This window comes from Podarcis cretensis (assembly GCF_951804945.1).
Source record: "Podarcis cretensis genome assembly, chromosome: 5".
Lineage (NCBI taxonomy): Eukaryota > Metazoa > Chordata > Lepidosauria > Squamata > Lacertidae > Podarcis > Podarcis cretensis.
Genome location: NC_137174.1, coordinates 30307003 through 30451181, shown reverse-complemented (window position 1 = coordinate 30451181; position 144179 = coordinate 30307003). Strand labels below are relative to the sequence as shown.

At 42.6% G+C, this 144179-nt stretch overlaps 1 protein-coding gene and 2 long non-coding RNA genes across 52 annotated transcripts in view; 1 reads left to right on the top strand and 2 right to left on the bottom strand.

The window, feature by feature from the left end:
• COL13A1 (collagen type XIII alpha 1 chain) overlaps nucleotides 1–6720 on the bottom strand; it is a gene marked incomplete at its 5' end in the record, with an annotated part of 93137 nt that extends 86417 nt beyond the window's left edge. For all 46 annotated transcript variants that reach the window (XM_079976336.1, XM_079976337.1, XM_079976342.1 and 43 more), the window contains one exon: nucleotides 6700–6720. The remainder of the gene's footprint in view (nucleotides 1–6699) is intronic.
• A 54879-nt stretch (nucleotides 6721–61599) lies between these two features.
• Nucleotides 61600–110996, bottom strand: LOC307216331. The gene is made up of 4 exons (XR_013839022.1): nucleotides 110861–110996; nucleotides 110183–110274; nucleotides 94234–94350; nucleotides 61600–61670 (listed from the first exon to the last, which is right to left on the bottom strand). It is a non-coding gene; the product is annotated as an uncharacterized lncRNA (long non-coding RNA).
• On the top strand, nucleotides 110430–137082 carry LOC307216332. 5 transcript variants are annotated; one of them, XR_013839026.1, is made up of 6 exons: nucleotides 111096–111217; nucleotides 113593–114307; nucleotides 127931–128031; nucleotides 132154–132358; nucleotides 134461–135701; nucleotides 135896–137076. It is a non-coding gene; the product is annotated as an uncharacterized lncRNA (long non-coding RNA). The 5 variants fall into 5 exon arrangements; XR_013839023.1 differs by lacking the exon at nucleotides 111096–111217 and adding an exon at nucleotides 110430–110851 and having other exon boundaries at nucleotides 134461–137082; XR_013839027.1 differs by lacking the exon at nucleotides 135896–137076 and having other exon boundaries at nucleotides 111158–111253; nucleotides 134461–135551.
• The last annotated feature ends 7097 nt before the right edge of the window (nucleotides 137083–144179 follow it).

Sequence of the window (144179 nt, the reverse complement as noted above, 5' to 3'; positions counted from 1 at the left end):
AGCCCTTGACTGTGGTGTAGGCTGTGTTGTTGGCAGGCCGGGGTAGATGACTATCATGGGTGTCTTTGTACATTAATAATAATAATAATTTATTATATATACCCCACCCATCTGGCTGGGTTTCCTTAGTCACTCTGGGAAGCTTACAGCACATAGAAAAACATAATGTGCCTACAGCACATAGAAAAACACTCCCCTGTGAGTGTCTGAGGGCCCTGCTCTTGCCACTTACCATCTGGCCTGGGGCGGGGCCTGAAGCCTCAAAAAGACTGCTCTGCTGCCCAGGAGGATTCCCCTGTGAGTGCCTGAGGGCCCTGCTCCTTCCTGCCACTTACCATCTGGCCTGGGGCGGGGCCTGAAGCCTCAAAAGGACTGCTCTGCTGCCCAGGAGGACTCCCCTGTGAGTGTCTGAGGGCCCTGCTCTTGCCACTTACCATCTGGCCTGGGGCGGGGCCTGAAGCCTCAAAAGGACTGCTCTGCTGCCCAGGAGGACTCCCCTGTGAGTGTCTGAGGGCCCTGCTCTTGCCACTTACCATCTGGCCTGGGGCGGGGCCTTAAGCCTCAAAAGGACTGCTCTGCTGCCCAGGAGGATTCCCCTGTGAGTGCCTGAGGGCCCTGCTCCTTCCTGCCACTTACCATCTGGCCTGGGGTGGGGCCTGAAGCCTCAAAAGGACTGCTCTGCTGCCCAGGAGGACTCCCCTGTGAGTGCCTGAGGGCCCTGCTCTTGCCACTTACCATCTGTCCAGGGCGGGGCCTGAAGCCTCACAAGGACTGCTCCTGCCACTTACTATCTGGCCCAGGTGGGGCCTCACAGGGACGGTTGTTGCCACTGATGCTGCTACTGCCCAGGAGGACCCGGAGGGGTGCAGAGTTCTTTTTAACATGTTTTAAAATGTTCCTTTCCCTTTAGATTTTTTATATATGGGGGTGGGATGGATGTTTGGGTGGGCTTGGGAATTTGTTAGATTTTGATGAATTTGTAATTTTTGCAGTTTTTATTTGTATTGTTTTATTGTTTTCTGGGTTGTTTTTGTTTTTTGTTTTTATTGTTTTAAGGTTTTATTGTTTTAGGCTGCGAAAGAATAACATTAATTGCCATCAATGGAGGCTACTATGAGGCTTGGGATTGCTACCGCGGAGGGGCGAGGGAGGTATGGCGGTGGGGGCAGATGTTATAGGCGAAGGGGATCGAGATATGGATATGCTCGTACCCCTTCCAATCTGCGCCTCATCCCGAGGGACGAGGGTAGGGTGAGCAAGGATTACTCACCTCCGTCACTGGTGCTGTGCAATGCCAGGTCTATAGGCAACAAAACCGCCACCCTGCGAGATTTCTTTATCTCGCAGGGGGTCGACCTGGCTTGTGTGACGGACACCTGGGTACGCGAAGGGGCAACAGTTACCTTACGAGAGATGGCGCCCCCGGGTTTCGCCGTCCTCCACCAGTCCTGGACTGTGGGCCGGGGGGGAGGGGTGGCATTATTAATCCGGGAAGATTGTCCTTTCAGGGCTCTACCATCGCCATCGATCCCCGGCATTGAATGTGTTGGCCTGGTGTGGGGCTCCAAGGAGAGCTTGGCTGTCTGGCTGGTGTACCGGCCACCTAGCGCACCAGCAGCCACCCTGTCAGGCCTATTGGAGGCGGTGGTCAGCTGGGCCTTGGAGTTCCCTAACCTATTGGTATTGGGGGACTTCAACATCCATGCTGATGCCACTCCCTCCTCACAGGCTCTGGACCTGGTGTCTTCCATGGCGACACTAGGGCTCTCCCAGTTTGTTTCAGGCCCACACATCAAGCAGGCCACACGCTGGATTTGATCTTTGGCGTAGGTATAGATGTGATCATGTCTCCTTCGATGAAGGTGCCATGGTCTGATCACTACGCTCTGAAAGCCAGGATTGACTTTCCACCCCCACCCTGCTTAGGTGGCGAGCCGATTTGGGCTCGCCCGCAGAGGCTGATGGATCCTGATAGATTCCGCCAAGCCTTGCGGGACCTTGCTGCCCCTGGCGACTCATTGACTGAGCTTGTTGAGGGCTGGAATATCCAGCTCCTGGCAGCCATCGATGAGATCGCACCGAAGCGCCCTCTGCGACCCTGCAGAAACCGGGCTCCCTGGTTTACCGAGGAGCTCCGGAAAATGAAGTGGGACCTCAGACGGCTTCAGCGAGTATGGCGGGGTGCCCGTGATGGAGCCTCAAGAACATCTTATAGGGCTTTTATGAAAACCTACGAGATGGCAGTGAAGGCTGCTAAGAAGTCTTACTTCTCGGCCTCCATTGCATCCGCTAGCTCTCGCCCGGTGCAATTATTTAGTATAATCAGGTCTTTAACGTCCCTTGAGGGACAGCCAAATTTAAATAACAATTTGACACACAGCTGTGAGGCATTTGCGAGCTTTTTTGCGGAGAAGGTCTTGTTGCTCCGCCATGACCTCCCTGCCAATTTGGAAACAATAAAGGAACTGGAGGCTCCTCGACTGTCCTCGGGTCCAGTATTGGACCACTTCAACCGGATATCCCCAGCCGATGTGGACAGACTCCTCCGAGCTGGAAAGCCCACCACCTGTCCTCTCGACCCGTGCCCGTCTTGGCAGATTAGAGCATGTCCAGACGAGGTGCGGGCCCTCCTGGGGGATATCATCAATTTGTCCCTTGGCATGGGGACATTCCCAGGGGAACTGAAGGAGGCAGTGGTGCGCCCGCTCTTAAAGAAAACATCATTAGATCCTTTAGATCTATCCAATTACCGCCTGGTTTCGAATCTTCCGTTCCTGGGTAAGGTGATTGAGAGAGCGGTTGCTGAACAGCTTGGTGGGTTTCTGGATGAAACATCGGCTCTGGATCCATTCCAGTCCGGCTTCCGCGCTAGTCATGGGTCCGAGACGGCTCTGGTTGCCCTAACAGATGATCTTCGTAGACAGCTGGATCGAGGCGGGTCGGGGCTGCTGATTCTTCTAGATCTGTCAGCAGCTTTCAACATGGTCGATCACGAACTTCTGGACCACCACCTTGCCGACGTGGGGATCCAGGGCACAGTCCTTCAGTGGCTGCGCTCGTTTCTCTCTGGTCAGGGACAGAGGGTGGCGCTTGGGGGGAATTGTCATCACACCACTCCTTGGTGTGTGGAGTACCTCAGGGTGCGATACTCTCCCCGATGTTTTACAACATCTTTATGCGCCCCCTCGCCCAGCTTGTCCAGAGTTTTGGGCTGGGTTGCCATCAGTATGCCGATGACACCCAACTCTATCTGTTGATGGATGGCCATCCTGACTCGGCCCCAGACACACTGACCAGATGTTTGGAAGCTGTGGCTGGATGGTTACGTGGGAGCCGGTTGAAGCTAAATCCTTCGAAGACAGAGGTCCTGTGGCTGGGACGGGATGATATGGGATTGGGGGGGGGGGCAACTCCCAACTCTTGTGGGGGCGCAATTAGTGCCAGCACCGTCTGTTAAGAGTTTGGGTGTAATCTTCGACACCTCCCTTTCCATGGAGGCGCAGATTGCAGCTATAACAAAGGCGGCATTTTTCCATCTCCGCCAAGCTAAGCAGTTGGCTCCTTACCTCTCACACCCTGACCTAGCCACTGTGATCCACGCGACGGTCACCTCCAGACTGGATTATTGTAACTCGCTCTACATGGGGTTGCCCTTGAGACTGACCCAGAAACTCCAGCGGGTGCAGAATGCTGCAGGGAGACTCCTTACGGGGTCTTCGCTGCGAGATCACTTTCACCCGGTGCTATACCAGCTGCACTGGCTCCCGGTGGAGTACAGGATCAGGTTTAAGGTGCTGGTCTTAACCTTTAAAGCCCTATACGGCCTAGGACCCTCGTACCTACGGGACCGCCTCTCCTGGTATGCCCCACAGAGAAACTTACGGTCTTCAAATAAAAACATCTTGAAGGTCCCAGGCCACAGAGAAGTTAGGCTGGCCTCAACTAGAGCCAGGACTTTTTTGGCTGTGGCTCCGACCTGGTGGAACACTCTGTCACAAGAGACTAGGGCCCTGCAGGACTTGACATCTTTCCGCAGGGCCTGCAAGACAGAGCTGTTCTGCCAGGCCTTTGGCCAGGGCACAGCCTGACTCCCTCCCTTGGCAATCTTCGCGCAGCTCTGGCCCAATGGTGGCCGGTGGCTTGAATTTAATTAATTTTATAATGAATGATTTTAGAGTGTTGTTTGTGCTGTACTTTTGTACTGTTTTATTGTTGTTAGCCGCCCTGAGCCTGGCTTCGGCTGGGGAGGGCGGGATATAAATAAAATTTATTATTATTATATTATTATAATAAAACGTCAAACATTAAAAACTTCCTGATACAGGGCTACCTTCAGATGTCCTCTAAAAGTTGTATAGTTCTTTTTCTCCTTGACATCTGATGGGATGGCGTTTCTAAAACTTTTGAGGAGAAAACTCAACAAGAGACTATGGTTTTTGGCACCAACCCCATCTTGGAGCTAAAACTGACTTCTGCCCTGAGAAACGTCCCTTTAATGAAAAAGAGAACTGACTTCCAAAATCATATTCCCATACTTACAGTGAAAAACAGTGGTACATTTATTGTGGTTATAGTTGTTCATATAGATAGGCTCTTTCGCTTTCCCCTGAGTGAACTAGCTTCTGAAGTCAGTAACTTATCATTAGATTAGATTAGATTAGATTAGATTAGATTAGAGGGGAAAATGTCAGTCCTCCAGTATGAAGTCCCTCTGGCATATTTTTTGTGACGGATCATGTCCACAGACTATCACTAATACCTGATTTCCATGTGGATTAGCATTAGGTATATGTTTACAAATCCCATAAAAAGTGACCGGCACCATGCTGGTTTTGTTTTTAATCTCTGATAATAAGACTATTCATATAAACAAGCTTAGAGGGGAAAGAAGAATGCAAGCTGTCAACAAGGTGGGAAAAGAATATTTACATCTTTTGCTGTTTGAGAGGAACGGGGGATGTGTCCATTAAGAAAAGATTTAATGAACTAGCCATGTTCCTACCTAGCAAACATAGAAGGATAATGGAATGGATTCTGATAATAGATCCTATCCCAGCTAGGCAAATGCAAAACCACCCAAGGTAAGCTAGGTACACCTTCCATTCCAGCAGTGACAGCTAGTTACAGAGAGGCAGAAAGTGGTCAAGTGACCGCCAATGCTGGTTGTGAGAGAGGGGTGCCTGTGATCCACGACCTGGTGGAAGCAGCCAAAACAATAGTGCCTCACATGTAGCACTGTGCAGCTGTTTTGGTGACTGGCTAGTTCACCATACCCATGTGGATATTACAGACTAATTACACAATTGGCCCAAAATTACCAGCACATGCCTTCATGAGTATCTCTTGCCCAGGCTACTCCCACAGATGTTGGTTGGTAAGCCCCAGATGTTCCCCTCCCATTTGACAGCTGCTTTGTGGTATTGTTTTCCATACCCCCTTATCAGCCACTACTACTTCCAGGAAGTGAAATCAATGGTGGCAATGAAACTTATATCAACCAGATCAAGAGATCTTAGGTAGCAGAAGTGGGGAAGCTCCTCCAAGCTTCTAAAATCAGGGTGACAATCAACATGCTTCCAATCACAGCACTAGACTACATTGACCAGGGGTAGCCAGCCAACTGTCCTTGGATTACAATCCCTATCAGCCCCAGCCAACAGGGCCAATGGTCAGAGGTGGTGGAAACTACAGTTCAGCAACATATGAAGGGCACTGTGTTGGGTACCCCTGACATAGACAATGAGGTGTCCAATATGAGGCACCTTTTATATTCTTAACTGTGCTATAAATGTGACTGGCAGCTTCCCAAAATGCCAGTGTCTGAATGTGGGCTGGAAGGATGTGTCTTCTCTGTCATTATATTTTCCTGATGCTTGGTTTCTGCTAAACCCAAGCCATAAAATGCATGGTTTTTTGCTCAAGGAATGTTGGGCCACAAATTCCTGAAGGAAATCAACCCACAACACCAAAAAATCTAATGAACTGGAGCTTCCATTGCACATGGGCCAAACAGGTCAGCTCTCTATTTCTGCATCACTAAGAACACATTCCTCACACAATGGTATTTGTTCAACTGAACCTGCAAATCCTTTCCACGATTAAATAATATAGGACAGATTTACATTTCTGCCTACTCACAAGTCAATGCTGGGTATGCCAAGAATCTGAAAACTCCTGAGAGCTTTATTATATGACTTGTAAGTAGACCAAGATATAGATCCTTTGTATGTTTCTGCAGGAGTGGCTTGCAGAAGCAACTCCAAGAATGAAAACTGCAATGTGGGAAGGAAATACCCTAAATGCTATGAGCTCATCTGAAATCAAAAGAACTTCTTAAAGGAAATGTGTGCTCTCCATTACAAGAAAGACTTGGGAAATTCTATACTTAAAACCTTTGTCCTGACATTGGGTCAGTCTGCATGTCCCACTGAAATCCAGTTCTCTTTACAGCAGAAGAGGTGAACATGGCACCCTTCAGATGTTACTGGACTGAGCAGTAGCCATACTGGCTGAGGATAAAGCTGATGTGAGTCCAAAACCATCTAAAGGGTACTATATTGTCTACACCTATTGTCTGACAATATGTTCTTTTGCAATGGGTAGCCAGCTATCTCCTCCCCAGTATTCACAGACTTTAGGCAGCTGGCAAGAAAAGAAGAAGAGAGGAGGAGAAACACAAAAGGGGGAAAAAATATTTACCGGAAGCCCAGGTCTTCCTGAAGGACCCTGAAAAGAAACACAGCAAAGGACGAGTTGGCACAAGGAGCATGGGCAATTGGATTGGTACAGAGAAACAATAAAGACATAACTAACTGAATCTTGGATGTGAAGAATACCACTCCAGTGGCGGTAGAGCACATTCTTTGTGCAGATAAGGTGCCCTATGTTTAATTTGTGGCATCTCCAGTTAAGTGATCATAGACAGGGAAAGCTAGGAGTTTCCAGGCACTCTGGCAAGCTATTGGAAGTCAGAGTAGACAAGACTGGGCCAGATACAACTGACTTGGTGCAGTTAGCCTTGTGTATCCTAGACAAAGATGTGGGGCTCACTAAAGAAGGATATGTAGCTTGTTGAGTACAATTGTGAACCACACCCGCTGCTACTATTCACTCCCACTGCTGTGCCGTCAGCAGGTGCATTTCTGCACTGGGATTAACTGGCATTATTAGTCCATGTAGATTCATTCTAGCATAGGAGAGTATGTGCAGTGAACAAGCACAGAACAAGCACACCCTACGTGAGTGAGAAGGAGAGTCCTTGCATAAACGACAGCTATTTGCTCAAATATGTTGTAGTCTTTCAAAAGAGCCAGTTGTTCAAATATGTTGTCGGCGTGACTCCTCTTCAGGCGTGACCGATTCAAAGGAAAGTTACAATAAAAGAAGGAGCTAAAGAGATCCTTTCTCTCTTCCCCCCACCCTGCGTCTAAGCACGCACACACATGATGGATGATGGCAGGCGGACTATATTGTATCAATAGTATAGGTCGCTGCTGGAAACAATTTGTGTAAAAAAACTAGAATGCAGAACTCTTAAGCACATCAACTGTCCAATCCTAATTACTAGCGCGGAGCCAAAATGCCCCACAACTTGACCACCCTGGCTGCAAGCTGCAAAGTTGGAGGGAGGTGATGTTTGGTGATTTATAAGGGACACAAAGGTATGCAAAATGCTTGCTCCATTTGCTACAATAGCTTCTAAACTCCCTGCTTCTGCCTGGCAGTTTCCTGTGTGCTTCCTACTCAGAAGGTGCCAGCGTGAGAGCAGAGGGAAATATTCCTCACTCTGAACTGGCTTTAGAATGATACCACATATAATCATAAACAAGTGGCAACAGCTGTGAAAGCAGGTGAAGCGTGTGTGTGGTTTCATGAAACTTCTGCCTGTTCCTCTCCAAAACCCCATGTTTGAGCCAGAAAAGGAATCAATAAAACCTTTGGCTCAGCTCTAAATTTCTTCAGGCACATGTACTCCCTTGTGTTAAAGCAGATATTGTGTTTGGACCTGTATGTGGAAGACCTGGGTTCAAAATCCCTAGTAAGCTGTGAAACTACCTTTGGTTAAGTCACTCTCTGTCCCAGCAGAATAACCTACCTGAAAGGGTTGCCTACAGGATAAAAGGAGATAACCCTATGTATACTGTATCCAGGGGCGGACCTTGGTAATATGAAGCCCTGTGCGAGGCCAAAATTTGACACCCCTCCATCCTAAAACTGCCTTCACAAAGCTGGGTAAGTGAGGTGCAGGGCTTTGGGAAGGAGGTGTGAGGCTCTGGCAGGGTCCTCCTGACCCCTTCCCAAAGCTGGGCAAACACTAACTAGGCTTTGGGAAGGAGACAGGAGGACTCTAGGATCCTGCTAGAGCCCTCACACCTGCTTCCCAAAGCCCATCACTTACTAGACTTTGAGAAGAAAGTAGGAAGGTGCCCCCTAGGCCCCTTTGCCGGGGTACCAGTCACGCTGCCCTAAACCCACCTCTGCTGTATCTTGAACAACTTAGAGGAAAGGCATGATACAATTGTGAAACACAAATAAATAATAAATACATGGTTACAGAATTACAGCCCCAAAGCATCTCTCTAGCAAGCCAGGTCTGATAGCTTGACTCTTGGCTGGACGACACAACCATATGCCCATGGCGGAGACTGTCAAATAGCCTGTGCAACAAATGGGTGTCAGCTATGGTTTGAGCCTACACAATGCTGTTATACAAGGCTACATGAATGAGGAAACCCTTCTGGGTTTTGTTCAACAAATCAGCATTGTTAAGAAAGTCCTCAGCCTCTCGGCTTTGGAATGCGGGTTCCAAACAGCTCTTGAAGATGTGAAGAAACAGGCCATATTTTGTCGGGTATGTTGTGTTTCTTCTGACTACGTGTCTGAGCATTAAAGTAAATGAGATGAGAGACTTCCAGCAAGTCTGAGATCCCGAAATATCTCAAAAGTCTAGACACGGGAGGCCCACAGTCACAAATTCTGTGTGGAGGTATGAGGAGGCATTGTAAATCAACACGGAGCAGAAAAACATCGAATGCAAGTAGTATATTATAAGTTATTTAAATTATTATTTTAAGTTATTTATGTAAGACAGATACCACACACAATCACCAATCTGTTCACAAGGCAAGAAAATAAGCACCATGCGCCCACCAAATTGGTTTAAAGGCAGGAAAATCAATGGCCAGAAAATAATGCAGTCATGGCCAACTGTAGCAAATCAAATGCCATAATTCACAACATAAACATCACACTGTTTGCTTAGCAATGAACAGTGAGGTTGGGCTCATTGTTTTAAGCCCCTACCACATACAGCTAATAGGAATCACACAGCAGTCTAAATGACAAATATTCTAAAGTCTGTACACAGACCCCAGGTAAATGTAATGCATATTTTCCTTTTTTCCAAACTTCCTTTTGGTTGGTTTCACAAGGGGCCATAGCTCAGTGGATAGAGTGCACATGTTGCATACAGAATATCTTTATTCCAATCTGTAGCATCTTCGGTTAAAAAAAAGCATGGGTAGTAGGGCTGGGGACAACCTGTTGGTTAGAGCAGATGGTAACCAATGGCCTGACTCAGAAAGGAGTTCCCATGATCCTCCCTGCTTACATGTTCACAGACACGTAAGGAAGAGCAGGATCACATCCAGCAACATGCACCCTAGCCATGCTCCGTGCCAGCTGGACATTTGGCAGCAGTGTAAATGAAACAGATACATGGACAGATGTACACACGTTGGGCTAATGCATTTTTCATTGACTGCATTTTATGGCAGACTACTTCATGCTGGCACTATTGGGACCAAGCAGTTTTGCAGCACTTGGGGTCTGTAAAACTATAGTGTTTTCAGAAATTAGTTAGTTGCTGCATTTTCTTAAGGACACAAACTGAGAGAGATGCAAGGAGATCAGCGGAGAGGACATAAGAGTTTTCTTATTTTCACTCACCCGTCTTAACTTTTTGCCCTGGATCTCCCAGAGATTTTTTAATTTCATAAAATAAATGCTCTCTAAGTAAGCTTGTGAGAGCCTCGGAATGTTTCTGGTCCTCCCACAACAAAATATACAGGTACCAAAAATATGGAAGAGCAGGTGGCACAGGCAGTTGAATCTTTTGTGAATCAGAGCAGCAGCAGTTTATCAGTTAAGCCCTTTCTGTCCATTAAGAATTCCTGATGTTTCAGGAATGTTCCTCCCTCTCCCCCAGTGCCCAGTCACCTTACCACCAGATGCATTCTTCACAACACACACAGATGTAAGTTTTGGTACTTACAGGGGGGCCTGAAAGAAAAGAGAAAGAAAAAATAGTTATCATGGTGGAATGTGTTAATGCTATTGACCTCTATAAATAGCATCTTTAATAACATCTTCCTCAACAGATCCATCATTTTTCAGTAGGATTATGAACTGGCAAGTGGGTGGTCCATATCTCACCTTAGCCATAAACTTATCAGGATTCTGCAATATGTGAATAACAACACTGACCCTTATTACAAAGCTGTAAGGATTACTGAATAATTTGTACAAGGTGCTTTAAACACTCAAAAGTAGCATGGAAATGTTAAACTGTGAAGGTGGTGTGTTTTAGGTTTTGCACTACAAGAGCTCCTGTTACCTTGATGCTACAAAAACCATATACATCAACTAATACAGGACAGTAACTGAGATGTCTGATTTAGAGCAGTGGAGTTCAAGATTATCAACCCTAAAGGAACTCTCACCTGCATCAATTCATCTTTTGTGTGTGGCAGAAGATTTTGGAGAACACTCCTGATCCTAGTCATCAACCAAAGTGGGCTGAGAATACATTTTAGAATGCAGCTAGCACTGCCTTCTGCATATGCACCTTGCAGGAGACAATTAGCCATGACACTTTGGAGCAGCTTTTTGCCATTCTTCTCATCATGGAACTCTGACTAACAAGCTTTCATGGAGCGCCAAGCTTCTTTGGAAAATGGTTTAAAAATCATTGGTTTAGAGTGCTTAGACAATACTGACCAAGGCTGTCAGGATATGGAGATATACAGTACAACACATGACACATAGGGGACATGATTAGTCTGCCATTTTTGGCAGCAACCACATGCTTCTTATTTGGTGTAGTTTTGCTCTAAGGCTGTGCCTAGAGGCATGTTTATGGTATACTCTCCAGTCCAGTCTCTCCTTTGCATCTAAAATGTAAGGTTTTCTTTAACACTTCCATTTTCAGCATCAAATCCAGGCACAACCCAGGGTGGAACTTTTCTGATTCCAAGCAGATGACAGCCCTTTTGAAAACATTTTGCATCCCCAATGGCAAGACTTTCTTTCTTTGTTTTTAAAATAAAGTAATACCATACATGATGATGTCATAATCCATTACAGTAGCCACTAAGTGACATCATATGGGAATTTTGGACTGCCACTCAGAAACCTCATTTGTTCTTCAGTGGCATGGAAGAGGCCAACCTCTGTCAGCAGCACAGTCTACGTACCGTATTTGCCGGCAAGCTGCATTTCACACACAGCGTGCAAAATGCAACTTAACTTTGTCTCACCTTGTAGGGATACATGGATCTCGCAGTCAAAAACCCATCCTCTTTGTCTCTCTCTCTCTGGCTATCTGTGTACACCACTTTGGAACTCCCAAGTTGGGAACTGTCTCAGTATATACTATTTAATTTACAAAAGCTACTTAAGTGGATAGTCAGGGTAATGCAGTAGTTAAAACAGTTAATTGGACAGTTAGCTAGCTGATTCAGAGAGACTTAGTTTCTATTATATAATGGGACAACCCCAATATGGAATCTTTACCTCCTTGTGGGAAGAACTGAGTGCACATGCAATTAAAAAATAAAACCTACCCAGTTTTCACCTTACTGCACACATATTACATTAATTTATCCATCAGCTATCACATTCACCAACTTACCTTTCCATCTGCCACTTTATGCAGTTCCTAAACACTTCATTTCCCCACCACAACCAGCCAGCTAGACAGGCACAGCTGTGTAGTCTCAATGGTGGTGTTGGGAACCTCACACCTTACCCAAGACTGTGGGTGAGGACATGGAAGAAGGGGGAATTTCACATTTGGTGGGAATGCCCTTCAGCTTCATCACTTTGGACTGTGGTTTATCAGAAAATATCTAATATAATGAAACATCATATCCAGTCTTCTCCATTACTCTTTTAGTTGAATTATTGGGATGATGACCCGATGAAAACTTTTTGATCTATTGAACTTTTAACCTGGCTGCTGCCAGGATCTCTGTAGCACAGAAATGGAAAATGCTACAAGGTCTCCAGTTTTCCCTGTGGTATAAAAATATGTGGACCTTGGCCATCACTGAAAAAATAATACATAACCTATGTGTTGCTAGGAGTATTGAGAACCCAGAACAATTTCACACCATCTGTGGGACTTTATTTCATACTCCTTGAACTTGCATATACAAAAGTCTCTATCCTACGCACGGAATTTGGTTATTTTGACAATCTCCTGTGTACCAACTGTTTCTTATTAAGATAATATCCAGCCTCTTGCACTGCCCCTATGTCTTTCCCCCCTCTGTTGTTTTCTTTGCATTGCCTGCTATATTTCAACAAAACCTATAAAAATGGTGGTGTTAGGAGAAGCGGTTTGGATTTGTTAGGCCCTGAGGAATGTTTTGGAGCAGGCCAGGCCTGTACAAATGGGACAGGCTCTGCTTGAACCAGGATGGAACCAGACTGTTGGCACTTAAAATAAAAAAGGTTACAGAGCAGTGTTTAAATTGCATCTAAATTGCAGTAGGGTGGGAAAACTTTGTCCTCAAACTGAAGGCATTGTTCTGTGAACATGCTAACATGATTTATAGCTAGCTTTGTACAAGACATCAGGGTTAATAGCAGACACTAACAGTTACCTCAATTCAGAAAAGGAAGCTCACATGAAGGAGCAGGCTTCCATACACATTGCTGAACACTTTGTTCAGGAAGTGTTAATCAGACTGGTTCCTTCAAAAATGTGACCAAACAAAATCCTTGAGCATCCCTAACAAGAAAAAGTAGCTTTTAATACAGGTAAATAAAACAACATCAGGAAGACTGGAAGATTGTAAACCAATTTGCACATTAGAAGGAAGAGGAGGAGGAGGTCCTGAAGTGAATTTTCTAACAGACAGCTGAAGTCAGGAGGATGGAGCTATATTTTACAGTTAAGACGGTCTATTGATTTTAGCCACCAGCTTCACTAATCAGAGACAGATGCTAAGTATCTAAGTGCATGAGAAAGGCCAACTGTGAGGGTTGAAAATGGGGAATGTACTGTTAGAACTATGGACTGAGGTGGGTGACCTGTGCATAACCATAACTTTGGCTTTACATGGAGACAATAAAAACCCTGTTCTGCTACCCTCATAGTCAAATTGTAAATGGTCAAGCCAAAATAACTTCCAAGTTGCCCTTTAACCTGGCTTCTCACAGAACAGTGGTTTAGGCTCTCATGCAGAAACAAGTGGTAATTATAAATGATTTATTTTATGTTTAATAAAATAATGTTTAATCTTTTCAGCAAGGGAAACACTAGATTCGAACACATAATGTTGTCTCCACCGTGTTTCCAAATGACACTGGTTGATATCCAACAGTCATACTCAGAATACGACAAATTTGGAGATCACCTACTGTTTGCACTTACATTCTCCACTAAGAATAGGCAAATATGTCAACTTTGGTTCTCCACAGTTTCTCATATGTTCCCATCTTAAATTCAGTTCTCCACATTTCCATATCAGTTTGAGATTTGTTTTTGTGCAAATTTATCCTAATATACACATTCTTGCATGCCATTTCCCCTAATGTGCACATTTTAGCAAAGCAATCTTCCCGAACATAATGCATTTGGCATGTTACTTTCACTAATATATGCATTCATAAAAGGGAGTGGGTGGCGCTATGGTCTAAACCGCTGAGCCTCTTGGGCTTGCTGATTGGAAGGTCAGCAGTTTGAATCCGTGTGACGGGGTGAGCTTCTGTTGCTCTGTTCCGGCTTCTGCCAACCTAGCAGTTCAGAAGCATACCAACTGGAGTAGATAAATAGGTATCACTGTGGCGGGAAGGTAAATGGTATTTTCATGCTCTCTGCCACCCATCACAGTATTCCGTTGCACCAGTAGCAGTTTCATCCTGCTGGCCACATGACCCGGAAAGCTGTCTGCAGACAAACACCAGCTCCCTCGGCCTGAAGCAAGATGAGCACCGCACCCCATATTTGCGTTTCACTGGACTTAACTGTCCAGGGTTCCTTTACCTTTTACCTATATGCATTCATATGCAGATTAAAGCACACAAAGATGAAAATATAATGTAGAAGCCTATTTTGGCATTAAGTAGTATCTCAATTAAATAACAACAATAAGAGCAGTTCTAATGCAGGGGGCAATAAGAGCATCATGCCCAAGCCAAAAAAATCTGGACTCAACACAGGTCAAATAAAAAATCCCAAAGCAACTTTAACTGGGTTGCCATGGCCCTACCAAATTTTAATCATGATGTGGGAAGAAATTCCGCTGTATCATACATAGAATTGTAGGAAGGAATGCAAAGGGTCATCCATCTAGCCCTACCCCTTGCAATGCTGGAATCCCAACACTTCCAATTTGAAACCAAACCGGACCCTGCTTGGCTTTGCTATATTCTGAACCATTCAGAAGAGAAACAATGAGTCTTCATGTGTATTTCATATAGAAGTGCTAGGGAATGGCACCTTTAATATGAAGCTTGACAAATCTATGAGTGAATTGTTCTCGCCCCCAGCTATCTTGTAAATGGGATGACCACTGAAAAAGTGTCAATATTGAAGCTGACTAACTGACTAAAACATTAAAAATGACCAAATATATGACAATGTTTAGGCCTTGGGACTTGACTACCTCAGATGTGCTTTGCAATAGAGTTTGAGCCTCAGGAATCTCTGGATAGGCAAATCTTGTCTTCTTTGGCCTGCAGTGTTGGCAAGGAAGAAAGCAGGAAGTATATTTTTCCTTGGAGGGTGTAGGGAGGAGGACTGATTATGTGATAGCTAAAGAGGGGGATTGTTTTCCTAAAGCCAGGGTTCAAATACTCCTGAAAGATAAATGTGTTGGCTGGGTCTAGAGGAAACACACCCCTTGCACTATCAAATCCACAGAACAGCTTTTAATTTTACTATGACAAATTCTAGAGAGTAGGCTGGTTTTGTCTGCAGCAGCAGAAACCTCAAAGACAAAATACAGTGGTGCCCCGCAAGACGAACGCCTCGCAAGACGGAAAACCCGCTAGACGCAAAATGAATTTCCCTATGGGCTTGCTTCGCAAGACGAAAATGTCTTGCGAGTTCTTGCGGGGTGGTTTCCCTTCCCCCCCCCCTTTCCTAAGCCCTAAGCTGATCCGCTAAAAGCCGCTAAACCGCTAATAGCGCTAATCCGCTAAGCTGTCAATGGGCTTGCTTCGCAAGACGAAAAAACCGCTATACGAAGAGCCTCACGGAACGAATTAATTTCGTCTTGCGAGGCACCACTGTAATATTGTGGCAAAACTTCGTTCTCCAATATATTTGCTAGTCTTTAAGGCTGGTTTTTGTAGTCACTTGTGGTTCTTTCTGTTTTACTGTGTGATAATTTTCATATTTTCTTTCTTTCTCTGATCACAGGGGAGCTGTCAGTCCTTTCAAAACATGTTTCCTTTACATAGTCAGTATCTATGCCTTTGGAAACACCCTTTGAAAACAGGCAATTTGTATAGCTGAAGAGAATATATACTGAAATATTTGATTAACTGTGTAAAAATACCTGGGGCTTAGGTTGACAGACTTGTTTCATCAGGTTCCTGAGCTTTCCTCAAAATGTTCACGGATATTTCTAGTAGAAAGCGGATTTAAATAACTTTTTGTGGTTTCCTTTCAAGGAGGGGAAATGGGATACTTAATACAACTGTCAAAGCTGTAAGTGCTTTTCATATATTCTAGACTCTTATTAAAGGCAAGAGGTCACATACTAGACTCACTCATATGAGGGAAGAGCTAACAGACTTGCCTTTTAAGTTAAATGGGATGGCAAATGTGTCAGCCCTGAAACAAAAGACTGGCAAAAGGATGTGCTTTCCAACTTTTTCCATTTCACCATTTGAATCTCATGGCAGTCTGCAGGGGTGGACTTTGGTGTTTCAAATTTCAGCGGGGCCCTGTTGCACCCACCTACCCACCCACCCAGCCTCTTGCCTTCCATTCTGCTCAGTTAACAACATCACAGTTGTGACACCCTGCAACACCCTCCTAGGCTTGGCACCCAATGCGGCAGAACCAATTGTGTTGCCTTAAATCCGCCTCTGCAGTCTGCTTGCTGCTAGACTGACAGTGCAAGGACACACAATATATTTATGAAAGTCATCACCAATCATGGAGGCAGGTGACTTCCGGTTTTGGTCGCGGTCGGTGAAGAAGCGCAGAGAGCCCCTGTAAGGGTTTTCTGGGCAGCACGGAGGCTTGGGGGAGCTGCATAGGCACTGCGCCCCCCAAAAATCCCAGGGGGGAGACCCCTGGGGGATAGGGTTCCCGGCAGCGTGGAAGCGGTTTGCCTACCGGGTTCTCTCTCTTCTCTGGGGGGGAAACTCGGGACGGAGCCGCGAGCGCAAAAAGGGGATACACCGACTCCGTGTTGTGATGCCTCTAGCTTCTGCCGAAAAAAGAGCGACGAGCCTCCACAAGATAAAACGGACTCCCCTACGTGTGGTGAGTTAAAGTATCTATAAAAATTGGAGGTTAAGCGAGGGGAGCCGTGGATGTTTAAAGATTTTGGCAAGGAATCCATCCGGTTGAGAGCAGAAAATGGCGCGGGCTACAGAATCTCAGACGTAAAAAAGGAAGTAGCCGCTTCGGTCCTTCTCTATACATCCTGACTGAGTGAGTACAGAACGACGGGGTTTTTTCCAGCCCTATCAACAAGTTACTAACTATTAATTATAAAGTAACGAATTATTAGCTACAAATCAGTGAGGAAGATGTCTGGTTGAACTATTCTCTACCGTGTATCCTGCTTCCTCCGTGGAAAGACGGAGATACTGTTGCAAACTATAACTGAGCTACAATTACAACTGAGCTATGCAGCTGGGATTGTACTAAAAGCGGCGCTGAAAGGAGAAGTAGGAGAGAGTGGTGCAGCAAAGAGAAGTGGGAGAAAGCGGCGGCGAGAGAGTAAAAGAAAAAACGAAAAGATAAAGAGACAAAGGTGGACTTCCAATACAAACGCCACTGGGAATATTGTGTTGAAAACTCTCTGGAACGCCTTTTGGAGCTGAGCATGGATACTTTAAACAAAGCATTGTGAGCTAAGTACAGTGGGGGGAGGCGATACTATAATGTTAATTTAAGGAGTGTTTTACCCCTCCCACTATCTCACACAACATCCCTCCCCCTCTCTCTCCCTCTCCCTCTCTTTCGCTCCTTTGATACCACTAACCTGTATGATGTCAGTCTCCTCCCCTGAGGTCTAGCAATTGAATTGATAGGCTCTGCTACAATTTAAGGGGGAAAACAAAGTTTGAATTTGAACTGGTTTGTGCGTTGGACACCATTTTAGGGTACAGGAGGAGTTGTGTTTGACAGTGTGGAACTTTAACATATAACAAACTCTGTTACTTACCTTTATTGACGGTGCTGGACATTTCTATATTAATTTTGAACTCTGTGCCCAAATTACGCCTACCTTTACTAATGTTGGATTAGGCCGTGAAGTGGCCGAAGTGTTTCGAAGATTTTGGAGATATTGAAGAGACCAAGTTCAAATTTGGACAGTCTAATATACTCTGTGTGAAATAATTTAGGTAATATTTTTGTTCTCGCTGGAGACATCCTCCATGTGCTTGATTTGATTCAATATAGTTAAGTACTTAGCATAGATCTGAATCCATTTTTTTTAAGGGGTCATATCTCTCCATATTTGAATATTTGAATATATACTCAACAGTGGGTTAAACCCAATTTATAGTTGTGTCTGCCCCCTTAATGTTCCTGGAGAAATACCTAATTCTGACTTATCCCCATATCTCTCTCTGGTGTCGTGCAATATTTATTTATCTTTTGAGCTAAAAAAAGGATTAATAGAATAATTCCCCATATTCTTTTGGAAGGGACAGAGGTTTAAATTTACACAAGAAAGAGAAAAGATTGTGAGCCCTCTAAGGGAGAGAATTTGTATAAAAGAAAATACGTGAAAACTGAGACACAATGTGGGGTAAAGATGGGAAAAAAGCGGGGGGGACCCCAAGTGAAAGAAAGCTATCCGACAAGAAGAGATCAAGGATCTAGATATTCTATGGCTGAAAATTAAGGAAGAGTTTAAACAAAATGAAATTCATATGGGGAAAAAAATGGGAGAAATACAGGAATTAATAGACAGGAAGATAGAAGGAGCAGTAGGAGAACTCTCAGCAAAAATTCAAGATTTATCTGTTAAATCAAAAATATGTGAGGAAACTAACAAAAAAATTCAAAAAGAGATGAGAGAACAGAAAAAAGAAACAGAAAGGATAAAGGAAGAAATGAGAGAAATGAACAAAACACAGGAACAAATATGGGACAGTTTAGCGATGACAGAAATGCGACAGAAATATCTTCTCCTCAAATTCAGAGGAATAGGGGAGGAAAGCAAAGAGAATATAAAAGAAAAGATGACTAAGGAATTAGCTAAATGGCTAGAATTGGAAGAGGAAGAAGTGGCGGGCACAATGGAGAATGCCTTTAGAGTGAAAACAAGAACCCAGCAACACAGGTCTAAAAAACACCTTGGGGACTGTCTGGTAATTCTAAATTCAATCGAGATGAAGAATTTAATACTAAAAACTAGTTATCATAAAAAACTGATAATTGATGATAGACCAATTATTGTACTAAAAGAAATACCAGTTAGGCTTCTGCGTAAAAGGGAAGGATACAGACAGATAGCCGGGGTTCTGAGGAGAAATAACATACAATATAGATGGGAATTCCCTGAGGGGATTACCTTTTTTTTTAAAGACAAAAGATTTAAACTGACAGATACCCAGGAGGTGGAAAAATTTCTGAGAAGGTATGAGAAAGAGTTTGGCAAGGTAGAAGACAGGATAAGAGATAGAGAGGGATCAAGAGAGGGGAAAAAAAGAAAGAGGGAGAGGAAGGAAAGACAGGAGAAACAGGAAGGAAACGAAGCGGAAGAAGAAGAAATAGAAATAGAAAAGGAAGAGGGAGTGGTGGGAAGTGAGGAAGAGGAAGAGGAAAATTACCCTGGGAACGGAAGCCCTAAAACATAAACTTGAAAATTTCGACGGATTAAATAGAACTTGTACTAACAATGCCATTGAATGTTATGACTTGGAATGTAAACGGTTTGAATGAAAAAATCAAAAAGGAATAAAGTAGAGAAAGTTGTGAGGAATAAAAACTATGATGTGATTTGCTGGCAAGAGACTCATGTAGCTAAAAAACACAAACATATATTGATAAACAAAAGGTTAGGAGTAGAATTTATTAATTCGGACGTAAATAAAAAGAGAGGGCTGGTGATTTACGTGAAAGAGAAATGGGACCCAAGATTAATATGTAAGGATACCGAAGGAAGAATTCTGGGGGTCCAAATTAACTATCAAGGGGAAAAATTTAACATAGTGACTGTGTATGCACCCAATACAAACAAAGCGGAATTTTTTCAAAAACTGGAACAAGTGCTATTAGAACTAGAAAATCATAAATTAATTCTGCTGGGAGATTTGAATGGTGTCCCCTCACCAGAGTTAGATAGAAATGAGAAAAAGAGGAAAGGGAACCAAGGGAAACTCCCAAAGGCTTTTGATAACCTCCAAATGAATTTAGATCTAATTGACATTTGGAGATACAAAAACCCAAGAGTGAAACAATTCACGCATTTCTCAGAACTTCATCAGAGTTGGGGCAGAATTGATCAGATATGGGTTTCAAGAGAACTATCGATAAGAACAACGAAATGTGAAATACAACCTAGAACCCTCTCTGACCACAACCCAATTATGCTGGAAATAAAAGGTAAATCATTGGGCCCATATAGATGGAGAATGAATGAATATTTATTTGAAATCGATGAAATAATCGAAAAGGCTAAAAACACTCTGAAAGAATATTTTGACATAAATTTGAATAAGGAAACAAAAATTGATATAGTTTGGGATGCAAGTAAGGCGGTGTTAAGAGGATTTTTAATACAACAGAACAGCTATAGAAGAAAACTGAGGGAAGCAAAGAAAGATGAAATACTTAAACAATTAAGAGACTGTGAGGAAAAACTAATAGTAGATCCGAGGGATGAGAGGACTAAACAAATTGCTAAAGTATTACAGACAGAATATTCGACACTAATAAGCCAAGAAGTAGAATGGAGAATTAAATCAATGAAGCAAAAATATTTTGAATCTGCAAACAAAACGGGGCGTCTACTGGCGTGGCAACTAAGAAAAAGGAAAAACCAGAATGTAATTAACAAAATTAAAATAGGAGAGCAAATATTAGAAGACCCCGGTAAAATAAAGGAAAAATTCCTACAATTTTACGAAAATCTCTACAAAAAGGAAGATGAAGAGCCAGTAGAAATAGAAAATTACCTGAAGAGGAATAAAGGAGAGCAGCTGACGGATGAAGAAAAAATATATTTAAATAACAGACGAGGTTAAAGATGCAATTAAAAAAATGAAGCCAGGGAAAGCACCAGGACCGGATGGTCTGTCACAAAAATATTATAAAGTCTTAGAAGAACATCTGGCTCCGGTCCTTCACGATGTAATGAATAACACCCTACAAGGAGGAAGGATGCCTAACTCCTGGAAGGAGGCCTACATAACTTTAATTCTGAAACCAGAGTCGGATAAGTTGGATATCAGAAACTATAGACCGATATCATTACTTAATAACGACTATAAGATCTTTGCGGAAATAATGGCTAATAGGCTTAAAAAATACCTATCAAAATCTATCCACAAAGATCAAGCTGGTTTTCTACCAAATAGATACCTAAAAGATAATGTAAGACATATAGTAAATGTCATTGAATACCTGGAACTTAAGATCGACATCCCGGCAGCCTTAATCTTTATCAATGCTGAAAAGGCATTTGATAATGTATCCTGGCAGTTCCTACTAAAATGTATGCAGAGAGTTGGAATGGAGGGGCCATTTATGGAGGGTATAAGAGCAATTTATTCGGGTCAGAAAGCCAAGTTGATTATCAATAATAACTTAACAAATTCGTTTGAGATCTCGAAAGGTACAAGACAGGGATGCCCCCTGTCTCCTCTCTTGTTTATTATGGTGTTAGAAAGAATTACAAACAAAATAAGGGAAACCCCGGTAATAAAAGGAATTAGTATTGGAGGGAAAGAATACAAACTAAAAGCCTACGCAGATGACTTGGTAATATCATTAAGAGATCCAGTAGAGCATATCGATAAAGTCATGGAGTTGTTGGAAGAATTTGGGAAACTGGCTGGCTTTAAACTGAATAAGGTTAAAACCAAGATGTTAACAAAGAATATATCTGAAGATCAAAGAAACCAGCTTGAGCAAAAAACGGGAATTAAGGTCGTGAAAAAGGTGAAATACCTAGGTATTTGGATTACTACGAAAAATATAAACTTAGTGGAAGATAATTACATAAAGACCTGGAAAGAAGTTAAAAAAGATTTAGAGACCTGGAGCCGGCTAAAACTCTCCTGGTCGGGCAGGATGGCAGTAATTAAGATGAGCATTCTTCCAAGGCTGCTGTTTTTATTTCAGAACATCCCGGTGATTAGGGGCACGAAGTTGTTCAAAGATTGGCAGAAAACCCTGTCCAGATTTATCTGGCAGGGCAAAAGAGCAAGAATTAAATTCAAACTACTCACAGACCGCAAAGACAGGAGAGGGTTTTCCGGTCCCGAACCTGAAATTATACTATGAGGCTGCATGTTTGTGTTGGATCAAGGATTGGATTGCGTTGAAAAACACGGATTTGTTGGATTTGGAGGGATTTGATGCTAGATTTGGTTGGCATGCGTATTTATGGCAGGATAAGGAGAGAGCACATAAAGGATTTGCCAACCATGTCTTTAGAGGAGCGCTACTTGAAGTATGGAACAGAAATAAGAGACTTATAGAAAAGGACATCCCATGGTGGCTGTCACCAATTGATATCATCATAATTAAAAAAACTAACATGGAAGGACAAAGATGGACTTATGAGGAACTATTGACAAGATCAGATAAAGGATGGAGACTCAGACCTTATGAGGAAATAAAAGACAAATTAACAACTTGGTTGCAATACTATCAAATTAATGCGTTATGGAACGAGCATAAAAAAATAGGGATGAGTGAGAAAAAGTCCAGATATCAGGTGGAAATAATAGAAGGAAATTCTAAACTCCTTTCTAAAATGTATAATCAACTACTAGATTGGGACACCAAGGATGAAGAAGTGAAGGAAGTTATGATCAAATGGGCCATAGACCTTGGATATAATTTAGAATTTGATAGGTGGGTGAAACTCTGGAACAAGGATATGAAATTTACAGCATGTGTTGGATTCCGAGAAAATTTACAAAAAATGATGTACAGGTGGTATATAACCCCTGTGAAATTGGAAAAAATGTACAAGACCGGGGACAAAACTTGCTGGAAATGCAAATCAAAAGAGGGCGACTTCTTTCACATGTGGTGGGCCTGTAGAGAAGTGAAAAGGTTTTGGGGACTTATTTATGATGAACTAAAAAAAATATTGAAATACACTTTCCCTAAAAAACCTGAAGCTTTCCTCTTAGGAATGGTAGGGGAGGAGATAAGACGAGAAGACCAAACCATGTTCCAATATGCAACGGCAGCGGCCAGGTTACTTTTAGCGCAAAACTGGAAGACCCCCAATATCCCAACTATTAGAGAATGGCAATCCAAATTATTTGAGTATATAGAGCTAGCAAGGATGACACAGAAGATCAGGCATCAGAAAAATGTTAAATTTATTACTGATTGGAATAAATTCTTTACATATATAGAAAAAAATATAGGAAATATTAAAATTACAGTAGGTATAATATAAAGCCTGAGAGGTACCGATACAGATGGTAAAAACAAACTGCAGGGAGATAAGGTTAAAATAGAGCTCAAACCGTGATGGAGGGAAGTCTTTAATGTAATGTTGTAATTGGATATATGTATGTGTTTATTTGTGTGTGTTTTTTTTCCTTTCTCTTTCATTTCTGTTGGTTTATATGTGTGCGTTGTTTTGTTTTTAACTTGTATTGAAAATCAATAAAAATTAATGGAAAAAAAAAACCAATCATGGAGGCAGAAGCAACACTGCATAAAAAGACTGACACTTTCAAAACCAGCTTTGGGGTTTGGGGTGTAAGACAAGTAACAGCGCTGAAAAATTAATCAAGTCCAAATTTGGAAAGTAAAGTCAAATGCCCTGGAATTTCCTTGCAGCCTCTGGCATAACTCCACCCACTCTCTATCTCTCTGGCAAGATGAAGGCACTGGATTTTGTACATTCATTAATGCTGAATTTGTCAGAGTAGATTGCATAGCTGTCAACTTACAGATTTGAAAATAAGGGACCAGCAGCCTTGAAAACAAGGGACCAGCAGCCAAAATAAGGGACCTGCAGCCTCACCTGTTCCAGGCACTCTAGTCTTCCTGTCCGCCTGCAGTATGATCAAACTCATGCTGGTAGCTTCGAGAACACTGTCCAACCAACTTTGTAACCAGAGGTTCAACTGAATAGAATCTGAATCACATGCACCACAAGGCCTATGCAGCCTCAAGATGGCTCCCCGGCCTGGCTTTGCACTGCAAAGTTTGCAGCAGCACACGCAACAAAATGGCGTCCAGCATTCAAAAAAACCTCTCAGCTTGCATTAACTAGCCACACACAAGGCATACAAGCTCCACCCCCCCAGTCGTTCTTAGACTTCTTATTGGGTGAGCAACACAGCCAAGCAACACAGTTGGAGCCTCCCTCCTCCCTGGCTGGCAGAGAGGGAGGGAGAGGAGCTGCTTCCTTTGAAATTTAAGGGACATCATTTAAGGGACATTTAAGGGACATCCATCAATAAGGGACAGCAGCGGGACATGGCGCTGGAATAAGGGACTGTCCCTTCAAATAAGGGACACTTGACAGCTATGAGATTGCTAGTGGTCATGTTGCAGCTATTATTCTGCAATTTAATTCTGCAACACAATGGAACATTCAGGCAAGGATCGCTTCCCTCCTACCTCCACCCTGGCCAGTCACACTTGCACCACTGCATGCTGGTTATTACATCCTATGGAAGGTCATATGCATCTCCCATATGTACACTGAATCAGCGTATTCTTCTCCAGGGCTCCAAAAGTAACATACTGATAAGCACAAGTAACCTGGAGGAGCAGTCCTGGGGAGGTGCTGGGCTCTGGATGTACAAATGGGATGCAGAAATGTAAAAGGAAAGTAGGTTGGCGCCCCTCTTCATAAGTCTGGAAAAGGTTTAGGGGCTCATATAATAAGGCATTGCCACTTATTGTATGGCATCTAACCATTTTATGTTTTATATTAACTGTTTTAATGCTGTCTTTTAAAATTGTATTTTGCATTATGTGGTTTTATTGTTTTTATTATGTGTTGTATGTCACCCAGAGGATATTAATTGTTAGATGACTAATAAATATAGGAATAAATACATAAATAAATAAACATGGATCCCCATTGCAGGTAATGGCCAGTGTGCTGAGGTACATGCTTGAATAGCCTTTGTTCAGTGGAGGAGTGAGGGGAACAAAGTACATTTCCATGGTGTAAAAGAGCAGAGTCCAATGAGGATTTTTTTTATATATATAAAAAAGCAGAGGTCTTTCTACTGCTTTGCTTAAAATAGATGGTACCACACCTTCCATAACAGATGCATTCAACTCCAGCCACCCAATCAGTCAGGCCTCCTTCATTGGCTTTCACCAGCCAGAACAGACAAGGATCAAGAGGGCATGTGGTCGGTCTCTAACCTCCAAGCAAACATACACATTAAAAGATGACAAGCAGATGCTACGGTCACAACCACCGATCCTGCTCTAAATGTGGAGTCTAAGTAAGGGAATATGAGTGACTTTACCAACAAAGTGTTTTGCAGATTGATCACAGCTGGCATCCTCCTCACTACATGAGATGTTCAAATATAAGACCTCCTAAATAAAATCTCTGTTGGCCAGCACTGTGCTAATGCAACATTGGCAGCGAAGTAGATGAGTGCTGTGGGGTAGTTCCCAAAATGAGCTCTAGCCCATTCTCAGTCAGATTCATTGCAAGTCTTCCTCCAGCTTTGCTCTAACTCTTTCCAGTTGCTTCATCACCCCCGGTTCCTCAAGAATCCAAAAAGCTTGAGCACTTCCTGATGGGAGAGAGGTTTGGGGAGGGGAGTGATTATGTCAACCATTTGTGCCATTTTTCTATTCCAGAGATCAACCAGCATCTTGCTGGTGACGAATGATTGTTTTTCTGGTACTTTTTAGAGGGATACAGAGTGCAAAGATTTGTGAGGACTGGTGTAGTGTAGTGGTTAAAGTGTGAGCTGTGAATCAAAAAACCAGGCCTTGCAACCTCAACCTTATGCATGGTGGTCACCCTTACAGGGCAGTTGGATGGATTACTGGGAGAACAGGAATTGAGGTAGCCCAAAATTGCTTATACATATCAACGAGCATGTGCAATAGTTTTTACTGAACACTGTATCCTTTGGCCCAGGAACCTAGTCTTTTAAATACCTAGCAATGCCCTAAATGGACTGACTAAAGAAAAAGTCTGTGGGGCTTTGAGAGTTGCACCTCGCTCAGAGATGCCATCATAACCATTACACAAGTTAGTCCTTTTGCCCATTAATCCTGATTTTAATGTTATACTAGTGGAAGATCCAAAAGGCAGTAGGAATCACCCGGGTTAGATGTTATTGTTTTCACCTACAGCAGCTGGCTTGTTTTCACTCTTTGCTGGATCCATGGCATGTCTCTGAGATATACCCAGACCCTTCAACTTTCTTGAAAGTCACGGCCAAATGAGCAGGTGGTATTGTCCTTCCAGGGGGTGGCTGGGTCCTCTCAGGGCTCATGCCTCACACCAGTTCTCTAATGCTCCTTCAGCAGCAGCAAATAATGACGCTCGATTGACTACCTGACGAAAGAGAGAACCTATCTCTTTTTATTATTATTAGATGTATAACCTCTTGTTGACCTCAGTTAAAAATGTTGAACTGAGTTTTTAAACCCTCTTTAACCACCAGACCATAATGAACCACTGCTCCAAAAGTCATGAATGCTCAAGTTCAGGGGACTGTTTAAGTATAACAGTCTGATTAGAAAGACTGATGAATTTATGATGATCTATGAGGGAAAGGTCAAAGATCAAGTTACCATTTTCTCCTCATAGATTTGATGGACCATGACAAATACATTCGCCAGACTTCAGTATTCTATCTCAATGGAGAAATGGAAATTAATTGCATCCGTCCATCAGTCACCCCCGAACAACATCTGCGTTGCATTATAGGTTTTAGAACTGGAGGTGAACCACAATCAGAGAGCTTTAAATCAGAAACCTCTGGAATTGGCAGAAAGGCTAGGTCACATTCTCATTCATGTGTTTAAGCTTACTTGTGTGATCCTCTCAGTTCTTATCCACAATCTGAGAGACAGAGAGAGAGCATCATTTTCTTGTTGCTGATTGGATGCAGCTGAACTATTATGAGAAGAATTCTTCTTCTGACAATTTGGTTTCCAGTGATGGAAAAAATATAAATTATGAGTCATTTTAATTAAATGGCCAATATCTTTGGCTCACATTGAAACAAGACATGCTGTATGATTTTGACACCTCCCATTTTGAACCTAAACTGAAGCTAGAAGACTGTTCCAGCTCATTCAACCATTACTGCAAAGAAAATAGTTGGCATGTATGGAGAAATTTAGTTGTTATATGGGATCTCACATCCCAGAAGCCACATTGTGGGAAAGTAGAAACAGAACAACAATCCACAATTAAATAATGGACCTCCATTCATTATGAGCTGGTTCACACCTGTATGCTCATCACTGGATGACTATAACATCAGGTGATGTCTTGTCACATCACATTGCTTCGAATATAAAAGTATTTTATTAGAATCATTCAACGAACTCAGACCGGATTAAGAGGTAGACCCCCCCCCCTCCCCAGGATGCATTCTTTGTGGCCTAGTAGGATGTGTAGCTCAGTGGTAGAGCGCATGCTTCGCATGTATGAGGTCCTGGGTTCAATCCCCAGCATCTCCACGGTCTCCTTTCCTTTGAGGGACACAGGTGGCGCTGTGGGTTAAAGCCTCAGCGCCTAGGACTTGCCGATTGAAAGGTCGGCGGTTCGAATCCCTGCGGCGGGGTGCGCTCCCGCTGCTCGGTCCCAGCGCCTGCCAACCTAGCAGTTCGAAAGCACCTCCGGGTGCAAGTAGATAAATAGGGACCGCTTACCAGCGGGAAGGTAAACGGCGTTTCCGTGTGCGGCTCTGGCTCTGGCTCTGGCCAGAGCAGCGATGTCACGCTGGCCACGTGACCCGGAAGTGTCTCCGGACAGCGCTGGCCTCTGGCCTCTTAAGTGAGATGGGCGCACAACCCCAGAGTCTGTCAAGACTGGCCCGTACGGGCAGGGGTACCTTTACCTTTTACCTTTAGGATGAAGAAAAATGCTTACACTTGATCCTGATGCCCCCATCCCTTCCACAAGGTTAGAATCATAGAATCATAGAGTTGGAAGAGACCACAAGGGCCATCGAGTCCAACCCCCTGCCAAGCAGGAAACACCACCAGAGCACTCAGGACTCTGGAGAAAAAGTAGACCTAAGACACAGGCACAAATATTGGCAGGGCACTGCTTTGTTCTTGATCGAGAATTCACTTTCCACTTTTTTTCATTTTTAAATGTTCATATGAGGATTTATGTGGAATTGCAAGTAAATGTTCAATCTTTACAGAATACAGTAAAATGAAATGTGCATTTTATTTTTGTTTGGTTTTTTTAAAAAGAAAATTAAATATATAGACATCTCAGGAATTGGGAAGGGAAAATAAAATACCCCTACAAGATACATATATCTTGAACTAAAGGTCTTGTGGTAGGGAAAATTCGTATTTTACCATTCACCACAAGTGCTGCAAATTTCCTTGTATCAGAAGAGGAAATTAGAAATGCCCTTGATATCCCCCTCAAAACTATACATGCCTTTATCATCTCCAGCAATTTAACTCAGCAATGCTGTTACATCCTGAGCCACGCAGTAAATCCTGTAATGCCTGCGTCTTGCTATTCATTAAGATATTCAGATCAAAGGCGTTTCTGAGGTTCATCTTCTTTATATCACCCTCTATAAAATTAAGGATAATGTGGCAGGGAAGTAGATACAGTCATTTAATATAAAGGAACTCTCACTGGCAGGCAATAGAATGTATTTCTGGAATAATGTTACCTGTTATGAGTATTGGAGGCTGAGCTGAAGTGCAAGCGTAGCTGCTCATATAGAATAATATTCTCCTTAACACCATGCGCATGAATGCAGCTTCTGGGCAACATTTTTCAATCTGATGCATATGGGGAGCTCCCAGCTTCCCTCTTCAGGGAAATAATGTATGTAGTGTAGTATGTAATGTTGTTGTTGTTTAGTTGTTTAGTCGTGTCCGACTCTTCGTGACCCCATGGACCAGAGCATGCCAGGCACTCCTGTCTTCCACTGCCTCCTGCAGTTTGGTCAAACTCATGCTGGTAGCTTCGAGAACACTATCCAACCATCTCATCCTCTGACATCCCCTTCTCCTTGTGCCCTCCATCTTTCCCAACATCAGGGTCTTTTCCAGGGAGTCTTCTCTTCTCATGAGGTGGCCAAAGTATTGGAGCCTCAGCTTCAGGATCTGTCCTTCCAGTGAGCAGTCAGGGCTGATTTCCTTATGAATGGATAGGTTTGATCTTCTTGGGACTCTCAAGAGTCTCCTCCAGCACCATAATTCAAAAGCATCAATTCTTCGGCGATCAGCCTTCTTTATGGCCCAGCTCTCACTTCCATACATCACTACTGGGGAAACCATAGCTTTAACTATATATGTAATAGGCTAACTTAATTTAAAACACATCTGTACATACAAAGTTTTAGAAACTTTTATTTAAAAAATGAAGAAGAAAAGAAGTCAGCTGGGATCAGGCTGGGCCACTCCTTTAGGAATGTGCAGGGAACAAAGACAGCCAAATAGAGGAAGATCTGGAGGACACAACTGGAATGCCTGCAGAGTGCCCAGAGTATGAGAGAGCAGTGCTGGGTTTGCATTGTCATTAAAGAAGGTTCCTCCTGGTATTTAGGCCCAGTGTAACAGGTGTCTATTTTGTGTGCTGATATTTACGGGGTATTAGTTAGCGGTTACAATAGGTCTCTCTCATTAAGTCCTGCAGCAAAGCATCCTATCAGTGGAAAATTCGAAAACTATCTTCCATGTGCTATGTTACGCAGGACAAATGCATTCCACAACCCCCAGAGACACAATTACTTTCAGAAATTTGGGAGTATGTTAATTGATAATGAGATAGCTATGACAAACAGTTAGCTATGAATGCTAATTAAAATATCAACCACCCTAAAGCTGACGTTTATTTATTAGGAAGGGAGAGATGTATTCCTTGGTGGACTTCCGCTTCCTCTCATCTCCCTGCATGCTCTCAAAATCTGTTCTTTAGGATCCCCCAATCCTCTGGAGCAGATTTTGAGGGTGCATAGACGGTTTCAGGGGACAGGAGAGGAGGAGGAAGTTCTGTTGCGTGAGCAGAACGGCAGCATTTGATAGATGCTTTAGTCTTTTCATAATAAAACTAATTTGATGTGGCATTTAACATCCACATTCAGCTTGTATTTTAAAGATGAAGCACTCTCTTTTTCTTACATGATATTTTGGGATTCTCTTTTTCTTCTTAACCATTTAATCTGGGTTAAGACAGTTGTTCCTGTGGATTTTTTTAGGGTCTCTAATTCTTCCATGTAATTGGCTCTTCACAATCCTGTTCAACATATTTGTGAGATACTTAAACAGACAGAAAGGACTTTCTTCTAACCAAGCTCGCATCCACCCAAGATGACTTTTATCTCCGATAACCACTAATTAGCACAACTGATTTTAGAACAGCCACAGATCCATCCCTCAAATAGTCAGCTTGCTGTCTCTTGGAGCCTGTGATACTCCACCTAAAAGGCAGATGAGAATGGCTACCACTGTCTTCCAAATCCCCATAATTAGCAGAAGGATAAATTTGTCCATTATATTTTTTGTGTGCCAAAGAATGCCTGTCGAAGTACCAAAGCACAAGCATGCCATTATTTTATTAAGACAACCTAAAAAGTTTCTGTGGATCTCTAGGGCTATGTACACATTTCTGGCCCAAAACACAGTTCCTTGTCTCAAGTCTCAATTCAGTTCAGAGTTGGCTTGGAGGGGAAATACATCAGAACATAGAATTTCATGTGTGAGAAACAACAGGACAGATATGGATTGTGGCTAACATCATGTGTACACCGCTTCCCAATCCGGCAGCGGGAGCACATTGAATGCAGAGGAAACAGAAGTATGTAAACAGCCTTTGCCTTAGTTTGTATGCACTTAGCAGGCTATATGTGAAGTGGGTGCTCTATGAGAAGGCATGATTTTGGGACGAGAAAGATCACACAAATTTGGTTAACACATCTGTGCAGTCAGTCCACCACGTGCCATATGTACCTGGTGGAGGGAAGGTAATGTACCTGCTCCTACAACACATAAAGAGCATCAACACTAATTGTCTGGTAAAAAAAAACAGACATAAGATGTCCATGCATCATTGGATACTCCTTGGCTCTTGGGATGAATGTAATCCCACTAGGAGCTTTGGTGATTGAACTTCATCATGGCTGCCTCACCACCACCCCCATAGGACTTAGTTAACTTATTTTTTAATTGCTTCCCCCACCATGCCACAGGATCTGCAGTGTGGACTCTCTTCTCTTCTGAGTGCAAGCCACTGCAGGTTTTAGTTGTGCCAGCTGTCACGTGTTGGTTCCTCCAGCCCCCGCAATTCTTTCTGGCATTACAGAGCTCCTTTTGAACTATTTTTCCCTATATATATATGTTTTTAAAAGACTTGAGATCTAGTTTTGGGAGGAAAGTTGAGTAAACAAATAAAACAAATAAAATATGATGTCACATGATGATTCAAACCAGTGGTTCCCGAACTCTCCCCCTCCCCACCCCCACAATGGGTGACTTGAAAATTACTGATAGCCTTGGCAGAGCACTCAGTGATTTTTCTGATTGTTGTAGCAATCTCAATGACTGTGTTAGATACTGTATTTTTGAATTTTTATTGCTTCTTTTGTTTCTTATATTGTATTTTATTGTATTAAAATTGGCATTCCATAGAATTCAAATAGTAATTGGTTGAAATCCAGCAAAGCTAAGCAATGGCAACATTCAAAGTTAGGAGTTTTCACTGAAGTTTCCAATCCAGTGGCATGTACTAAGGAGCCAAGCCGCTTAAAAATTAAAATGGAAAAGTGCCACTTCAGTACATGGTGGAATTTAAAAACAACAACATCCAGCTCATCAAATTTTTCTTTGGTTATTTTCACTGAAAGTGCACCTGGGCTTGCCTGCTTGTCCCTGGGTCAAATGTTAGGATTAGCCAATTGCAGTAATATTTGTGAGTAGCTGCACTCTTTATATATTGCTTAAAACACTTAACTGACATAGAGTATTTAAGATTAAATCAGGACTTTCCCTCAGCTTGATCAGATCTGCCGTAGGATCACAATTCCAGCAGCTGTTACTTTGGCCCCATGAAAAAACCAAACACACAAACTTAGAAAAGGGGAACACTAGAGGCCTCAACTTTGCCCATTACCTTAACTCCATGGGAGACCACACTGTGCAACCCATATGTTTTCTAACTTTTTCCATACACCATCCTGATCTCCCACTGCATCCCTACCTGGCCCAGCCTGACCCACACAGCTGTGATGCTTAGGGAAGCGGGGCAAAGACTGTGTCGCCTCAGAGGAAATTTGCTGGGTGGTCTCTTCTGTACTACACATGTTGCCTGGAGCAATATCAAATCATAATAAACAAATCCCACACACAACCCCCTGTCAGTTCAGATTCCATTTAGACTGATATAATCTTCATTTTCACTTTGAAAGGCGGGAGGAAGCAGGAGAGAAGATAGACCTCCTTCCAGGGAGAGAGAAAAGGCGCATGACATGCGAGTAATATTCTTGCTGGCAAAGTGACTTACCAAGTTTATGTATACAAACGTGCTACTCATCAGCCTTTTTGCCCCCTGTGTTGCACTTCCTCCTGCTATCCTCATGATTCCATGGGGAATATACTTATTTAATTACCTTGTCCTGATTGAGCTGACTGGTGCCAAAGCAGCACAGCAATGACATCATGAAAAGAAGAGAGGGCAACCCCTTTTGCAGTCTTATTAGAACAAGAAAATCAGTATGAATGAATTACATGAAAATATTTTGATTGATGCCACTCTCTCAAGAGCACATATGGGAATAAGACCAAAGATATAACATGTGTGGCATGAATCGCATAACATATGTGCAAGAAAGATTTGTGGGTATGCATTACGACAGAGCCTTCCTTTCTCCACAAAGGGCCAGGAGTGCCATAGAGTGTGTTCTGGTAGACAGATCTGTGGTCAGGGCACTGCTAGCAATTGTGCACAAAATTCTGCAAGTGCGGCACTATGCCCCTTTTTCGAATAAGCTTCAAATATTTCAAACACCCAAACAGGTGAAAAGTACAGTGGACCTGGATGGAGAGATTCACCCTTCTGGTTTTGCAATATGGAATCCAAGTATAATATACAACTAGCAGCAGACAGAGCTCTAGCTAAGTGGTTTCCAAACATTTTATTAGAAGAACCCAGCAATGCAGCTTTATCTAGTTTGGGACCCTCCACTCAGTCATATTCCTCTGCTCGGTGATTCTGAGTTATAAGCCTCCAGGTGTACTGGAGGTGAACTCTGCTCTGCCAGTTACCTGACAGCCTTCCTGTTTTTGTAGTCCCCAATAGGCCACTACAGCAGGGAGATTAACCACAGGATGGCCTAACACAAAGCAAAAGGCTGTAGCTCTGTGGTAGAGCATCTGCTTTGCCCACAGAAGGTCCCAGGTTCAATCCCCGGCATCTCTAAGCAAGGCTGGAAAAAAGCCCTGTCTGAAATCCTGGAGAACTGCTGTCAATCTGTGTAGACAATACTGCGATGGATGGCCCAATAGTCTGACTCATTGTGAGGTGGTTTCCAATGTTCCTACTACAAGCCTGTGCAAACTTTGGTGGGATAGCAATGCACATCTGATGGGCTGCATTCAGCTTGGTGGGTGAATTTTCAAGTGTTTCCAAGGCAAAAACAGAAGGCTTTGGGGGTCTATAAAGAGCCAGGGAGGCTGCACCTGAGGACTCAAGTTAAATTTATTGTAAAAATATGAGTTAATGCTGAGAGGCAATGTAAGTTGAAAAATTCAACACACCCTATTGTGGCAACATTGGGCTGGCCACTGTTGGAAAGACGATACTGGACAATGTGGACTTTTGGTCTGACCCAACTAAGTCTTAAACTGTGCAGACTAGTCCCAGACTCTTGAGTCTAAAATGCTAAATAAGTGCACTAGCTTCCAATTAGCTACTGGGCTAATTTCAACGTGCTGGTACCGGTGTGCAACACCCTATAAAGCTTGGGACCAGGACACCTAAAAGATTGTCTCACCCAACCAAGAACTGTGCTTTATACCTCTTGCAGATACCATGTCAATAGGAGATCCATTCCGTATGATGTAGGAATTGGACCTTTAGAGTGTGGCACCAACTCTTTGGAGCTCCTTCCCCTCACGTGTTAGACACGTCTTCAGCACTCATTGAAGCCTTTTAAGTGGATATTTTTACCCCAGTCTGTAATATATGTTGGATTAACATTTGCTTCTATATGCATCCTTCTTGTTTTAATTGTTAATCACTTTGGGATGCTTTATGAGGAATGATTCATAGGTGAAATTAAATCAAACACATAAATAATAGAATTGCTAAAACTCTGGTGTTTAACCCCCCCAGTCTTTTGTATATTGAGATGCTGCAGAGCTCGCAGGTTTGTATACAGAGTTGATGTTTAACTGAAACAGACACAGTATGGAGGGTCAAGTCATCTCCTGGCAATCAGGCATGTCTGGTTCTGGTTCTCTTCATTTGCTTTACACATGACTGGGCAGGCTGAGAATGTTCATAGCCTGCTTGTTACATCTTCACACTCCAGTTATTAGCTTCCTTGCACTAAAGTTCTGTTCAAAAGGTACAGGGAATGAATGTGCAGACATAAGAAGAGCCTGCCAGATGAGGCCAGTGGCCCATCTAGTCTAGCATCCTGTTCTCACAAAGGACAACCAGATGCCCATGGGAAGCCCCAAAGCGAGACCTGAGCACAACAGCACTTTGCTTGCTTGTGATTCCCAGCAATTGCCTCCGAAAGTGGAGCTAGAATATAGCCACCATGGCAAGACACAAATATTATTGGTTAGTAGAAATGTGAACAGGGATTGGAACCTTTTCTGGATGGGGCTGCACTCACACTGAAGAGCTAGGTTCAAAGGTAAGGGTGCTCCTGAACCCGCCTTGCTCCTAGATGGCTAGGTGGCTGCTGTGGCTAGGAGCGCTTTTGTCAGCTTGAACCAGTATACCAACTGCATCTGTTCCTGGAGAAAGCATATCTCCCCTTAGTCAAATCCATCTTAGGTTAGTGCAATGCACTGTACACAGAGCTCCTCTTGAAAAGTGTTCTAAAACTACAGTTGGTGTAAATATGCAATAGCCACAATAATTTCTGGTGCCTGTTTTTGCTCTGGTCTTGTTTTAATTTACATTAGTTTCCAATTCATTTCTGGGCCAAATTCGAGCTGCTGATTTATTTTATTTTACCTATAGAAAGCCCTACATGGCTCAGAACCTTCTCTTCCAACATGAACCTGTCCATCAGTTGTAGTCCTCCTCTCTGCACCCCACTAAGAAGGTAGGTACAGTTGGTAGGATGTGGGGCAGGGCCCTTTTGATCACAGTACCCTGTGGAACTTCCTCCTAAGGGAAGCTGAATTGGTCCCTTCTCTGGTGTCCTTTGGGTGGGTGGTTATATTCCAGTTGAATCACTGAGATCATCTCCAGAAGCATCATTAGTTGTTCCATGAGTTGGCAAGGTTCATTTGACAACAAGAAGAAACCAAGTTTTTAGTGTTGTCAGCTCACAACTGCCACCTGATTTCTGATTTTAACATTTTTATTGTATGGTTTAAATGTACGATTGTTGTAAACTGCTCTGGGTTTCTTTTTATGTCTTAAAAATGTAAAGGGACCCCTGACCATTAGGTCCAGTCGCGGACAACTCTGGGGTTGCGCGCTCATCTCGCTCTATAGGCTGAGGGAGCCAGCTTTTGTCCACAGACAGCTTCCGGGTCATGTGGCCAGCATGACTAAGCCACTTCTGGAGAACCAGAGCAGTGCACGGAAACGCCGTTTACTTTCCCACCAGAGCGGTACCTATTTATCTACTTGCACTTTGACGTGCTTTCGAACTGCTAGGTGGGCAGGAGCTGGGACCAAACAATGGGAGCTTACCCCATCAAGGGAATCGAACCACCGACCTTCTGATCGACAAGCCCTAGGCTCTGTGGTTTAGACCACAGTGCCACTTAGCAGTATATAAATAGTTTTATAAATAAATCAAAAATTGCCAGCATTTTAGTGCACATTTCCCCTAATATATACATTTTTAGCAAGCAATTCCCCCTCCAGTCTAATGCATTTCAGTATGATAATGAGTATCTGCACTTTATATACATTTCCCCCTAATATACACATACTTGTACACAACTACAAGAAAACTGCATTGCAAACTTTGAACGAGAGCTGCATTTTGGTTCATTTATTGTTTCAGAAAGTACAAATTCGGTAATTTTCGCAAAAAAAACCCCCTGCATTTCTCCCACTATCCCAGTTGGTGGGCCTCAGGATCCTAATAAAATACAAAGTAGATTCTATAAGGCTGAAGTCTGCCCTCCCTATGTTTAATTACTTTCTCAGAGCCACATCAAGGCAACCATTTTACTACACATTGTGCCACATGTTTTACTACACAGCTGCACCTGACATGTAAAATCCTCCTTACCACTTGGAAGGATGATACAGTTGACTAAAGTTGGCACACTAGCTTGTTTCTTTGTATGGGCTCTCAATGAAAAAGAGAGCAGGAGTTTAATAGCATGATGTCGGCTTGCTAAAATTAAGCACCTGTGAGAATGAAGATAGCACATGTCATTTGAATTTCACACAGTTGTGGAAGGCTGTTACTTTCAGAAATTCTTCTTCCACAGCCATGCAAAGACATACAAAAATGGAAAGTGGTTCATTTAACTGAGGGGAAAGAAGTGAGTTCTTCTGTTTTGCTTAATAATCATACCTTTTGCTTAATAATATGGAGCACCAACCCAGTAAAAAGAGAACCCGTGTTTACCTCAGGGTGAAGGCAAGAGCTTAATCATTAATTGCTGCTAGTTTTAAACGTCAAAATCCAACCCAACCTCAGAAGTATTGCCTGGTCTTCAGTGACTGTCGCTGATGGGAAACTCATTGGAGCATATATTTGGAGGGGAAGAAGGTTAAGATGATTAACTGGTGCTAACAAGTTTAGGATGTGGAAGAAGTATTTTCTTGGACGTCCATCAAAGAGGGGATTGAATGTTCCGAAGCACTGTGGTGGGAGGGGTAGGAATGGAGGAGGCTGGGGGTGTTATGTGTTTACCAGATGATATTTCTCAACCAGCTTTGCCTCCTTAGCTGTCCTTCCCAGCAGGCGCAGCAGAACTCCTCTTTCTGCTCCTAACCCCCTCCCTCCCACCCTAGACCTAACGGGGAGAGAGAGAGAGAGAGAGAGAGAGAGAGAGAGCGCCCCAGTTAAAGATGTGTCCTGGCAGCTGGGCAGAAAAATGATCCAGGAGGAAGAGGGCAACGTCACCGCTCTTCCTGTTGATCAGTGCATTAAGGACACCCTTTAGATACCGGTCCCAGCAGATCTTCAGCCTCTTCTGTCTCCAAAGGCTGCACTAAAGGCTGGCCAAAAAGACTGATCCAAGCAGCTGAAAGTAAATCTGTCTTAATCCAGCGGCTAAATGCTTCCTAGTGAAATAACTACCGATCCTTGTCAGAGACAGGAGCTTTGCTGCATTGATTGTAGGTAGCAAAGCAAGAAGAAAATTTGGGCTGGGGCGAGGTGGGTGGGGGGAATGGCAAAGTATTCATTTTCCTCATAGGATGGAGACAGCAGGACTAGGGCAGATTGGCACACACTGCCAAGAGTCAGCTTTGGCGGCCAATCATGTAGAGTTTGGTAGGTCCTTCATCTTAACTAGATTTGCTGGGTTGGAAGCACTGCAAAGAGAATGCCATCTCAGTGGTGCTTCAGATTGTTTTCACTCCCCGATCCTTGCATGGCAGGAAGTTCTAAGGCAGCTTAATGGAGGTGGCTTCCTGTGGAGGTAAGGAATAGTGGGTATCTCAAGGGGGTTTTATAGGGCTGTGCCAAATATTCTCCGCTTTTGGTTTGAAGGCAAAAAACAGTAGTTACTAAGAAATAGAACTATTTCCTGAAAAGCACACTGTGAAAATATTCATGTTTTTGCAATTGTGAAGTATGACACACTACTTTGGTGTCACTTCTCTGCCCCCCTGGTTGCTGCTCCTTTCTTCTCCCTGGACTGATCAAATGAACAAGCCAAGCCAAACAGGAAGAGCAGGGGTCAGCAAACTTTTTCAGCAGGGGGCCGGTCCACTGTCCCTCAGACCTTGTGAGGGGCCTGACTATATTTTTTTTTGGGGGGGGGGAGGTGAACAAATTCCTATGCCTCACAAATAACTCAGAGATACATTTTAAATAAAAGCACACATTCTACTCATGTAAAAACACCAGGCAGGCCCCACAAATAACCCAGAGATGCATTTTAAATAAAAGGACACATTCTACTCATGTAAAAACACGCTGATTCCCGAACCGTCTGTGGGCCGGATTTAGAAGGCGATTGGGCTGGATCTGGCCCCCGGGCCTTAGTTTGCCTACCCATGAGGAAGAGCCTGGTGAATGGGATGCCATTGCAACACTACGTGGCTAACCAGAATTGGCAATGACATAACTGAGGGGAAATGGGGTTAACTGAGAGAGGTGAGGCAATGTAAACAAACAGGTAAACATTTTCTCAAGCAGTGCTGAAAACTGAGGGGAAAGGGAGAAAGTCTTTCAACAGTGGGAAGAACGCTCATGGAAAATAGAACGTAGCTTTGGTACAGATTTGGTATTTTGTAGTACTCATTCACAGATCCATCAGGCAGTAAGCAAGCAGTCACACAGAAAGGCAAAGCCAACCTCAGACTAGCATGTTCGGCACCCCATCAGCCTACAAAGTTGCTTGTGCCTGCCAGAATGCTCTTAGTAACCTTTCCCTGCCAGCTTCAGACTTCAAACTATTACCCCGCCCTGGTCAAATTCCAAGCCAAGCATTTTTTTCCCCTTTTAAGCCCCCACCCAGGCATGTGGGTATAACACACTCCATGAATTCAGACTAGCCACTAGTTATCAGAGCCCACTGCTTATCAGGAACCTACTGCCTGCTTCATAGTCACATGCATGCATGTACGTCACTTGATGGCTGTACGCTTGATCACTTACAAGTCTCCACTGAAAATCAATGCATGGGAGGTAAAATGTTGTCTGTGTTGTTACATCTGTGACAGCCCATTTACATAAGCAAGGAATGCCTTGAGGTAGCAGCCATCAAGAGAAGTTAAGATTTCTGGCTACCCTTCTCCCCATGCCTGCAGTTACTTTGAAGTTCTCAACACAGAAAAATTGTTCAGTATTAAACTCTTTACCCAGGCATCTAAGCATTTGTATTTGGTCAATGCATTACATGCACATTGCATGCACATTTATGTAACTATAGCCAAACAACTGATTTAGGCCAGGAAACAGTGCTTCACTATGAGCATTTAACTCTTTCCCTGCCCAAATGATTTCCACCAGCTTAGAATTTTAAATGTGACTGAAATAGTTTTGCACCCATTATAAATCTCATGAGAAACATAAGCTGCTTGGGACTGATTTGAAGCAGAGAAATTAGAAGTGTGAAAGCGTTCAGCTCTTCTTTCCTAGCCATTTCCCTGCTCCCTGAAAGACAGCTTACCTTTAAAGCCTTGTATGGCTTGGGACCTGGATACACCAACCTGCCCATATACTAAGATCTTCCTCTGGGTATCCCCTCCATCTAAAGTGAGTGGGCTATATAGGAGAGAACCTTTTCAGTTGTGGCACCCCACTTGTAGAACTCCTTTCCCAGTTTTGCTTGGCACCTAAACTAATATCCTTTAGGAGCCAGGCTAAGACATATTCATTTCCTTAAGCTTTTAACCTCTGATGCATTTTCTCCCCTCCTGTGATTGATTTTTTAATTGTGTTTGTATTAGTCAGTGTAAACCACACTGGAGATCTTGAAGTGAAGGGCAGTATAGCAATGTTTTAATGAATAAACAGATAAATTAGAGGCATCCTAGGGCACACTTGCAGTTATACGTACAGAGCAAGGGTGAGGCCCAGCAGGCCCAGCAAGTGTCGCTCTTGACCTGAGAATATGTCTTAGAACATGACCCAGAATCTTCTGCAACATGGGACTTCCGGGTTAGCGCGATCCGAGTAATGGCGGATTCCCTCCGAGCTCCGGAGGGAATCGGCTCCATTGCAAACGGGTCTCACCGCGACGGCGACGCGGGGACCCTTAGAAACCGCAGGCGCGGAAGCCTGCGGACCTGGTGACTCGGCGGGCACCTAAAGCGCCCCCCCCCGACCCACGAAGAGCCTTTTTAAAGGCTGCGGAGAGGGTACGGGGAGTGGCGTGGTGCTGTGAGTAGACCGCTACTGCAGTGGAGCGAAGCCGCGAGCCATGGCCGGAGACCGCTGACTTTCTTCCCTGAAATTCGGACTCTAACTAATCCGTGAGTAGATTGGAATTTGGACTCTAAAAAGTTCAAGAATTAAGTTCAAGATACTAACTGATGCGAAAGAAAGAGGGGGCTTTGCCCTGCCAGACCTAAAGTTGTATTATGAAGCCGCAGCCTTTTGCTGGCTAAAAGACTGGCTACTTCTTGAGGACACTGACGTATTGGACCTGGAAGGGTTTAATAATGCCTTTGGTTGGCATGCATATCTATGGTACGATAAGGTTAAGATTAATAAGGTCTTTAAGAACCATATTGTCAGGAAAGCAGTTTTTAAAGTCTGGACAAAATACAAAGACTTATTGGAAAATAAAACTCCGAGGTGGCTTTCACCTCTGGAAGCTAAGGCCCGAAAAAGACTCAATATGGAGGCCAACTGGCCAAAATATTGGGAAATATTAGAAAAAGATGGAGACAATTGGAAATTGCAGAGTTTGGAGAAAATGAAGGATAAAGTGCGAGACTGGTTACATTACGCTCAGATTAAAGAAGTTTTTAAAAATGACAAAAAGCTAGGGTTCCAGGTGGAGAAATCGAAGTTGGAAACAGAATTGTTAGAGCCAAAAACTAAGGTTTTATCAAGAATGTATAACTTGCTGCTGAAATGGAATACACAAGACGAAATGGTTAAATCGGTTATGATAAAGTGGGCTCAGGATATTGGGCATAATATTATGTTTGAGGACTGGGAAAGGTTGTGGACCACTGGGCTGAACTTCACTGCATGCAATGCTTTGAAGGAAAATGTAATGAAAATGATATATAGATGGTACATGACCCCAGTTAAACTTGCCAAAATATACCATTTGTCTGATAATAAATGTTGGAAATGTAAAGAACATGAAGGAACATTCTTTCACCTCTGGTGGACTTGCCCTAGAGTGAAGGCCTTCTGGGAAATGATTTATAATGAGTTGAAAAAGGTATTTAAGTATACCTTTACTAAGAAACCAGAGGCCTTCCTTCTGGGCATTGTCGGCCAGAAGGTGTTAAAGAAGGACCGAACATTTTTTATGTATGCAACAACGGCAGCAAGGATACTCATTGCCAAGAGCTGGAAAACTCAAGATCTACCCACACTGGAAGAATGGCAGATGCAGCTGATGGACTATATGCAACTGGCCGAGATGACTGGCAGAATCCGAGACCTGGGAGAAGAGAGGGTTGAAGAAGACTGGAAGAAATTCAAGATTTATCTACAAAAGTATTGTAATTTGGTTGAATGCTAAGAAGGATGTTAGATCATAAATAATTGCCTACCACTGAATTAGATTGAACTTGACGATAAGTGAGATTGAGGGAAACATAAACTTGTGGAGAATAGATTAAATTAACTGAATAAAATTTAAGAATATAAACAAGATGATAAATTGCTGGAAAAAATTTACAACGATGTAAGTGGGAGTGGGAGACGCGAGGGAGTCCAAAGAAGTTCTGAAAAATGTGTTATGATCCATGTTATATTGTTTATTATTTTTGCATTTTGTATTTTAAAAAATCTCAATAAATATTTATAAAAAAAAAAAATAAATAAATAAAAAGTTTATCCTTGAATTCGGCACGATCGGGGGATGTGCTAAAGGGAAGTCCGCACCCCCCCTGCCTACAGAAAATTTAAAGCAAAGATCGGAGAACTAAGGTGGAGAGTTCTTTCCTTGGTGTTCTGTAAAAGATAAGATTTGCATGAATTTGACAGAAGAAGATGTGTGCTGGAGAGTAAGAGTGGTTTTTTAGAAGTTTTTGTTTGAACCCCCCCAGACCCGGGGGTGTCCTTTTATGTGAGCTGGAGAATAAGGAACGAGGAGTTTGACAGCTGTCAAAGGAGCTGTCAAACGGGCAGCGAAAGTTAAAAACTCTAGTATTTAACACTTTTTGGACTTAATTTGTTACATTTGAGCTAAAGTGGTTGGAAACAAAGTAGGGAAATAACAAAGTAAAGGACTATTGGAAAAGACTATTAAGTAACTAGAATCCCCCTAGGGGAAACATTGAAACATTGCAATGGCTGCAGATGGAAAACTACAGGCAGAGCTAGAAAGAATGTTTTTTCTTGTGGGAAAACTGGAGGAGCAGACTACGGTCATGAGTAAACAACTCATAACCTTGAACTCTAAAATAAATGACTCTGCTGAAGGTACAATGGATTTGACTGGGGAAAAATCTGCAGCTGAATCAGAAGAGATAGCTTCGGAACAGGGGGAGAGCGAGCAAGGGCTAGTACAGATGGAGACTACCAACCACAAGCCTACATTGTTAGAATACAAAGAAGAAGACCCTTGGATTACAAATCTGCGAAAGATGCGAAAGAGGAGGGAGGAAGCCCCTGGAATATCTGGAATACCTGATTTTAAAAGAAATAAGAAATACGACTGGGGCTTCCTATTTGAGTATGGATTGGTTGATCTTCTGCAGCAGCTGGTGTCAAGTACTTTGGATGGAAGAAATTCTGATGAGACTGAGCTGAAATTTCCCCGAAACCTGAGGACCAATGAGGAGGGTTACCAACAAGATCGGCAAAGAGAGACTGACAAGGACTTAAAGGCCTCAGATGTGAGGAACCCAGGCTAAAAACTGTTGTTATGGATGGGGGGACATTTGGAAGGGACAGAATCCGGGGCTGGGGGGGGGGGAAGGAGAACTTGTTTTTAAATCTTTATGACTTTTGTGTTTGATTATTATGACCTATTTTTAAGATTAAAGGGAAATTCGTGGAAGGAACTCGAGTCGACCTTAGAAAAGGCTTTAATGTTTTATAAGAAAATTGGATAAGTAAAATCTGGCCAAGTAAATGGTGTTTTTTTTAAAAAAAGAAAAAACATATATATATATATATATAGTAATAATATGCAATGGATGAGAGATTTGAATTTGCTGAGTTAATGTAACTGAACTAGGATGTATGAAGGGGGGGTGGGGGGAGGTCAAGAACTGGGGTTAGGAAAGTAAGGTTATGAAATTTTATACGTGTTGTCTTTGTCTTTGTGTGTGTATGTTTGTCTTTATAAAATGTGAAAATTTAATAAAAATATTAAAAAAAAAAAACAGAATCTTCTGCAACATGTGCAGGGGAGTGTCCCTTGGCCAGTTAACAGGGGCTCCTCCCCATACCATGCAGAAATCATTCCCTGATGGCAGAAAGTCTGGAAACCATTAGCCTATAACATGCCAATGTGCTTTTGTTTGTTTGTTTGTTTGTTTGTTTGTTTATAAGCATTTGTATACTGCTTAATATTTCAAAAATCTCTAAGCTATTAGAAGAGCTGCAGCATTCCAGACTTTGGCCTGTCAGTCTGTGAAAACGAGATCTTGTTAAGCATTTCAATAATGCAGGAGTACACAGAAGTCACTTGCTGGCGATGCCAATGAAACTCCCCATCTACACCAGATACTCAAGAGAAACATTAGGCATGCATGCCCAAAATAAATCAAGTCTTTGTATATATATATTTGCTAAATCCCATAATACAAGGCATTCTTTGTGCACCACAGGGTGTCAGAAGAGCTACATTAATTCTGCGTGTCATGTTTTCAAGTATTTCTTCAGTTCTCCGTCTACAGTTGAGACATTGCTTTGACAAGGCATTGGTTTATGTATGTTTGTGTGCTACTGGGGAATTTGTAAAACCCTGAAAATGCATTCCCTGGTGTAAACACTTTTGCTGAGTATCTGTGCAGAAGTATACACATACGCTCAGAGCAGTTTTGGAAGGGGGTTAATCAATCACCTGCATAACAGAACTGTTCTACTGGACATTGATCTGGCGTGAGGCTAGACTAGGATTTCATTAAGCCATATTCCGATTTCATTAATTATGTTTAACAGAACCAGAGATCTGGAAGGGGCTGAAAGGACACTTGCCCCACCCTCTGTTCAGAAAGACAATTCGCACAACTAAGTGCTGTAGTGAACTGAACAATAATTGACATTTTCAGCAGATTTGCCCTTGTTGAACTAGTCTTGTGAACAGGCCAAAAGAATTTGTCCAGATTCACAGTCCTTAATAAATAAATAAATAAATCTCTGAATAATGTTTTGAGTTAACAGATAAGGGGCATGCTTGTCCACACACAAGGCATATGCAACATATATGAAAGTTTAATTTGTGTAGACCTTAAAAGAAACGGATTATGAATCAGTCCAAAGACGGCTATTAATAATGTCCACCTGTTAAACCAGACAAAATGAATTTGCAGTTGCCCCAAATATGTGGCACCCAGATCATGCTATTGTGTAGGAAGGGGATTAGTAAGGGGCAATTCATTTGACTAAATGGTACGATGAGAATGTTGGTTGAGTTTCAATCTAGGCACTTTCGGACAAAACTGCCAGGCCCTTCATTAGGAGCAGAAGAACACACAACACAACCTCTACTTCAAGTGAAACTGGAGCAACCTTGGCAAGATTCAGGTATGTTTAATGTGTGGTGTGGGCACTCCAAGCAGATGCCCATGCAGCAATCACTTCTTAATGTTACAGATCAGGCGGGGCTCACTTATCACAGGGAGAGTGTTTTCAGATGACAGCACCAAAGAACTCAAGGGAAAATTGCAGTTTGCTTATAATCCCTGTTCAATTGACTGAATCTCTGGTAAATTGTGGTGACTGGAGTGACTATAACCTCAGTCCCAGCCTGAAATCTCTGTGATCATCTAAGCTTCTGAAAAAAATGGAAGATAAACAGTAGATCCCACATACAACACATAAGCACATAGAGCTTATACATTAGTTCTGTACAGACTGGATTAACATGTGGAGGTTAGAAGCAGGATCCTTTTGTCTAAGCCTGCCACACCCTCAGAACATAGTATTTGTTCACAGCTTTGGTGAAATGAACAAGGTTCCAGTCAACTTATCTAAGAGACAAAGGATGAAATCACTGAACAAATTGTTCTTTACAAAATAGTTGCTCAACCCCTTGAATCAGCACCCACGTTCTATGCATTCTATACAGAATCATAAAGTAATGGGATTTTAGATTTGGAAGATACCCCAAGGGTCATCTAGTCCAGTCAGCAGATACCTGTGAGAATTCTTTGCATGTGATAATATGCTGAAAACAGATGACTCATTGGCATTTCTAAAGCAAACAAGCCCCAGTCTTGAATACTGTCTGCCAGAGACTCATTGCATAGGAACAACCCATGGATCATTGTGTTTACATAAACAGCAGGAGAGCAGAACTTTTGCAAAAGCAGCAGTCCTCAATTCCAAAGAATTAAACAAACTCCAAGGGGTTAGCTGTAAGAAAAATACAGTGGAAAATTTATCTTGAGACAGTTACCAGATGTGCCACACTCCAAAGGCGTTCTAGACCATTTATTAATTAGTTCTTCTGCTGCAAAGTTATTTTAGGAGTAGTTTATTTGGTGGGGAGACTGCATCAAAAGAAGACACTGGCCATGCTGAATCTAGACACATTAAAGAAGGGTTTCAGTTTAAAGCTTTGTAAATTTAAACAGGGAAAACAGGTAGAGAAAAACGGGACTTTCACATCACCATCTGGGACTCATGATTCCATTTCTGTTGCATGTTCATGACCCCGTTCTTACTGAGGTGCAAAACCTATGTCCAGGGGCATTAGCACCCCTGACTGCATGTGGAATTAATTAACTCAGGGCTCTCGCAGACTGTTGGGTTTTAGGGGCAGGATTTGTGTGTGTGTTCTGCAACTTGTCATTGACACATTAATAGTGCATTAATGTTGGACTTATACTGGACTATCCACATATAGTTCTGCCTTATTAGTTGTTCCGCAATGCTTCTCTAATGCTACCGCATTTTTGACACCTGGAGGGGCATTCCTGTATTATAGTGCAACAAAAGGGAAATAAAAAATAAAGCAGAACATTTTTGGTATAGAAGTTACAGGATTTCATAAAGATGTTGCAGGACATGCACTGATTTGAAGCACAGCAATACGATCACTGCAAAACTGTTACAGGTCAAACAGTATTGAAAGCATATCATACATGTATCATAACTACTATCATATTAGTGAGGGGGTTAAATTCCCTTCAAATCAGATTATTCTCTCTGAGTGCATGGGGGAAAGTTTTTAAAATTACTTACATTTTGCTACACTGAAACAAAAATATGAGCATTTCCATCTTTTAAACACAATGACCGCTCCCCACATTAAATGGGGTGCACCCTTTGTGTGGTCGCACGCAGCCCCCTGGACCCTATGCGGCACCATTAGCACAGGCTTGGCTTCACCTTCCCCAGGTGGGATACCTGGAGGTCTCCGCCTACCTCAGCCAGTTGCCCAATCCCGCCTGGGGAGGCATTGCCCAGGTGATCAGGCCAGGTAGGGGGAGGGACCACCCTGCCCACACAATAGGCAGGTGGCTCCAGAGCTTCTCCCACCCTACCCTCCCTCAGTTAAGACTTCTTTTGCAGGTTGGCCTTTTCTCCACAGGTATACGGGCGCTGCTACATCAAGATCGCTGTTGAAGGGCCGGAAAGGAATTCTTCTGCATTGGCAGGTTTGCCTTTTCCATAGCAAAAGGTCACAATTTTGGCGGTATCAGGCCTTGGGCGGAATCCTTTAGTCTATCTTCCCTAAATGGGGGTGGGCGTGTAGTGGTGACCTACGCCCCCCTTCTCTTTGTGGTGGCGATCTCAGGGTTCCCCATTAAAGGGGTTGTTTTGAGGGAAGGCTTTGGCCATACACCTAGAGGTTGTCATTGCTCTCCCCTGTGATGGCGGCGTAATGGGGGCAGGCTCGCTCTGCTTGAACATATGTTCTCCAGAGCCAGGCCACCCCCCCCCCACACACACACTCTGGATAACCCTGATGTTCCCCAGATCCCTGATGGGGGACTGGGAGGGATAAATGCCCAATGCCTGAGCCAAGGTCTACCCACATCTGAAACATAATAAAGTTGTGGCCAATTTTTAATCCCATAGCACATTGTGTTGAGTCGTTGCGTGGCCAGTTCCCGCCCCCCCACCAGGATAAATAAAGACACGAGACACCATAATTAAGGTTAATTGGGCGAATTAGGCCACAACTTTATTGAATTCAGGAATGAGAGGCATTGGCTTAGGCATTGGTCCTATCGACTGTCCGGCTCCAGCCCATTTGCTGGAGACACGGGGAAGGATTAACACTTTATCGGGGGAGTCTCCTGCCAAGGCACGTCGACTAGGAGCTCCCCCGGGTCACCGCTCTGGGGCGTGCCTTTGGCCCACACCTCCATAGGTTTCGGACAGGGCCACGCCCCCCGGAGTCCTTTAACGGACCACCCTTCGCTCACTGGGGGGAGGTGATGGCGTTCCTCCCCCCCCCACATCCTCTTAACCCCTTCTTACCAATGCCTACCGCCAATGCCGAAAAGTTGTGACGAGTTGCTACGAGGTAGGCGAAAAACCAAAAGGCTACAAATTGCCAATTGGGAAAAATTCCTACCATGCCCCTTGCGGTGACAGATTGAAGTCCATAGCAAAGTCAAAGACCTACCTAAAGCATACCTAAAGGGAGGGAGGGTGGGAAAACGTGAGGGCTAGCCGGCGAAAAGAGGGCAAGCCCCCTCTGCGCCGGCCCTAAATAGGGCAGACCCGGCCGGGATTCCCTTGTTCTCGCGGGGGCTGAAACCAGCCCCCGCTCACGTGGGGGTGGGCGTGAAGCCCGCAACCCCACCTCCTGGGCAGGCCGGAAGTGGCTTTATTCCACACGGGTTTTTCCGCTGGGCTCCACAAGCTACATAACATCATATAGCATCCCTGACAGTAAGTGTGGCAACCATCCTTATGGTTGTAAGCCTATGGGCAAATCCTGTTTTATTTTAAATTTGTTGTACATTGCCTTTTTCATAATCAGGATACCTGATAAATTAATTAATTAAAACCCCATTGCTAGGAAAGGCTTAATGATGTCAAATAATCATAATGGAGGGTCAAGTGGCATACCATCTAACATTTCTCCAATGAAAATAGGAGCATCCTAAGAAAAAGTGGGACATTCTAGGATCAAATCAGAAACCAAGACGGCTTCTGTAAATCTGGGGCTGTCCCTGGAAAATAGGGACACTTGAAGCGTCTGAAGTAGTAGTCAATTGCCAGGGCAGAAATCTTGTGATCAATAGGTACAGTCCTGCAGAATCTGGCCTAAAGGGTCATGGGGATAGGCAGCAAACATCTCAGTTGAGGTTCAGGCATCCAGAGTCTCAAGGCCAAGCCGGCACTCCTAGGGCTATGGTGATAATGTGCATTGTGTGTACTATTCCTAGAAAGCGATGTGGAATATACATTATTGGAAAGAAGAATGGCAGCTGCACTTTCACAAAAAAACACCCAGCATGGTACTTTCCTTGTCACTAACTACAACCTCTCTTTCCTCTCCATTTCCTTCTGTATTTGACCAGGGAGTTTTTATTCATGACAAACAGGCATGGCTGTGGCGGTTGCAAGGGACAGGGTATCTTGTTACAAACCCTGCCTAGCTCTTTTGGTGGCTCAGAGCCAGGCAAACTGACAAATCACACTTCCTCTCAACACAGTCTCTGCCCTGAAATAGTCAGACCACTCCAGTTCAGAGCCCCCCACCTCCAAGAATCCCAAGCATGCCTCTACAATGCATCCCTATGGAGCACAAGCCAAAGCCAAGAGCTAAGCTGGTGTCCAGGCCTTTAATCTTAACAGGCAGGTTAGGAGCCCCAGCGTCTGTCATGTTGTGCCTTATGTCAGAGCCAACTGAGGCCTCTTAAGAGAACATGAAAGGAAATTAATCATCATCATCATCATCACCATGCAAACAAAGGTGGGTGCAGGCAATCTTGTTTCCCAATAGGGAATAATTTTTGCAGGCAATGGGTGGTCATTTTCAAAATTATGCTTACTTGAACAATAATTAAAACATGATCTAAGGAAGGAATCCTGGCTGTATGGATTATACACCAATGTGGGTCCTCAGAATTATATTTAGCACAGCTGGGATGTTTACTGAATACAAAAGCACAAAAATGCACTGCTAGATCAGGCCATGTTCATCTCTTCCTTCATTTCATTTCATTCTGTTATTTAAAGCCTCTAAGGGTGTTTCTGCTCTGCTGCTGCTATAATGATGCTTTATAGCCCCACTTTTCAGGCAGACCTCCTTAATTACATAAAATTATTAAAAACAGTAAGCACCAGTACACAATATACAGTAAGACAGAAAAGCAACTGTCTGCCTTAAAGAAACTCTTTCTGCTGCTCCTTATCTCAGAGCAAGGTTTTATTGCAGAAAGGCAAAGTATAATATTGCAAGTAGCAGCAATTAACCAAATCTAAGCGTGAACGATATTCCGAGTTATACATTTTCTGTATACAGATGTCCCATTCAGTTAGTGGGCTTTTAGCTGTCAATGTACCTATTCTCATGAATTTGCACAATCTATTTGAAAGTTATCTAAACCAGTGGTCATCACTACAGCCTGTAATAGTGTGCTTTTCCATATATGTACTAATTCAATTTTAACCAAGTAAACAAACAACAGAAGAAAATGATGGTGATGATGACAACAGAAAAACCCACCCTCTTGAATTCCATAAAGTCCATTGCTCTGTGTGAGAAGTGCTTCCTTTTGTCAGTCCTGAACACATCCAGTCGGTTTCAGTGGCTGATACCAAGATCTAATATTGTGAGGGGGAAATGTCTCTAAATCCACTTTGTCCACCCTGTTCATAAATTTATAGACCTCCGTTATATCTCCCCTTACTCATTTTTTTCCTTAAGTAAAAAGACATTTAAAAGAGAACTAAAATAGTATTAGCCATTTCTCATACATAAGTTGCTAATACACTGATGTTCAGCCTAACTTGGGTGCTATGCAATTAACAGATTTGTTCCTTGCTTTAGGCTGGTGAAAAGCAGTCCCACTGCTGTGAAGGATACATTCACGAGCTCAGTTAAGAATAGCATTTGTGGCTCTGCATTTTCAGACCATACAAATCATAGTTACTGAAGGATGACATGCAAAGGCTGCTTACCAAACAAGGTTCTGCTTCTGTGGAATGAACATGGCAGAAGATCTGCCACAGTAATTATTGTTGTGTTCATTACACACACACACACACACACACACACACACACACACACACACATTCTGTATACAGTACAGATGGGCGGAGGTTGATGCTTGCCTAACATGCCCCAGTTGTCCCAATTTGTCAGGTGCTGTTCCTATTTTCTGGTCCCTGTCCTTAATGAGTTACGGTTGGAATGGTCTTGGGTTCATACATCTAAACCACAGAATAAGGGCTAACAAATAACCACAATCTGCAGAGCAACTTGATGATTTACAGTAGTCTCAAAACCTTTCTCTGCTCTAACAGACCCACATGCTCTTAGGGCAATGGTAGCCAACATGGCTTCCTCCACTGTTGGACTACAATTTCTATCATCCCTGTCCTTTGAGTATGCTAGCTGGGGTTGATGGGAGATGGAATCCAACAATATCTGCATTCCTTAACCTTGTTGGCTACCCCCATCTTAGATCATGTCCAAAAACCATCGTTTTCTAAGGAAGCGTTTAGTATCCTGAATAAGGAAATATCTCTTAAGTCAGTTTTCCCAAACTTGGGTCTCCAACTGTTTTTGGACTACAACTCCCATCATCCCTAGCTAGCAAGACCAGTGGTCAGGGATGATGGGAACTGTAATTCAAAAACAGCTGTAGACCCAAGTCTGGGAAACACTGCTCTAAGTTATAAACTCTCACTCTTTTGCCTCTATGGTGGTGGTGGTTGTTTTTAACCTGTTAGTTGTTAGCTTTGCCATTTTTTTAGGCTGAGGTACAGTTTGAACTAGCAGCTTCCTGACCACTATAGTACACCACCAATGTCTGTAGTGTTTATGTACTAATGCAATCCTCCTGGAAGAGCAGCCTGATTATATGTGAGGAAGGAGTTGAACTTCATTCATTTTTGGCAACCCTAATGTAGAGAAAACAATACTCCTGGCTTCTGTGTGGAATTTTCGAAGGGCTTAGCCCCTTCTCTTCCCTCAGCTATGGAGAAACATTCTGAGAAATATATAGGGCAATGCAAAGACAAGTGCTGACCTCTGAGGTATTCCACTCTACCTCAGATCAATATGTTATAAACATTAGCAAAGGCTAGGCCAAGATACCTCTTTACCTTTTTAAAAAAGAGAGTTTATTTTGGGGGCTTTCCCCCCATTTCCGGATATCCAAAAGTCCGTAGAGCTGACTAGAGTGTAAAAGTCACTCATATCTTGGCTTCCCAGGATGCTATGCAGTAGCACTGTATAATAAATTTCAACATACAAAGATTTAAACAGAACGGTGAGAACAAAATAGTGATATTTGCTTATGCAACAAATAAGTAAATAAAATTCCTTTACATTCCTGCCAGGTGGGGCAAATCCAGTGCTTTTTTTCTGGGGGTATGCAGGGGTACGCATACCCCCAAAACATTTTTGGGCCTCATTGAGGGCAGCATTACAATATGAGGAGGAAAATGAGAGTACCCCTAAATATATTTTTTAAAGAAAAAAAAGCACTGGGCAAATCTATACCATAACTGAACTGGTTTCATAGTAATTCCTTCTCTGCTGGGTACACTGAAACCTGTAGCTCTGTATCACTCCGAAAGTCAGCTCCCAGGGTTATCTGGGAGAAACCATGACAGTTAAACTGATATAAAATCAATATAAGATTATAGTATGGGTCTCAGAGAGTGCAAGAATGAGAGTAAGAGAAGGCCCTAGCCTCTTCTTTTTAAAAACTACACTTACTAAGAGCTTGTAAACCGATTACTTCACCTGCCATGAACATACTTATTGAGCAATCCCAGTGCTCCTCCGAGCAGAGAAGATATATGAGGTGCATTAGGGGGAGCAATAATCTCACGACAGGGACTTAAGCAGAACTTGAGCTTGGGAACATCATTCAGCATAGCTGCTCCAACTGCCAGGCATTGGCATGCATTGTTGTTCATGGTTATCTTGGACCCATTCAAAGACTTGCTTCCATGGTGATGTGTCCCATGAACTGTTTGCTCAAAATTAGAAAATAAACCAAGCTTAAACGAGGGTGGCTTCCAACACTGCATTTTGTAACCAGGTGCAGTAACCCAATCACAGAATAGGTATGCACTTTTGAAGGGTGGTAAAAATAGCTACTTTTTATTTATTTTTAAGTACATGGAATGGGAGGCTCAGTCCTTTCATGGACATCTCTTCCATTATTTTTAAAGGGAATGAGAAGATTTTTTTCATATGTGTTCCTTTTATCATCTAGCACACTAGGCATCTATTTTGTACACAGGATTTAACTACATGTATAAAATGTAGTCTGAGCAGCCACTCTATGAAACAGAACCATAAGGGAGAAAGAGGGGGAAATATGAGACTCTTGACTGTTTCATTCCACACAGATTTACATACACTGCAATATTATATGTGGAAGATTATGCTGTACATCTGACAGGGCCACCCTATGCATTCATAGGAAGGAGTCGGCCTTATACAAAGTCACACTATTGGTCCATTTAGCTCAGTATTGTCTACACTGACTGGCAGAGGCTCTCTAGTTTCCACCAGGATTTGTTTCCAACTCTACCTGGAGATGGAACCTAGAAGCTTTGCATGCAAAGAAAGTGCTCTAACCACTGAGCTATAGTCTCTCTTAGATAACAAGGTCAGAGACAGCTCAGTTAAGACAGGACTACTGGCAGCGACTATTTTGCACCAGGGTTCTGTTCCCAGCCCCTGCATGCGTTGGCAGAGCATCTCATTACACCCCTCCCCCATTCTGCTTTCTTCCGGGTCCAAAAGGACCTGCACATCGACAATCACACATCAGCTGGACACACCTAAAACCGTCACTGCCAACAGAGAGCCTCTGGAGAAAAGTAGCATATTTAATATCATATCTTACCCGCATCTCCCTCCAGGTGGCATTCGTATTCTCATATTGTAGATAGGAATTTGAGTCAGAAAGGGTGAACTCTCCTAGTGAGTTCATGGCAAGGCATAATTTGAACCAAGAACTCCCTAGTTCACACACAGTTCACCATTGCACCACACCTGTTCCATTTTCTGCTTACCAACAAATATACTTGGCTGCAATAAGCCCTTAAAGTATGCAATATTCATGCTGCCCTGCTCCACAGCAAGTAGCTGAACTCTCCATAAGCTGCCAAGTTTGAAGGCTGCCACCCTACATTTAAAATCCCACCATGATGCCAGACCTTCAAAGGACCTGCTGAAATGTGCCTATTTTCATCTGTCAGTGTTCAGAGGGCAAGAGTGTCTTCACAAAGCAAGATCTGGATGTTATAGCCCTCTTTTCTTTCTATATATTCTGAGGCAATGAAAAAAAAATGTTCGGATGAAATATGGAAGTCATTAGCGCAATCGATTTCCAAGAACGCCTCTAAAATGGGCCTGAAGATGTTCCCCAGCAGAACCCTTTTTCAGCTGACAGATGGTAGAATCATTTCATCAGGCTGTTCCAACACTCAGCTCATATGACAGGCAGCAGGGTGCGGTCAGGTTGCTGCACTTTGAATGGTGATTATGCAATGCTGCTTTGCATCTTAGCATGAGAAGACACGTGAGCCATCTATGAGCAGTTACCCCCATGCTACAAGTGTAGAGCTTCCACAGCTATCCAGTGTTGCTGCCTGAATCCTCTCACACAACTAACCACACCATGTCCACGCCACACCTGGTTACAGTTTACAGTTTGATAGCTGCTGTTTATTGCAACAATAATCCACAACCGCAGCCTTTTTCACTTGTTCCCTTCCCACATCTATGTTTTATAAAATGTTGGCCAATTGTCCCCCATTAAGATTATGTGTGCTTCAGGGGTCAGAACTTCCCTTTACTTACATGTATATCTTGGGTCTAGCACCCAAGAGTCTTGAACCTGACAGCAATGCAGCTTTTAGGTGCTACTATAATCCACAGAAACAATAAAGTGCTACTTGGAAAGATGGAAAACTCATTTTGCTTTCGCCTTGAACCCACTTGGGGGTTCAAAACTTCAACTGAAGCTCTGACAGAGACGGAAAGGAGTGATGAAGAGACAAAGAAAAAATAACTAGTAGAAAAGTGGGCTGTAAATGGAGGCTGACTGCAGGCAGAATGAAAAGAAGAAAGCCAAGACAAAGGAACAGTGGAAACGAGAGGTGTCAAAATCCCAAATCCTATAGTAAACAGTGAGAGGCTGGCAGCGCAAGCCTTCTTCTGGCAAAATAATCAAAATTATTTCAGTGGTTTCTTAGTTACAATGTGATATAGCGGATACACACAGATACACTTAGCCTTTCCAGTGCAGGATTCATGGCCCAGCCATGAAGTTCAATGAATGGGTGAGAGCAAGTCACTTTTTAAAATTAGTTTCCTTGGACAGAAAAGTAGAGCCTGTGAAAAAGTATGTCTGTTTGCAATGCGCACACATGCAATGCCTCTCTTTATTGTCAAATGCCAAATCAAAATACACATGGACAAAACAGTTGTCTGTGAAAGATGTATTTTTTCACACTTCTAGCTTCAGATAGTTCCTGCTAGATCTTGAAGGATGTCTGTTAGTAGAGATTTCATTTCAACTATTTCCTGCCTCCTTAGAATAGTCTATCTCTTTATTTTCATTTTTGACATAGAACCCATTATTTGACATAGTATTTTGACACAGTATTTTGGATGGTTTGTAAGCTCTTTCTTTCTAGCTTATCCACTCCACTTTAGTTTGAATATCCACTAGCTGAATACTTTTAAGTGTCCCAGGTGGGCTTCCCCCCATGGCTTAGGGAAGCTGTTTAGGACAGTTTATCTATCTGGCATCAGATTGGAACCATAGAGCCAAGTTACATGTTATATCAAACCCATTGTTTGGAGTTGTGTGGTTTATTTATTTTTAGAAAAGCTTTAAACAGAAACCATGGGAAGGCTGATGAGGATGTGGACGGTGGTGAGGGATGGAAGTACTGATGAAAATTGCCCCCTAAAGTTGCTTTTTATGTCAGGAGAGAAGCTTCTATAGGTATCCCTCCTTATGCAAACAGCAACTTTGGTAGGGGAAATTATTTTTGTTGCAACTGCAGAACTGACACACCCCAGTCCCAACCTGAGCAGTGCCTGCCATAACTTCCTATTTGAAGTTTAAAAAATAAATACACACCAAACTACAGATTAAATTTATAGCTTTTCCTGTAGCCATATCCTCCAACATGCCACAGAGGGCGATCAGGACATGCGTCTTTTGGGATCCTGCTCCCACAGGTGTCATCTGGCTCCTGGGAGAGTACGGCCCCTCAAAACGGGTACCTTTGGGGGCTGCGTTCCTGTGGGAGCCAAAACAGGACATCTCAGGATCCAGTCAAAAGCTGGAATGACTTCTGTAATTCTGGGGTGTCCCGCTCAAAGCGGGACAGTAGACAATTATGCCTACAGCTAGAAAACAGGTTTCTTCTAGATATGGAGTGGAACAATACCTCCATGGCCAACTTTGTGCTGGCTATTTCTTAATCCCTTGCACTTCATTCTAAAACTTCTAAGGATTCTCCCTTCAAAGGTGACTTATGAGACCCAAGCCTATAACAACATATGTTGATATTCTAATGCTTAATTAATGAGATGCTTTTGCAGATGTGTGTTCAGTTCCTTCTTTCTTTAAAATGTTTTTTTTTCAGTGGTTAAAAGTTGGGGATTTTTTTCTTAAATGAAAATGCAATCATGAATTTTAGACAATTGCATAAGCAATTGAAATCCAAAAACAGTTCAGCTCCTTAGCCGATAAAGTGGGTAAGCTGCCCATGAAAGCTTATGCTCCCATAATGTGTTAGCCTTTAAGGAGTCATGGAATTATCTCATTTAACCAGAAACTTATTGTATTAAGAGTACCTTGAAAATATTATTTTGGGAATGGGGTCAGCATGTCACACAACATGCAGCAACTCTTGTTCTAAAAATTGGGTGAAGTACAGGCTTTGACAAAGTTCACAATAACATTTATCAGATCCAAAGATGCTAGGCACCAACAGCCAAGACCACAGCAGCTAACAATCACGGACACAGCTCGGAGACTTCCTGTACAGTCTTATGGTGATCTTTAAACCTTTGGTGACCCTAGAGAAAAACTCAACTCACAGCGGGTGCCACACCTATCCCAAAGCATGACAGATTAGTAGTGTCGGTTTCCTGAGCCTAAGGAAACATAGATTTCCTTATCGTGTCTATAAATAACATTAAAACACTGTGTTTTTACTTCTGTCTATATTGTTCTTATCTTTAGTGCTAAGATAACCGAGACACACACACACTTATGTATCCTCTTTGCAGCTTCGCTTTACTCAGTCTTCTGTTAAACTAAAAGTAGAAATTTTACAGTTTGGACCATTTACAATTTCCCTGCTGCTTTCAGAAAGTCTGCAGATGAACTTGTGTTCTCTTTTCCTTTCTGCACACTAGGCAGAACTCGGAAATCGGGGAAGAATCTGTGGGAAATATGGTGCAATGTCACTTATGGTAAACATTTATTTTCAAGAAGGAACATGAGGTCTCCTTGTTTATAGGGACCATAAGGGGCTGGCTTTAGAAGAGAACCTTGAAAACATCATGCTTACTTTCCTAAAGTTTGAGAAAGCTTCACATCTGCCCACAAGGACCACAATGTCTAGGATCAAGAATCCATCTAGGCCATAAGCATATCAGGCATTGGGGGGGGTGTCAAGAGTGTAGTGTTTTCCAAGGTCTTCTCCTGGTTTAATATTCACAGTGAGAAAGCACACTTGCATTGTTCGAAGTCAACCAGAGCCCTGCCTGCCAGACCACTACTCCAATGCCGCATTCCACCCATTGAATTCAGTAGAGTGTCTGAAATGGATGAGAGTGGGAATTTTGCAGATGGCATCCGTGTCCTTGGAATCTTTGGTAATGATACAACAGGTGCCTAGAGGCAAAAAAAGGAAGTCACAGATTCATGTATGCATGTTACCCAATTATTCCTTGGTTATGTAGTCACTCATCCATTCATTCGAAACAAGGCTACCTCTCCAGAGGAGAGTAGGAACAACACAGAATGATTGCTGAAATATTGGGAGTGGGGCATGTCACAGAGAGCAGAGTTTTCTTGAAATGCCCCCCCCCATCTTCGCTCAACACTAAGTGGAAGCATATGATTCAGCAACCCAGTAAAATAAAGACCTATTTCTCATTGAGAAATGCGGCATAAATAGCTACTCTTAAGTTGAGAGGTGTCCCAAGAGTATTTCAGCAGCTGACTAGATCCCTCCTTTTGATAATGGCCAGTGCAAAAGAAGACAATGACAGACATTGAGGGATATAATTTTACAAGATGCTTCAGTTTGCTTGTGGACCTCGAGGCATTATGAAAGTCATGCTTTCTCTGACCTGTTGGTATGCAGACAGACAGCACTACATCACTCCTGCTGTCTGCTCTTGCTCACACTGTTTATGTTTTAAAGTGTTTGTTTCATACACATCTTCCAGAGCAATTACGCAATCAGACGTCTCAACCTCCGTGTGTGGTGTTTGCAGTTTTAAAGTCCACACACCACATGTGTGTTCTCTCAGGTGTATCAATTGTATTGGTGAGATATTGCAGCATTTTAAGAAAATTGTCAATAATGTAGAATGGGGGGGACTCTTAGGGCATATGGAGGTGCCAGCGCAGCTGCAACAGGGGTGCTATTTGGTTAGGGAAAGGAAGAGTTGCAGGAATCTCAATGAGGTTCCATTATTTTGTTACTTTTAAGCAGACACTAAGTATTTATTTGTTCTGTCCAGCCTTTCTTGATGTTTGTTTTACACTACTGGTGTTTGCCTGGTTTTTAGTTTTGAATTTATATTTTAAAAAAATTTATTGTATTGCTTTTATCTCCTGTTGGAAGCTGCTGCGAGGGGACATTGTTCTAAAAGGCGGGTTTTAAAGGAATATTTGGGGAAATAAACTAATTTGCCTCAACATAATATTGTACAAGATTAAGTTAGGACTGTCACTATACTGATGGACCAATCCAGATCTGAATGTATATAAATGAATACATAAATAAATGTTTATATGCATCCATATAAAGCATAAGTGGATAACCTTTTTTGGCTCAATTTCCGTTTTTGCAGGGGTTCTGGATTGTGTGGAGGGGTTTAAATTGCCCAGCTCAGTGTTGCAATGTTACCTGTCTGCCCCCAACCCAGTCCACATTGGTGCTGCTGAACAAGGCACCCTTCCTGTCCAATGTCATGTTTCAATCAAAAGCAGATCAAAGTATTCTGGGAACAAGAAACAGCACTCCTACCTGCTCTGTTTCCCAAAGGTGCATTCAGGAAACATCAGAGCAGAGGAGAATGCTATTCCCTGTTTTTGGAGTGCTCTGATCTGCTTTCAGTGGCAGCAGCTACAGGACAGAAGCAACACTTCATTCAGTGGTTTTGCCACTGTATGGTACTAGTGAGATTGTTGTCCACAAAACAGACAAGCTGGATCGGAACTATGAGTCATCAATTCCCCACCCCTGCTATACTCAGTCTTGTACATGTACATGTACACACACACACACACACACACACACACACTTATTTGCTGACTCATTCTTACATAGGCTTGTGTAAATTTAACTTAACAAATGTTGCTCGTATCATTGAAACTCTTCTGGCTTCCCTTCAAATTCCTCAGATGTTTCACTTGAGAAAGCACCGTCAAAACTGCTTTGAATTTTGCTTTAGGCAAAATTTTGATGACAACTGTACTCTGACAACTGCAGAAATTCACTAGTATAATTCCATTACTTTCCACATTTACCACATGTGTGAGATTATCAACAGTTCTGCATGGCCATTCATAATTCCCACTAGCCCAGTGAATTCCATGGTGCTTACTTCTGAGTAGACATGTGTAGGATTGCACTATTAGAAATTAGAAAAATGCATGATGTTACATTTTGAATAGGACATTTTGAATAGGACTGCAGTGTTCATAGCTTTTCTACAGCTGTGTCCAGTGGTATAAATTAGAAAAAACACATTAATACCAAATATGTTGGCTTTAACAGCCACATTTTATATTGCTGGCATTGATCACCTTGCAGCCCTGACATCGTCATCATTATTATCAAAAGCAGGAGTAGCTAAAGGATGTCATTCTAAATCATTGCCTTAACATACTGAATCCTTCTAAAATTGTGCTTACATTCCAAAGGTATACATTACTTTGATTCAAAGCAGTCTCAATGTCCTGAGCTAGCAGTCCCACTCATTAAAATATGTTTTATTAAAACATTTCATGAGCAAGTCTCTACAGAGGAGACCTGTACTCCCCCTCCTGATTTCCTTGAAAAATGAAGATTTTCAAATGTTAATTCCCATCAAAGGGCTTTTGGGATGTCAATATGAACATTCAAAACCACTGCTACAGCCAATCCCCTTCACTGCTACTTCTCCTCCTTTCCCAAGGAAAAGCCTTGGCTTAGAGAAGATGGATGGATAGTTGACAGCAGAGGGACTGACATGTGGAACACTTTTTCCAGTTGGAGATCATAGGGGTTGATTTTAAGCGTAACAATTTCTGGGAGAAAATGAACCCCCCCCACACACACATCATTTGTAGCTAATAAGAGGCAATATACAGTCAAACTCCATGATGCCCAGTAGGAAAAGACATCCCATGTGTCATTTGCTGATGAGGAGAGACTCTCCTGTGTAGATGAAACCATTCCACAACCTGCTACTCTCCTCCCTTTCCCCAAAGGAATGTGTTTTTTTTCATTGGAGAAGGGAGAATGGCAGGGAGTGCTAGAGGTGGTGTATGGGTCCAATGCAAACCCCGATCAAGATGGCCAATCTAAAATGCCATTCAAGCACAGGTTGGTTTGCCTTTTCAAGCACTTATATATTTGACATATGGCTAGATATTTCTACCAGTGTGTTTTGTTTTTATTAATTAATTAATTAATTATTTTTTTAAAAAAATACTTGGAACTATTCCAGCATCTTGAACAAACATGGTTTGTAGGCAATGTTTATATAAAATAGGGATGAACGGAACTACCTAGATGAACACTCAGTTTTGCATACATTAAATCTTAAATTCATTCCGTCCCATTTTCCGTGAAGTTTTTTTTTTAACCATATGAAAACTTTACATCAAAATTACACACATTTTTATTATGTACTGAAGTTCTCACCCTGGGCCAGCAGGGGGATACTGTAGATAGTTATGCAAATGAAGGAACGAAAGTGACGTTCAATGATTGGATAGTTTGTTTGCAAATGAAGGATCGAAAGTGATGTTCAGTGATTGGATAGTTTTTAGAAAATAGCAACAGTTACATTGTTCTGGAGCTCTATATAAGCAGGCTGACTGAGCTCCTCAGCCAGTTCTGTTCCAGCTTACGAATAAAAAGCTGCTTTGGAAGAATTGCTGTGTCGTCTGATATGTTCGCCCACAACTTAACAATTTTTGCATGTACTTTCCTCCTAAGTATGCATTTTGTGCAATTTTTATGGATTCCCCTCTAAAATGTGCATGTTTGAACTGAAAGTGCATCACAAAATCCAGAGAAATACACAACTCAATTGCTAACTAAGGTCCAATCCCTATAGAAATCCAGAACTGCGAATTAAGCCAGTTTGCTTTAAAATGTGGACTAAATAAATTTCCCCTCTATCCCTTAAATAATATAATTAAACACATGTTGCTTGTTGACCTTAGAATTCAAAGTTTGTAAGTCTTCAGATCCTCTAAACATTCAGATGCCTTGGCCTATTACTACCCAGTTTTAATTTGTCATCAGAGTAGCTAAATCAATGCAAATTAGAATGGCTGTGACGTATTTGCCTTCCCAAGAGATTATGACATCACGGTACATCAGTCTGTGGCATTAACAGAGGTAGGGTTTGAAGAGAGGAGAACACTGCCAGGGGTGTAGGGTGGGGGGTGCAGTTCACCCCGGGTGTCATCCTTGGGGGGGGTGACAAAATGGCACACCGTGGGGGGTGGCACTTACCGCGGGGCCTGGCATGCAGCAAACCCGAGCCACACGTCTCTCCTGGGACTGACGCGGTGGCTCAGGGCCCCACACGGCCCGAAACGGCAGGATGGGGCTTATGTCGGACTCTGTGGGCAGCTCGCTGCGGCGCCCCGGTGCGCGGATCGCAGCACCCCCATGTGGCCCTGGGTGCCGGAGCAGCAAGCTACGCCCTTGAACACTGCAAGCATGAACACTACCAGAATGCTGGTTTTAATTGTTAGTTGAGGAACAGGGGATAAATATTTGAAAACAAATAAAGTAATCAAAGATCAAAGGGGACAAATAGAAAATAATCAGAGAATAAACAAATATTCCAAAACAATGCTGGCTTTCACACAACCTTCAATGAACGCAAGGGCTTGCCTTTCGCTTTTGATCAAAGTTGCCCTCTCCTTGCATGCCCATAAAGACTCAAATGATACTCCATAACTATATAAAAGCCGTCATAACCACCACCACCACAATATGGAGTTCCTACCTGCTGGACAGTTGCATCGCTGGTGGATGTCTCTAGCTTCCCGATGTCTTGGCATGTTGAACTGTAATCTCTATAAAGTGAAGGCAGGAGGGGAAAGCTACATTAATAATAATGAAACCCAAGACTTGTGCATGTTAGAAAACAGCTTTTGAAAGGAATTCAGCCCAGAAGTGTAGCGAGGAAAAGACATCTGGTCTCTGATCAAAGACAGACAATTGCCTTCAAATTTAATCTCAACATCCGCTTGACTGAAAGCAGGCAGAGCAAATTTGACAGAATTTCTAAATGTGATTCCTTGCTGAGGGGCTGGATTGCTGCAGAAAGGGGCAATTACCCACGCAGGGAAAATTCCATGTGGCAGACACAACAATTTAGGTTTGGGAGCACTCTTCTAAATACAGTAGCCACCATGGGAATGTCAGGCAAAAACGTTCTCCATGTAATAAGACATCCCAATCCTATGTGATCACTAATGTTTACACATATTCAACTACCACATCACTTCCCTTAAGCCCTACCCCTGTCTTACCCTCAGTCACCATAAATGCAGATTGCAGTTGAGGTGGGGTGAGTATCTACCTGCAAATATTATAGTCTTTAATAGAGAAGACTAATTTCTGACAGCTGCATACACATACACCAACCCTCAGTAATAAATCTGCTCCATCAAGTGTTGCTAGTTCTCCTCTACATTATTTATTTATTTTGACAATTTATATACCGCTTAATTACAACAATCTCTTAGCAGATAAAGTTATACAGTGCCAACCAGTATAGACAATACGGAGCTAGACAGACCATGGATCCGACTCAGTATAAGGCAGCTTCCTAGAACATTTAGAAAACTGCATCAGATTCATGTGCCACGGCCAATGCAATGGCACACTATTGCAACTAAGTAAGGAGCTTTGCTTCAAATCCACCATGTATCATGTTCACCTTTTCTTAGCCATGTACCTGATAAGAGGAACCAACACTGTCAGAAATAGGAACCTATCTTTAGCCTCCTTGATCTGTTTTTAAGACTCAGTATATGGTGACCTGAATTTCCTAAGTACTGTACTGAGATGCTCAGCAACACACACAAACTTAACCACTTCAGATTCAGAAGGAACGGCTGTGTTATCAGATCATTTATTAATCTGGCTATAGTCCAATGCAGAGTTACTCGGGAGAAAGTCTCATTGAATTCAATAGGGCTTACTTCCAAGTATGTTTAGGATCAGGCCATAAACCTGCAATCCCTAGCATATTTCTGCTAGAAATTAGGTATAACTGAATCCAGTGGGACTTACTTCTAAGGGAAAATGTTTAGGGCTTCAAATAGATTTGAAGCCAAAATTCAGAAAGTTTACATACAATTTTTTTTTATATAACCCCCCCCCCCCGGCTTTGTTTTATTTATTTATTTTATTAAATTTCAATTTATAATATAGATATGCCATTCCTTCTCCCTCAACCTTCACAAGTCTGTATTTTCAGATAGTTGTACCTAACATATTATCAGGGTCACATTAGGGCTATAAGAAACAATATTCAAATTTAGGCTTGAAGGGTGAGTTGTCCAACCCAGGGGCTTGAACTCAATTAATTTAATGGGGTCTGATCTGCAGGCTGGTACTGCTTTATTAACTTGGCATGGGAAAACAACTAGGCTACTAGTATTTATACTGGGCTGGTCAATCCAGAGATGTTATACTTCCAACCAGAGGGTCTGAAGCTGCACACACCTAGTCCCTTCATTGCCTTAAGACTCTGATGGCTGAGCATAAACAATAACTTACTAGGCTAGGTCTCAGCCTGTGAGGTTTTCTAGTTGAAACCATGGAGTTCCCAATAAATACTATGTAACTGTGTGTCTTCCCTTTAACAAAAATTTGGATGCATATGAACCTCTGTTCTGGAAATGTTCCACTCTTCATCCTTGATGTTTACCTCAAAACCAGTGAGAGATTCTAATTCTGTATCTTGGATCTTCTCAACTGTGCGTATTAAGTTTCAGCTAGGGCCATAAATAGGACATCCATATCCTTTAGTTTGATATGTAACCTGGTCTTTGAAGACCTAATTGCCTCCTTTTATACATCCAAGTGTTAATTTAAGGATCTTACCACAGGCGTTTGCCATCTCAGTAAGATTGCTCCATTAGGAACTTGTAGGGTACCATATGTCATTCCTTCTGGCAAGTTCAGGGATGAGCCCATGTGACATGATTTGCATGGTCAGAAGGTCTCTGTGACAACTTGTCCTCTAACAAGTGAAAGCTAATGCTTCAGGCTTAGAACACAGCTCTTTGATGTACTGTTTATAGCACCAGAATATGGCAAATGCAAAGAGAATGGCAGTCAAAAAGGGGAGGGCAGTTGGGATACGAAAAAAGTGGCATTGTTTTCGCTTTTTGGCTGTGGCCAAGTATTGTTGCAACTCAAAGGTGGCAGAAGAAATGAGAAGGTTATTTCGGCTCTCAAGAAAGAAATGCAGCATTTTCTGGTTCTTTTTGTTATCAGAAAAGACTGTTACTTCCCATACTATTCCAATAACTTGGGAAATATGCACCTTCTGACCTAGGGCATTACCAGATGGTTGTCATTTTGGGGTAGGATACAATCACATACTGGTAAATTCAGCTTGTGCAATTAAAGTTGATTTGGTGCTCTTGCACAACAAACCAGCTTCTACTCAAAACCAGACTTTTTGCAATAAGGCGAGTGACAAGAAAAGGCACTGGGAAGTGTAGGATAATGACTGCTTGATACAACATTGTGTAATCTCCCTGCAAGTACTGTACATCAGAATGAATGCTCAATAAATAACTGACCTTGCCTCTCTGCCCCACAAATTTTGTGCAAATAAGTAGAGACAAATGTTCAATATACTAGCTGTTCAGAAGTGACCCTGGACTGCTAAAGACAATTGAAGAATGGTGGTCATAGGGCTAGAACTGTCTTAGGAAGCTTAATATATTGGAATGTAAATTGGAAGACATGGAAAGACCATTTCTGTACTCGCACAGAGAAAAGCTACAAACCCCTATCTTCAAAAAAATTGTGGGTTTCCACCAAGGAAAATGATGTGATAATCAAAACAACTTATTTAGTACGTAAGTTTTCAGACTGCCCTTCAAGCAAAATGGAAATGACAAAAGCTATGCTTTGAAAGCTAGTTTTAGGTAGCCTGTGCATAGCACTTTATAGAATATAAAAGGCAGATGCACATCATGGAGAGCTTACAATCAAAGTTTGACACAGGGGAAACAGCAGAGGGCTGGGAGAGAAGTGGAGGCAGGAGCGATATGTGAATGTTTCACATACCTGTGCTTAGCCTTTGTTACAGGCTTAGTTGCAGTAGGGCATGAGAATTGGGGGCCTGACCCAAAGACCTCACAGAAAAGGTAGGTCTTAAGGAGGAATTTAAAGGAAGTAAGGTGGTATCACACAGGTATTCTGGTAAGCAGCTCCAAGTATATAGTGCAGAAAGGGATAAAGAGTGGTGTCTTTTGAGGGAGCAGAGGGAAGGGCATGGTTGGGAATGTACAGGGATATCAGAGCAGAGATGAGACCATTACAGACTACTGGATCACCAAAGAACTAAAATAATCTCTTGAGACCACTGTCTTCTGTATTCTTCAAGATGATCGATTTTAAATCCAAAGCACAAATGTACTGGTATATTGTGGGTTTCTTTCAGCATAAAGTTAGGTCTCTATTCATAACTGAAGACAATGTTCTATTGCCCCTCCCACTATGCAGCTCCTAAAACTTCTCCAACAACTCTAAAAACAACAAATGGATTATTGGATGACTTATACATGCCCAGGTTGCCTTTGTCCAACAAGCACAGATGCAAAGTGATAATAAAGTCAACTTTTAGAAGTCAGAGCCACTAGTGTGACCTGCTATGGGAGAAAGTTGCTTTTTCTCTTTGAAAGCTTTGCCTATGCCTAAAATGCCACTGTTTTGTTTTTTTGCCCCATAAATGCTGAAGAATTTCGCCTTGCAGCCAGGGTACTCTCTGTACCATCTACATCATTCTCAGTCTACAAACACATTTGTCAGGGAAACACAGTTGGCAGAAAACCTCATGCCATTGCTTGCTGCTCACTGTCACTAGTAGTACTTAAGGAACAGAACCTGTGGGGGAGGGAGCATTTAAGGGCACTTGCCCTGGGCCTCCACATATAGAGAGAGGAAGACACATCAATGCTGACAAACAGCAACCGAGAAGGGTGGTTACCTCAAATTAGCATTCAGCTGCTGAATGCTAAGCTTCTGGGTGTTCAAAAGTTCTTGTTAGTGCAATCTTTCTGAACAAATCAGGATCTGATCATTTTTGCCAGGGTATCTGTCAATAGTGCGTCAACAGGCAGGAAAAAACTATAGCATGTCTCAACTGATAATTGCATCTGGATATACCCATGCTCAAAGTATGCATCCCATTCACAAGTCCTTCATCCCCCCCTCTCTTCTGAGTGTTAGACAATATGCATGGATCATATTTTAATTGGCTTTCAGTGTCTTAGGTTCATACGTGGCAGGAGGTCCTTCCGCAGCTAAGAATATTAAAATCAAATTTACACAGTGATCCAAGTAATGCTTTACAAAGAAACCAGTCCGTCAAAACCTCTATACATTGATCATATTTTGAGAAAAGCATACTATTATGTGATGATTTGAAATGCATCACCCTTTCTTCAGAGTATCTAGCGGCATATGCAGGGCTCCATTGGGGTACTTGTCAGGCCCAGCTGTTTAGTATCAGACACAGAAAGAACCTCTTTATACATCTTGACTTCAGGCCATCTTTAGCCTTTAGTTAAGTGTTATTGAGTTGTCTTGAATTTAGTCAAATATGCAGCCTGATCCTATCTGTGTTTTACACATGCGGAAGTTCCACTGAGTATAGTGAGGTTTGTTACCAATAAAGGAAATGGAATTGCAGCATTAGGCCACACTCTGGAGTGTACTTACCAGGAAACAACTCCCATGAAACCCAATTGATCTTACATCCAGCAAACCAGCTCCCAGTGATGGCCTTTCCTCCCCAAAATGTCATCACCTACAGAATCATCTAACCTTGCTGGGAGTAGAGAAGAAGCAGTTACCACATCCTCTAAACAAACGGTTGTCTTTGTCATGTTCTTATAACCTCTCCCTGTGCCCCCAATGCTTATTGTTGTCATAATCATATGCAAACCACTTTGTGAGGTCCACCTGAAAATAAATACCACGATCTAAGACACGTGGAACAGCCAGAAGCAAAAGAGGACAGGGTTCCTGCACCTTTGATGGTTGTATAGAAGACAGAGTTACAAGCTACACCTGTTCAAATCCTCTCTTTTCCTAACTTCTTAAAGGTGGAGCAACCCTGTTGTTCTTCTGCACCTGACCCCCTTAGCTGTGATCAATGTAATTAGGATCAGTCATTAAAAAACAAGAAAAGGGATAGAAGAACCTTCCTGGATCAGAGCAAATTTCCATTTAGTACTGCATTCTTTTCCCACAGTGGTTAACCCAGAGGTTTTCAGGATGCCTATAGCAGGATATGAAGGAAACAAACAATATTGTTTTTGTTTGTTATTGAAGTACAGTGGTACCTCGGGTTACATACGCTTCAGGTTACATACGCTTCAGGTTACAGACTCCACTAACCCAGAAATAGTGCTTCAGGTTAAGAACTTTGCTTCAGGATGAGAACAGAAATCATGCCCCGGCGGTGTGGTGACAGCAGGAGGCCCCATTAGCTAAAGTGGTGCTTCAGGTTAAGAGCAGTTTCAGGTTAAGAACAGACCTCCGGAATGAATTAAGTACATAACCAGAGGTACCACTGTACGCAGTTTTGTGTTTGTGTTCTTCGAATGAATGGCAGTATAGAAATTTTAATAATAATAATTTTTTATTTAAACCCCGCCCTCCCCAGTTCAGAAAACTGGGCTCAGGGGCAGCTAACAACAAATTTAAAACACTTAATCGATGCTACAAAAAACAGCATAAAATACAGTATAAAACATGAATAACAATAAAATCAAAAATCAATTTAGGGGGGAAATCCATCCAATAAACATTAGATGATCATCAGGGCTAGCTGGCTAAATTAGTCCTATTTGGGCCAGCGAGGAGACCAGGGGAGAATTAGCTGTGGGATCCCAGAGTGGGTAATCTTCATAAAAAGGGAGAAGGAGGGAAGGAAGGGGAATAAAAGATCAGGCTAAGTTCAAATTGAAAGCTAGGTGGAATAGTTCTGTCTCACAGGCCCTGCGGAAGGAAGTTAAATCCTGCAGGGCCCTGGTCTCATTGGACAGAGCATTCCACCAGGTCGGAGCCATCACTGAGAAGGCCCTGGCCCTGGTGGAGGATAATCTAACTTCCTTAGGGCCCAGGACCTCTAAACTATGATTATTCATGGACCTTAAGGTCCTCTGCGGGGCATACCAGGAGAGGCGGTTCCAGAAATACAAGGGCCCTAATCCACATAATAATATCCCTTCCCAGCTTATGCCCCCACCAGTGGTGTACTGCCTCTGAATAATGATGTTTCACTTAGTTTTTCTGGCTAATAGCCACAGAAAGGCCTCTCCTCCATTAATTTGTCTATTCTCATTTTGAAAGCAGCTAAGTTGATGGCCATTGCCACACAGTGTGCAGTGCCAACAGGAAATGCCATTAGTTAATTAGGCTTCATGTGAAAAAATACTTTCTATTGTCTGTCTTGACTCTATTGGGTGACCCTAGTTCTAGAGTTACAGGAGCCCATTCTCTCCACCTACTTTTACTATGGCATTCATCATTGAATAAGGATGCATCAAAGTCCCATATAGACACAATGTATGAAGCACAGAAATCCATTCACATGGCTTGAAAAGGACAACGTCCTTTGCATTTACTGCTATGGGGCAGAATTCAGCCAAAGATAAGGATGGATCAGCCACCAGATTTAATGACTGTTAAGCAAATGCTTTACTTTTCTGCTGAGATCAAGGAAGCCCAAGTGTGCTTAACTTTCTAAAATGCCCCGTGCTTGCAAAATAAGGAGGAAAGAAACCAAGTTAAAGCTGAGCTGCTGCATTAATTCAGTGCATTTGCTTCCCTCCGCCTCCCTTAAAAACCACACTGTGCTTTATTCTGTGTTGTTGTTGAATGATGTGAACCTTGCAGCTGTAAAACTCATTAGGAGCCACTGTAACTTGTTCATGAGAATGTGACGGTAGAAGTACTGACAACGTGAAAAAGAGTAGGGACTTAATGCTCTGCTTGGGGGGTGAGTCATTCTATACTGTTTTCTTTCCTGGTTCCATTCTGCTATCCATCTCTCTTGTCATCCTATATGATAGTCTCCTATCCTTGCTTTCTCCATTCCTCTCCCTGTCTCTTACCAGAATTGCCTGTATTTCTTTTCCACTTTATCTTGCCTCAGCAACTCCCTCATGCCTCTCTCCTCCATACTTGCTTGTCAATCTTTCCTTTGGCACTCACAGAGAACAAAGCAGAAAGGGCCCATTACCGTGTATCATTCTCTTCTCACCTGCTCTGGTTAACTCCAGCAAAGCAAGTGCAACTGCATCTTGATCAATCTAATAGAATACACTTTTTCCATGAATCTAGTGTTTCTCAAACTTGGGTCCCCAACTGTTGTTGGACTACAACTCTCAACATCCCTAACTAGCAAGACCAGTCAGTTGTCAGGGATGGTGGGAGTTGTAGTCCAACAACAAAAGGTTTTCTCAGTCATGTGCCATAGAACCATGTTGTTCCTTGCAAGATTATCATGGGTCTTTCACTAATGGTAAACAAAGGAAGCTTAACCACCATTCTTGATTTTCCTCTGCAATTCATAGCAAAAACCACCTTGTGCATAGTGATATAGAAATTTTATGCTTTCTTTCTTAGTTTATGCTGCGCTTGTCTTGTATTTCTGTTTTAATAGCTTTTAGAATATCTATTGATGTGTTTTAATGCGTTGTACGTCATCCTGTGACCTCATGGTGAAAGATGGTATGTAAATTCCTAAAGAAATGGACAGATAAACCAATAGAAATTTTAAAAAGAAAACAAACTGCTGGTCTAGGGAACATAATTTCTATGATTTGGTCAGGAGGAAGTGTGTATCTATGGTTGTTGAGCATAGTAATATTTTTGCGTGGACAGGCGGAGTCCCCAGATCCTGAGCGGTCCCCCCCGTCATGTGGAATAACGACTCAAGACAACGTGCTATGGGGATTAAATTGGCCACAACTTTATTAAATTTAAAATGTGGGTAGACCTTGGCTCAGGCATTGGGCGTTCTCCCTCCCCAGTCCCCAGCCGGGGACCTAGGGAGCTTCAGGGTTATCCAGTGGGGGGGGGATGGGCCGGCTCTGGAGAACATATGTTCAAGCAGAGATAGCCGCCCCCGTTACGCCGCCGCCGCAGGGGAGAGCAATGACGACCTTTTGGCGTACGGTCAAAGCCTCCCTTCAAAAACCCCGTTAATGGGGAACCCGGAAGATGGACTAAAGCATTCCGCCCAAGGCCTGATACCGCCAAAGTTGTGACGTTTTGCTACGGGAAAGGCGAAACCTGCCAATGCAGGTAAATTCCTTTCCAGCCCTTTAACAGCGACCTTAACGTAGCAGCGCCCGCATACCTGTGAAGAAAAGTTAACCTGCAACAGAAGACATTAACTGAGGGTGGGTAGGGTGGGAGAAGCTCTGGAGCCAAGTGATGATTCCCAGGTAAGATCCTCCCTCTATTGTGTGGGCAGGTAATCCCTCCCCTACCTGGCCTGGGCTCTTTGGCAACGCTTCCCCCAGGTGGGATTGGACAACTGACTGAGGTAGGCGGAGACCTCCAGGTATCCCACCTGAGGGAAGGAAAAGCCAAGCCTATGCTGATGGGGCCGCTCCAGATCTAGGGCTGCGCGCATCCACGCAAAGGGCGCCCCCCGTTTTAAGTGGGGACCGGTCATTGCGGTACTGCCTAGAATGTCACTTCTTTTACCACACGCCCCACCCGCCCCACCATTTATATAACAAACTATGTTTTGGTTTCAAACATTGGTTATTCAGTGTATGTTAGTGAAATGAAATGCCAATCATTGTGATGGATGAAGAGCAGGGGAAAGTTGGAAAGGGGGACATCCCAAGCCCTAGCTGGAGATGCCGAGGTTTGAACCTGGAAACTGCTCTACCTGCCACTTAGCCACAACCCTTACCAATGGCACAGCTTTGTCAAAACAATTGCGCAAACCACCAATTAATGGTTGTAAAAGCAAAAAGTCCCATATTTTTAGATCAAAAACTCTCATTATGCTGTTTGTCCCAGTCCCTCCTATCAGAAGCCTTGATTGTTCTGCACATGCAGCAGAAAAAGTGGTAGCAGAATCTTCCAGAGGCACTGTACTACTTCAGATAACAAAACAAACAAACAAACAAACAAACAAATGAAACAGGATAACAGTTCTAGCCCAACCCTTGCGGCACCAATTTCCTACTTACAGGGATTGTAAAATACATATACAAGTGTTTTCAAAAGTGGTGTCCTTCCCACATATAGTCCAAAACACAGCTCTGCCTAAGAGTTGTCACCACATTGTTTGTGGGCAGAAAAACGGAGGGAACCATTTCATCGATTTTCTCCAAGAGCAGGAAAAAATCTCCAACATTTTCTCAGGGATGGGCCTGACCTTTAAAGGGACCCCTGACCAGTCTAGTCCTGACCTGTCCAGTCACAGACAACTCTGGGGTTGTGGCACTCATCTGGCTTTATTGGCCAAGGGAGCTGGTGTACAGCTTCAGGTCATGTGGCCAGCATGACTAAGCCGCTTCTGGCGAACCAGAGCAGCGCATGGAAATGCCGTTTACTTTCCCACTGGAGCAGTACCTATTTGTCTACTTGCACTTTGACGTGCTTTCGAACTGCTAGGTTGCCAGGAGCAGGGACTGAGCAACGGGAGCTCACCCCGGCACGGGGATTCAAACTGCCGACCTTCTGATCGGCAAGCCCTAGGTTCTGTGGTTTAACCCACAGTGCTACCTGCGTCCTTTAGCAGCTTCTTTTCTCCTCCCCCTCAGCCTCCCACAAAGGGTTTGTTTGCTTATTTGCTGCAAAGGACAGCAACAGCAACTGTGTAGGCAGCCTGGTCATCATTTTGCATCCTCTTTGATGTGCTGAACATTGTGCCATTCCAGGGCATACAGCGGAGGGGGGGGGGGATAGAAGGACGGCAGAATATTTGAATAAAATGCTGCAAAGTGGCCTTCATTTTATAGCTAGGTGGAGAAAGAAAAATCTCAAGGGTCCCCACCTCCCTGGCAAAAAAAACCATATTCTGAGAAATTTTAGCTCAGCCCTTAATCCAAAGTGGTACAGTCCATCCCATCCCCGCAGAACTCTACAACCTTATCCTGCTGCACATGTAGGCCACATTTCAGGCACAATCTGATAGCGAATTATCTCCTTATGCTGGAGTGCAGCCAGTCTTCCACAGACAGGACTCCTGCCTCTGTGTGTCTCTATGCTTCTCCCATGTATCCCCCTTCAAAATCTACCATCTGTTTGTTCTTCCTAAGGACATGAAATTAATTAAGGAAGAACATATCTGTTTTTAGAGAACAGGAAATAACAATAATTAGTTGAGAGGCAATATTTCATTGTTTAAGTTATTCTCATCCCACAAGCAAGCATCAACATATTATTTGGGGCTTGCATGTAATTGTTGTTGTTTAGGCGTTTAGTCGTGTCTGACTCTTCGTGACCCCATGGACCAGAGCACGCCAGGCACTCCTGTCTTCCACTGCCTCCTGCAGTTTGGTCAAACTCATGCTGGTAGCTTCAAGAACACTGTCCAACCATCTCGTCCTCTGTCGTCCCCTTCTCCTTGTGCCCTCCATCTTTCCCAACATCAGGGTCTTTTCCAGGGAGTCTTCTCTTCTCATGAGGTGGCCAAAGTATTAGAGCCTCAGCTTCAGGATCTGTCCTTCCAGTGAGCACTCAGCGCTGATTTCCTTAAGACTGGATAGGTTTGATCTTCTTGCAGTCCATGGGACTCTCAAGCGTCTCCACCAGCACCATATTTCAAAAGCATCAATTTGCATGTAATAGATTGTACAAAACATGGCAACAGTGCTATTTTTCTAGAAAAGAGGTGCTGGAACTCACTGTGAATGCCTCCCCTGTTCTCTTATAATGGCACTCACCTGAGAACTTAGTTCCGGCTTGGGGGGGGGGGGAGCTCTGCATGGCAAGGATAAAGAAGCTAGTTTCCAGTCAAGGCATTGGATTGAGATTCTGGAGAGTTGTCTTCCATCCCTGGCTACTCTGAAACTTGGAATATGCTGTGTGACTCATCTGCACCACCTGTGAACTGGGAGAAATGCTTATGGAATGGCTGTGAGTCTAAAATGCATCCGTATCCATGAGGTGTTTAATATTAAACATGGAAAGCATAGGGGAACAGCTGCAGATCAGTGGCAGAGTGCATTCAGGAGGTCCTAGATTCAAAGCCTGGCATCTTCAGTTAACATGATCTCAGGCAGCAGGACTTGGAAAGAACTCAGGATAAGATCCAAAGGAGCCACTGCTGGTTGGGAGTGTAGAATGCTGCTTCAAACACACATGTAATTAATGATGTAAAAGAGATGCAACATGGCCATTGGCCACACCTGGCAGAAAGAGTGAAGGGGCCACAGAGATTGGCATACTGGAGCAGAGCAGTGGCAATTCTCATGTGACTGGACTGGAGTAGTCTGCATCCGAGCTTCAAGATCTTATTTCTCTCTGTGTGTGGTCTTGCCAACTCCTCGTAACAGCACTTGTTTATGCAGTTGCCCCCCACCCCGCCAAGAGTCAGTAAACAGATCCTCTCTAATTTCATTGTTATTCTCCTCCCCCTCCACCTATGAGATTCTTAGCAGAGTTAGTTTTACTTCTTAGCACTGCCTTGCCAGTATATTGCTTTTTGCCATCATGTTCCCACCCCACCCCCGCCGCAAAGCAACATCTGTAAAAAAGAAGAAGAAGAAAGCAACCTGGGTTGAAATGGAGAGCCGCTTATTCTGAAAGCCTTCCAACAAGCAATGAGGAATCAAGATGCCCCTTAACCTTTCCCTGATCCTCTTTCCCTTCTACCTGATTATAGACTCTGCATGTTTAGCTACTTTAGTGAGCTTCAATGCATGCTCCCCCATGTGCAGCTTCCGATTGGTTTCAGCTTTGCCGTATCAGTCCACAAGCTTCCAGTTACCAGATGTAAGTCTGCAATCCCATGTATACTTATATGGAAGAAAGCTTTATTGAATCCAGGGGTGCATACTTTGAAGTAAAGATGCATAGGATCTGGCTGTCACTTCGGGACTGCATTCCTGTGCACACTTCCTCGGGCAAAAGTCCCAGTGAACTCACGCTCCCACCTATAGACTCAAGCTGCGTAGATTAAACAGGTGATGTTAATTCTATGCTAGTTATTTATCTGGTCTGCTTGTCAACCTACCTACTCATCTATTTCTGCTGGGGAGAAGAATAAGAGGGAGGAAAGCTAACATAATTTAAAGCTGCCAAGGAAGGCTCGGAGAACTCGTGGGCTGTCAAACAGAAGTGAAATCCCAAGCCCCAGAGAAAGGATCAGAGACGTTTCACAGTGCTTGGCAACAGCAAAGACTCTGGTGTATCATTTGCCAAAACAACTCCACAAGAAGCTTGGATTTTGCAGGAAGAGGACTAGGACAGAGGGTTTTAAACATATTTGTGAAAATGAAAGAGCACCGACCTCAGCAAGCAGTTGGTCAACTCTTCCCAAAATAGCTGTCTCCATTTGGTCTGCGGAGAGGCAGGCAGGCAGCGGAGCGGATCTGTCTGCCTCCAAATCTGAAACCCTGGATTGCAGGTCCGACGTCCTGAAGTACAGCAGGAGGCTGAGCACCAAAGAAAGTAAAGATACTCCAGGCAGCCCAGAGCTCAGCAGAAGAGGTATCTTACAGCATCTTTCCCCATCTCCTGTCCTGGGATGTGTGAGGCAGCCGCTCTCCAAGGCACCAGGAGCAGCCCCCTTCCAGCCCTTCTCCTCCACCACCATTCCTTCCCTGGCCTGAGAGGCAATAAATAAATAAATATAGTATAAATAAAGCTGCAATCTTCCTCTCAGAAGTACAATCCAGAATGCATGAAAAGAGCACCGTCCAAGGGAATCCCAAATGCCACTGAAGGAAGAAAAAAAAAGGACAGCTAACAAAACCAAACAAAAATGTATAGGGATCAAAAGGAGGTGAAGGGAAAAGAATTTTCCCTTTCCAAGGGAAAAAATCAAACTCCAGAAAAGTTTTGGAGTTTTTTGGGGAGGGGAGGGGAAAGAATCTGATCAGGGCTGTTGTTGTTGTTGTTTGTCTTTCAGCCTCGTTTGTTGTCTCTGTTTTTCCTCCCTCTCTCTTTGTTTGATAAGTTTTCAGTTCCTTAGCAGAGCAGGCAACAGATTGTGCATGGAGGTCCCCATTAGAGAGAGGTAATTCTCAAATGATTGGGAGTTGTACTGTGGCTGTTCCTGACTTCTCTGTAATATGACACACATACACACACACTCTCTCTTCTCTCCTCTCCTCTCTGTCTCAGATATGCTGGCTGCACGGCTTCCCAAAGCAACCTCCTCTGCTCTCCCGTTCTCTGCCGATGATTTATTTATTTATGCAAAACTGCTGGGTGGGATTGGATTCGAGGCTCCCACCTCCTCCAAAGCCCCACAGGTCCCTCAAGTGCCTTTCATCAGCTTCTCTTTGAAGTGGCACTCACTGCAGTCATTTATAGCTGCAGGAAAGTGACTATAAAGCAGAGGGGCAGGACTTGTGTTACCCACCCACCCATCTCACATGAGGGTGATTACGTCTGTGGGTTTGTTTTGATTTTCATTGCATCTGTGGAAGTCAAGCAGCATCCTCCTAGTCTGCTCTTTCCACACAGGTCTGCTGTTTTCAGACCAATTTCGGATCTAAGGAACTTTAGATAGTTCAGTCACCCAAGTGCTTTCAGTCAGTTGATTTGTCCTGAATCTTTTTTTGCGGCTCCTTTCTTTGTGTTGTAGTTTCATTGCTGATATGTCTGGATCCCTTTGGTTCAGGCATTTCACACATGTGAAGCATGTTCCTCATGTCAGCAAGGAAACCAAATTGCAATTCTGGAGAACAATGTGTGTGTGGGATGTAACTTCAGGCTAATGGTTCGAATCTTCTCAGTTAGGTTTGCCGGAGTACTGATATGTAAACCCTCATTTAAAAATAGTAAGTTCATAGGACGGATTAACAGTTATGCAAAGTAGGCTATGGCCCCTTATACTATGATGAAACTACAGGGGAATTTCATAGTGAGCTGAGGATGCTTAAAAGTGATAACATCAGAAAGGGACAATAGTTACAGTATGTAGGATTGACTAAAATTTCAGACACCTTTCCAGAATGAAGAATAGAATGGCCATGATTTCTGTACAGTTGCAGGTTTTAGGTACAGCTTCTGTGGATGAGCATTGGCTCTCTTGGCTACTAGCTATGATGGCTATGTTCTACCTCTGTTGCTAGAGGCAGGGCATTTCTGTATAGCAGCTGCTGGGAACCACAACTGGGAGAGTTCTGTTGCACTAGGATTCTGCTTGCAGGCTTCCCATAAGCACCTGGTTGGCCACTGTGAGAACAGGGTGCTAGACTGGACTATTCTTATGTTCTGAAATGCTGGTAGAGATGAATTAGGTTTGGTCTCTATCACAGGGATAGTATAGGGCTCCTGCATCCTTTAATCTAGCCTGTTAAAGTCCAGGACCTAGAGCTTAGATTAAATGAAGGAAATAGTACGGTTCCAATGGTTCCATTTGCCTCCGAAAAATAAATAATAGGAAGAAGAAGAAGAAGAAGAAGAAGAAGAAGAAGAAGAAGAAGCAGCAGCTGCAGCAGCAGCAGCAGCAGCAGCGGCATTGGTGTAATCTCTGTATGCCCCCAGGACACAGTAATTGGTGTAAGCTTTGTATGAGCCAATGAATTGTAGATTCTGTAACACTGAGACTCAGAAATCTTAGTTCAACAGTGAGAACCCCTTAAATTTCTCTCTGACAGTAGCTGGTAAGGGAATGGAAACAGACTTCTTGGGTTGGATACAATTGCCTAAGAACTCACTTTGCAGGTCCTGAAATTGCACACCTCCTCCCAGCCATTCTCCAGAACTTCAATGCTACAGGAATTAATTTGGCAGTTCATGAGTCTACCCAGAAGCAGTTCCAACATAATGGTCAAACTCCATGAGAACGCTCTGTAATTATTCCTGTGAAGCAGTAATATTTGGAAAATGCTGAATTGAAATTGAAAATCCATGTGGCTCTGCCAGGAGTTTGGCCAACAGGCAGGAACTCAGTGAGCTCTGGTCTACAGGAAAGTGGCCAGATTGAGTCAATAAAGTATTATAACTTTAGTCAGCTACAACCTAAGGCAAGTTATGGAGCCATAAAGACAAAATCATAGGTTTTTATCTGGGAGGCAGTTCCATAAGGTGAAGTAAGGTGAGCTGGGTGGGAAAGAAAAATCGTGTATGTTGAAGGAGGAAGGTCTTGGCTTGCTGGTTGCAGGTTACCATGGAAACATTGAGAAATGGAAATAATCTACTCCAGAAGAATTGGAAATAATCTACTCCAGAAGAACTGCTAGCTCATCCTAAGGCATAGCCAGGAGCCAATAGTGGACTGGAACAACCCAAAAGAAAGGATGGATTGGTGAATGCTAACTCTTCCTAAGTTTAAACAACAAAAAGTATTGAGGCACATGAGAAGACTAACAAATGCTATGTGCCACAACTACCCAAGCATTCCATGTTGGTTGAAAACCCTTTGCTAGTTTTCCACGTTGATTGAAACACCAGATAGTGCTTATTCCCAACTTCAGTTAGTGTGCCAGCTACAGCTTTTTCCTGGATCTGGCCAACTTGGTCTCAATAATCCATGCTCTAATAACCTCATGTTCAAACTGCTACAGTGTGCATTATATGGGACTACTCTTGAAGAAGATTCAGAAGATGTACTATAGCTGAAGCTACATGCTGCTACATTGTTATGGTGTGATTAGAGGAGACAGGGCCTTCTTAGTGATGGCACCAAGACTTTAGGACTCCTTCCCTGAAGAAATATGGCTGTTCCCCTCACTGTAGACATTTAGAGGCCTGTTAAAGACTCCTGTATTCACCTGGTCCTTCAGGAATTAAATGTCCCAATTTTTGCCTGAATTTTTTTGTAATGGTATTTTAATTATGTTGTACACCACCCTGGGCTACTGATTGGGAGGAAGGGTTGTATAGAGATCAGATAAATAAACAAAGCATAGTTTAGTGCAGCATACAAACATGGCCGCTTAACAAGAGGTAACAGTGTGGTAAAGCTAGCTCCAGGTTTGAGGAGGCCCTTGGCGAAGTACCGTCTGAGTAGCACCCTCCAACAGCAACAGGCTAGCCAAGTGAGCTTACCAGGTAGTAATTGCAAATGACAGCAGTACTCTGATTAGGGCCAGGTACCTGGATCTCTTGCAGTCTGCAAGAAGATCAAACCTATCCAGTCTTAAGGAAATCAGCCCTGAGTGCTCACTGGAAGGACAGATCCTGAAGCTGAGGCTCCAATACTTTGGCCACCTCAAGAGAAGAGAAGACTCCCTGGAAAAGACCCTGATGTTGGGAAAGATGGAGGGCACAAGGAGAAGGGGACGACAGAGGATGAGATGGTTGGACAGTGTTCTCGAAGCTACCAGCATGAGTTTGACCAAACTGCGGGAGGCAGTGGGAGACAGGAGTGCCTGGCATGCTCTGGTCCATGGGGTCACGAAGAGTCGGACACGACTAAACGACTAAACAACACCTGGATCTAGGAACCAGACACCATTTTAATTCCCAAAATGCCCACTACGCTTGGGGCACTGGGTAAAATTAAAATGGCAGCAGGCTCTTAGCTGCTCTAAGCCCAGCTTCGGCCAGGGAGGGCGAGATATAAATTATTATTATTATTATTATTATTATTATTATTATTATTATTATTACCATGTCCTGATTTATGAGAATAAATTTGCGTAAATAGAGTCCAGGGCAGTAGGGCAGGTGTTAGCAGTGGACCCTGTGGAGTGTCCAGGATACTGGATTGGCAGAACAATGCAATGGTTTTATCCCAGTTAACTGACAGATCAGGCCAGACAAGCGTCCCAAATGAACTGATTGTGCACCCTAGAGCATGGTGCAAGATGTGTTGCCGACATGCAAGGATTTGTTTGCTGATGATGTGAAAAAGGTTCCCTAAAGGTAGACAGTTTGAAATAACTATTTGAAGTCAATAACCCATATTCTGAAAGATGACGACTCCACAGATCCTTAATGGATGTGTGCCTTCTTTGTGAATGTCCCAGTAGGCACCACGGTTTGGGGTCAGTCTACCTCATATAGACACACTGAAAGAAAGCAGCCTGAGGCTACTGTGAAGCGTGCTTACTAAAACACATGCTGAAAATTGGCCTCTCAAATGGAGCTCCCTTCTGACTCTTTGCCTGTCATTTACACAGTTTAAATGAACATTTTGCGTGCAGTCTGTGCTGGAAATTGCTGGCAAAGGAAACTCATATTTGTCTCCAGCCTGAGCTCAGTTTCAGAGTGTTTTGAAGAAATGGACCTTTTGGGACCCAGTTGAAGAGAGCGAGAGAGATCTGTTACCCTTCCGTCAAATAAACCTTTGAAGGACCCAAGAGCACACGGTGTTTATTCTTTGAACAGCCATATCCCTTTCGCAAGCCACTTGTTTTCTAAAATGAGATTTTAGTGTCTGCTTGACAGGAAATCCTTTCTTAATTTCTTCTAATGGGTTTCTTGTCATTTAACAGCTCAAATGAATGTTGTGCCTTTGGTATGCTTTGCAAACATGCTCCTATTAACAGATATCTTCTTTCAGCAGCTTTTCATATATATATCTGAGTCTTTCTAACACATGATGAGGTGCAAGGAATAAGTGCATTAATTTTTGAAGAACGTTGTGTAGATTTCTTCTGATCTTTGTGGTGCTTTGATTTTTTTTTTAAAAAGGTTCTATGGATCCAACTCAGTTAACATTGTTATGCAGTATATTAATCTTCGTTTGTTTATTCAATTACACCCCATTTTTTAATCCTGATCAGCTCCTGATGTAGCTTTAGAAAAATATACAAATGCAATCCATGAAAAGGCACACTAGATTGGGGTGCCTGGCAGTGTTCTATGGCAATCTATTCTGGTCCCTAACAATTTGTTTTCTTCTCCAGGTTCCACACTGAGGTTCTTCCTCCAAGGTGGAAAACGAAGAAGGAAGTGCAGATGGACAAAAGGGCTGGCTGATTATAAAGATATCAGCTCACAGAAAGCTCCTGTCTGATGATATCAATATGTCCTCCGGATAGTAAATTAGTATTGCTCTCTCTTAAAAAGGATGGCAATTGCAATAGAGATAGCAATTGCAATAAGGAACTGTGGATGGGCACAATCCTGTAATTCCCAAAGTGTATCATGAGGAAAAACTGCTACAGTGTTGCAAGAAATAAATGAAATAAGGAATTAAAGGCTCTCGTGAGTTCACAGTACAGTATTCATCTACAGAGGGGGCTGTCCTCTGCATGAGTTGCAGCTTTGATCTTGCTTAGAACAATGATTCAAGCAATAACATGGAATGGACACAGGATGAGAGTTAAGAGTAGTTACTTTTCCACTCTGAAATCTTATCTCATTGGGTATAAAAAAAGTTTGGAAACACTAGTGAACAATGGGATTAGAAGAGCAAAGAGGCAAGCTGGTAGGTCAAGTGGATGGGTTGAGCAACCTAGATCCAAACCTAGTACACTCTAGATGGTTTGGAGTAAAACTCTCATCATCCCTGACTGTGGGCCAAGCTGACTGAGGCTGATGGAAGTTGGAGAGCACCAGATTGGGTTACATGGTCAAAGTTCAAACAAGGTCTGCCAGAATCTCTGCTGAGTGGCTCAGACCATGAACTAAGCAGGACAAGAAGTTATGCAGATGAATTCTGAATTTATTTGCTGTACAGTGGTACCTCGTTTTGAGTCCATCCCATTTCGGGTCCATTTCGTCCAACATCCGCGGCAAAACCAGAAGTACCAGAACAGGTTACTTCCAGGTTTGTCGCTCGCACACACGCAAAAACACTAAATCGTGCTTTGTGCATGCACAGAGCAGCGCTTTGTCGAGCGTCCCTTTCGTTGAGTGTCCGGGGCTCCGCAACGGATCCCGGACGCAAAAGGAGGTACGACTGTATATAGTACAACTTCTGTTGGTGCAAATCATGGGGATCAGTAACTGAAATTCCTTAAGATGGGTTGAGAAGAATCTCTGTGTACTTCACTTACATAGGAGCCAACTCCTAGGGGCCGAGGTCACTTGTCCCCACCCCTAATAAAATATTTCATGGGGCTGCCCCCCCCCCAAGTGATGGGCACTGCCATTCAAATGATGTGTGTGTGCCGCGTCTTGTGATCAGTTATGCAGGGTGGAGTTTATCTGCCCACCCCCAATATTTTATTCAGGTTGGTACCCCTGTTCACTTGTAATTTCCTTTTTTTTTTATTCTTTTTATTAATTTTCACATTAGATCACCAAAAAGAAAAACAAATCAACGGTTACAACAGTTGTAAAAAACCCCAACACACACAAAAAAGAAAACTAAATAAATATCAAAACATAACGTATAAACAATGTCGATTTCCATTACGCTTCTTTGTCTTCTCATTTATATCTTTATATCTTTAAATATTTTAATCATTCTTCTACACATCTATTGACTTCCATCCCTCCCGGTTTCAGGCTTCTTAATATGAATAGTTTATTTCTCCTGCAGTTGATAATTATAATGATTTGCACATCGTAAGATCTATATCAGTCCTGCTATAGTTTTTAGGTTCTTGTAATTCCCTTCAATATAAATCATAAATTTATTCCAGTCATTAATAAACTTTGTATTCTTTTGGTTTCTAATTTTTTGTGTCATTTTTGCAAGTTCTACAAATTCGAATAACTTTGTTTGCCAATCACTAATTGGTGGGATACTTTGGCTTTTCCAATTTTGGGCAATTAATAATCTAGCGGCAGCTGTAGCATACTGGAATAATGTTTTATCTTCTTTTTTAATTTTGTCCCCAATTATTCCCAGAAGAAAAGCCTCTGGTCTTTTGGGAAATGTATATTTAAATATTTTTTTTAACTCATTGTAAATATATTCCCAGTATTTCTTCATTTCATCGCATGTCCACCACATGTGGAAAAAATTACCTTCTTTAGTTTTACACTTCCAGCAAAACTTATTCCCTGTCTTGTACATTTTCCCTAGCTTTGCTGGGGTAATGTACCACTTGTACATCATCTTTTCTAAATTTTCCCTCAGTGTTACACATGCCGTGAATTTCATTCCGCTAGTCCATAAATTCAGCCACTTATCATACTCTATATTATATCCCAGATCCATTGCCCATCTTGTCATGACCTCCTTTATTTCCTCATCTTTGGTGTCCCATTCTAATAGTATATCATACATTTTAGATAATAATTTGGATTTACCCTCTATTATTTCTATCTGAAATTTGGATTTCTTCTCATTCATCCCTACTTTTTTATGTTCCGTCCATATTGCGTTTATTTGGTGGAATTGTAACCAGCTTGTTAATTTCTCTTTCAGCTCCTCATATGTTCTCATCCTCCATCCACTTTCTGATCTTATTAGTAGGTCCTCATAAGTAAACCTTTTTCCTTCCATATTGGTTTTTTTGATCACTGAAATATCGATTGGTGATAGCCACCAGGGTGTTTTCCATTCAAGGAGTTTTTTATTCTTCTCCCACACTTCATATAGAGGCCCCCTAATAATATGACTAGAAAACCCTTTATGTACTTTTTCTTTGTTTTGCCATAAGTAGGCATGCCAGCCAAACCTATTGTCGAACCCCTCGAGGTCTAATAAGTCAGTATTTTCCAAATTGATCCAATCTTTGATCCAGCAAAGGCAGGCTGCCTCGAAATATAATTTTAGGTTGGGTACCGAGAATCCCCCTCTTTCTTTCCGGTCTGTAAGAAGTTTGAATCTAATTCTTGGCCTTTTTCCTTGCCATATGAATTTCGAAAGAGTTTTTTGCCAATCTGTAAACATTTTAGAGCCTCTGATCACGGGGATGTTTTGAAACAAAAACAGCATTCTTGGAAGTAAGTTCATTTTTATTGCCGCCATCCTTCCCATCCACGAGAGTTTCACTCTGCTCCAGGTGTCCAGGTCTTTCTTAATCTGCTTCCATGTCGTAAGGTAGTTGTCTTGAATCAAGTTTATATTTTTAGTAGTTAACCAAATTCCCAGATACTTTATTTTTTTGCCACTTTAATTCCATACAGTAATTCTAGCTTTTCATTTTCATCCTTTTGCAAATTCTTCGTTAAAATTTTAGTCTTTAATTTATTCAATTTGAAACCAGATACCTTACCAAATTCTTCTAACATCTCCAAGGCCTTACCAACACTTTCTTGTGGGTTTTCCAGGGATAGCATCAAGTCGTCGGCATACGCTTTTAACTTATACTCCTTTGTTCCTATTTTGATCCCACGGATCTCTGATGTTACTCTTATTTTATTTGTGATTACCTCTAGTGCCATAATAAATAGAAGCGGAGATAGAGGGCAACCCTGTCTTGTTCCTTTTTCAATTTTAAATGAGTTTGTTAAGTTATTATTTATAATCAGTTTTGCAGATTGTTTCGAGTATATTGCTCTTATTCCGTTCATGAACTCACCCTCTAGCCCCGCTTTTTCCATGCTCTTCAATAGGAACTGCCAAGAAACGTTATCAAATGCCTTTTCAGCATCGATAAAAATCAGCGCCGCGGGCATCTCATTCTTACATTCCAAGTACTCAATAATGTTTATAGCGTGCCTTACGTTATCTCTAAGTTGCCTATTTGGAAGAAATCCTGCCTGATCTTTATGTATTAAATTTACTAGACATTTCTTAAGTCTGCTTGCCAACACCTCCGCAAAGATTTTATAATCATTATTTAATAGTGATATCTGTCTATAGTTCTTAATATTCAGTTTGTCCATATCTGGTTTAGGGATCATCGTTATATAAGCCTCTTTCCAGGACTCTGGAATCTTTCCTCCTTTCAATATCTTATTCATGGTGTCACATAGCACTGGTGTTAATTGGTGTTCTAATACTTTATAGTATTTGGTTGATAATCCGTCCGGTCCTGGGGCTTTTCCTGGTTTCATCTTCTTTATTGCCTCCTGGATCTCTTCTATTTTTATGGGATTATTTAGTTGGTATCTTTCTTCATCTGTTATGGTCTTCCCACTATAGTCTTCTAAATATTTTTCTATTTGGGCTATTCCTTTCTCTTCTTTTTTATACAGCTTCTCATAGAATTTGAGGAAATTCTCTTTTATTTCTTTTGGGTCTTCAATCAAGTGCTCTTCTACTTTTATCTTATTTATTACACTTGGTTCTTGCCTTCTTCTCAATTGCCATGCTAATAATTTGCCCGTTTTGTTTGCTGATTCGAAATATTTTTGTTTCATTACTTTGATTTTCCATTCTATTTCTTGACTTGTAATTTCCTCATGCGGTCTAGAGGGCAAAGCTCTCTGAATCCACTCTGGGAATCACAAATTGAGACTTCAGCAAATACCAACCCCACCCCCTCCCCCCCAAAAAACCAGCCCAAATATCAATGAGTGTGGACTGCCTCTTGTGGATGTCAGGGAGATGGGAAAATGGGCATAGAAAGGAATAAATGTACCCTGCTGTGATCTCCTTAGGGTGTTAGCGGGTTTTTTCCTCACAGGGAGGGAAGTGCTCCAAGCTCCTGATCATTCTAACATCTATTCTTCTTTCAACAATTTTTTCCCCAGTACCTATGGACTTATGTGAAGGCATTATGATAGTGACCATTTTGCTTTCAGTCTCCCTCCCAATAACTCCAAATGCTGTATTTGATTTTGGGTTGCTATTTTTGTATTACTGCTGCTCTTTTCTTTGATAGAATCCACCCTGGTTTTCTTTCCTGATTTGCCAGCCAACTTAGATCCTATCTGTGTATAAATGGAGTTATGGTTTTCCTCTCCGATGTGTATTACTTTTAGACTGACCTACATAGAATCTCATCTGTCATTTTGTTACTCATTCACCAAGTCTGGACTCTAGAGATATCCTTTTGGATTTTTATACACACAGTCTGCTTGGGTTTTCGCTAATCTGAATAATTTGTTATCATCTGGACACTCACCCCTGACTCTAGATAATTTATAAATAAGAAAGACAGCATCACTCCCAATACATGTCCTTGAGAGACCCCACTGGTTATTTCCCTTCATTGTGAAAACTTCCTATTTTATTCCCACAGCATCCTGTTTTTGTTCCAGCTATCAATCTATAAGAGGCCTCGCTCTCTGATTGCTAGGTTTATTTAGGAGTCTTTGGTGGCTCCCCAGTGGTGATTCACCAATAGTCTGTTGCCACACTCAAAGAATTCTAAAAAGCTTAACAAGATAGGACTCCCCTTCGTAGAAACCATTCAGAAGCCCCAGCAAGGCTTATTCCTCTATATGCTTGAATTCTAGCGTTAAAACACTTTCCATCAATTTATCTGTTACGCATATTAAGCTACTGGGCTTGTAATTTCCAGACACTCCTTGAATTCCTTTTAAAAACAGGTGTTACCTTGACCACTCCTTCCAATCCTCCACTTATGAGGTCAATTTTAGGGATAGCATGCATATTTTTGTTAGAAGACCATCAGCTGCATGTGTGTCTTGGTGTGCAGCATCAGCTTGGCAGGAAGAAGGGAGGTCAAGTGAGGTGCAGCCCCACCATGCTGGCTATATGCCATGTGAACCCAAATACACATTTATATTTAATTTGGATATTAGCTCTAGAACTTCATCTCTTTATACCTCAGTCTGTGTTCCTCAGGTACCATCCCCAGAAAAGGCTATTCTGATGTGAGTTACCTTCACAGAATCCTCTGTAGTGACAGTTCAAATAATTAATCTCACTTCTTTGCAAACTCCTAATGCTTCTTCAGTAATGATGATAGGTCTATGAGATGTCTAATTCCTGTCACTAGAGGGAACAGATGCTGGTTTTTGAACTGATCAGAGTGTTGTACATTAAGACTTCAATCCTAACCATGCCTCCTCAGCGGTAAGTCCTGATGAATTCAGTGGGGCATACTCCTAGGTAAATGGTGTTAGGATTGTAACCTCAAGGATACCCTAAAATATGGAACTGGGGATTTGAAAGTGAATGTCTGAAGTACCGCATTGACCCAAATATAAGCTGCACCTTTAAACTTGGAGGGGGAGAGAAAAAACACCCAAATATAAGCCGCTCCCTTCCTCACTGCTCCTGGCTGCATACTGGGGGGGGGGGGTTTGCTGTGTTGTGTTGCTGGCGGCTTTCCCCCTTCCTTGCTTTCTCCCTTCCCGGTGGGCACCGCTTTGCTGCGCTGCTGGTGCTGTTTGCCCCAAGCTCCTGGCTGTATACCGTAAGGTCACGAATAGAAGCAGCACTTTAACTTTTCAAGGTCAAAATTTGGGGGGAAAGTGAGGCTTATATTCAGGCCAATATGGTAATACAATGTTCAAGGTCTGCCCTTCTTGTCTGCAACAATTCATTTTATAGCTGTGTTCAAACAATACCTTTAAAGCACATTCAAAGCACATTCAAAACACATTATTTCCTCCAATAATTCTGGGCACCGTAGTTTACCCCTCACAGATTTAAAATTCCCAGCAACCTTTAACAAACTACAGTTCCCATAATTCTTTGAGGGAAATAATAAGTGTTAAAGATATAGTGTGTTCACAGCATAAATTATTCAATTTCAGATTCTCCTGACAAGTCTGTAGTGTATACACATAACCATTACTGCATGCCAAAACTGTCACAGTAAGTTTTATTTTGGTAACTGGTTCTATACTTATAGGATGTTCAGCATGTACTAAGGATTATACCATGCATTTGTTTCAGTTTACAGCCTGCCCTGTCTTGGAAGGCTAACCACACAGAGACATCTATTTTCAGTACTATATAGACAATTACCAATTGTGCCAAAATATGCTAATCGTTTCCTGAACCAAACCACTACTTAAGTATATATTAAAACATTTATGCCACCCTTCAACCTCTTTGGGATTTCTGTGCAGTATGCAAGAAAATTTATATCATAATGCAAAGTAACGTTTACAAAACAGCAGCTAAGACCCTTAAAAGGAGACTGAGATTTGCAATGTATTAAAATGCCTGGGTAAATAAAAGTATTTTGAATATTCCATCATAGCCATGGCCATGGCTTAAGTAAGCCAGTTGCTGGCATTCTTCCTCCCCACCCACTACCCCAATCTACCAGTGTGAGGGCTGCATCTGAAGCAAACTTTATCCTTAATGTTTACAAAGGAAAACGGCTACCATATGTGTAGCCTTCATACCTCAGAACTAACCAGAGAAGGTTCTCCATAATTCACTATTGATTTGTGATACAGGTATTACAGCCAAGATGCCTGAATGAGTTTATAACTGCTTTTTCCTGCCTCCCAGCCACCTCCATCCTCTCTTCCATCAGTTCATTTGCTGGCCATGTCATGCTGTTTCTCTAGGCGCGGGTTGCTGCATGTCAGCGTAGTTTAGGTCAAATGAGAAGCTTTGGCTGCAGATGTGCAGGGCGGGTAATTTCTTTATCCACAAGGCATTAAGGAGTCTTATAATCCTGTGCCAATATAAACAGACTAATTTAGCTGCAGACCTCTTCCAACTGGTATACTTTGAATTATCAGGGCTGCCCTGTTTAATAAAGTGCCTCCAGGGACATTCTCCACCCCCCAGGGAACTTGGAATCACTTTCTGACTCTTTGATATACGCGGGAAGATCCATGGTGTGGACCTTCCTAAAAATGTGAAGTACAAGGCAGGAGTGTTTGTTCCTGACCCTGAAATGGGACTGGGAATGGCTGTGTCTGAAAGCTGGGAAAAGATAAATAGATGGCTACAATGCTAGCAGATGGTTTTCACCAGTCCAAAATTTCTAATTTCTAATGGAGAAATTCATCAGTATGGAGGGCTGATCATTATGCTCTAAATCATTTATACCCCGCCCATCCGGCTGGGTTTCCCAAGTGGCCTTCCAAAGGTTGATGTATTCCAACTCCCACCCACCCTAGGTTAGCCAGTTGTGGTCTAAATATTGGTTTTCCAAAATGAGAAAGTTGTCACTGCATAAAATATTTGCTGCGTTCCTGGTTTATCTGGAGCTATAAAATATCATAGGTTCTAAACTACCAATGGTTTGGCAAATGGTAATCACATATGGTTTCCAACTGCCGATAATAAGACCAAGACCATTTGCAGCATGGGGCAAAGTGGGTAAGGAGGGTAGTGACATACAACAGATATGTATATGTTAATGCATGTATTTATGGAGAAATAGCCTATTAATAATCTAAATTTTAAAAATCACTTTTGGGTAAGATGGATTGGTCCATTCTAGTCTGTCAATTTTAAAGTTGAGAACAACATTCAGATAAGTGTAAAATCCAAATAGTTATTTTCTTCTAGTCCACACATTAGTCTGTGGACATCCCAATCAGTCAACAGAATCCACAAGCATCCCTTTTCTAGGTAACATGCCAACATGCCTTTCTCTATCTATATAGCAAGGAGAAAGAAGGGAAGAAAGATACCACTGGGTCTTTATCATCTGACTGGTCTATGGTCCAGGCTATAAATCTCCAAGAATAAACTATGGTTTGCAATCACCCATCACAGCAAGGAAGGGGAGGAGAGAGTGTGCCTACAAACAGCTCATTCCAAATCCTACATGAGAACAAGATAACTGCACACAGTCAAAGAGCAATGAACCACCCTTGTAGCCAGTATGAATCTTTAATAGCTAGTAGGTGTAGTTAGCAGTGCTGGACTGGCTATGATTTCCAGTCAGTCCTGAAGTAAATCAGGTGATAGCATTAGGTAATTTTTTTTACAATCTCTCAGGGCTGTCAAAAGGATTAAAAGATATAAGCCCATTCATGTTTACAGCTCTAAGCATCTTGGAGCAAGGGAATGATACAAATGGGATAAATAATCTCTTCTGCCTGTTCCCTAGATCCCCAGCATTTCAATTTCTATCCCAACAAACTTCACCACCATGCTTTCTTATGGGCCTCTCTGGTAGCAGCTGTAGTGCTGCTGAGTGAATGTGTACATGGCCTTTAGATGACTAATCTATGTTTCTCTTAACAAACATCACTGTACTGCCAACAACAATCTGCTTTGCTAACCGTATGGAGCCATGGTTTTGTCACAAAATACCATGTTTAAGTGCAAATAATATCCCTTTTTTTCCTTGTAGCTTGTAGGGAAATGAGAGGTCTTGGCTCGTTTAGGTGATCCATTGCTGTCAATAACTATCAGGCCAACATCTTGAGCTATTGTAAATATATTAATGCAAGACTTTCTTTGTATTCACTAGACTCAAGAAAGAACATCTGGAAACAGATGTTCTGTGAAGCAGCATAAAAGGCAGCGGAAGAACAGTAATGGCTCACAGCGCAGTGGTAAGGCAAGGAGCAACAATAATGGAGTTTGTCAGCGATTAGTCATTGCTGATCACAAGGGACAAGCACAACAGGAAGTAGTCATAAACCGCTGTTTGCAAACTTAATGTTCAATAGAGGAAAGACCTGAAGCTGCTGATAGTAGTATATCATCAGCAGTAAGAGTCTCAGGTCATGCAAATCAATCTGGGAGTGAGCAACTATTAGGCTGAGAACCCAGGCCAGAGACAACAACTCTATAGGACCAGCCTCCCTGGGGTGAGCATTTCACAAACATGGAGCCACCACAGAAATTGTACTTTGTCACGTTGCCACTCTCTGGGCCTCTCGTGAATGAGGCACATGAAGAAGAGCCTCAGATGATAACCACAGGGTCTGGGCCAGCTCATATGGGGAGAGGCAGTCCTTGAGGTGTTGCAGTCCTGAGCCATTTGAGACTTCATAGGTCAAAACCCTCAGGGACGCGGGTGGCGCTGTGGTTTAAACCACTGCGCCGCTTGAACTTGCCAGTCGGAAGGTCGCGGTTAGAGGCCCTGCGACGGGGTGAGCTCCTGTTGTTCGGTCCCAGCTCCTGCCAACCTAGCAGTTTGAAAGTATGCAATGCAAGTAGATAAATAGGTACCGCTCCGGCGGGAAGGTAAATGACGTTTCCATGTCCTTCTCTGGTTTCGCCAGAAGCTGGCCACATGACCCGGAAAAACTGTCTGAGGAAGCGGATAAATGCCAGCTCCCTCGGCCTGTAAAGTAAGATGAGCACCACAATCCCAGAATCGTACGCGTCTGAACTTAATTGTCAGGGGTATCTTTACCTTTTTTAGGTCAAAACCAGCACTTTGAATTGGGCCCAGAAACTTATTGGCAGCCAGCGCAGTCGAGCCAGGATCAGTGTAATATGCTCAAACCACATTCCCCCAGTGAGCAACCTGGCCACCGAATTCTGTACCACTTAAAGTTTCCAAACCGTCTTCACAGTCATCCCCATGTATAATGCATCACAGTAATCTAACCTAGAGGTTACCAGAATATAGACAGAAGTTAGGCTATTCCTGTGCAGCTGGGCCACCAGTCAAAGCTGGTGGAAGGCACTTCACACCACCAAGGCCACCTGAGTCTCAAGCAACAGCCAAGGTTCCAGGAGTAACCCCAAGCTACATACCCACTCCTTCAGAGGAAATGTGACCCAATCAAAAGCAGGCAACCTCCCATCCATCTAGTCTAGGGAACCACCCATTAACACAGGCATCCCCAAACTCAGCCCTCCAGTTGTTTAGGGACTACAACTCCCATCATCCCTAGCTAACAGGACCAATGGTCAGGGATGGTGGGAATTGTAGTCCCAAAACAGCTGGAGGGCTGAGTTTGGGGATGCCTGCATTAACAGTACCTCAGTCTTATCTGGATTGAACTTCAGTTCATTTACCCCCACCCCCCACTCTGCAGGCATAAGCAGAACTCCTTTTGATGGTGACCATCTGTCTACTGCCATTCCCCCTCACCACTTAAATGCCCCTCCAAGTGATGCTACATCATGCTGTGCCATTGCTCATAAGGGCACTATGGGGAGAAAATGGCAGTTCTCACTGGTGGCGACCATTCCTCCACAAAAGCCACCTCTCCACAAACATAAGTTTCATTTTCTCGCTTTTCAGTCAAAGATGAGGATGCCAACCTTAGATTGTAAAAATATTGTTCTTCACAACTGGTTGGTCAGCTACAGAACCAGGGTTTATCCTGAATGGTAATGAGCAGAGCTGTGCGTAAGGTAGAGTTCAATGGCTTTTCATTCATTACAGGTTACCTGCCAGAACACAGAAAAAACTAAATGGATAAAAATAAATGGATGGTTGAGAACTCTAGTCAAAGTGGCACCATTGTTCCAAAGAAAGCCAAATTCTGGTTCATTATAGGCAAGATGATTCCAAACTCATTTTCTTCACTGTTCTGCATCAAAGGAAAAGTGCAATGTTTCACAGGAACCAAACTTGCATTTTCCTCCCCTGGTGGTGTCTGGGTTTGATTTCATCCAGAACGTACCCCTCTGCAATCAGAGGTCACAGAGATGGTCATCTTCTCCAGCTGGAGCGGCACAATGATCTCACTTCCTGATCATTCTGGGTGGTGAGACTTTTTAACAGGCAAAATTGCAAAAATGAAAAAAAATATTTCTCCAGTGAGAAAATGCCGAAGAACATCAAAGTACTGACAATCTGTTCAGAAAATGTATCAAAGCACACTTCTAAACACCAGTACTGTATACAGGATATTTGTATGTGTTTTTGTGTGTATCAATTCATTTTTCATGATGGAAAGTAGAAGCCATGTTAAACAACATTTAAATATTAGATAACTTATAATAATAACTCAAGACTTTAATTTATAAGAAATAGGGAGGGGCCATTACTTCTTTATCCCAAAATCTCAGGTGCATAACCTAGATGGAGGTTATCTGCAGTCTCCATCTTGGAATCATCTACAAGCTGACTTCATGACAACATCAGCCTAATTTCTGCACTTTGCCCCACTTCTCAACTCCCTCACTCCCTGCTTATTGTAGCATCTTGCTTGATGAAGACTTCTGGAGAGCTCAAAAGCTTGCCATGCTTTTGTGACATTTTAGTAGGTTCCCCAAAAAGGCATAGTCTAAGTATAGATCCATGTGTATATGGATCAACACAGCTACTTTTGCTCTTTATGTGCATAGATGAATACAAAACTAGCCATTCAGGCAGAATCCTACAACCAGAGGAAGATGATTTTCCACCATGTGGACTTTACATTTTGAGGATTACATCCCCTCCAACCGCTAGATAATACTGTTTGACTTCAATTGACTCTTTTTACCTAGGACACCATCCAAAATTGATCCCTGGCCTTGCTAAATTAAAGACTGCCAGGTCTCACTTTACTCCCGCTGTCTGCCAAACCCAGGGACCTGTGTGTTACAAGCCAGACTTTAATTTCTCAGGGTTGGGGAGCAGCTATTGCTTCTTTATCCCAGATTCCCGGGTGTGCAACTTGATATCTGTAGCACCTGGGAGGGACTTCAGACTGCAATCTCCATCTTGGAACTATCTGTAAACTGCCTTCATGACATCATCAGCCTAATTTTTGTACTCCCCCCCCCCACTTCTCGCCCCCCCCACTCCTATCTTGCCTGATAAAGAGTGTTGGAGAACTCAAAAGCTTGTCACACTTCTGTGACATTTTGGTTTATCCCAACAAAGGCATTTTGGTTGTTAAACAATATTGCAGTTAAAGGGTAATGATAGTTATACAGTATATACAAAAACTTACGCAATTAGACAAATCAAGTGCTCAGAATGAAGGAAAAGCACAAGATGGAAGCAATACAAGATGGACAGGTAGAAGTGGGCTGAGAATGACAACACCAAGATTAAAACAGAACTAAAGGTGAAACAGAAGAATGAAGCACCGATAAAAAAGGCAGTAGAAAGGAAAAGGAACTAGTAATAAATTTAAAAAGCACATGTAAAATCTGTGTACTGTTCTTCAGATTCTTTGGGGTAAAACATTTTGCTGAGAAAAAAAGAGTTGTAGAAAACAAATAAACTATCTCACAAGCACTATGAAGCCCCCTGTCACTTGGTACAACATAGCCACTTGTGGACTTGTGAACTACACTTTCATCATCCATGACAACCAACCAAACTTGCTGGGCCTGATGCAAGGCCACAGGCTCCCCATCCCTGTAGTATAACATATTCTACACTGGAAGAATTGGAGCAGGGACCGAGCAATGGGAGCTCACCCCGTCGTGGGGATTTGAACAGCTGACCTTCTTATTGGCAAGCCCTAGGCTTTGTGGTTTAACCCACAGCACAACCCACATTATACAAGTGTTATACAGTGGAACCTCAGGTTACATACGCTTTAGGTTACATGCGCTTCAGGTTACAGACTCCGCTAACCCAGAAATATTACCTCGGGTTAAGAACTTTGCTTCAGGATGAGAACAGAAATTGTGCAGCGGCGGTGCAGCGGCAGCAGGAGGCCCCATTAGCTAAAGTGGTGCTTCAGGTTAAGAACAGTTTCAGGTTAAGAACAGACCTCCAGAACGAATTAAGTTCTTAACCCGAGGTACCACTGTACTTGAAAATAATACAGTGGAAGGTGACACCTGCTTTGACATTGGCTTCCCAGGTCCCACTTTCAGGGATCCCACATGGCAATCCAATTTCACCCCCCCAGGTCTCCTTGCAAAATACAAATCTTCCTCTGACACATAATAATCTGTCTAATTTACAGGCATTTTTCTAGCCCTATATATCAAACATAAGGCTGAATCAAAACATCAGACCTAACTTTCCACCCTCATTAGCAAGCTATGAAGGTGGGCTCTCACTTTCATTGATTCTTCGATGGGAGGAGGGACAAAGAACAGGGACCAAGTTTGCGACTGTGCCAGCAACAGAGGGAAAGAAAAAAGTGCAGTAGGAAATATGCCCCCACTTCTCAGTGGTTTGCAGTTTTCTTCTACAGAAGTGAATGCCAAACTTTTGCTCCTCTGGGAAAAGTACTGCATTTGGGGACACTGTTGCAGCGGGATCAGACTCCTGGCCCCTCCAAACCATAGGTCATAGGTCTTCTACTGAGAGGGAACCTGCCTGGGGGCACAGTCTATCTCTCTGTGAACACAAAACGAGAGAAAAGAAGAGTATATTTCATCAAAGACAGACTGCCTAGGAACCCAAGAATGAAATGGGAATGGATAGCTAGCTCAGGAAATTGAAAACAACTTTTAGTAAAAACTTCCTATCCCTCCAAACACTTAGTCTTTTATCAAAGATCCTTCTTTTTCTGACAGCAAAGTGTAAGGTTTTGGCAGAGCACAGCTGCACTCCAGGATAATGCAAAAGACAGGCGTGGTGGCTACGAGGTTCACAGCTAATGGACCAGAGTCGTTTTCAATTACTCTCAGCATTGTTTGCAAAGAAAAGCCAGGGACAAGGAACGCTGCTAATGTCATCTGGGAGCCACATCGTTTCCAGCATTCCTGGACACAGTCTTAAAATCCATTCACTGTACCTTCAAAGATCATCCTGGGTGTTATAAGCCATGAGGGAGCGCTTGTTCATCTCTGTCTTCAGTTCTGATCCTGGGCTTGCTTCTGTGCACAATAACACCTGGACCCTCCCTGCAGTGCTAAAGTAAAAGAGAGGCCTAAGCATTTTAACATTGCACACTTTATTTACATTTTCAGTGGTGACATTATTTTTATGATTACAAAACCAGTGTGGTTATAGCCGGATGAAAATTGGTTTACAACGTTGTGCCTCCATCCTCCCACGCTGTCACTATCACATATGACAGCTCTGAATTTTCAGAGAAAGGCAGCCTAGAGAGCTGAACAAGCACATTATATGCAGCAAGGAGTGGGAAACCATATATTAGAGCAGGAAGGTACTGCAGGTGGGCAAAGCGTTGTTGGTAGAAGTCATATCAGGTTGGAAAGAAAGATGAAGCATCTAGTAGGCATGAAAGATCACACAAGATCAGAATTAAGGACATAGCAAAGGAAGCAAATGGAAGCGTGGGCAGTCAGGAGTGGTCATACTATATGGGATGTTAATAGCATGGCATATAAGGTTTCACAAGGTTTTGACAGGTATTTGAGTTAATGTAATCCACCCTGGGACCTTAGGGTAAAGGGTAGGTAATATCCTTGGAAAAAGATCCGTACAACCCAACATTTCTGAGGTCATTTCTGAGAATACAATAGCCGTCTACAGCACCTTTGGACAGATATACGTCTTCCTTATTTTTGTCCACCCATAACCAGGTTCCGCACCAGCTCCATCCCTGCATTCTGATCTGGTAGATTCTAACCTTGCTCTTATTCAGTCAGTGGGATACTTCCAGACTCTGCTTCTGCTCTTCTTGCCCTGGCTCTGCCTTCCAGCCCTGTCTTGAGGGCTATTGTTTTTCAAAACAAAAGTCTGCAGTCCCAGATAAGTGAACATATCTAATAATTGCTCATAACATTCTGGTGGTGCCCGTCTCCTTCCTCAGAACAGGTCTCAAGCCAAATCGTTCTGAAGTTGAAATTTAAGACACAAGCTGGCCTAATGGCTGGATTTCCAAAAAATAAAAACACAATTCTGACAACCCTTTGAATAAGCAGCATTGCCATTTGGGTCAGGACATGGGAATCTGCTATCTGTGGACAATGGTGAGTGGCACTGGGGTGAAACTCTGCAATTAATCTCATGCTTGGATGCTACTCAGGGCAGTCTAAGAGGAATACTACTCTTCCATTTTTCAGTTCCATGCTAACAGGTGATTCTCTCCTGTGGCCATCTTCTTGAAGGAAAAGAGTTTGAATTACTTGGATTCCTCTTCTCTTGAGTTTGGAACTGAAGAAGGCAGTGATTGATACTGATGAGTGGACTGATGTGGCTGCATTTTTTGACCCAAAGACCAAACCTTCACACAACAGACTGGTCATTGTTTCATATTAGAAACATGCTAACATGCTAACAATCAAAAAGATACCAACAAATCTATAGGATATATATCACATTCAAAATGCAAGTTTACATTTCACTTTCAAATGTCAGATTGAAGAAATCACTGGCAACAAAACTAGAAAATTCAGTGGACACTTGTTTCAGCTGCAGTTTCAGCCAAAGTATTAAACCCTATCCCTTCTTCATCCCTCTAGGCTCTGGCCACATAGCCTCCCTGTAAGTGGTTGGGTCAGTTGCTTCTAGAAATGTCAGGCTGGAGATGGGCAGCAGAGCCTTCCAGCAAGAGATTTCTTGCCGTCTGCATGGAGACGTCCACTGAAGTCTTTCCAGCTTACAGCTGCTAGCAGGGGATAAGGTAGCAGCTGCTTCTGCTGCTTAGATGTCTCATACTGAGCACACAGCTCTTATTGTATCAGCCTTCTCTGCATCTTTGTGTCGGCAATGTGATGTAAATCTTTCAGTGGCAGGGGTTAACCTATTTTATCAGAGTCAACTAGAAAGAAAGAAAAAGGAGACCCACTATATGCGAGATGTCCTCCAATTTTTAATTTTTTACAGTTGCTGTGATGAATTAGCATTTCAGAGAAAGATCAAGGCAATATGTGGATCCTTTTATTTGACTCTAGGGTAGTTCCTGCCCTAGTGTGTTATTTTGGATCTTATACTACTATTTACTACCATTACTAGTTATAAGTACCACCACATTTATAGCCTGCCTTTCCTCCAAGCAACTCAAGATAGGGAACATATTCAATGTTCACCTCACAACAACCTTGTAAAGTAGGCTAGCCTTCAAAACAATCACTTACCAAAACTCAATTGGGATTACTCAGTTGCCAGTCACTGAGATATATGCTAGTGGCATTTTGCATGTACACCAAACTGTTTCCAAAATCACTCACCAATTAAACATGATCAAGATCTGAATACTGGTAAAGCAGACTAATCATGAATAGTACATAGAAAAAAGAAGCAGAAAGAAGGAAGGAAGAAGAAAGGAAACAATGAGGAGAAAAAAATTAAGAACTAACAAGAAGCATGGAAAAGTGGAAGAATGAAAAAGTCAACCAAGCTTGATCAGAAGTGCAAGGGGTTACCAGCAGTGCAAACTGTCCAACCAGAAAATGAAAGAATGAGTTAATGAATGTTGAAGTGCTTAAAAAAAGGAGTTTTAAAACATTCAGCAGTTTTTTGTGTTTGCTGATAATTACAGCGTGACCAAAGAAAATGGGCAAAATTAGAAGGGGGAAAAGTTAGCATACCTTTAAAAAGAAGTTGGAAAAATGAAGGCACTAAGAAGGCAAATGCACAGAGGAATACAAGAATGGCTCTACTTCAAGTTATGGGGTCTAATCCAAGTCTAGTCATGCACAAGGAACTTTGTACTACAACTAGTGGCCCTGAACTGGGATGTCCCTTTCCATCTGCACCATAATACATATCCAGCAAAAGCAGCATGAGATGCATCCCACAAAATGTGCACCCAGTAAAAGCAAAGGTGCATCTCTGAATCTGCATTACTTGTGCACACAGAATCTTGCATCTGTAATTGCTGGATTTTTAAAAAAACTGGTTTTCATATAATTTTGTTTCTCAGGCTCCCCTAGAATTGCTGGGAGAATTTCAGTGTCCATTCACCCTAAAGAATAGTAGGGAAAACGCAAAGTATTGGAAGACATCAGATCTACCCACTCTGGAAGAATGGCAGATGAAGATGGCAGATTACATGGGACTTGCAGAGATGACGGGCAGAATCCGAGACCAGGAGAAAGAGACAGTGGAAGAAGATTGGAAGAAATTCAAGGACTATCTTAACAAATACTATAAGATTAAAGAATGTTAGATTGACATGGACTTAAAAACATTGTGGTTTTCAGAGACATTAGAGTAAGAAAAGGAATGGAATTTATAAAAAATTTGGGGAAATAAGGGAATGGAGTTGCTGATGGAATAATGAAACTAGAATACAATACGGTGAGGTATGAGGAAGTCGGGGAAATTAGGTTGTGAAATTAAGTTTTAAAATTATACTTTTTTTTGTTTGTGTTTGTTTTCATTGTAGTTGTTTTGTATTTGTATGTTTTTATTGGAAAGTTTAATAAATATCATTTAAAAAAAAAAAGAATAGTAGGGAAAACACCTCTCCCACCCCCACAGCCTCATGAAGAAATTCATGTGCAACTGTGGGTCCAGTTATTACAAGTAATGGACTTGGCCACAGCTCCTTCCAGTCTTCCTCTCTCAGCTCATTGCTTCCTTCAACCACCAGTATGAACTAATAGTACAGTTTAATTCTGTGTCAACTGAGTGAAAATTCTACATGAGAATATTTGGGAACACTCTCTTCCTTCACTCCACCCTCCATTTTGCCACTCATAAATAAGTAGTGAAATTGTAATGTAGCCAAATCTGATTCACTTCATGGTGTTATGATGCTAGCACATTCACAATGTGATCCTAAATTGTTTGGGATCATGCAGTGAAGATACGCCACAACACTCTGTAACAGGATAAGGGTTTGGATTGTAGAAAATGAATATGTATTTATACGTCTGTTCTCATTTTTTGTTACACTGATCCCTCACTCCCATCAGCTACCTCATTTTCATCCTTCTTGAATATGTTCCAATCCAGGTCAACCTTTGTTTCACCCCTGCCCAATATGCTAAAGGAGATCAGGCCACACTGCATTGATTTCACGAGCAAATGCCTATAGGTGTACAACTTGTCCTACATTTGCCAGGAGGACAGTGTGATCTTTGATTGCTGACTAAGCTATTGCTTCTTAAAATTGATCTTCTACAACATATAAGAGAGAAACCCTTGTTTGTTTTACAGGATAATCCAGAATTTGTCTTCTCAAAAATAAGTCCTACTAAATTTAGTAGGGTTTACTCCCAGGTAAATGGGATTAGGATTGCAGCACTAGATAGTCTTTTCACTTCCATAGATATGACTAAGTATGGGGCTATGTGACTATTGCGTTCTTGTTGGGGAAAGACAATAAAGTTATTGTTTACCTTCCTGACTGATGTGTCCTCTAAACCTACCATGACATAATGTAAAAAATAATTTAAACCGTTTTCCAGGACAAGGGAAATGTGTGGTTCTCCCCACCCCAACTACAATAGAAACTCTCATATAAAAATCCATCACTAGTTTGGATGTGGGAAACTTCTCTACAGAGCCTCAGCTTAAATGAATTTACAGGGCTACTGTGAGATTAAGTCAAAACAACCTCTGTTAATGAATGAAAGATGGTGTTCAAATATGGCATATATGGAAAAATGGCACCCGTTGCTGTGATAAGTTAGTGACACAGTCAAACAATTTTTTACCATACTTCCACTTGGTCCATTATAATACTGTGATTTAAATGTGCCAACGGATTGGGAACCTCTTTCTATGCTAAGGATTGCCTGCACACATAGATTCCTTCCTTCCTTCCTTCCTTTTGCTTTTATCTAAGCATAATTGTGAGTCTGTATGTTAGCACAAGTGTCTTGAAATATTTGGAGTGCATGGGCTGGAGTGGAATGAAATATCATGCCTTTCAGCAGGGCCATATGGAGAGAAAATAGCAAAGGATCTGATAGCAGGTCCCTTTCAAGATGTACAGGAATAGCAGCACACATCTCCATGGGATCATATGGATGAAATTCCTTGGGCCTTGAAACCTGTTGAGAGTCTTCAAATTCTTCTCCATACAGGAAGGATCTTTTTGATATTAAAAAAAATTACTGGATCTCTATATTGTTGGATACTTTTTGGTGTGCTTTTTCCTGAGTAAATCCTCTGGTAAATCTGTAATGTGCAGCCCATGCACTTTTGGTTACAGAACATTTTTAGTTTTCCAAGGGTTGGTAGAAAGGGGGGTGCAATATGCAGCAGCCAATCAGCATAAAGCAGGGAGGGCACTGAGGCTCAGTGGTTAACTTCCCAAGAGTCTCTTCTCCGCCTTATGCTTTTGTGATTGTGCTTTGGATTAAACCTTCCCCCACAATTCTAAAATATCCCTGGCCCTGAATAGATGCCCCCCCAAAAGTTCTCAGTCACTACTACCACAAGGCCTTTGGGTGCCACTCAGAATGTAAACTTTTAAAATCATGTAGATAATAAATGGAACCATGATTTTGGAGAAATGTTGGAGCCAGATAGTGTGGGAACCCATATATCAATATACCTTTTAAAAAATGTAATGTACTTGCACAATCAGTACCACCCAAACTAATTGTTAATGTACATTTTACGGTGGGACTATGCATTTCCTAAGACTACTGCCAAGAAGTAAATGCATTTGGGGTTTTTTAGATTATAAATTACCAAATTCCTGTGAAACCCAAAAGAGAATTGCTAGTTATGATATCAGTTAAGGCTCAATTAAGATTAATGACAGTTTCATTACTCTATAGATATAATCTGGCTAAAGTTAAATACTTTTTAGTCTTACCAATTTTGTTGACAAGGAGAAGTCTGCATGCTCATCCACACTACAGTGTAAGTCAATTAATGCAAACATCAGTGTAGTAGTAACCTATTTTCTCAGCACGCAAAGGAGGAATCTAGGCTATTGCAAAATCATTGTTTTAAAATGCTGGATCTGACTAGAGGACCATCTGCTACAGAAAAGCTACCTGGGGAGTGTTAATGGTATCCTGGCCTTCAGCTTTACCAATACTACTGCCTTATTAGTTTTAGCTAAATATACAAATTTAAGGTTTGGTTGTTTTAAGCCCTATAAACAATTTTGGACTAAGATTACCTACCATCTTGCCTCTTCTGCTGATGTTTAAAACCTTTCAAGGAAACCCTGCTGGTCGTTCCATGACCAACAGATAATAATGGGGAAGCAGGCTTTCTCAGTGACAGTACTGACCCTCTGGAGGGACCATCCTCCCTTAAGAAGACACTAATGACCTTTAGATTCCTGTCAAAAACTTGACTCAAGCCTGACTCTTTAATGTTTAATTGTGTACATTGCTGAGTTTTATTCTGTGGTACACTGATATGTTTGGCTTTTATCTTATTTTTATCTAGTTTCATTATGGAACGTTGTTGAATTTCAGCTGCATTTTATGTAAACCGCCTAAATATTTTTTATTATATTAAGCAGTACGCTTTTTTTTTTTAACAAAGAAGTAGGTAAATAATATGCTGCTATGAAAAAGAGAAGCACTTGAGTTGTGACTGAGCCATTTTTCTGCTAGTGGCTCCTGCATTGCAGGAGGAATATTTTAAATGACCCAACTACTAGGGCAGGATAGATCCCAACCACAAAATCAACCCTCCACTGGGAGGAGTGGTGCCAGTGCTGTGGGGCAAACCCACATGTTTAGCCTCATCCCCCCCCCCCCATAAGGATAGTTTAAACCTTACTCCACAACTACTCAGGGCCAAGAACCTCAGGTCCAGGGCGCAGGCCTTTATGTTTGGAACTCAACACTCTCCCCAGAACCACTTCATTCCCCACAGACCACATCCTGCCCTCCTTTAATGCTTTTACAGTGGTACCTTGGGTTACAGACGCTTCAGGTTACATACGCTTCAGGTTACAGATTCCCCTAACCCAGAAATAGTACCTCAGGTTAAGAACTTTGCTTCAGGATGAGAACAGAAATCGCGCGGTGACAGCAGGAGGCCCCATTAGCTAAAGTGGTGCTTCAGGTTAAGAACAGTTTCAGGTTAAGAACTGACCTCCGGAACAAATTAAGTACTTAACCCGAGGTACCACTGTACATGCATTTTACGTACATAATTTTATTTGCTGTTACTGAACAGCTGAGGCTGGGAGTCCATAAGTCACAACAAGGTATATTGTTTTATTCCTAGCCTTGAACCAGGACAGCATACATATATGAAGTGTCCAAATGAATCCTAGGTGTTTGACAATTATTCTTGCAGAATGTGTCAACATTGCTGGTGTTTCAGTTTTTAAAAATTAATTTATTGTTGTTAGAACTGTTATTAAATAAATGGCTATATTTTGGGTGAATGTATCAATATTGCTGTTTGTTTTTAAAAGAATATCTTATTGCCGTTGTGATTGTTATTAAAGAAATGGCTGACTAAAAGAGATGTGCCCAGGGTGAATCACAGAAATTTTACATTTTCACTTTTTGATCTTGCATAGGTAAAACATGAGAGAGCCAAAACCTGAACCTGCTGGAGTAGGAATCCAAAAGTAACCATTAAGTACAGATCCTTACCAGACTCTTGCAGATGGATTTATGCTCTTTGATATATTTACGGAGCTGGTCAATGAACAAAGGCAACCTTTTTTAAGCAAGCCCAGACTTTGCAGAGCTGATTTTGGGATTGCTTGGGAACAAAACTCCTGTCTGGCCTATAGAATCTATCTTGCACAGGCAGATGGAATGCCTACAGCTTCTTTTAGCTGTTATTAATGTTCAAGGAAACGTGGTTGGAAGAATTCCATTATCTGAACCAAAAGAAAGACTTGGAAAACCTCATGAGAAGCAGCAGACAAGCCTTGGGTCTATAGCTTCCTCATCACAGCTGTGGTTCAGAACACGTTTGAGATTCTCCAACTTTTCAGCCTGCCAAACATAAAGACCTCAAATCATTCCCAGTTGCATGCATAAAAATAAATAGTGCTTTTCATTCAGGCAGTGCCAATGCAATATGAGTTACTGAATGAGAGCCATCATGCGCAAATACTGCATTCAATCTGGTTGTTGAATGTTGCTCATGCTACATTGTCTGTGAAACTCACACTGTAACATTCACCGTCACACTGCTTTATGGCTAGTTGTTTTGTGGAGTGCCGTGGTTTACAGAATTACAATTAACTGCACATGGCTAAAGCTAAAAGTGTTTTAGGAAACTGTTTTGTGGAAGCCCAGTAGAGATGTCGAGAAACACAATCTCAGCATTTCTACTTCTTCACCTGTAATTTTGAGCAAATTGAGTTTCTAGGCCTATGAGGTTGACAGCCTCTTGGGAATGACATTCCAGACGTTGATGCGAAATGTTCCCTCATGGTTAACATTACAGCTCAACATCCTATATCAAACACTTTCAATGCCGTTTTACATGTGTTTCCACATATTTCAGGATAAGTGAGCTTGTGTGTTTTTTTGTTTAATAACATATGCTGGAGCAAAATTAGCTGTGGGAAGAAATGTTTAGTAAAACCTCGGTTTGGATCCATGCCACCGGTGTGTGCCGTGAAACCAGGCCTTAAGCAATACAGTAGGAAACGTCTGTAGGTTTGGAGAGCATTGTCAGAGATGTCTCTCTATACTTTATGAACATCTTAGAAACAAACTTCCTGGCTGATGGAACTGTCTTCCTCCATTTAGGAGGCACGCAATCCCATCTCCTATCTGTTTCCAGTGGAACAGAATACAGTAGATAATAATCCCTTTTGGTTTAAAGACATTTGTGTAACCTAGAAAGAAAGTAGCTTATAGTCCCAGTTGGGGAACACAATGTAAAAGAGGGGAACCCTAAAGCGTCTTAAAAGCCCCTTTGAGCTAACTGGGTGGTGCCTAAACTGTGAAGGGTCATTGTGCTGGCAAGACTAGAAAAGAAGTAAAAAGGAAACAGGAACTGTGTGGGTGAGTACATTATGGGCTCGTCCACACTTCTCCTTATCCTGTGCCCAGAAACAGTTTCCCAATTGTCCCTTGCTTTCCCCAGGAAAACCCTCTCTTTAACAGAATTCGAACAAACATCAATTCATGGAAAGCCTGGGACTGATATTTTCTCCAATTCAGTGGTAAAGATCAGATTTTCCTGGGGGGAAGCGGCAAGACAAATGGAAATCTGGATGAGCCCTTTTTGGAGCAGTGCATGGAACCAGTTCTTCCAGCCATTGGAGAGGCCTAGAAAACTAAAGACTGAGACAATGTCTTTCAAAAAGCATGTGCTTGTCTACCATCCTGCCAAAAACTAAGCATGGTGTGGGGAATGTATACAGTGGTGCCTTGCAAGACGAAATTAATCCGTTCCGTTAGGCTCTTCGTATAGCGGTTTTTTCGTCTTGCGAAGCAAGCCCATTGACAGCTTAGCGGATTAGCGCTATTAGCGGTTTAGCGGCTTTTAGCGATCAGCTGTTAAGCGGCTTATCAGCTGAACAGCTGATAAGCGGCTTAGCGGCTTAGGAAAAGGGGGGGAAAGGGGGGAAAACCCGCAGGAACTCGCAAGACATTTCGTCTTGCGAAGCAAGCCCATAGGGAAATTTGTTTTGCGAAGCACCTCCAAAACGGAAAACCCTTTCGTCTAGCGGGTTTTCCGTCTTGCGAGGCGTTCGTCTTGCAGGGCACCACTATATTAGCATCTGAGAAAGGTCACTGAAATTAAAGAGAAGTAATGTAAATGGCTGTAACATATTTTTTATTTTGTGTGTGGTGTTTGCGGTCATTCTTAGCCTGTTTGCTTGCTTGCTTGCTTGCTTGCTTGCTTGCTTGCTTGCTTTAACAGGTTCACTCACCACCAACAGGGAAGTCCAGAGCCCTCAGGGCAGCTAACAAGATAACAAAACATTCTTAGCCTAAGTAAAACGTGGGAGTAATCTATTCCAGACAACAGAGGTTCTTGAGAAAAATACACACATTTTCTTGCTTCTAGAGCAGGGTGGTCCAACATCTGGTCCAAGGGTTGCATGTGGCCCTCTAGATCATTTTTGCCGGCCCTTGGCAACAGTTGACACACCCACCCCAGCCCTCATGCTGCCTTCCCAAAGCTGGGTAAGCAAGATGCTGAGCTTTGGGAAGTAGGCACAAAGCTGTGACAAGGTCCTAGAGTCCTCCTGCCTCTTTCCAAAAGCCTAGTTAGTGCTTGCCCAGCTTTGGAAAGGAGATGGGAACTGTCACTACATAACAGGAACACTTTAAGACCCTGCCTCAGCTTTGGGAAGGAGACGCAAGGAGACGCTACCTTAGAGAGAGGACTCTGCATTTTGTTTTCTTTTTCTGTTTTTTTAAAGATTTAGATTAGTTTCTTGTATTGTATTATGAAAAAGGCTTTCCAATGCTAGAATGCCTTTGTTATCAATGTGTGTGTGTGTGTGTGTGTGTGTGTGTGTGTGTGTGAGAGAGAGAGAGAGAGAGAGAGAGAGAGTTGTCATTGTTAATAAAGTAAATATCAGTGACTGTACTTTTCTGCATTTCAGTCCCTTCTGACCTCTGTATACAGTCCTCCCCAACCCAACCCATGACCATGTAATTACGGAATTCAAAATAACATTTCATGCATCTGTTGAAGTGCACTGTAGCCCATAAAAGCTTATGCCATACTAAATGTGTTAGTATTTAAAGTGCCCCAAAACTCTTTGTTGATTTTGCTGCAAGAGATTAACATGCCTACCCCTCTGGATACTTTTTTTGTCTTCCTTTTTAAACCAAATGAGTTTTAACATAAGGTTAAAAACTTTTCCCTGCCTACCCAATTGCTCCAATCTTTTCCCAAACCAAAACCTTGTGCTACCGTAAATAGCAGCTGTCTGCAAGGTTGCACAGTAGCTATCTTCTGCACCTGACACCTGAATATACACAGAAGCTAATGTGCACAAGTGTGTGGGCTGACCAGGCGCAAAGGCCAGCCACAGTTTTGTGAAACAAATGTGCAATGGAAAAGACTCTTCTAAAGATTCTAAACTCCTGAGGATACTCTCTGATTTATTATCTCCAGAAAGTTCATAGATGAGAGAAAAGGTTGTGATGGAGAACTCCATACCTCTTTGTACAAATCCTTCCCCTATATTCCTCAGACACACAGCATACTCTCCCTATACAGTGGTGCCCCGCAAGACGAATGCCTCGCAAGACGAAAAACCCGCTAGACGAAAGGGTTTTCCGTTTTTCGAGGCGCTTCGCAAGACGAATTTCTCTATGGGTTTGCTTCGCAAGATGAAAACGTCTTGCGAGTCTTGCGATTTTTTTCGCTCCCCCCCCCTTTTTCTAAGTCGCTAAGCCGCTAATAGCCGCTTAGCCGCTAATAGCCGCCAAGCCGCTAATAGCGCTAATCCGCTAAGCCGCTAATAGGGTTGCTTCGCAAGACGAAAAAACCGCAAGACGAAGAGACTCGCGGAACGGATTCTTTTCGTCTTGCGAGGCACCACTGAGTTTGAAGGGGAGGAAGTAGGCTATATGTGAGATCCTTCTAACCCCTAGATACAGCAAGTGTTAAAATATAAGCCTGGCTAGGTTCCTGTGTTGAAGTGATTGCCTGGGTGATTTACTTTTGTAGCGTGCTGGTGGTAGCACACCAAGCTCAGAACAGAAGTTCCTGACAAATGTTCCCTGATGAGGGGGAGCCCAATCAATGTAACACTAAATGCCAGTGTCTTCTGTTTGTGTATCCTGATGTATTATTATTATTATTATTATTATTATTATTATTATTATTATTATTATCATGACTTATTAAATGTGCAAACTGGAAGGCTTGCTCTACAGACCAAAGTTTAGATCAGTGGGTTAATCACAGTGTTATGCTTCTCTCCACCATCATCACCCTCCAAGTCAGGGTCATGAGTTTGAAGCCTTTTTTCTGTCATCTTCATGGGCCTTTATCTGCAAAGTTTTTTTAAAAAAAATTCCCTCTGCCACACTAAGCTGCAACTTTTGAGAAAAACATAAGACAAGTTTGGCTAGACCAGTAAATTTCCTCAAAGCCACCTATTCTGGCTTATTATGACATCCTAACAGGAGAGTTTGCAGCCATAACTACTAGGTGACTGGCTGAATGTGGTATATTCCAGGTGTACATGTGCCTGCATGAGCACACACTCGCACATGCATGTGTGACTGTTCTTCATGCAGGAGTCACCCCAACAGCCTCCAGATTTCCAGAGCTGACAGTAATTAACTAGCAAATGTGCCCCCACCCCGCTCCAGCAGCATATGTTTTCACTTCAGAAATATTTCTTGACATCTGTATCCAATTGAAGAAGTGAGCAATACAGAATTGAATAAAGGGAAGTGGACATGGGGCATATATCCCTGACTTTCTTCTGCCTGTCCACTCTCAGTCTACTCAATGACCCCTTGCACAAAAAGGGCTTCGTTTCAGTCATTCCAAGCTGCATGCCAGGAGAAAAGTGCCAGTTGTTGGCATTTGTCTGACTCAAAAGACAATGGAGTGTGTCTCCAGGGACAAAGTCAAGCTGCTGTGTTATCAGCACCAAAGTTCCCCCCTCAGGACACAAGCCAAGGCAGTGTGTATGGAGGTCCCAGGTTCCCCAGTCAAAAATACTTTCCTCTCGGCCTCTCTGAGGTGCTCCAAAGGAAAGCAGACAAATACATTTGGCACCAGCTTGGCTGCAGCAGCTGCTGAAAGTACAAGGCACCATCTAACCATCGGAGGGACTCCACTCTGGATTTGTGTAGGGCTTACTCTTTAGCCTTTTCTTCTCCGGAAGATACCATGCAAGACAGCAGAGGTTTAGGGTCAGTGTTTTCCTTGTCCTAGATGGGCTACTTTCTCAGGCTGATGATGAGCCTTATCTGCCCCTCACTTCCCTCTACACCACATGAAACAAACTAATTAAAGACTTCTTTGAGCCCACTGGGGTCATCGACAGAGGTCTTACCACTGCATCATTGTATGATTTGCTGCTTTGGCTTTGCCATCAGTTGACCTCTGCTGGGGGTGAGACATTTTCCTGCATATGTGCTTTGAGTGTGATTGGATAGTTCAGTCATTCGTGTTGCAGCAGAATCACCTGCCCTCTAAGGAAGCATGCCAGTCTAATGACTCATGCAGAAGCTCAAGGGGCCAGGCTTCCCTGAGATTGGGTGGCTCTAATTTTTAGACACTCTAAAAGTAATTCTTTTTGGTTATGAGCAAGGAGTGCCACAAGTAGAGATGGTGGAGAAATTTGACTCAGTTCACATTTTAAAATGAGCCTATCTAATTCACACAATGAAAAAACTGAAACACAGCCACGCTTTGAAATCTCACTTCTCCAAATTTTGTAATGTAATTCTACAGGCAAGTAAATGTGTACCCAAAAGTATATACTAGGGGAAAGTGTGTAAATAAATGAAAACATTAGCAAAAATAATTGTGTATCTTATTATGGTATATAATAATATTTGTATTTGGGAAAATGGTTTACAAACATGCATGTCTTATCCAAAATTCCACAGAAAACTGTGTATATTAGAAATAATTTGCACTGAAATGCTGATTAATTTTCATGAGGACTTAAAAAAAAATCACAAACTGATGTGGAAATGTGGAGAACTGACTTTAAGACTGGGAAACTGAGAAACTTAGAGAAATCAAGATTCCCCCCTGCCCCCCCCCGCCCCACCCTTGCTAGCCACATGCTATTCCTTGTGCCTCATAATTGCAGGGTAAATCTGGCACAGATTTATTTAAGGAAACTATAATACTTTGACTACTTTTTATAATTTTAGACTATACTTACATTTGCTTTTCTTTATGGCAGCAACTTTCCCTACAGATAATTGATTCTAAGATCTCCTTTTAGCTCAGAGCAAGTTCACACATTCATATTCATCATTCAGTGAGTGCCACCACATATCACACACTACAGGCAAAGCTTTCTTAGCAGTGAAGACTACCTTAAACATGGAGCTTTCTAATGGAGGTAGCTTCTACATTCAGCTGAAACCATCAAAGGAAGAGTCATGGACGCTGTAGTCCTCTAGACACTTTCCCTGAAGTAAGCTCCACGGATCTCAATAGGCTTACAAATTCTGAGCAAATGTGCATAGGAATGAGCTTTAGACATCCATAAGACTGAGTTGTAAGTGGTGAGATTTCAAAAGATACGCATGCATTTGTGAATTAGTCCAAATCATGGATACCTAGCGAGAAAATGCAGAGAACAACTAAGAATTTAGTTGAGGAAAGACTGAGAATATTAAGCATGAGAAACATGCACAATGAAGCAATGGAAAGTGCTAAAAATGAAAAATCACACTCTAGCAAGGTTCCTCCTACCTTGCTTAGGTTTCACAGAGTATCGAGTGCCAGAAACGACTTCATGCAGAACATGAAAGTATACAGGTGTTGTCAGAAAAGTAAAGGTCAAACTAAACAAGACATTTAAGTACACAACACGCAAAAATACTTAAAATGACCTCATCTCCTTGTTTACAGAAATTAGTAATACGGTCCTCCAATCCAGCTCAGGGCTGCAAAATTTCAGGAAACCTAACTTTTACGTTAGGTCAGAGCTCCCATACTGTTTAGGCTGTCGCTGCAAACAGAACTGTGTGCATGTGCAGAATTGCATCAACATTCTGAGCCAGAAAATGATTCCAAATGGAAGTCAATTTGTAACACTGCTGAGCATGACAAGCTGAACAAATTTCCATACTGAATTGAGGAATTACAAACTTCAGCAAAACAAAATAAAAGAAAAAAAAATCCTTCCAGTAGCACCTTAAAGACCAACTATCTGCCAATCACCCATTCCCACCACCCTTCTGAGTAATACCCCTCCCCACCTTCTCACTATATAGAAGGGTCTGGTGACTTCTGTTTTAGTGTATCTGAAGAAGTGTGCATGCACACGAAAGCTCATACCTAGAACTAACTTAGTTGGTCTTTAAGGTGCTACTGGAAGGAATTTTTTTCTTTTATTTTGTTTTGACTATGGCAGACCAACACGGCTACCTATCTGTAACTGAAATGTCAGCAACTTCATTTGGCACAATCAGTATTAGTGATTTAAGGATTACTTGCTGGTGTCCCTTATATTAATAAAGATGTTGTATTTTAAGGCAATGTGCCTTAAAAGGGGGGGGGTGTAAAACAAGTTATAAGAAGAGCCATAGCTCAGCAGTATAGCATCTGCCTTGCAAGCGGAAGTCCCAGGTTCCTGGGTTCAATCCATGGCATCTCCCTCCAGTATAAAATCCCGGAAAGCGACTGTCAGTCAGTGTATACAATACTGAGCTGGATAGACCAGAAGGTCTGACTCAGTGGAAGGCAGCTCCCTGTGATCTTGTCGAAAAAATTATGCTTTATTAGGAAGTCTAATCGCTTGTGAGGCCAGCTTTAGCGCCAAAACACCACACAGATACAAGAACACCATTTTGAATTTTTGTGGAGTTCACTTTTTTGCAGCAGGCTGGGGCTGGCTGAAAAAACTGAGAAACAACAGGCACCCACTGCCTGCACTTCCTGGAAAAAAATTGAATTAGTTTTCGTTCCCACTGAACGCATAAGTCTCATCCCCGAGTGTCTGGTTTGTATATATTTTTTTAATTTAAAAAAACCATTCATTTTCTGTGCTGTTTTTACTTTTATTATATTTTGTACATCTCCTTGAGACATATACGAAGGAGGAGGAGGAGAAAGCAGCTTAAGCTTGATGATCTGCCTTGTCCCTGGCACTAACTGGCCATAGGCATCACCTCAAACATTTCTGCTCCTACAGCTACTTGTTTTTTCAAATGTTAAAAGTCGCTGGTAGCCAGCCATCTTAAATGTATACAATACCTAAGGAATACATCCTGCACAGGGAGGAATATGGCACAAAAGAACCATAGTCTGTGACTCACCCTCTGCCATGCAGAGCAAACCTTGTCAGATGGAGTCTCTTGGAACGAAGTTATTTTGTTGAAGTCATTTTGGGGCACGGACTTCTGCACACCTAGGATTTTAAGCAAAACATACATCTTGTAAGAATGTCAAGCCCATTTTTAATGTGACATTTCCCACAATTCTTCTACTTATAAACTCCTGTTCCCTGTCATACATTTCCTCATTACAAGGGCTTTGATGTTTCAAAATCGAAGAGTGAGTTTTTATTGTTTTGTTACAGTTTCCTGTCTCTGTCTTCTGATATATTTGGATTTTGTTGACCTGGCACTTCAGTTTATTTCACATTTCTATGTCGGAGGGAGAAAAAAATATCACCTTGACTTTCTTCACCTCCAGATGCCTTTAACACGCCTAAGAAGGAAACCTCTCCAGAATTAACAGACAAAACATCAACTGAATAACAAACAAACATCCAAACTGGGAGCAATTTCCATGTAATTGGCTCCATAAGTGACCTCAGCAAAATATCTACACAAAGCCTGCTGTCAAAATCACATGTAATGGAAAATGAGATTTTAAAACCCACAAGAGTGCAAGACAAAGTGAAGGATAAAAGAAACAGTGCCCGATAGAAGTTAGAAGGGAGACGCTTGTTTTTGTGCTACAGTGGTCTTGTACGATAAAAGGTTTGCTACCTCACGATTCCTTCACATTTGGACTTTCCATTACGTTGTGAATCCATCAGGATAAAGAGATTTAAGTTAATAAGCAGCTTCAGACCTGACAGGGTGTAACCTAGAGCTAGCTGTTGTACTGCTATTTCAACTACAGGTGGCGCTGCGTTCAATTGAGGTGGGCCAAAATGGCTGCTTAACTGAGGGACTGCATTATTGTAAAAGAACAGTCTAGAACAACAGCACCAATTGAACACAGCCAAAGAGAAGGAGCCACTAAAAAAAAGGGGGGGCCCGTAGGCAAAAGAGAGGAAACTGCAGGAACAAGAGCAGCAGCAACAGAAAGCTGCTTCAGAGCAAGCAACTTGACTCTGGAGGGTACCTCATACCTGTTGCCGTATGAAGCTCCCTGGTGTAAATACGGGGAACCTTACTTTCTAACCTTGCTAGGTCATCAGTGCAGAATCTCCTGCTACACTTGCTGGCATAGAAACAGTGATTTGGCCAGAAATGTTCACATGTGGACTTTGAATTAAATGTCATAAATGTAGGAATGTTTTGTTGTTGTTGTTTGTTTAAAAAGCACCCTCTCCAAAATATGTTGGGCTGGTTTTGCCTGCCTTTCAGAAGCACAAATAAACTATGAAAGAAAAACTGTTGCCCCTGGCCAGAGATACTGTGATCAGAAGTGGGGCATCATGATGCCACACTACGCATCTATCCCAGCAACAAAATCATCAAGTTTGCTGATGACACTACGGTGGTGGGGCTCATTTCAGGAGGGGATGAGTCCGCCTATCGGGACGAGGTGGAGCGGCTTTGTGTTTGGTGTGGAGAGAACAATCTGGCTCTTAATACGGCTAAGACCAAGGAATTGGTGGTGGATTACAGGAAAAAAAAGGCGGACATTCAGCCCTTGTATATCAAAGGGGAACGGGTGGAGAGGGTGGCGGAATTCAGGTTTTTGGGAGTGACTATCGATCAGGGCATGACTTGGAGCGCAAATACCACTGCTCTGGTGAAGAAGGCCCAGCAGAGAATTTATTTCCTCAGACTTTTAAAGAAGAACAATCTGAGTGAGAGACTGCTGGTGTCCTTCTACCGAGGCTCCATAGAGAGCATTCTCACATACTGTATTTGTGCCTGGTTCTCCAGTTGTACAGCTAGGAAGAGGAAGGTGCTCCAGAAGGTCATAACCACAGCCCAAAGGATTATTGGTCATCCTCTCCCATCTTTGGAAGAACTGTACGGTTCCCGTTGTCTTAGGAAAGCAAACAACATCCTGCAGGATGCATCTCACCCGGGATACAGTCTGTTTGCACTACTGCCTTCTGGCAGGAGATATAGAAACATCAAGTCAAGGACAAATAGACTGAAAAATAGTTTCTATCCAAGAGCTGTGGCCTTTTTAAATGCTGTAACTCGATAGTGTGACCTGGGAGTTTGATGGGTGTGGGTGTGGGTGTGGCTGGAATGTGGTTTGTTTGGTTGTTGTTGTTGTTTTGCTTTGTTGTTTTGCTTTGTTGTTTTTAAGGGATGGCATCCAATTTCGTTGCACTTGTGCAATGTTGCACTTGTGTAATGACAATAAAGAATCTATCTATCTATGTAGGAATGTTTTGTTGTTGTTGTTTGTTTAAAAAGCACCCTCTCCAAAATATGTTGGGCTGGTTTTGCCTGCCTTTCAGAAGCACAAATAAACTATGAAAGAAAAACTGTTGCCCCTGGCCAGAGATACTGTGATCAGAAGTGGGGCATCATGATGCCACACTACGCAAGGGTGGAATTGCCACCACATACGGAATGTACTACTCTTCTGTCTGCTATATTTGTTTTAAATTTCCAATGAGGTTCTTCGCCACTGCAGGAGAAGCTGGTGGCATTTCATAAGTCATCTGTTCCTCATACTACCACTACACAATTATCACCTAACTTCTCACCTCATCGGTCACTGCAGGGAAATCTGGGCATGTTTTTGAAGGCTTGGGGTGCGGGGCAAAATGCCCTCAGGGATCCCCTTAATATAGCAGGCTGTGTGAGAGAACTGAGGTGAGGCCTGCATCTACCTCTCCCATGGCACCGACTTAGAGGAGGCTGTTGCTCCTCCGTCCCAGAGTCTTTTCCATTTTGCTCTGTATCACAATTCTGTAAAAAATACCATAATAAATAAAATAGCTAACAGTTTGTGAGCTTTTTGTGTCAATGAAAATCTTTTGCCTGAGGCAGCTGCCTCACTTTGCCTATTGGTAGGGCCAATCTTGCACCCTGCAAATACCAGCAAGCACCCTCCCCTCCCAGGCTCTCATCTCTTCAGAAAGAGCTGTGACCTGCTGGCCTGGTCACCCAGGATCACCTAACCTCCCTCAAGAGCCATTGGCTTTCTTTTTAGAAGGGAGATGGGTGGTGGGTGAGCAAGCAGGTGGTGAAGAAAGGTGGAGGGAGTCACAGAAAGAAGTTCCATTTCTGTTAGTAGTGGTCCCCCTATTAAGGCACAGGGGAATCTAGAAGATCTCTGACCATTGTAGTGATGGAAGCAGGGTCTGGGTATGGAACCCCCTGTCCCTTAAAGAAACCCATTTTTCATAAAAGCTAAAGTTGAGGGGCCATGTGTCATTGTCACTTCTGCTCTCAATTTTCCTGGCATATGACACAAATCCTTTACAGAGAATTATTGTGTTGACAACCTGTTGAAGGAGTAGATCTCTGAGATTTTGAAGAGGTGAAGCCTTACACAGATGTTTTTATTGTTGCAGTTCCTTCCTTTGGACAAGGCTACAATCAAGGCTTGTACAGTAGGTGTAAAAACTGTGAGTCCTTAGCATTTGTGAATTACCTAAAATGGTGAACTTAAAAAAATAATAATAATGTACTCCTCTGGGGGAAGAAGGTTATATGAAAAGGGCACAACAAGGACACAACATATACCGACAGCTTTCTTGTAAAGAGATTCCACTTTAGTGTGTACATGTGGAAGATAGATAAGGTTGATGAGAGGAACAATGCTGACAAACAGGGGTCTGGAGGATATGCCCCGGAAAACTGCTTTGCTGTATATAAAATATACATCCCAGCTACAATATGAAAAAGTGGATCTGTTTCAGGGGTTACTGGATTGAAGAGAAAACCTGATGGACTGCAAAAAGCACAAAAGCATGTTGAAGAATTAAGAGGGAAGTATAGTGTGTTTATATTTGATTTCCAAAAATGTTATAACTGCACTGGAGCTGCACTGAATATTTGCCAGTATCGATTTTAAAGGCAAGAATAGCTGTTCCAGTGGAGTGTAAATATCACCTGATAAATTTATTAATTTTTAAAGTTTTTAAACAGCAATACTATGGTTTCATTTTCTTTCTCGATTTTGAAGTAGTCACATGAGAATAACTGTCAGGAATCACAGCATGACATCACAACACTATGCAGCCAATCATGTCTGGCTATGTGATTTTATCACTGAGGGCAAGTGAGGTAAATTTAAATGGATAAGGGAACATTTTAGCAGATAATATATATTTTTTATGGCTGAAAACGAATCCATTTTTTGTTATGCAAAATGGTCCTGGTTAATTTGGGGCAACCCAACCTGGGGCAGTACAGGGCTCTCTTGACCCAACTTGGTCAAAGCTGAGATCAGCTTGAATTGGCCAAATTTGGTTTGGAATTGGGATTTTGGCCAAATCTGGTGCATAGACTTATTATATTCCTGCCAAATGATGGTTAACATCAGTGCTGTTATGAAGGGTTCAGCCTGCCACATTGATTCAAAATAGCATCTGATGGTATTCAAACGTAGGCTCAAACTTACTCTATGATGTCAGGAACCATCATGCCACATTGGGGAACGATATCATCTTCAAAGGTGTTCAGATCATTGCAGGTGACTCACTTCACCATCTTGAGTCAAAATGAAATCTGATAGTGTCCCAGCCTAGACCAAAATCTACTACTTGGAAACTGCCATGCCAATTTGAGCAATGATATCTTAAGTGGTGCAGTTTGGAATAATTTGGCCCACCACCTTGATTCAAAATGGTGTCTGATGGTGGATTTACAGAGGAGGAACATGGCAGACTGAACATCTTCTGTTGGCAGCTTGCCGATGGCGATAATTGCATGATACTTAATGATAGCCAAACCATAAATCTTGGCTATTAAATTCACTCTGGTAAAATAGAGTGCACAAGGGATTAACCCACTCCTCCACCTCAGGAGCCATCATGCCAAGCTGGGTGACAGTATCTTCAGAGTCAGTTTAGAACATTTCAGTCTGACATCTTGAATCAAAACGGCACCTAGTGTCCAAACATAGATGAAAACTGGCCCCTTGTCAGGTTATTTCAAAGAAGAAGTCAGACCAAAATGGTTGCTTAACAGAGGAACAGCTTTATTCTTGTTGCTTCTGTGAAGTAAGGGGCCAGTTTTCATCTATCACCCAGTGATTCCATCTGATTGATGGATGATGCTTTAGGGAAAATGGCCTTGCAGGCCAAATTGGACCCCTTATTGGGTGAAGATTGGCCATGGCCAAACCCCTGATTTAAATGAACAGAGCTCCACTCACGCAGAAGCTCCAAGGATGTAAAGAAGCATGCATGTGGCTCTGGATTAAGTTATTTTATTTCATATAATTAAATTATTAAGACACAAATATTAAATAATCCAAAAGATTTGGAGCCTTATATTACTATCTCCAAGGCTATTTATATGTTACCAAATGAGGCAAGTAAAAACCAAGTTGATGAAAAACTTGTAGCTGAAAGACTTTAAAGATTCTATCATTTTTTCAGTGCTGTTTTTGAATAAGAGGTGAGAATAAGATAACTAGTTTCTGAAAATGCAAGAAATCTTCATATTATCAAAGCATCCGTCTACTCTATAAGACTCTGCTCAGAAGATGGGACAATCTGTTTAAGTAATACACATCTGTAGTTTGCTATAAAAAAGACTGCTAGAGAATGAATAAATTCACCAGGGATATATATGATGGAGAACACAAAATATATATTTTACAACCAACTAAATTCTACTTGGGTCTCAGTTTACCCAGGAGAATTGAACAGCCGTATGATTATAGAATTTTAAAAGAGGCAAGCATAAAAAGTTCAAACCTATCTCCCGTACATCCTATAAAAGTTAGGAAATTCATGGCCCCTTTAGTAGCTACAGAGCCAAAACCACCGTAATCCTCAGTTTGAGTCTGAATTGTTTTCAATTTGTAATCTGAATGAAAGAAGAGGTTCTTAATTCCAGATGCCACATTTTTGGCTATACATAAGCTGAGGTTTCTTAGAGCAAGGGTTATATCATGATAAGTATTTTTGATTCTTTGCAGGATTCCTTGGGAACTTACTGAAGTGCTGGATATAAATCCATGAAATAAATCCATTAATATGTACATACATGCATACAGGGACAGAGCTTTGTTCTTTCATTTTCCCAGCATTTCTAACATTTATTTCATTTGTGTCCCAAGTCCAATTCAGAGTAAACCCATAAATTCACAAGCAGATTCTAGTTATTTCCAGAATTTGGTAGATCTCGTGTAAGAACTTTCAAGAGCAACACCAACTTGGAAACTGTTAACTAGAAGCAGGAGAGGCTATATGCAGCTAGGCAGGGGACAGCCCATCAGATATTTGAAGATGGTCTCCTCTTCTCCAGGCTAAACATACCCAATGCCCTCAACCGTTCCTCATAAGGCTTGGTTTCCAGACCCCTGGTCATCTTAGCCACCCTCCTGTACACATGCTCCACCTTGTCATAACTCTCCTTAAATTGTGGCACCCAGAATTGGACACAGTACTCTAGGTGTGGTCTGACCAAGGCAGAACAGAGCACTACTATTACCTCCCCTGACTGGGACACTATACTTACGTTGATGCAGCCTAGAATAGCATAACCCTTTTTTGCTTCCTGTGTACCCTGAGTGATGCGGATTCTCATAATGGGCTGCCTCAAATAACCTTATCCTTCCTCTTCACCCAGGGTTTTAATTCCTATCACATGTTTAATGTGCTCATGGCCAGCACCAGCAAGCACCATTCTTGGGCATATGCCGAGGTCCCCACAAGCTCCTCTCCCACTGCTAACACTAGCCTAGTTTGGGCATACTTTTCCTTCCTGGTGCTGACAGGAGCATAATTACAGCATTGCATTGTGGGGGATTCAATGGTAGTGCCAGCAGGTTTAGCCACATAAGCCCAGTGCTCCAGTGCTGCAGCTGGCCTCTTGCTGCAACTTACCACCTGACAAGTCTGCTTTGGGGTGGGGAGTGACCTACGGAGGGCACTTTGCCTCAGATCTGGAATATGCTTTGCTCTTGTTCTGAATATATGTTTCAAGTACTGAACAAAGTGGTATCTGCAGTGCATGCCAGGATGTACGTCTTTAACCTCAGGAAACTAAGTATTCATTATACCAGTGAAGCAATATATGAACAGATATCCCTAGCTATGTTTCCTACTGAGTTAATATTTCTGTGTTATTGACCTTGCCCCAACAAAAGACTAGAAGAGAACAGTTCAAGAAACCGAGCTTTCTAAATGGCCTGCAGTTGGCTCCTTCTCCCAAATATTTGGGAGAAAAGACTATAAACTCCTGCTATTTGCACTGCATCCTAAAACTGAGTATCAGCCAACAAAAACTGGCACAAGTTCATGGATGTCACACAGGAGGCACTGGGAACATGAACTGGTGTGAAAGCCTGAAGGAGCAAAAGGGAATGCAAATGTAGTAGCCAGAGAGACAGATTTACAAGAGGGATACAAGAGAGCTTGGTAAATGTGCTCAAGAGTCTAAGTTAGGCTGGTGTTTGACATGACTTAGACAGAAGGGGGGAAACTAAGTGAGAGAAGAAGGAAAGTTTGAGAAAAGAACCAAACAGGGACAGAAACAGTGTGTTGAATGCATATACAGCTCCAAGGATTATTGGATGAAATGGATAATCTAGCCCCATTTCAATCTGGTTTCAAGCCTGGGCAGCTGGGTGGCAGGGAAGGGTAGAGAGAGGAAGCATGCTACTGCTGCTGATTTTCAGTTATTACTTCTTTTTAAGAAAGGATATTCACTTCTGTAACATGCAAGAATAAAGGAAGAAATAAAGACAATACAACTGAATTAAAATTAAGCATACACATAAACACAAAATGCAAATTAGGGTTGTTTCATCGACAATACTTTAAGAGAATTATTGTTGTTGTTATTATTGGGAGTGAAGGTAGTAGCATTCCTCCCTAAATTTTAATTATGTTATTTTATTACATATAACAATACAAATGTTTGAGATACAGAAGACAAACAATTATTGATTCCAGTTTCTTACCCGCCCTTCCCCTTAAAGCCCCAGGGTGGGTTATAACAATTGAAGCAAACCTGAATGTTAAAATGCAATAACGTGCAATGTTAAAAACCCGTTTAAAGCATTTCTGCACACCCTACACTGTCACCTCTGAATGAACTCAGAAACTCTTTGCCGTTGTCTGGGGCCCAAGTCCAGACCATAGAAGAGAAAGGCAAACAGAAGTGTATGAGGTCGGATGCGAAGGAACTAAGTGGAAACTTGGACAAATACTGGAAATGGTTGTAGTGACTGAGGTAAAATAAAGTGAGGACATGGGAAGGAAGAAAGCCAGCAGGAAACCAGGTCTAGGTGCGGTGAGGTACAATAAACAGAAAACACCAGTCCATAGAGTACTCTATGGGGGACTGTTTCAGGCATACAGCTTGCAACTTTCATAAAATATTGCTTTTCTTACTGTAACACCTCAACCTTCTTCTCCCCCCCACCCCAGCTATAGTGAAGAGAATGGTTGCAGGGCAGGGGAGAAAGCCTCCTTCATCTGTCACTGCTTCTTGGGGACCCCATGAAGTTAGTTCAATTTACACCTTTTACCACTGCAGCAGAGTGTTTCATTGACTTGCAGAAGCTCTGTCCCAGAGGCAATAAAAACCTAAATTACTACAGAAACCAGGCTGTGAAATAGCCCTGCTGGAACTCCAAGGAGCTTCGTTAGTGTGATGGCTGCTATGGGAAGTCTGTGCATGCTGACAAGCAAAGCGTCCCAAAGGCCTGATATTTAGCTATTGCCTTTGGCTAGGGAACAACACCATTTATGGTGGTGATCTGTGATTTCCCCAGGATAGATGGCAAAAATCTCAAGGCTTCCTAACTGTCAAAATATATTCCTGAGATTTAGGAGTATGCTTGTCCAAAATTTCTCCAAGGAAAATAGGGATGTCCTATTCCATAATGAGGGACATGGGTAGCGCTGTGGGTTAAACCACAGAGCCTAGGACTTGCTGATCAGAAGGTCGCGGTTCGAATCCCCCACGACAGGGTGAGCTCCCATTGCTTGGTCCCTGCTCCTGCCAACCTAGCAGTTCAAAAGCATGTCAAAGTGCAAATAGATAAATAGGTACCGCTCCAGCAGGAAGGTAAACGGCATTTCCGTGCGCTGCTCTGGTTCGCCAGAAGCGGCTTAGTCATGCTGCCCACATGACCTGGAAGCTGTACGCTGGCTCCCTCGGCCAATAAAGCGAGATGAGCGCCGCAACCCCAGAGTTGGTCACGACCGGACCTAATGGTCAGGGGTCCCTTTACCTTTTTATTCCATAATGATGATGGTGATAATTTTACTTTTTATACCCTGCCCATCTGACTGGGTTGCCCTAGCCACTTTGGGCTACTTCCAACATATATAAAAACATTAGAAAACATTAAACATTAAAAAACATCCCCATACAGCGCTGCTTTCAGATGGCTCAGGGGTCAGATAACTCCATACCCTCTAACATTTCTCCGATGAAAATAGAAACATCCTAAGGAGACATTCTCTGGGACGCAGGTGGCGCTGTGGGTTAAAGCCTCAGCGCCTAGGACTTGCCGATCGAAAGGTCGGCGGTTCGAATCCCTGCGGCGGGGTGCGCTCCCGCTGCTCGGTCCCAGCGCCTGCCAACCTAGCAGTTCGAAAGCACCTCCGGGTGCAAGTAGATAAATAGGGACCGCTTACCAGCGGGAAGGTAAACGGCGTTTCCGTGTGTGGCTCTGGCTCGCCAGAGCAGCGATGTCACGCTGGCCACGTGACCCGGAAGTGTCTCCGGACAGCGCTGGCCCCTGGCCTCTTAAGTGAGATGGGCGCACAACCCCAGAGTCTGTCAAGACTGGCCCGTACGGGCAGGGGTACCTTTACCTTTACCTTAAGGAGACATTTTGGGATCAAATCAGAAACCAGGTTTGCTTCTGTAAATCCTGGAAAATAGGGACACTTGGAGAGTCTGGATTAAGCATAAAAGTGTATCTATATCAAGCCAGACACAAACTCATAATAATATCTGCAACAGAAATAGTTATCCTCTTCTAGGTAAGAATATGGAGGAATCTAAATCTGAATGCAATATATTCTGAAAGAACTGGGGAAGGGAAGAGAAGGGAAATGGATTGGTTTTCAACATAATAATCCCAGAGCTAGGCATTAAATGCACACAAATATCCTCTTTGGTTTCATCCCAAATCCCTTCGACCTCCTGCACTGAACCTGAAGCCCAGACCCAGAAGAAGAACAGTGTACTTGGGTCAAGTAGTACAAAAAGCCCAAAGCTTTTGGAGCCTCTTGGCGCAAGTAGTCATTCTGGCAGCTCAGGGTTTCTTGGCACAAAATGCACTTCTTTCTTTCTTTTCCCCGTCTCTTTCTTGGCCTAGTGCTTCTGTCCAGCTTTCCTAATTTTCTGACATCTTGAAAATGTCAGTCAGTTGCTTTCAGTTTATAACATATTTCAAAGCCTAGTTACTCAGCCGTGCAACAACAGAGATGCTTAGCTTTCAAAGCTGAAGATAGGGATTTGTACATGTGCTGAATGGTCTTTATTTCCTAGGGACGTCTGCACTTTCTCTTGCCTCAGACTTGCCTCTTGCTTAAAACTCCATTACTTTGCCTTTCTTTGCCTGCCAGAGGAGACTTTCGCTAGGTAATTCCTAGCAAAGTGTGCTACTAATCAATGGACAGATTCCAAAGACACATTCAAGCACAACTCAGTACATGCATGAGACAGTTCTCCCTTTCTCCAAACATATTCAGTGAGCATACATATTAATGAGTACTATGTGCATATTTAAAAGCCATCTCCAATTTCCCATCACACTCTGTGATGGACAACACTGCACATGTACACACCCTTCAGTTCACATGTCACCAAAGTTCTTTCTTACTTTCAGAAAACAGGAATGCAGATTGAATTGCATTCCAGCTTAGAATGTAAAGCAAGACACTGAGTGTTGGTTATTTGTTCAGCTGACAAGTTACTGAAAGATTTGAGGTTGGATTATTATATTCACCATTATTTTATTTATATAACACATTTTCTACAAATTTGTACTCAGAGTGGTTTACAGCAGAATAACAGGCCAAAGAAATACTATAATAACCATGCTACATGATTAAAATCATAAAACTATTTGCAATGCTAAATTAACAATCTACTAATTAATCATTAGAGGGACGCGGGTGGCGCTGTGGGTAAAACCTCAGTGCCTAGGACTTGCCGATCGTATGGTCGGCAGTTCGAATCCCCGCGGCGGGGTGAGCTCCCGTCGTTCGGTCCCAGCTCCTGCCCACCTAGCAGTTCGAAAGCACCCCTAAGTGCAAGTAGATAAATAGGTACCGCTTTATAGCGGGAAGGTAAACGGCGTTTCCGTGTGCTGCTCTGGTGCTGGCTCGCCAGAGCAGCTTCGTCACGCTGGCCACGTGACCCGGAAGTGTCTGCGGACAGTGCTGGCTCCCGGCCTCTTAAGTGAGATGAGCGCACAACCCTAGAGTCGGACACGACTGGCCCGTACGGGCAGGGGTACCTTTACCTTTTTAATTAATCATTATTGTTGATCAATCATTAACAAGTCATATAAAATGCATCTAGAATATTAAACATAAAGCACACAAACAGGTCAAGTAATACATTGGTTTACGAACTTAATCCGTTCCAGAAGTCCATTCTTAAACCAAAGCGTTCTTTAAACCAAGGTGTGCTTTCCCATAGCAGTGGGGGACTCAATTTACAAATTGAACACACTCAACAGAAACCGGAACATGTTCTGCTTCCAAGGCAAAGTTCATAAACCAAAACACCTACTTCCGGGTTTGCAGCGTTCTTAATCCAAGTTGTTCATAAACTAAACTGTTCTTAAACCAAGGTACCACTGTATCCCCAAACAGCCAAAAAGCTAATGACAGTAATCACTGCAACTAGCAGCTGTATGTGTGTAAGCTTTTAAATATTAATTTCTTTACTCCCAGTGATAGTCATAGGGATGTCCCGGGTGTTTGGATACCCTGCTAGAATACTTGTGAGCAAGATTCAGTAAGCAAAGCCCTAGCCTCCTAAATCTTATGAACAACAGCCCCAAGGTGCTGAAATTTACTTTGACCAATAGGAAGGAGGAGGGAGCTGCAGGTGCTCTGCAGGGCTGTTTTTTTGAGGATACGAGTGGGATTACCAGTCCCAGAATCAATAACGGAAAACCGGCACTCCTCCATGCATCCCAGGAGAAGATCGTTTAGCTTTTTAATCTTGAGGATTGGCTTCACAATCTGAGCATGTCTAGCATTGCTAACTGTGTGTATTTAACTAAAATCTAAACTCTAGATCAAGGAAGGGGAGCGTGTAGCATTCCAAATGTGGAACTACAACTTCCATCATTTCTGACCATTGACCATGCTGGCTGGGGATGATGGGAACTGTAGTCCAAAAATATTGAGGGCACCAATCTTGGTGAAGGCTGCTTTATTCTTTTTCCAGAATTTTCAAACAAATGCTCCCCATGCTGCAACTTAGGAAGTTTCCAAGTGTCTTCCACCCCAACTCTGACACCCAGACCAACTCACTTTCAAATTATGCCTTCTGGCAAAGCTGGGCTGAATTTCATGGAAGGCTGGGCTGAGTTTCAAATGAAGCTGAGCCAATTTATAATTTATATTTCAGTTTATTGTTTGGAGGGTTGAAATCATGAGCAGCTTCAAGCCTTCGCTCAGGGCAGCTTCAACCTGAAACCAGGCAAAATCCAGACATTTTGGCTGAGTTTCCTGATCAGGATTTGTTTGAAATTCAAAAAGCATTGAAACTTTGGTATGGGGTGGGGGGGAGTCCTTCAGAACTGAAAGCTATAAAAGGTTTTGCAAGGCTTTCTCAGTTAATCCATACCTCTGTATTTCATGTTGCTAGTTATATTATAGATTATATATCTCATATAAAACTGTGGTTCAGATTCATATGGGAAGTCATTGGGGCAAGAAATTCATTTGTTTGCATTATCAAGCATAAATCCAGGTCTCCTTGATCCCCTTTCTTACAAGTGGAATAGCCACAAATGAGGATGGGATTTCAGCGAAGGAGAACATCATTGCTCAGTTTCATAATTGTATTAGGAGGGTGGAAAATTGTTTCCTACAGGTCTAATTGGTTGGAAATTCTTTCTCCTGCAGGAAATGAAAAAGTTCATTGTTCTTGAGATTGGTGTATATATCCTATTAGACTTGCTCTTTTTACCTCGGCTACCTCTGGCATTGAGGAAACTGAAACCCATACCATAAGAACATAAGAACATAAGAAGAATCTGCTGGATGAGGCCAGTAACCCATATTATCTAGCAACCTTCTTCTCACAGTGACCAACCAGATGCCTGTAGGAAACCCACAAACAGGACCCAAGGACATTAGCTCACTTCCCTACTGTGGCTTCCAGCAACTAATATTCAGAAGCATTACCTCCTCCAACTGTGGAGGGAGAGCCCCGCCATCATGGCTAGTCGTCAATTCTCCACAAAATTGTCCAATCCCCTTTTAAAGCTATCCAGGTTTGTGGCCATCACTGCCTCCTGTGGGTGTGAGTGCCATAGCTTAACTATCCGTTATCTGCTTGTGCCACATTATGATTTGATTGATCATAGGTAGCATTCTTTTGTAATAAGCAGAAATATATGTTTAGGTGTGCAAGGTCCTGTGTCAGTGCATGGAAATAAGCAAATTCTCTTTCAAATAGTATTACTTAATTCAATATCCTTTAATGCTATAAAACCTATACTGCATGTTTTGCCCCCTAATTGGCCATGTCAAATGGGGAGACTCTACTAGATGGCAATAGCCATGTTAAAACCAGTTTAATAATATTATATTGTACTAGCCTTCAGAACAGCAAAGCTGCCTTACTAATGATTTCATGTTCCTTTTGCCAGTGTGGTGTAGTGGTTAAGAGCAGTGGACTCGTAATCTGGCGAACTGGGTTTGCGTCTCCGCTCCTCCACATGCAGCTGCTGGGTGACCTTGGGCTGGTCATACTCCTCTGAAGTCTCTCAGCCTCACTCACCTCACAGAATGTTTGTTGTGGGGGAGCAAGGGAAAGGAGATTGTTAGCCGCTTTGAGACTCCTTAAGGGGAGTGAAAGGTGGGATATCAAGTCCAAACTCTTCTCCTTCTTGCCAATAGGTAAATATCAGCTGGTTGTGTATAAATAGTAGTAATCCAGATAAGAAGTCCTCTTAAGGATGAGTAACTGATAAAAATCAGGAAACAGAAAGTGGGGATAACTAGACAGTTTTCTTAATGGAAGGAAGGAAGTGAGTGAACCAATAGCCGTGTTATTTACTTTGCAGAAATCTCAAGCAGACTGTAAAGAGCTGCAAATAGGTCTCTACAAACCGGGCGTAAGAGTAGATGTAATGCAGTAAAAGAGTAATGCATTTGGAATTAAAATAAAAAATAAAAATACACACACACACTAATTGAGTCTAAAGGATATTTGTCTACCCAAGAAAAATATACAATAACTCATTGAAAACAACATCTAACCACTCAGTGGTCATCACCTCCATGTCCTGACTGTGAGTGTATGAAAGCATATGGTTTGGCAGTGTTGGAATGAAAACAGAATGCTGAGTTAGGTGGATCCTAGTGAGATTCAGCAAGACAACAATTATGGTCTTATGTGTCCTTAGAGGTAAAGGAAAATATATTTAATATTTAACCTTATCTGCAGGTGGTAATGGGTAAATTTTGAGAGAGGTGCATGGGGTAAAATACAGATTAATATGAATAGTCTTCCCAAGCAATTACTCATGAAGCTGTGTGACATGAATTCTGATGTGAAATGGGGCATAGATGCTCTTTAGACTCTACTCTGCAATTTCTTCTGTCCAGTCACCATGCATCTACTCCTGTTTTTAGGGTTCTTTTTTGCAGTCTGGCTCTGACCTCAATATTGCTAATTTTCAGGAGAATATTAGAACTTGGAGGTGGTGGGACCACTTTAAGGTTCCTTATGATATAACAGGAGAGTGTCTTAATCCTGGTTCTGAGGTAATTATACTGCATATATATCATAAACATGGCTGACTAGAGGTTTCTGCAGTCTTGGAAAAGCAGCTACTCACCCACCTTCCTCTTCACAAGCCTGTTGCTGACCTTGCCCTCTTTCCTGCAGTCAAGCTGGAATTCACAAGTTCACACCTTGCAGTTGCTCAGTCCAGAGACTTTTAATAATGGCTAGGTGTTGCCAGATTTGGGGCCCATTTGGAAATATTATTAATGTGAATGATCCTGGTGTCAGCACAGTTGTAGTACTCAAGACCTTTACAGTGAGTTGGATCTGCTGGTCCAGAGGTGAATGGCCAATATAGATTTTCATATAGAAGCTAAGCTGACTGACACCTTTTCAGCCATTGCCTGAAATGCTGTTAAAACAGAGAGCACCACAGGAGGGGTTCAGGTGAGAGAACTCTGTGTCTAAACCATTTGCCACTTTGTCAACTATATAAGCAGCCTAGAGAGATGGAACAAGAAGAGGCCATTTCCCCCCTTGGATTTAGCTGCACAAAAGGTTAGTCCAATAGCTATTCTCCTCTGGAGGTCTATATACAGAACCTGTTTAATTTGTAAATGAAGGGTTTTGGCAGACTTTCAACACTTAGACCTTGTGCCTCCTTTAATTAATTGCATCATCAGTATACAAAATGTCAGAACAGGGATGTGCATGTAACGCCCCCTGAGAAATTTCTGCAGTTTTATCTAAACTTCTTTTGTTTTGCAAAAGATAAATAAACCGTTGGATGTTTCTCCTGAGCAGGAACTGCAAAATTTATCTCAAATTTTCACTTTAGGTGAAACACTGTGGCAAAAGTTATGATACCCCATGAGAAATGTCATTCGTCATTCCTGAAAACTTTTTGCTTTCCTGTAAATTCCTTAGACATTTAGTTTGAGGAGGAACCTCCACATTTGCCCCAACATTTAATTTTAGTGACATTTTGTGGCAATTTTTATTCAGAGTGAGCAGGATTAATGTGTAGAGCTGTGAACTATCATTATGAATCTCTCAATTTCCGATCTGTGTTGTTTTCACATTTTTTACTCATAATTCTTTTCCATTTCTGTGACGATAATTCCCCTTCAAAATATGAATTTAGAGGATATTTTAATGTGTATTTTAATACATAAGAAGGCACTGCAATCCAATACATATCGACTCAGAAGTAAGTCCCTCTCCGTTCACTGGGACTTACTCCCAGGTAATTTGTTAGGACCTAGTTTAGAAAGACCATTTCCCTGAGTTTGGCTTCTCTGGAGAGCCAGTGTGGTGTAGTGGTTAAGAGTGGTAGATTCGTAATCTGGGGAACCGGGTTCGCGTCTCCGCTCCTCCACATGCAGCTGCTGGGTGACCTTGGGCTAGTCACACTTCTTTGAGGTCTCTTAGCCCCACTCACCTCATAGAGTGTTTATTGTGGGGGAGGAAGGGAAAGGAGACTGTTAGCCGCTTTGAGACTCCTTCGGGTAGTGATAAAGTGGGATATCAAATCCAAACTACTCTTCTTCTCATCCTCACATAACAAGCTCCACTTGCAAGCAACCAAACAAATCCTTGTTATGCACAATTATTAAAGCAACTGGCACCCTGTCTTCTTTTCAGTCTAATCATACTAGACAAGAGTAGTAGCAGATGTTGCAGATTAGAACCATATTGTATTGGAAGCAGGGCTGGCCCAAGATATTTTGGCACCTGAGGCGGACCCCAAAATGGGGTCCCTCCACACTAGGGAAGAAGGGTAAGCGAAGATCTACATCAGGAATGGGGGGGGGAGAGAAAGAATGACATCACCTGCCCCTGAGGACCCTGCTACCTGAGACAGTTGCCTCATGGGTGGGCCAGCCTGAGTGGAAGGGATGGCTAGGAGACCTGCTCGGTAATATAAAAGGGTCTCTTCTCTGTATTGCCTGATGGTTTCTGAAGCGATCTGCTACATACTTTCTAGAGTGATCTTCCAGAGGTTGATCCCATAAGGAGCACGTTTCTATAGACCTTGGTCAGATTTAGAAAATTATTGCGCCTCTTGTCAACACTTGGGAATTCGCGTAGGATAACAAGCACCAAAACCTGTTCCTGGTTGCTCTACTGCCCTCTTCACACATTACAGCAAAGATGGATCCCTGTCTTCCCACCGTTGACTAACAACCTGTAGCGCTGACAAAAATTGTTGTCTTCAAGATTTGAAGATAATCATGCTGCTGTTGGGCTGTTTTATGCATTTCAACAGACTGGTGCCCCCCCAGGTTAATTGTTATATTATAAAACACTTTGTTAATGAATATTAAGAAGTAATTTACAAAAGCTATAAAATCAGTGGTAGCCAATGATAGACTCCATCTACCATCAGCTTCATCCAGCATGGCCAGTGTTTTGGAATGATGGGAGTCCAACAACCTCTGGAGGGTAGCAGTTGGCTACTCCTGCTATAAATAAAGAAATATGGAAGTGTGAGGGTTGACATAATGAAACTGAGCCCAGTGAGGATATATCCAACAGCCAAGGCACACCCGCTAAGCTCAAAACCTATGAGGAGCGTAGACAAATAGACCTAAGTGCAGATTATCCTACAGACAAGAATTGGGATGAAGGGTTATTGTGGGGCGCCATCCCATGCTAGATATTATTATTTTGAACTTGTAAGTTCATGCCATTATGTTTTACAAAAAGGTGGGAGATCTTATCTACATAAATTTTTTCCATTTCCTTTTCTTGGCTTAAATGCTCATTCTTTCCTTCACCTCTTTCCAGGTTGCTGTGATTGGAGGTTGCTTTACAGCTATGGTACAAGTTGCACCAGAGAAGGGGCATGGGAATTGAAATCTGCTGTTTCTCCATCACGGAGTCCAGAGGTAAGCCCTGTGAAATGAACCCCCAGACATTATTTCTCAATAAGGTAATGTATTCCTCTGAGGGGCTCAGACAAAGAGCTCAATTTATGAATGCTCTGGAATTCCTAAAAATAAATATCCTGAAACCTTTGAAGGGAGGATTGCTTCTTATTTAGATTATATATGTTCATGAAAAGTCTGAAACGGAGATTTTTGCCTGCTATATATCCTCATTTTTAACACTTTAATGGACACGGCAGCCTTCTGGAGATATTTTGGTATGCCTCCTCCCAGTGGCATGCTGGGACAGGACGTCATGGACATTGTTGTTTTTTTGTGTGAATTGCATGTTGTAAAGCAGGGAATGCACAGATTCTTAAGTGGCCTTCACTTCAGCCACCTTTCTGAGCCCAGGGACACATTTCTGGTCTCCTACGTAAACGTAAAACACTGAGTGAAAATGCTAAACTACTGTCTCGGAGTAACACAAAGCATATACTGGAATGTTGTATATTGACAGAAGTGACTTGCCTTGGACTTTTGCCAGACTAGACCAGCCCTGAAGGTGCCCTGCTGTCCATCACAGACAACCCTGGTAAGGCCAGCTTCTGCATACCGAGACGCCAACTGCACATGGCATCAGTAGACATCCATGACTGATCTGCTGGCGTTTCCTTCATTGTAAATTGCCGCTTTGGAGAGCTGCAAATGTGATTGCAGTAGTGGTGCTGTGGCAAGGGATCATTAACCCTTTCCTCAAGGCTTCCCACTTCCCGCTCATCGTTCACCTCAGCAGAACACTAGTAACAGAAGCAGACAATTGGCGGCACACATCCTTGCAAGAGTTTGAAATGCTGACCTCCTTATCCTGTTACAGTCCTTCGAGCTATGAACTATGACTGTGGCTAAGGAACAAATTTGTATACTGCCCTTCATCCGCAGATTTCAGGGCAGCTCACAACAAATCAATAATCCCCCCTACTTCCTCCAACATATTTAAAAGTCAATCAGCCAAAGGCCTGATTAAAGAGGAACATTTTTGCCTCTCTTTCTCTCTATCTGTCTGTCTGTATCCCTGGACCCGGAGATTAAAAAGAAAACTTTAGGCTGAGTCTTTTTTCTGAATGGTTGGCAACCCTCAATGCATGCAGAGGCCTGGAGCCCTTCTGAATTAGTGTGGGTGAAGGAGAATAAGGACAGCAAAGTCTTAGCTTTGCTGCTCGTCCAAATGGCAGCCTTCATCCTCCATTTTTTAAAAAATCAGCCCGCAGCTGCTTTGAAGCCCACAAAATCAAGACTTCAACAAGCAAGTCTTTTATAAGTTTATCTGTCTCCTACACAAATTCAGGTCTGACCTGCATTACTTAATCTAGCAAAATATTCCACAGTCCCCTGCTTTCCTGTATGCGACTATGCAGTAATGCAAAACATCTGTGGAAAGCGAGGAAAAGCAGAGATGCCTACAAGGCACATGAAGCGGGGGAAGAAGAAGAAGAAGTGGGGGAAGGAGCAGCTTTTTGCTACTTGGAGCAATTTGGCAGGAAGTCCAGTTGGGATTTTGGTAACTGATTCTTCAGGACTGCAGGAAGGTCATAGCCAGAGAAAGCATTTCAGGGACCTGCTTGTAAAATAAGAGAAATGAATAAAAACACAGCAGAAGTAATAAAGCAGGAGAAGTGACAAGATGGAAATCAGACAAAGCAAAGCTGGGGGTCATAAGTTTTGGCTTGGGATTGAAAAGCACACAGCAGCCACTGCTGAGATCTTCCCCCCAGGCATGAGAAGCATAGGGTGAAGCTGGCTCAGCAAAAGCTGCCTTTCTTCTCACTAAGAATTGCCTTCTTATAGGAGTAGCCCCACTGGAAACCCCAAGTAAAAAAGCATGGAGTGAGTGATCTTAAGTGGAACCTTCTTTCTGAAGATTGGTGAGCCGATCCTATCCTGTAAGCTCTGCAGAAGAAAACAGGAGGGCACCTCCCAGTGCTTTTGTGAAATTGTGGCCAAGCCAGCTTGCACATTGCATCTGATCTGGCTGCTTATTTTTCTCTTGTCTTCAGCACACATGCGGAGTATCCTTACGAGAACTATGTGACATGTGGACTGGAATTCACCGTCAGGCCCTCCTCATGTTCAACAAGCTTCAGTTGTACCATGTATACAAAATAATAACAACAAGCCACACAACACTTTCTTTGTCTTGCTGCACTAGCATTAGTGAGTAATGGCACCCAGGGTAGCAGTAATGCCATCTCAGATCTTAATGGCTATCAGCTCTGAACTTTATGGGATGAAGTAAGATTGTTGCATTTATAGGGATGCGGGTGGCGCTGTGGGTAAAACCTCAGCGCCTAGGACTTGCCGATCGTATGGTCGGCGGTTCGAATCCCCGCGGTGGGGTGAGCTCCTGTCGTTCGGTCCCAGCTCCTGCCCACCTAGCAGTTCGAAAGCACTCTTAAGTGCAAGTAGATAAATAGGTACCACTTTATAGCGGGAAGGTAAACGGCATTTCCGTGTGCTGCTCTGGTGCTGGCTCGCCAGAGCAGCTTCATCACGCTGGCCACGTGACCTGGAAGTGTCTTCGGACAGCGCTGACTCCCGGCCTCTTAAGTGAGATGAGCGCACAACCTTAGAGTCGGACACGACTGGCCCGTACAGGCAGGGGTACCTTTACCTTTACCTTAAGGTTGTTGCATTTAGGGATGTGTTCTGAGGTACAGAAAATCTGCCCCCATCCTAGACAGGACACTCAGGCTAGGCTGCTGGAACTGTCTTGATAGTACAAAAATATTCAGTCTTCTTTTATTGGTAATAACCTTCTGCCACCTGAAATGTTGGCAGTACTAACTCCACTCTAGAGTAAACATACCAAATGTTTCTTCTACCAGAGATGCTAACTTCTCTCTTTTGCTTTCTTATAAAGCACATTTTAAATGTTATTTATTTAAGAACTTTTATAGACTGCTATGAAACGTCTCTAACATAACACCATGCAAAATCTTTTCTTGAAAAATACAGACCCCAATCAATCAAAGGTTTATTGGCCAAAGGCCATAACAATTTCACCATTATAATTTGCCACACTGCAAATCATAACCTACAGCATACGGCAATTACATAAAACAAGGGATCAGTGATTTGAAGAAAGGGCGTCAACCTTCATAAATATCATCTGCTAGCTCAAACCTAGCTTAGCTTCTGTTAGACCAGGCATAGGCAAACTTGGCCCTCCAGATGTTTTGGGACTACAATTCCCATCATCCCTGACCACTGGTCCTGTTAGCTAGGGATGATGGGAGTTGTAGTCCCAAAACATCTGGAGGGCCAAGTTTGCCTCTGCCTGCGTTAGACCTCTGGATCTCCTGTGCAACTTATTGCAATACTGTTTCTCTCTCTCTCTTTCTAATCTTACTTGAAGCCAGAAATAAATATAGAATCATTGAATTGTAGAGTTTGAAGCGACCCTGAGGATCATCTAGTCCAACCCTCTGCAAGGCAGGAATATGCAGCTGTCCCATACAAGGATTCAACCTGCGGTCTGGGCATTATCAACACCACACTCCAACCAACTTAGCTATCCGTGCTCTGATACACACAGTGATACAATCAACAAAGTTTAAAAGCAATGTGTATATAGTGAAATGATTTTTAAAAAATACTGATAAAATCAACAGAATTTAAAAATCAGTAAGCACAATAAAAGCCCATGCTTGCATAGGCTTGCCAAAACAAAGAAGTTTTTAGCAGGCATCTATCAGCTATGGTTCTTTGCAGACAAGTAAGTCTTATGACTTTGAATTGGTTGCCTGGGGCATATGAATGAGAGTATAACACCTCCTGCAGCAGTCATTTCTACAAATGCTTTCTCAAAGTGGTCCTTGAATGGCCCAGAAGGCCACCCCTTGTATTGTACTTGGACTGCAAAAAAGGAACAGAGGTTCTAGCATCATGTCATAGGGAGCTCTGCAGATAAGCACCAGAAGAGCTCAAAGAGCGGGCGACAGAAGAGAATCTCCCTTTGCAAGCTCTGTTATGTACTGTCAATAGAAAGGAAAACTCAAAAGAGAAAGCATAATTATTTGCCACTTTCCGCTAATGGTCTGAAATGAGCACACCTCCTATCGATTTGTCATTTTCTTTTCCCAGACTTTCACACAGAGCTTGAAGCTCAGTGGACATAAAGAAACAAGCTGGAAGAGAAAGGAAGGAACTTCAAAATGAAATTCTATAATAAAGCGAAATAGTAACAGAGCCCATTGTGTCCAAGGGATGTCATTCATTTATACGGCGTCTCCATCTCCCCGCCCAACCCCCAACCCCGGAAATGATGATAATATCAAGACAGATCCAAGTAAAGATGTTTCTGCTGTTATAAGAATTCTGAGGTTTCAAATATAGAATAAATATTCATAAATGCACACACATCTCAATACCGTATATAAACCATGTGTTTGAAATAGTACAGGAAAGCAATCCTGGAGCCATTTTGACTCTTTCAATGACTTCAAATATTCCTCTGCAGTAAGGGAGGCAAATGGCGAAAGCCTTCTTTTTGCTTACAAATCCTGACTTCAGGGCACATTTGTGTCATGAATAGGGTGAGCCTGTGACCTGGATTCAGGAACTAAAGTATTAACTATCACAAAAGAATAGCCAGGCTACCCAGCTAATGCAATCAGGATCTTAGCGGACTCAAGAGTCCCATGGGGAGTTGAGCAGCAAAAGCCAAACCCAAAAGACCAAAAGCAGCTCCATGTTCAGAAGTGAGCCATAGCTCCACTTTCCCCAATTCAAAAACCTAATAAAAGGTAACTTTGCCACCATTACTCCTGGTTAACAAAAATATTAGTAGAGTCCTTAGGTGCCGCTGGTACCAGATGAATCCCAGCAACTTTACAGACTTTTAGACGGCAGACGACAAGCATTAGCTGAAGTCCTTGATCTTTCATGTTTCCATCCAGCAAAGGATATTTCCAGAAGTAACGTATATTAGCATACAGTTTCCTAACAATGTCCCTTTTAAGATTGGCCTTGTTTTATAAATAATTTAAAACTCACTTGCCACTCAGAATTGCATCACAGGTTTTAATTAGGGGGAAGAACGCCTTGTTTTACATAGAGGGCTTCCCATCCAGGGACTAAAAAGAGGGCAGGGGAATCCAAATGCCAAAGACAACCTGATGACAAGCAATTCAAAGGCCCATCAGTGTATATTAAGTGCCTGGAAATGAAGGTAAACACCATGTGCTGAGATTCTGCATCTCTTGGGAGTTGCCTCCCATATCTTTCTGGCGCCTAACCATCTTAGCTATGCAGGACCAATAACCAGCTAAGGAGCCCCAGTGCTTTTGTTTAAACCTCATAAATGTGGTGCTGGTGAAAGATGTTTGATTAAATGCAGCCACATGCGAGAGATGGAAGTCTTCACTGCTCAGAGCTCAAGGAACAACATTTCACTCTTCTGTACATTCCCTGCAAGAGTGTCATGGCATCAATCTACCGGGGATTGTCCGTACAGGGTAGGCCAAGTACCGTATCCTGTTAGTCAGTCAGTTTCATGACTTCTCTCTTTGAAATTGCTAACCAGTTGTGGTTTGGGAGATGTGGTCACCTGTTTGCTCTCAGGATGTGGGATAATGCAACCAATGAGTTTGACATTAGATCATCAAACAACTGTTAGAGGCTAACCCTTGCCACCTGTTGGGCTTTGGGTCATGTGCTGTCTTTAATGCTCCCTAGATTAAACTAGCTGGTTCTGAGTCTGCAAGAGTTAATGCTTATATTGTATAATACACCCTTTTGAGGCTAGGAAAGCAACTATGGCTGGGGTGGGGGGAACCAGTTTCCCCAGTTTGAAACTTTCAAATTTTGTGATTCCTTTTCGAAGTATGACATCAAATTCTGAATGCAGTGTTCAATTTTCTGTAAATTTCTGTCGCATTCATAGAAAAGGAGAGACCTCAGTAGTGTACAATGGTACCTCAGGTTAAGTACTTGATTCATTCCGGAGGTCCGTTCTAAACCTGAAACTGTTCTTAATCTGAAGCACCCCTTTAGCTAATAGGGCCTCCTGCTGCTGCCGCACCGCTGGAGCACGATTTCTGTTCTCATCCTGAAGCAAAGTTCTTAACTCGAGTTACTATTTCTGGGTTAGCGGAGTCTGTAACCTGAAGCGTATGTAACCTGAAGCGTATGTAACCTGAGGTACCACTGTACATCTGTGTACAGCATTACCTCTATGACTAGCAGGCTTTATGAGAGAATCAAAATATTTAGGTCAAGTCATACACTTCTAGTGTTAGGAAACAAAGATCAGACGCACATTCTACAACATGTGGTGGACGTGCAAGATAACAAAAGCATTCTGGGAAATGATTTATAATGAGTTGGGGGGAATGTTTAAAATAACATTTGTTTAAAAAAAAAAAGAGCCTTTTTTATTCAGAATTTTAGGTGCAAAGATACCAAAGGAGCAGAAATGATTATTTATGTATGCAATGACAGTAGCGCAAATGCTACTGGCCCAGAGATGGAAAGAAGACAAAGTCCTGACCAGAGATGAATGGTTGATGAAGATGATGGACTATGCCGAAATGGCGAAACTGACTAGGAAAATCAGAAACTAGGAAGAGGAGAAGGAATGGGAAAAATTTATAATGTAAACAACTAAAACTTTGGCAGGATTTGAGTAATGCTTGTAATAAGGAAAAAAATAAAAGAAAATAAGAGAAGCAATTGAAAAAAGATTGACAATTGTAACCATGGAAGGACGGAGGGGAGTTGAAGGATTCAGGGAATTCTAAATGATAACGTTGATGTTTAATGTTGGAATTTTAATTTGCAATGTAAAACTTAAGAAAAAAGATTGGGGAAGGGGAGGAAACAGAGATCAGATTTTAATTTCTGAAAGGGAACTCTCTCCCAAATAATGAGTGCTGAGTGTCAAAGGCTCAGGGATATATCACATAGGATAAGAAAGGTCATGGAAGCAAAGTTTCCCACTTCCTCCTTTCCCCACCCCTGACATCTATCCATGCACACACATCCCAAGCCTGAATGGCAGGGATGGGGGCCCTCTTGAATAATGTGGGGTGTCTGAGGATTGCCAAGGGGAGAATAGACTGTGGAACTTCTTTCTGTGGTCTTCCTTAAGGCTGCAATTCTATCATCCCTGGGAGGGTTGTCCATTCAGAGACTAAGACCCAACTTGGTGAGCTCCCTCCCTGTTGCTGTGGCAGCCTCTGCAGCCCTTACCTTACTGATCTCAGTGCTCCAATATTAGTAAATGCAAAAAGGAGCATACCAGTGGCAGATCCTGGGAACGAATGGATCCTTCATACTCATTGTTCTCCCAGGCCCCCAACATGCTACCAAAGTCAGCCTTATGACTAGCACATGTTCCCCCCCACATTGGAAACAAAGGGAATAAATCTCAGGCTTTGGGTGCAGGGGGAGGAGGAGGCCTGAAGCTTCTTTTCTTTGAGCTTCCTTAAGTTACATTAAGATCCAAATCATAATCTCCAGCTATATGGTAGCCCCTTGAAATGACGACATACATACATACATACATACATACATAATATAATCACAAAAATCATGCACAGAAGCAGACTTTGATGACCAAGTGCCTGTTCTGTGCAGCTGCTCACCACGCATGTTTTGCCCTCTTAGGGTAAAAGAATGGGGAAAGATGTGTCTGAAAATGTCTGCAATGACACTGTGTGCACAAGCAGCCGCTTTCAATTTGCTGCGATTATTCAACATCATCTCTTGAAGAGCAGGTCAGTGCACAAGACATCCTAGTGTGGGTGCTTTAAATGGCCACATTTTTGGATAACAGTTCCAAACTAGCCTTCCAATTCTGTGCATCACAGTGAGTGCCCGTGAGTAGCTGTTTGCTCATACATTCTAGTTGGAGTCATTTTGCTGCCCCATAATGATGTGAGGAGTCAAAACTATTCTGGAAGGTTGCCTTGCTGCCGTTTGTTAGTTAGCTCAGCGAGAAAATACTCTCTGCAGCATGCAATGGTCTCTAGTAAAGAGATAGGGGTTCACATGGGCAAATCTGGTAACAGCAGACCTTACAAAACCAGAAGCAGCTTATCTGGTGGGGTGGAGCTGCAATGCTAGCATCCTGGCAGCTGTGTTGCTGCCACTTACTAGGACGGAGAGGGGAAAGCCCAAAGTGGCAGAGATGTCAGGACTGTGTACTTCCACCGCCAGAGCCAATCCTGCTAGGAAGCTTCTGGAAAAGCCACTTTGGCTCAAAACCAGGAAAAAGCATCTTGGTGGCACAAAATAGTGCGTAATAAACCAGTAAGCAAGAACTCTCTGGACTCTAGGCAAATTAAATAGCATTCAAAATGCATCTGACCCTATAGTATGGGGTTAGAAATCTGCCCACAAGAAATTTATTCTTGTAAGGCAATATGCTGATGGGAATATTTAAAGTAAATGGAGCAACTTCCTGCTGCTCCTGCCCATGCAACTAATTTGGTGGTTTGGCAATTTCACAATTTCACTGGATCCTCAGGTATCTGGATCCCATTTGGTTTATTTATCAAGAAATACTGAGCATTTGTCTATTGGTACTTTTCAGTAATGAAATTAATGTTGGATACATTTTCGTGTTTCCTACTTCCTGGTGGTTAAATCAGTTTTGCAGCTCGGAAAGACTAGCTTACAATCCCTTGTTTTGGAGCCCTCTCTCTTTGATAACCGTCAATGTGGCATCAGCTTCCACTGGGCTGCCACTTTGCACGCTAAGCAGTTAGTGTGACACTTCCCCACCTTAGTAGAGAGCCCTATATATATCAGGAGCTCAAATGCGATTCATTCTAATCTCTCAGGGGCCATTCCATTTTTTCCCTTTAGTCAATTTAGTTAGCAAACTTAAGTGCAAGGCTGTAACTCATCTGTTGCAGAGGATCACACTACCAGGGACGGACTTTGGTAATATGGTGCCCTGAGCGAGGGCAAAATTTGGCGCACACACCCCTAAATATTTCCTATTTTCACAATGATTCCTTTGGGTACAGCTGTTGTTTTTAATGGATCTTCTCAATAGGTACCTGTATAAATCAAAAGCTGGTATACATAGAATCATAGAACTGTAGAGTTGGAAAGGACCACAAGGGTCATCTGGTTCAACCCCTGCAATGCAGGAATATGCAGTACAGGAATATGCCGCTATCCCATATGGGGATCAAACCTGCAACCTTGGCATAATCAGCACCACACTCTAACCAACTGACCTATCCAGGCTAGTTCATTTAATGTAATGTGTAGTTTCGCCCTCCTTGTACTAGAATTCTTCCTGCTTTGGCTCATCATTGAAAAGCTGAATGCATTGAGAATTCATGGCAGGATAGTTGTCCATTACTTCCTATGGAGCCTTGTCTGTTGCCTCTACTGAAAGGACTAGGTGATGAGGCGTTGGCCAGGGAACAGCTGATGGATCTCATTGCAGACTGTGCACACTAGCGTAATGGATTGTGTAAGCAATGTCAGGGTATTATTTATATCCCTTTATTATGCCTTAAACTCCCATGGTGCCACTGGAGAGGAACAGGTGCAACGCTGACTGTGATCCAGTGGCCAAGAATGTTCCCTCTGCTCTAGGAGCCCAGGCGAGAGCTGATCAGAGAGGTACAAACCCAGCTATCTGAAATTACTCTGTAATGCTGATGGGCTACAACAATAAATGCAAAAGTTTCACAGAGCTGTGGGGGTGGAATAACTCGACTGCGGCTCTCAGCAGCCTATGTGGCTAGGAAATCAGAGATACTCAACAGCAGGAATTCCCCGGCAAGTGCATAATCTGAGTTCGTTTATAAAAGGCTCCACTCGTTATAGAACCATAGGAGGACAACTGGAGTGGAACCCTTTAAATCAACCTTTAATGCCTAGCTCAAAAGCAGGAGAACAGGAGGGGAGGGGGGGTTCTCCTGGGGCTTTGCTCTGTGCAGGCACCTGTGCTGAATAGGCATGAACACATGGTAGAATCAATCCACCTGACACAGCTGCCCTATTGCTCTCTCCCTCAAGCATTAGAAGGATAATGCTGTGCTTAAAATGCCCAAACTACCTAACCCAGTATATGTATTTTGAAACCGCATTGGCAGTATGCAAATATATTAAAAAGGAGATTTATCTGTTCCATTCCTTGAGCTAATAATAACCAAGAATAGAGCTGCTTGGGGATTTTGTTTGGTCCATATTTTTTAACCAAACTGAATTGATCTGCACTTCCTAGACTAATACACAAATAATAATGCAATTATCCTTTCATTTTCATGTTTCTCTGAATATCGCAATAGTTCAGGGCCCCAAAACATGCACCAAGTGCTTACAAAACACTTTAGGTAAAAATGGATACGAAAAGGAGTATCTTATAATAAATGCATAGAAAAATGCCTGTATTGGGGTAAAATTCATTAAAAGTGTACATTTTGTGTGCGTGTTTTAAAAATTGATTTGTAGAGTGATGTGGAACTGCAGTAGAACAGTCTTAGAATCGTAGAGCTGGAAGGGAGCACTCATGTGTAGGTTTAATAATTTGCCTGGATCTCATATTAAATACAGCTTGCAGCTGTAACTCCATGTGAATTCGACCCCAGATTTTGAATATCTAAACCACTGTCTGAGGTAAATCTATAATTTCTTCTAATTCTTTTTGCAGTTCCCAGGAGAAACCCTTCTTCTAAGCAAGAAGGTAACAAGATAACAGATGCCCTAGGAAGGCATCACACTTACATAAGGTTGAGCACTTACATTTTACCTCTAAGTAGCTGGGTATATATCTGTATCTGCTTAAATTCAGCAAAAGAAAAAAGGGGGGAAAGTTTGTAGTGATGTGGCACTGTAAAGCACAAGCAAAAGTTACTACATATCCAGCAAGGATATGAAATGATACTCCATTTATAGGCAATGAACTTCAAAACACAGGGTTTTCAGAAAGAGAATTCAGAGTCGCTCCTTTTCCTTACTCAGAAATCCTTGGAGCAGAAGCAATTAACATTTGCCAACAACCCCTGGAGTGGAACACCTCATAAATCTTCCCTTTGCAAAGCCAAGGCAGCACACGCCTCTGCTTTCACAAAGTTCACTGGGAAAGAAAGTGGGCATTGTTCAGTGGCCAGACTCAGGTGTGATTGGAGCATCCCATCTGGAGCATCTGTTCTTGAGTCTGAGCATGTCTATCTTCAGAGAGGCTTTAGGAGGAAAGAATTACCATAAGGAAAAGAAGGAAATTTCCCTCTTCCTCAGACCAGCTCTCCTGGGTGCTATGTTCCTACAACATATTGTTTGCTAGAAATCTGTAAAGGCTACAATTATATGCACATTTAACTGGGACTAAAAGCCCAACTAGACAGGGTGTGAGAGACACGTGACCAGATTTCATGACTAAACATAGGAGAATCAACCTAATTTGCCCCATTTTTGCCTTAATCAGCATTAAAGAAAAATTCACATGAACATTCACATTTAAATTTAGGTAAGAAGGCATTTAAAATACACTTTCTCTCAAAATATGCATTTTAAAATGCATTTTTGTCTGTGTGCTGAGAAATGCACCAGAACCTTTGGAGATGTGCAAAATCTGATGGGAACATACAGTCCAATCTGCACATGAGTCTCTAGGAGGTGTGGATCTGGTCTATTCATATCAAGATTCCAACACCTCACACATCCACACCCACAATTTACTTAAAGCCAGCCACCTATGACATATAATACGCACCAGCAAAAGAAGAAATGGTAAGTAGTCAGCTAGGACATTGCTTTGGGCTCCCCCTGCCTCTGGACTCCCCCTTCCCCCACACCATCCCCATCGCAATGAGTGCAGTGCACTGCTAGGACATCACTGCATCCCCCACTCAGGAGCCCCACCCACTCCCATCTACTCCTCTGTTTGCTAATCTAGATTTCTCTTGTACACGTTTCCTATAGTATTGTGAAATATGGTTCCAGTTGTGGGCACCCAAAGAGCACAGGCCTTCGCAGTTGCCACTACTGAGCGTACCCCTTAGCACTTGAGCATGCTCAGTAGAATTCCATGGACAAAACCGGCAGGTATATGAGAAATGGTTCGCTGTGAAGCCAAGAAGAAATGTAGGGGATTCCAGAATGACTTCATTGAATCTGATCATGCACATGGGAGTCTATTCAGTTCTTAAAGTGGATGTGAGGGTGACCAGTCGGGATGCCATCTCCCCCTCCCTCCCCAAAAGATATTGAATATCCTCAGCATAACAGATTCTTGCAAGTACTGGCAGGCTTCAGGGAAATGATGAACTCTCATGCTGTAATTGGCCATTTGGCAGGGTGAGAAGTGTGGGAAGCAAGCAGTTCCTAGACAGCTAGGACTGAGCATAGTATGCTTAGTAACGGTAGTGAGATCACCAGCACCAGTGGCGAGCTCCACCCACCCACTTCTGGGGTGTAACATTTAGACTGCTGATCTTGTGAAAGGCTGAAGGAATACAGGTTTGCTACAAAACCAGGGCACAATGGAAGTCTTGCATGCTAATCCTGTGCACTGCATACTTACTCAGAAGTCCAGCTGGCTGAGTTCGTCAACCCACTTCCAAGTAAATATGCCTATGGCTGTACCCTTCCTGTGTTTTCAGACCAGACATGCCTTGTTGGGAGAGAAATTTGGTTCAGCTGGCATCTAAAAGCTAACCTACCAAATATGTGTTTTCCAAAATGAAATTTGAAACACACCCATCCTTCAAAATCCACACTTCTTCAACTTTTGTAGCACAGTTCTCCAGCCAAATCAGGTGTACATATTTGCAGGATGGCTTCTGTACCTCTGGGATGCCCACTCAAATTGGGATGGTTGAAGGGCACGGTAATGTGCAAATTCATTCTTCATTATATGAGTGGGTGATGCAGGGCAAAATATCAAAGCAAGATACATTGCAGAGGTCTGCCATCTTTTCTATGGTCCTCAGTTGACCTGTTATAGTTTGAAACAGGGGCCCTTCACTGTAAACCAAGAGGCCTCTTTATTTTAAAGGACAACAAATGCTGCAGAAAATCTCAAGCCTTTATGTTGTTACCATCTGCTATGTCTGCTTCAGTCATTGTTTTGTAGTCCGATCTACAGTCCAACAGTGCAAATTCTGAACTGTGCATACATCAAATCTGTCTTTTACAAACTCAAGGACAGCTTCCTGGATCTTGTATTGTTTTTCTTGCACACTGTTTCTGCGTTGCGCCTTCCAGTCCAGAAGTTGTATTTACAGTTTGTTGAGATACTAGGACAAACTAGTATTCACCCGAAACATTGTGCTGGCTTATTTCAGACACATAGCAGGGTGCTGAGGGAAAATCCAGTGTCCATGTTTGTTCAGCGGTTAAAGCAGGTATTACCCTAAAGATGCAAGAGCTCTGCAAATAGCAAGCGGGCATTTGGCTCCCTCTTCGTCCTCTCTACCATCAAACAGAAGTTATTACATGACACAATGAACAGAGGATTCTGTGTCTTCCTGCCCCTACTTCATATAACAAGGCAAAGGAGAGAAGGGAATGCTCTCTATTCCAGCTGATCTTCAGAAGAACTGTACCTTTAAGAACTGGCTCCTAAGTTTGCTTTTTTCCTTCTTCCTCCTTATCCCCTTTTCCTTGTGTGTCATGTCTTTTAGACAGTAAGGCTTAGGGTAAATACAGCCTTACTACTTTCTTTTAAAAAATAAAACTGCTTTGGGAGCCTTTTTTAGATAAAGAACAGGGTAAGACGGAACTAAATAAATAGCTACAGCTGGCAGACGATGGGGAACTGAGGTTTGTTGTGATGTATCACGACATGTTCTGCTAAACATTACATGGGTGGAGGCGAACAGAAGCTAAACGTGTTGCCCCTATTTTTAGAAGCAGCCCTGCATTTATGGTAAAGCCAAGTAGTTTTATCCCATAACTGCTTATGAACACACAGGAGAGATTATCTGTTTTCCACTCAGTTGCCAATTTTCCTTTTGGATGTCCGTTTACTAAACAGCAAGGGGGAAAGAGATTCCTCAGAACACTTCACTGAAGCCAGTCCTCAGAAGTGGAACCAAAAGTCATTTACTTTATGAATAAGTGAGCATTCATTCACTCCACCCTAAATATAACCCCTCCTTGCCTTTCTCGTCCTCTCAGCCACACAGTTCCTTCTCTCCTTCTCTCAGCTCCTGTCCCTTCACTATGTCTCCCAGGCCCTGTATTCTTCCATTGTGCCACTGCTGCCATCACCCGCTCCCCTCCACCGCCACCAACCACTGCCAGGCATGCCTTTCTCCTTGAGATTCAACTGGGGGGAAGGTGGCGCTCTCTAACCCATGCCCTCATGGACCACCTGGGAGAAGGAAAATAAGCTGGACCAGGAGACAGGTTGTGGTAGGAGGAGAGGAGGAGCAAGGGGGCAGAAGGTTCTTTTTCCTTCCAAGGGCCTAACGTGCAGGGCCAGCCCAAGATGTTTTGGCACCTGAGGTGAACCACAAAATGGTGTCCACCCTGCTAGTGCCAAGAAGCTGCTGTAGAGGCAGCATGGGGGAGCGGCTGAGAAGGCATCAGATCCAGTCTCAAAGGAGCATTCCGCAGCCATCACAGCAGTGGGCAATGCATTTCTTGGAGGCCATATCTGCTGCTTCTGTTGCCTGAGGTGTTTGCCTCTCCTTGCCTCATGGGTGGACCTGCCCTAATAACATGTCTATATGCAGAGCTGAGAGAGCTGAATGCTGCCTACCTGTCCCCACAAAAGTCCTAGCAATTGACAGCCTCTTTCTATTGCCCCATTGCCCTGGTTCTGAGGTACTTGTGTGTCTGAGTCCTCAGCGCTTTTTTACTTCCTCCCATTCACTTCAGTGGGAGGTGAGGTGGTGAGGAGAGGGAAAAGAAGTTAATTACAGCATTGGAGTTGGGTGGGGCCTCTGCTTCCCTGGCAACCCATTTACTTTTGCTCCCCTAGGAGAATGGAGTTACGTTTTGTCACGCTGACAGACATTAGCTACTAATATTCCATATCTCCATTAAGTCATTATTAAAATGAGGCCTGTACCCATGGAAAAGGTTTAGGATACACTGGAATATGTTGAGGAGAAGGCCTTGCCTAGAGGGAATATAGTCTTCTCCCTGGCAAGAAAGCCTTACAAAAATGAGGTAAGTTTTGGCTTTAAAAACCAAAAATCTTTTTCCATTCCGTTTTCAGCACTCGTTTGATGAAGTAAAGGACTGCAGCAATTAAACACGGAGGGACCGTTAGAGAGGTCTTAACCTCAGGTGGCAGCTGTTCTTATCACTTCTCAGCAGCCTGAGCTTATTTCTCCGAGATGTTCTGCAGACTTTCCCCACTGAATTGAGAATTACATTGCTTGGGTGTTAAGAGAAATAACGTGCTTTCAGTCACAAGCGTGCCGAAGGTCTACTAAAGTGGAGAGAGGTTGAAGAGCACCTGTAACCAGGAAATAGGATTAATAGGAGTGTTCCTTCTCTGGAGAGAGAGAGAGAGGCTACAGTTATCTGGGCAGCAGGTTGGTTGGCTGACAGTGGGTGATAGTGACACCTGCTGGAAATATGCCCTCATTAGACAGTGGTAGCATCTTTCTTTGCTATTCAGAAAGAGTTCCACAGAAATGTTTAGCTGGATTCCTATATGAAGTTCTCACCATGTTAGTCTTTCATACTGGTTTGTTTGCAGAGAGCTATTTATCAAGCACTGTGATCTGTTTGCGGGGAGGTAATAAGGCATTTCGTCAAGCAAGCATCACCCCACACTTTCCGGCACATCTTCCTGTTCCTTTCCTTATCACAAAAAGTCCATTTGGGGAGATATGTGGGTTTGTCGCACAAGAGCTCCAAATTCCGCTTTAATTATGCACCCTGAATTGTATGGGATAACACTGAATCCCACCTCAAAATGGCGGCAGTCTCTAGTGGCACACTATGTCTCCAGACTCTTCTGTTAGAGTGCCAATGGGGGATCTTTTAGATAACTTTTTTTAAAGAATGCTTGACCTATGCAAATGGCAGGGATTATGTATGTCAGAGATAACGGGATGATAGAGACAGACAGAGAGAGAGAGAGAGAGAGAGAGAGAGAGAGAGAGATCGGCTGAATCTGTACATCAAGAGCAAGAAGGGATGCATTCTAGGCAAAGTGTGGTGTAGTGGTTAAGAGCGGT